The sequence below is a fragment of the Hyaena hyaena genome, unplaced genomic scaffold, assembly GCF_003009895.1.
Source record: "Hyaena hyaena isolate Hyena2069 unplaced genomic scaffold, ASM300989v1 scaffold_385, whole genome shotgun sequence".
Classification (NCBI taxonomy): Eukaryota; Metazoa; Chordata; class Mammalia; order Carnivora; family Hyaenidae; genus Hyaena; species Hyaena hyaena.
The window spans coordinates 1,385,873-1,519,247 of record NW_024081022.1 but is presented as its reverse complement, the minus strand read 5'-3'; the positions used below and the strand labels follow the sequence as shown (position 1 = coordinate 1,519,247).

The 133,375-nt window shown below is 60.2% G+C and overlaps 9 protein-coding genes across 15 annotated transcripts in view; 5 read left to right on the top strand and 4 right to left on the bottom strand.

Moving 5' to 3' along the window:
- Positions 1 to 3,143, bottom strand: part of PEAR1 (platelet endothelial aggregation receptor 1) — a 19,280-nt gene extending 16,137 nt beyond the window's left edge. Inside the window, exon 1 of one of the 2 annotated variants that reach the window (XM_039251308.1) lies at positions 3,084 to 3,143. The gene's annotated coding sequence lies outside the window, so the exon portion shown is untranslated. The remainder of the gene's footprint in view (positions 1 to 3,083) is intronic. The other variant, XM_039251307.1, reaches the window with a different exon arrangement.
- Positions 3,144 to 13,609: 10,466 nt separating this feature from the next.
- On the bottom strand, positions 13,610 to 32,305 carry NTRK1 (neurotrophic receptor tyrosine kinase 1). The gene is made up of 17 exons (XM_039251312.1): positions 32,075 to 32,305; positions 29,076 to 29,150; positions 28,818 to 28,889; positions 26,861 to 26,929; positions 26,031 to 26,176; positions 25,710 to 25,852; positions 23,331 to 23,463; positions 21,379 to 21,705; positions 20,948 to 20,965; positions 20,727 to 20,782; positions 20,072 to 20,174; positions 19,434 to 19,580; positions 19,063 to 19,193; positions 18,743 to 18,915; positions 15,656 to 15,896; positions 15,233 to 15,391; positions 13,610 to 13,989 (listed from the first exon to the last, which is right to left on the bottom strand). The coding sequence occupies exons 1-17, from the start codon at positions 32,284 to 32,286 to the stop codon at positions 13,804 to 13,806; spliced, it is 2,391 nt and encodes a 796-aa protein (XP_039107243.1). The 5' UTR covers positions 32,287 to 32,305; the 3' UTR covers positions 13,610 to 13,803.
- Positions 32,306 to 34,403: 2,098 nt separating this feature from the next.
- INSRR (insulin receptor related receptor) lies at positions 34,404 to 49,111 on the top strand. Its single transcript, XM_039251304.1, has 22 exons — positions 34,404 to 34,488; positions 38,012 to 38,563; positions 39,754 to 40,057; positions 40,157 to 40,299; positions 40,510 to 40,654; positions 41,331 to 41,545; positions 41,794 to 41,920; positions 43,262 to 43,500; positions 43,872 to 44,039; positions 44,127 to 44,322; positions 44,686 to 44,727; positions 44,798 to 45,018; positions 45,245 to 45,381; positions 45,466 to 45,628; positions 45,827 to 45,932; positions 46,548 to 46,600; positions 46,779 to 47,008; positions 47,502 to 47,612; positions 47,745 to 47,904; positions 48,201 to 48,330; positions 48,434 to 48,568; positions 48,786 to 49,111. The coding sequence occupies exons 1-22, from the start codon at positions 34,404 to 34,406 to the stop codon at positions 49,024 to 49,026; spliced, it is 3,903 nt and encodes a 1,300-aa protein (XP_039107235.1). The 3' UTR covers positions 49,027 to 49,111.
- Positions 49,112 to 58,513: 9,402 nt separating this feature from the next.
- Positions 58,514 to 67,903, top strand: SH2D2A (SH2 domain containing 2A). 2 transcript variants are annotated; one of them, XM_039251280.1, is made up of 9 exons: positions 58,514 to 58,632; positions 59,120 to 59,280; positions 59,997 to 60,181; positions 61,050 to 61,139; positions 61,272 to 61,440; positions 64,426 to 64,593; positions 64,807 to 65,112; positions 66,819 to 66,990; positions 67,461 to 67,903. In XM_039251280.1, the coding sequence occupies exons 1-8, from the start codon at positions 58,599 to 58,601 to the stop codon at positions 66,984 to 66,986; spliced, it is 1,281 nt and encodes a 426-aa protein (XP_039107211.1). In that variant the 5' UTR covers positions 58,514 to 58,598; the 3' UTR covers positions 66,987 to 66,990; positions 67,461 to 67,903. The 2 variants fall into 2 exon arrangements, with proteins under 2 accessions (XP_039107211.1, XP_039107210.1); XM_039251279.1 differs by having other exon boundaries at positions 64,774 to 65,112.
- A 4,467-nt stretch (positions 67,904 to 72,370) lies between these two features.
- Positions 72,371 to 92,887, bottom strand: PRCC (proline rich mitotic checkpoint control factor). The gene is made up of 7 exons (XM_039251423.1): positions 92,161 to 92,887; positions 84,740 to 84,787; positions 82,124 to 82,690; positions 79,499 to 79,594; positions 77,140 to 77,283; positions 75,228 to 75,293; positions 72,371 to 72,833 (listed from the first exon to the last, which is right to left on the bottom strand). Exons 1-7 carry the CDS (start codon positions 92,632 to 92,634, stop codon positions 72,747 to 72,749), a joined length of 1,482 nt encoding a protein of 493 aa, XP_039107354.1. The 5' UTR covers positions 92,635 to 92,887; the 3' UTR covers positions 72,371 to 72,746.
- A 10,256-nt stretch (positions 92,888 to 103,143) lies between these two features.
- Positions 103,144 to 112,036, top strand: HDGF (heparin binding growth factor). Of its 2 annotated transcripts, none has more exons than XM_039251405.1 (6): positions 103,144 to 103,435; positions 108,844 to 108,920; positions 109,041 to 109,179; positions 109,848 to 110,033; positions 110,289 to 110,512; positions 110,705 to 112,036. In XM_039251405.1, exons 1-6 carry the CDS (start codon positions 103,349 to 103,351, stop codon positions 110,709 to 110,711), a joined length of 720 nt encoding a protein of 239 aa, XP_039107336.1. In that variant the 5' UTR covers positions 103,144 to 103,348; the 3' UTR covers positions 110,712 to 112,036. The 2 variants fall into 2 exon arrangements, with proteins under 2 accessions (XP_039107336.1, XP_039107337.1); XM_039251406.1 differs by lacking the exon at positions 103,144 to 103,435 and adding an exon at positions 103,685 to 103,776.
- Positions 112,037 to 112,837: 801 nt separating this feature from the next.
- On the top strand, positions 112,838 to 116,663 carry MRPL24 (mitochondrial ribosomal protein L24). 3 transcript variants are annotated; one of them, XM_039251278.1, is made up of 6 exons: positions 112,838 to 112,903; positions 114,978 to 115,220; positions 115,297 to 115,392; positions 115,587 to 115,690; positions 115,958 to 116,088; positions 116,181 to 116,663. In XM_039251278.1, the coding sequence occupies exons 2-6, from the start codon at positions 115,038 to 115,040 to the stop codon at positions 116,315 to 116,317; spliced, it is 651 nt and encodes a 216-aa protein (XP_039107209.1). In that variant the 5' UTR covers positions 112,838 to 112,903; positions 114,978 to 115,037; the 3' UTR covers positions 116,318 to 116,663. The 3 variants fall into 3 exon arrangements, with proteins under 3 accessions (XP_039107209.1, XP_039107207.1, XP_039107208.1); XM_039251276.1 differs by lacking the exon at positions 112,838 to 112,903 and adding an exon at positions 112,916 to 113,008; XM_039251277.1 differs by lacking the exon at positions 112,838 to 112,903 and having other exon boundaries at positions 114,439 to 115,220.
- RRNAD1 (ribosomal RNA adenine dimethylase domain containing 1) lies at positions 116,629 to 123,778 on the bottom strand. Its single transcript, XM_039251273.1, has 8 exons — positions 123,578 to 123,778; positions 120,105 to 120,229; positions 119,759 to 119,951; positions 119,298 to 119,360; positions 118,928 to 119,071; positions 118,000 to 118,481; positions 117,224 to 117,408; positions 116,629 to 116,897 (listed from the first exon to the last, which is right to left on the bottom strand). The coding sequence occupies exons 1-8, from the start codon at positions 123,686 to 123,688 to the stop codon at positions 116,776 to 116,778; spliced, it is 1,425 nt and encodes a 474-aa protein (XP_039107204.1). The 5' UTR covers positions 123,689 to 123,778; the 3' UTR covers positions 116,629 to 116,775.
- Positions 123,779 to 124,169: 391 nt separating this feature from the next.
- On the top strand, positions 124,170 to 128,799 carry ISG20L2 (interferon stimulated exonuclease gene 20 like 2). 2 transcript variants are annotated; one of them, XM_039251274.1, is made up of 4 exons: positions 124,170 to 124,258; positions 124,769 to 125,614; positions 127,136 to 127,336; positions 127,929 to 128,799. In XM_039251274.1, exons 2-4 carry the CDS (start codon positions 124,883 to 124,885, stop codon positions 128,040 to 128,042), a joined length of 1,047 nt encoding a protein of 348 aa, XP_039107205.1. In that variant the 5' UTR covers positions 124,170 to 124,258; positions 124,769 to 124,882; the 3' UTR covers positions 128,043 to 128,799. The 2 variants fall into 2 exon arrangements, with proteins under 2 accessions (XP_039107205.1, XP_039107206.1); XM_039251275.1 differs by lacking the exon at positions 124,170 to 124,258 and adding an exon at positions 124,418 to 124,439.
- Positions 128,800 to 133,375: the final 4,576 nt, after the last annotated feature.

Sequence of the window (133,375 nt, the reverse complement as noted above, 5' to 3'; positions counted from 1 at the left end):
ATGACTGGTCATCAGAGGCAACAACAGGATTAGAACCTGCTTCAAGAATAAAGCGGTGGGTGGAGGGAGCCCCCCAGATGACACGGGCCAGGGTGCAACTCTCCTTCTGCCCCCCCCCCCTGCTCACTGCCACCCCCAGACACCCTCGGAAAGCACAGCTCTGCTCTGGCCACTGCCCCTCTCTAATGCCCTCTGTGGCTCCCCACAGCACAGGAAAGGGTCCCCGGGAGCCAGGCCCGCCCGGGCCCGTCCTCACAGCCTCTCGCGGGATGGCCCTCAGTGGCTGCCCACCTTGGCCGGCCTGCGGGCGCTCAGCCCGGTCACCGCAGACCCCGCGGCCCGGAGGAGCCCTGGGCTGCTCTCCGGGGAGGCCGGCTCCACACGACAGGGACCAGCATATCCCCAGGCGCCAGCCAAAGGCTCGGACCGTGTCCCCCTTGGGGAGGGGGGGCGGGGGGGACCGAGCGGGGCTGTCCTAGGAGCTCGCAGCCCCTGGAACCCTGCAAGCCGGGTGGGCCTGTGGGGGGTGTCTGTGATCCGGTTTCCCCTCCCGGCTGGGACACCCCTCAGTCTTACTCCCCCGGGGCTGTTAGTGGTCAGGCCGCCCCCCACGTCCCCTCCCAGCCCGCACGCCCCCTCACCCTGTGCTCATGAGCGTCTGTCTCCCCCACTGGAAGGGACCTCTGTGGGGTCAGGGCGCGTTCCTGCTCCCGGCGGGCAGAAGCCACACGTGTGCCGAGCGGATGGACCGATAACCCCCGAGCCCCCTTCTGACCCCAGGAAGCCCTGACCTGACTCTGTGGGGCTCGGGGGTGAGAGAGGGGTGTTTGGAGGCTGTGGCTTCACCCCGGCTCACGGGCCAGAGGAACTGCTCCCTCCTTCCAGGGCCCTCGGGACCCAGGACGGCAGGAGGCCGGAAACTGGGGTTCAAAAGGAGCCTCCACCCATACAGAGTGGAAGGCGGCTCCGGACCTGCCCTCCTGGCTGCCGCCTCCGAGTTCCTAAGGGATGAGGGCACCGTCGTGCGGGGCACTGAGTCACCTGGAGAGCGGGGGCTGTGCCCACTCGGCCTGGCCCTGACCCTGTGCCCTCACTGTCCATCTGTCCCCCTCTGAAACAGAGGGACTGGGCCCCTCCCATGCCCTATGTGGGGGTGGGGCAGAGGCGGGAGAGGGGGCCCAGGAAGCCCGATGCCCCAGAGCTCCCCACACGCCATTTCCCTCTGGAGACCCCCCTCCATCCGCAGTCACCGCCCACAGTTACATGCGCGCGGGGGCCACGCGACCTCTTCCATCTCTCAGCCATCCTAAAACGTGGGTGCTATCGTGCTTCCCGTTTTATAGATAAAGAAATAACCCCAGAGAAGTTAAGTGACTTGCGCCCGGTCACACAGCCACACGACGGCTGAGCGGGGATCTGGACCAGCCTGTGCGGCCCCTCTAGGCCCTCCTTCCCCCACGAGGTCTCTTTGGTCTTCCGACCCCCCCTTTTTGCTCCTTCTCCAAGAGTCCGCTCCCTGCTCCCCTCTGCCCTTCCCTCCCTCTGGCGCTTGCTGGCAGAAGCCTCGGCCTTTGCCTCTGTTTCCATATTTTTGTCTCTTTCTATCTCTGTTTTTGTCTCTGTCTTTGTCTCTCCTTCCCTGTCTCCCCTTCCTCGCTGGCTTCTCCCTGGAAGATTATGAGCCAGAGGCCGACACCCTCCCCAGAAGGATGGCCTGTCCCCTCCCGCGTCCGCGTCCGGGGCAGCTCAAAGGAGAGGCTGGGGAGCCCAGTGGTGGAGGCGCTGCCTGGCCCCAGCCCCCTCCCCGGCAGCTGCGGCTGGCGGCTGGCGGGTCGCAGACAGCAGCCCGCCCATGACCTCTATCTCTATCCAGGTTTCCGACTGGTGATGGGCCGCCTGAGAGCCAGTTTCCTCTTCTGGGAAAGTCCGATAGGGAGTGGGGTTAGGCAGGAGCGAAGACACTCCTGGGCTTCACCTCCCGGTGAAGGGAGGGGGACAGAAGGGGAGGCTGGCCTCCCACAGCCCCCAGGTGGCAGGGAAGGGAGCCCCCCCTGCACTGGGGAATGTGCTGGGTAGACTCCAGGGGGCCCCAGGAGGGGAGAGGAGCAGCAGGCGACAGATGACAGGAGACGGGAAAACGGCCGGTCCCCACGCCCGGCTCACACGTGCACACAGGCAGGCGCTATATTGTGGATTGGGCTGGGCTGGGGTTCAGAGAATAGCTCCCTGCCCGCATTGCACCCCTGCCCAGCCCCAGCTGAGGCCGGGGGTGACAGCTGACCCCTTGCCTGGAAGGGAGGTCTGGCTGAGCCTGGGAACCTCTGCCTAGTACAGGCTGTTCCCATCTCTGGGGACTTGGGGTCACAGCCCAGTCCCGGGAGAGGTCACTCACAAAAGGTCAGGACAGGAGAGTGAGAATCCAGTACTGGAGGCCGGAGATGGGGTGGGGCTGCGGGCTGGCCTTGCTGGGGCCCCTGTCTGGGTCCAAGCACCCCCCCCCATCCGCAGCCTCCCACCTACAATCATCTGCCCATTCCAGGGCTTTCTGAGGATCCAGATGCCGGAGACCTTTGGCCAACTTTCTGTGCTCAAAACTGGCCCCGCTATGAGGGGCGCACCTGGGCCGGCCCCTAACCCTCCGAACCTCTCCTGGGGAGGGGGCTGCACCAACAGTATATTGCCCAGACCCGCGCTGTGCTCACAGGGGAACATGATTTTGCCCATCTGAGCCTCCCAACAACCCGTGGTAGGCACTGTATCTTATGATTCCCTGCTTAGACACGAGAAACTAAGGCACAGAGAGCCCACGGCCAGGAAGGGCCAAAGTGAACTTAGAGCCCTGGCAGCCTGGACTCCAGAACTCGGGGCTCCCCTCAGCCAAGAAGAGCCGGCACCCCGTTCTCTGTCCAGCCCAGAAGGAGCCGCGGGTGGGGGAGAGGGCCCGGCTCCACAAGCCGCCCCATGTCACTTACGCAGTCCCCCGGGGAGGGCGACCCCAGTGCCCTCGGCCCCTCCGCCGCCCCACCCTCGCGCAGGGGCACCCGCAGTCGTTCCCCGGGGTAAGGGGGCTCGCAGTCACTCACCTGCCTCCGACCCGGGCTGTCGCCGCCGGCGTGGGGTGGGGACCGCCGGGCGGCCAGGAGGGGCCGGCGGGCCGGCGGGTAGGCGGGGCGCGCGGCCCGCGGGGCGGGGCGGGGCAGGAAGGGGGCGGGCCCCCGGGCCCCCGCGGGGCAGGAAGTATTGGGGGGCGCGGGGGAGGTCGGGGGAGCCGGCTAGGGCGGCCACGGGCGCCGGGGGAGGGAGGAGCCGGGGGGGAGGACGCTGAGGGGGCTGGGGGGCTGGGGGCGCCGGGGACTGAGCCAGCCGGGGGAAGGGGCTGGGGACTCCTGGAGAGGGGCCCGCGGGCGGAGGGAGGCGTTGGGAGGGTGGGGGCGCCGGGAGCCGGAGGGAGCGGTGTTGGGGTGGCAGCCAGGCCTGGAGCGGGCAGGGTGGGGAGGTGGGGTCCCCGGACCCGGGACACCCCCTCCCCAGCCTCCCCAGCTGCCGCAGGGCCCGGGCTTGCTCCGCGTCCCGCGCCCCAGCCTTCCAGTCTGCAAAGTGGGGCTGTGCCGGGGGCCAAGGAGCCCGTCTGCGGCGGTCACCTTCCCTGGGCGGCCCGGCGACCGCGGGACCCAAGGCCGGCCGCAGCCCGCTGTCCCCTCCTCCGCTTCCGCGCGAGCAACCCCGGCAGCTGCGACCCCCGGCCCAGCCGCCGCCCCTGCGCGGAGCCCGCCTGGTGCCTGGCGCCACCTGGCGGCCGCAGCGCGCACCCGCACCCCACCCTTAGGGCCCGGGACCGCGGGGGTCTCTCCGTCGGCGCAGACCATTTTTGTAACAACTACCGTTTGCTTTCCTCCTCGCTAGCCCGTTAGCGCCCTTGAATCCTTAGCTCGAGGTCGGTTTCACCTACAGGATGAGACGGCTGCCCCGCGCCGTTAGGGTGCCGGTAAGTGGCGGCAGCAGGATTTGAACCTCGCTCTGTGCCTCTTCCGCCGCTCGGCACCACCGCCCCCCCCAGGAAAAGCCAAGATAGTTTGAGCGAGCAAGGCAGGAACGCCCCTCCTCGGAGAGTTTTAAAAATCAGCTCTATTGCGGTATAACTGACGAACAATAAAAAAATGTACCCGATTAAAAGTGTACAGTTTGATGATGCTTTTTAAGATTTTTTTTTTACTTCTGGAAAAATCTACATAACAAAATCTACCATTTTACCCATTTTAAAGTGTACATTTCGGTGATATACGCACGTGCATATCGTGCAGCCACCATCCGTCTCCATAAGGAGACGGTTTTCATCACCCCAAACTCAGACTCTGTCCCCACAAAACACGACCTCCCCCCCTCCTTCCCCCAGCCCCCTCCTTACCTCTATCCACTTTCTGTGTCTGTGGATTTGACCACTCTGGGGACATCATATAAGTGGAACCACAAGCTATTTGTCCTTTTCTGTCGGGCTTATTCACTTGATTTGATGGCTTAGTTCAGTGAATTTTGACAAATGTGGCAACCTGTGTAACCACCACTCCAAAGTATTTTTAAATTTTTATTTATTTTTAATTTTTAATGTTTATTTGGGGGGGGCAGAGAGAGAGGGAGACACAGAATCCAAAGTAGGCTTCAGGCTCTGAGCTGTCACACTCGAGGCTCAAACCCATGAACCCTGAGATCATCATGACCTGAGCTGAAGGTGCTGCTTAACCAACTCAGCCACCCAGGCGCCCCTTAAAATAATTTTTTAAACCCAAGGTGGGGCTTGAACTCACCACCTGGAGATCAAGTGTTGCATACTCCACACAGCCAGGCACCCAATCAAAATAATATTTTAAATATTTTCTCTCCCCCAAAACTTCCCTTGTGCTGTTTTGCAGATAATGCCGCACCCCCAACCCCAGCTCTGTGCAATCTCTGGTCCGATTTCTGTTACTGTACAATGGTTCATTCGAGAATGTCGTGTAAATGGACTCACGCCACACTTAACGGTTTATGTCCCGCTGCCTTCACTCACCAGAAGGCTTTTCAATAGCTCTTTCCTCCTTCTCACCAAGGGGCATTGCACTGTATGGCTATACCGCGATTATCTTTACCTCCACACCCCAGTTGATGGGACTGGCCGCTTTGGCTTTCCAGTTTTGAACTACTGTGAGTACAGGCGCTCTGAACGTGTGTGTGCAAGTCTTGTGCAAACATATTTTCATCTATCCTGGTAACTAGGCAGCCCCGTCCTGATAGCTTCCTTCGGTGGGATTGTGGGGTTTCACCGTGATGAATCCTTTATGTATTCTGGTTTTGAGTCCTTTGTCTTTGAATACTTGACAGTCTTGAGAATACTTTCTACCCAAGAGACTTGCGTCTGAGGGAGCTGGCAAGGGCTCAGTGTGGCTTCGGGGGGATTTGCAGCGGGGAGGACTGAGCACATGCTGCTCGAAGAAGGGAAGGGCCCGAGACGCGTTCGCGGGTGAGAGACCAAAAGCCTCCAGCAGGGGGCAGCAGACACCAGCGCTCAGCTCCAGGGTCCGGAGGCCCAGGACCATCGAGTTGCAGCATGTCCGAGGCCAGAGGGGCCTCGAAAGTCTTTCGATGCAGCGCCCTCTAGAGACCAGTGGGGGGAGCTCAGGTCCCACCTGCGCTCCGGCTCCGCTCCCTCCAGGGTCAGGTTCAGCATGACGACGACACTGGCCCTTTCTGTGGCCTCCTGTCCAACCTCTGCCCCTCCCTCCCCACCCCTGCATAGGGAAGTTAAACTTGCTTCGCCTAGACTGAGTGCTTCCAACACTGGGGACTGGCTGAAATCACCTTCGTGATCCAGAGCCAGGCACAAAGTACGTGGCCCTTGGGGCGCCTGGGGGGCTCAGTCGGTTAAGCGTCCGACTTCGGCTCAGGTCATGATCTCACGGTTCGTGGGTTCAAGCCCCACTTCGGGCTCTGTGCTGACAGCTCAGAGCCTGGAGCCTGCTTCGGATTCTGTGTCTCCCTCTCTCTCTGACCCTCCCCTGCTCATGATCTGTCTCTGTCTCTCAAAAATAAATAAATGTTAAAAAAAAAAAAAAAGTACTGCTCCTAAAGGTCCCAGCGGTGGTTGGCCATCCTGTGCAAGGCTCCTCCAGCCCCCTGGGCCCCAGCTCGGCCTCCTGGGCCAGCCCTGCGGCTAGAAGGATGCCCCCCAAGAGGGGACAGGTGATCCAAAGTCCTCTTTTGCTTTATTTCTTTTTTAATGATTATTTATTTATTTTGAGAGAGAGTGAGCAGGGGAGGGGGCAGAGAGAGAGATGGAGAGAGAATCCCAAGCAGGTTCTGTGCTGTCAGCACAGAGCCCAACAGGTGGCTCAATGTGTGGCTTGATCTCACAAACCCGAGATCGTCACCTGAGCAGAAATCAAGAGTTGGATACTAAACCAACTGAGCCACCCAGGTGCCCCAAATGCTAACTTTTTTTAAGTTTATCTATCTATCTATCTATCTATCTATCTATCTATCTATCTATCTATTTTGAGAGAGAGTGCCAGTGGGAGAGGGAAAGAGAGAATTCCAAGTCAACTCCATGCGGTTAACGTTGGGCTCGATTCTACGCATCCTGAGATCATGCCTTGAGTGGAAATCAAGAGTCGGATGCTCAACCAGATGAGCCTCCCAGGTGCCCTGATTTTTTTTTTAAGGGAGGCTTTCCACCGAACCCGGGACTCGAACTTGGCGATCAAGGGTCATCTGCTCTACCGAGGGACCCAGCCAGGTGCCCCAGCTCATTCGTTCGTTTGCTCAGCAAGCGTTGTTTTGTGCTTACCTGGTGCCCGGGACACAGAGGAAGCGACCATGACCATGACGATGACAGCAGCTACTTTTATTGAGCAAACCCTACTGATAACCAGGCTCTCCCCTAAGACCTTTATATTTCATAACTTATTTGGGTGAGAAATAAAAGTGCCTTGCCGTCAGGTGCTCACCTGCTAGCTGGGGAAACAGTTATCATTCATTCGTTGGTGGAATAAAGATTCGTCAAGCACCTGTGTGTGCAGCATTGGGGCTACACTGTGAACAAAATGGGGAAAAGTCTTTGTCTAAACACAGAGACAGAGAAGGAAGCTTGCCCCCTAGTCGCGGTGCTGGCGGGGAGACGATGAGCACGCAGTGAAATCCTGACACATGTCGCGGTAGGTGCCGCCGTAAACCAAGGGAGGGAACAGTGCGGGAGGGGAGGGGAGAGCTGGGGGTGGGGGTGCCGGTTTGGGAAAGGCGGTCAGGGGTCAGGGAAGGCCTCACTGAAAAGGTGACCTTCTGGCGAAGGCCTAAAGGAGGGACGCAGGCCCAGGAAGAGCAAGTACACGATCCCAAGGCCAGAGCACAGGCCTTGTTCAGACCAGCTGGGAATGAGGGGGTGTGGGCAGCGGGCGGGCCCAGCCCTGAAGGCCCTTGTGGGCTGTTGCAGTTTGGTCTGCGAGAAGGGTTACACTAGGGGACTTGGAGCAGAGGAGGGTCATGATCCAGCTCAGGCTTTAACAGGAGAGCTGCAGGCTGCACCGGCTGTGGGGAGCACGGTGAAGCAGGGAGCGTGGGACGAGGTCACTGCGCTGACCCGGGGGCGGCTCAGGACCCCGGGGAGCCCAGCCAGCGGCGGCGTGTGGGTGCCTCTTTCCTCCAGGATGGGAAGGGACTGCTGGGGAGTCCCAGCGCTGGCTGCCTCGAAGGGACCTTGGGGTGGGGGGGGCAGAGGGAGTGTCCCAGTGCTGCCTGCAGGGAGCGCCGGCTGGTGTCCAGGCCTCCTGAGCGCACAGCTGGGCGCAGCAGGCCAGGCCCAGTGCCCTCCGCGGCTGTGCACACGGAGGGGAGGGTGGCCTCCGCCCCCATGCAGCCCACTCAGGAGCCAGCTGGGGTGGCGCAGGAGCGGCAGCGAGAGCCTCAAGGGAAAGCCCAGAAGGACAGAGCCTCCTCGCTGCTCAGCAAACCTGCGCAGGTACCGGCAGTGACGCGGAGACGCTGCCAGGACCCCCCTCAGGGGACTTGACGCTTCCTCGCCCCCCGGGTCTCCGGCTGTGGGTAAGGGACCCTGGAAAAGGAACTATAACCCCAACTGCCCCCCTTCCAGGCTGGCCTCCCCTCCCCTCCCTGGCTCAGGCTGCCAGGTCCCTGCCTTCTCTCCCTCCCCGCCCCCCCCTCGTGGTCCGTGGCCTGAATCTGCCCACAGGCCCCACCCCCTGCCCCCTCCCAGCCCTGACCGCTTGCTCGGTCCCATCCCTCAGCCCTCCACTGTAATCACAGCTCAGCACAGACCCCCTCCTGTGAATAATTGGGGCTGATTTAGGGGCTATCAGGGGAGAGAGGGGGGGGCTAATGGAGTTTGTGGGGGGGCCTGGTGATGAGAGGAGTATGAGAGGCAATTAGCAGAGCCGGCAGACTCGGGAATCACCTAATGCACCGGCTGCAGTCGGGGCCGGTGAGGGCTTGGGGGGCGGACTTGGACTTGGGGAGGGATCCTGGCCATCCTTCAGCACGTCAGCAGGAGTTTGGAGGGCAGACAGCAGGAGGGACTTCCAGCAAAACAAGGGGCAGGGGGGCAGGGGGCCAGGCTGAGTCAGGGGCTCCTGCTCCCCCACGCCCCCCCCCCAGTGCGGGTGCATGTGCGCACAGACCACACACACACACACACACACACACACACACACGCACGCACGCTGCCCCAGCTGAATCCTATCCCTCGCTGGGGACTGGCTCCTGATTAATACCAACATTAGCCCTCAATGCTCTCCCCTCCTGGCCTCCCCGTCATTAATTACCTCCTGTCCCAGCCCAGAGGAGGGGCAGCCAGCTCCTCGGGGCAAAAGGAATGAGTCTGACCCCTGCCCCTCCTCCTTGCTTCTGAGCAAAGAGCAGAGAGAAGGAAGGACCCTAAGGAAGGACAGGAGGGACAGTGTGCCTTTCCGTCCCCAGCACCCCCACGGCCTGTGCCCCCTCTCAGAGGCCCTCACCCCTTCAAGTCTCAGGTCTCCCTGCAATCTGAGCACCAGCCCCACCCCTGCAGGTGAAAGAGGGGCCTCCCGGGACGAGGTGGGCAGCCAGACCCCCGAGCCCCGTCCCCTCTCTGGTTTCACCTTGGGGACAGGAATCTGCACAGCCAGCCGCGTGCAGAGAGCCAGGTTCACGCAGACCTCCTCACAGAGACGGCCACGTGCAAACACGGGCAGACACACCGGTGCCAAGTGACAAGGGGACGATGGCGCCTTCCCTGGGGGCACCGCCCACAGCGCCCACGGGGCCGTGCCGGGAACACGCAGCACCTGGGGCACGGAGGCTGCCGGACAGGAGCCACGACGCGCCACAGAACACCCGTGTTGGTGCAGGAGGCTCTGCCCCCGGATGGGACCGCGAGTGGCCTGGACTTGAGCTGGAGCCTCAGGAGGAGGGACCCCTGTCGGCTTGCCTTGGGCTGCCATCTTGAGTCTCTCCAGCCCCGCTGGGCTCCCCCCTCCCACCCTCTCTCCCTCCCCCCCTTCCTTCCTGTCTTCCTCTCTGTGTGTCACACCTGCACACACACTTGAAAGTGAAGTACAGTGAACTGAACTCAATCAAGCCCACACCCCCACAGTCCCCCACTCACCAGGCGGGAAGCTCGACCCCTCAGCCTTCTCCCCCCCACAGCCTTCGAGTCTCCTCCAGGATAAGGGGTGGAGCCCCTCCCAAAACCCCCGTGAGCCCCGTTATAAGACCAAGTGAGCCTGGAGGCCCGACAATCGATAGCCCTCAAAGATGAAGACGCTAATAACTATCCCCTCTTGTCCTCCGATCTCGTCTACATTAGCTCTGACCACAGGCCCAGGCACCTGGGATCCGCCGTGGGCAGGCCTGGAGCCGAGTAACCCCTTCGGATCCAGGTGGGAAGCGGGAGGGCAGAGCGAGGACTTCGACGCTCGGGAATGGAGGGCCCCGGCGGGAACACGGCGTGGAAAGCACCTACACCGGAGCCCTGACTCGAGTCTGTGACCTCAGAAGCACCCTACAGGGTGCCAAGGTCCATGTCTAATCCCTGAGGGCTGCCTGGAGGAGGTGAGCTGGGAAGGGAGGTCCCCTCTCAGGGCAGCTGCAGCTGAGGGGCTGGTGGGGATCCGGTGGCCAGATCTTCTGTTCTGTGAGCACTCTCCCCACAAAACACGGCCCTGACAGCCTGGGCTGCCTCGTCCCCAGAGACCAGGGCCGGGCGGGGGGTGGGGGGGAGGAGGAGAGAAAGAGGGTAATAAAACCAGCAACCTTCTGCCTGGGCACCTACAGGCCAGCCCCTGCTGGGAGGGACTCACACAGAAGACTCGCTTAAACCTGCAAACCGCCTCATGAGCTTAGTGCTATTGTTGTCCCCATTCTGCAGAGGGGGACACTGAGGCACAGACAGGTTGAGCAACTTGCTCAACATCAGAGCTGATGGATGCAGAAGGCGGTCCTCTGGCCCCAGAGTCCCCGAGCTCAACCTCCAGGAGGAGGAGGGGACCCAGCTAAGGGCGGGGGTGGAGGGGCGGCTAACGACGAGCTTCTTGGTCCAAGCGCTTGCTGGGAGACAGGGCTCGGAGCGCAGCACCCAGCCTGGAGGCTCTGCCCCCACCACCCGGGCTCTGCCTGCACCCCAGGCCCCTGCCCTTGCCTCCGCTCGCACCCCTCCCTGCCTCTCCGTGGGCCCCTCCCGCAGCTCTGGCTCTGCCTGGCCTCTGCCTCCCCGGCTGCAGATCCCGCCCTTCCCATCGCCCCAGAGCCAGCGGCTCAGATGCCCCCGCCCAGCCCTGGAGTCTGTGAGGGCACCCCCTCCACCCCCCACCCTCCGCGGGCCTGGCGGTAGCCTGAGGTGGGGACGCCTGGGTCCTGGCTTCTCCCCCGACTGTCGCCCCGCCCCCACTGGGCAGCCCGTCCAAGGCCACTTTAGGAATTTGGCAAGACGGGCTCTCGCCAGCTGGGGCTTCGAGCCCGGGGCCTGTGGAGTCTGGGGGTTCACGGGGGCGCGGGTCCAAGACCTCCAGCCCGGCTGCCCCGGCCCTCTGCCCACACGGTTCCTGGAAACCCAAACAGATGCCCGTCCCCCTGTGTCCGCTCAGGAATCGGCCCCCAGGGGGCCGAGCCGGAAGGAGACAGAGGCTGCTTGGGAAGGCAGAGGGGGGTCTACGGGCTTGGACCCCTGAGCTTTTTGGAGAGCCCATCCCCACACTGGGGGGGAGCCTGGGGGCCCCACTGGCTTCAGGACCACCGACTCCCTCTCTCCAGAGCCAATAGGGGAGAGGCCTGCAGAAACTTCCTTAAGAGGAAAGTTCTGGATGTTTTTCTCGATGCTGGGTGTTCTGCAGAGCCCACCACCATTTCTGAGCTGTCTTCCAGCTGAGACAGCCTTTTCCTGGGCGCGAGGGGCCGGGGGAGGGGCCTACGCTAGGTCTAGGGCTAGACCCAGCTGTCTGGCCCCCACAGCCCCAGGTTGCTGGCCGTGTCCCAGCTCCCGTGGGGTCCTCAGGGTCCCATTGCATTGATCCCCTGCAGGGCATCCATCTCAGCTGGTGCTCAGCCCCTGGTGTGTGTGGGGGGAGCAGCTAATGGACTTGGCACAACCAGGAGGTAATTAACAGGGAGGGGCACGTGCCTCACTGGGGTGGAGGGGGCACCATTACTGACAACGGAATCCAACAGCTAGAGAGAGGGGCGAGGCCACGTGTGTGTATGTGTGTGTGTGTGTGTGTGTGTGTGTGTGTGTGTGCGCGCGCGCGCGCATCTGCATAGGAGTGAAGAGGAGCCAGTGCGGGGCTCTTAGGCCAGGAAACCAGCAATGTGGGTATAAGCCCCCCCCTCACCAACCCAGGCAACGGGTCCGAGTGACTGGCTTCAGCTCCTCTTCCCAAATTGATGAACGGCTGTCCCGTCCTCCGTCCCACGCTCTCCCGGAACAGCCGCCCCCCCCCCCGCCCCGTTCTCAAATGCCTCACCTTGCCTTACCTGCCTAGCTTTTCCAGTAATACCTCGGGCTGTGGTTTTAAGAGCTTCTGATGCCCTTGACCTTGGAAATTCCCCACATGCCCTGGAAAGTCCTTTCTGCTGCCTGACCTCCATCCCCTCTGCTTCAGCGATGGCCCAAAATCCTGCTCAGTGCAGGGGGGGGGGCGGCTATGCCCCTACCCATGGGGCCTCCCCACTGGAATTGGCCCCCCTCCTCAGCCCTGAACAGAGGCCCCAGAAGCCAGGGGGTTGGGGAGGATGGGGGTGCAGGGGAGGTAGAAAGCGCCCCCAAGACCCCATGCTGTTCTCCAGAACATTCTGATTGAGCTGCGTGTCGCACCTGTGTCTGTTTCCAGCAGGCACCTGCACCGTCTCTCCCTCGGTGTCTGTCTGTCTCTCTGGGTGTCTGTCTCCCCCTCTGTTCTCACACGTCCCTCTGCAGTCTTTTTGCAGGTCTCCTGAGTCTGTGGGTCCTGTCCCTGCCTCCCCCGCACGTTGCCACCGGCCCCCTCACCGCACCCGCTGGGAGCCCTGCCTTGCTGGGTGGTGTCCCACCAGCCTCATTCCTCCCAGGTCAGGAGAGCAGGGCCTGTGAACTTGGCCCTCAGGGACCAACCCCCCTCCCCCATCAATCAGCCTACAGCCCTGGGTCAGACCTCCATTAGCACTAACCAGCCTGGACAAGAGGCAGACACCGTCGGGCTAGGCCTAGGGGTGATAAGGCCCAGATTGAATCACCATGTGGGGGGGGCTGGGCGCCCAAGGACAGGAGGCGGCCACGACACCGGCCCTGAGGAGCCATGGGGAGTGTGGGTTATCGTGGGAGCCGAGCAGGTGATTGGAAGTGATGGGGCGGGAAGGGGGGCGCTGCTCCTCCAGGGCTCCACGTGATGAAGATGGGGGCAGGGCCCAGGTCCTGAGGGGAACCTCAGCCAGCCCCGAAGCCTCCAGAAGCCCAGGGCCACTCAGTAAAGCCAGTGCTGTTCCAAGGGGCAGAGGGGAAGGGACACCCCACCTCCTCGGGCAGAATGGGACAGGGAGACGCCTGTGTCCTTCGGAAACAGACACCTTGTCCAGCCCTGGCCTCCAGGTGCTGATGGCCAAGCACTTAGAGCCGGGAAGAGCGACGGAGGGGAAGCAACGTGGGGTCTCGCCTCCCTCAGCATCCGTGTGTCCGTTCCTGCCCTGTCCCTGCCGCATGCGCACGCACGTGCACGCAGACACATGCGTGTGCACACACTCAAGCTCACACTCCCTCTCTCTCTCTCACGCACTGGTCCTACTGTGTGCCTGCTCGCTCTGCACACACCAGTAGATGGCACACCCGCCCCAGGGATGCTTTCACCCGGTCCCCGTCCCCGTGGCGTCTGACTTCCCTCCCGGGGGTGGGGGGGGGGGACAGGCGATTCAGGCCTGAAGCTCTGGGAAGCCTGCCCTGAGGCGGCCTCTGCACCAGGTGAACACAAGGGTCCCAAGGCCGGAGACTCCGGCACAGCTGGAGGTGACAGCTGCGCGGAGTAGGGCCACGGCTGAGGGCAGCTACGGAGGGAGGCTCATCCGCTGCCTGGGTCCCCACACCCCTCCCGGAGTGACGTCATCCCAAGAACTGGCAAGAGACACACGGTCAAGGGATAATAAATATAATCGCTATGACGGAACCTGCCCGGAGAAGCAGGGACGTCCTGCGCTCCCGGAGCCCACCTGTCCCCTCCGCATGCTGGGGGTGAGTTAGATGCTGAGATCACCGAGGGGCTGCTGGGAGCTCCGGGGGTGCCGGCGGGCAGGCCCAGGGCTCCGGCTGCCGCTCCCGGGGGGCCCCTAGCCCAGGACGTCCAAGTAGACCGGAGGCGCCCGGGCCAGGGCCTGCAGCCGGGCGTGCACCTCCTTGATGCTGTGGCGTTGCTGGGGCTCCCGCTGCCAGCAGCCCTGCATGATGGCGTAGACCTCCGGTGGGCAGGCCCGGGGCCGCTCCAGCTCGCGCCCCTGCGTGATGCACTCGATCGCCTGGGGCCACCCGAGGGAGAGAGAAGAGGGTGCGGGGTGCTGGAGCTCCGCCCCCCGAGGCCCTGGGGGCAGCGTGCACACAGCTCTGGGCCTCGGGGTTGCTGATGCGACACAATGCGGGAGCCCCACACGGTTCCTCTCCACTCGGACACCCAGCAGGGGAAGAAGTCGCTAGGTAGACTCTGTGGGTCGGAGCTTCCAGAAGGGCCGGAATCAGACCCTCGGAAGACCTGCCTGGTGATTTGAGGGAGGGGAGGGGCCCCGGCTTTTGCCAAACCCGTCAGCCCAGTGCTGAGGGCTGAATGGAGGGAGGGCACGTCCCCGCCTCTCAGCTCCAGAGGCCAAAAAGAAAACAGAGCCGGATTGCGGGTCAAGGGCCTTGAAAAGGGCTGGCTTTCAGTTTAAGGCGCGAGCAGCCCCACTCCCTTTTCTCTTCTGTGGCCGCCATTCTGTGGGGACCTAGCTGCTCTGAAAATGTGAAACTGCAGCAGGGGAGATCAAAGTTAGACTCCAGAGCAGCGAAGGGACCCAGGGAACGAGAGATGGGGGAGGGGAGGTGCGGAAGGGGCCCGGAGCCTCGTCGCCCCTTCTTCCCTCCCTCCCCATTAGAGGACTTGGGTTATGGGCTGCACTAATTCCATTCCTTCTCTCAGTGCTTGAGAAAATTAAAATCTATAACCCTCTCCCCCACCCCACCAGCCTCCAGGGAGCAGACTGCATTAGGAGGAGAAATGGAAGCTGACAGCTGCGAGCCAAGCAGGGGGAGGGGGCTGCTCTGGGAGACAGAACACCTGGGGCCCGCGCCCAGCGGCCAGGGCAGAGGGAGCGGGGCCTGTCCTTCCTGCAGTCTGACCTCCGGCCTTCCTGCTGCAGCTCAGGCCCTCGGGCGCTGTGCTCCTCCTCCCAGGCCTCTCCCTTCCACCCTGATAATGCCTGCGAGGTCTGTAAAGTGCAGCTACGGGTGGGGGTCTGGGCTCCATCTGTAAAGTGCTTTGGGGGCTCCCCCAGGAGCCAGCTGGGGCTGGGCTGGGGCGGTGAGTGGGAAGAATGTGGGGGGGAGGGGGCCCAGAGTTGCAGGACGCTGGATGGGGGCAGAAGGGGATGGGTGGGGCGGGGGGGCGGCAGGAGGGGCAGAGAGCACCGGAGGAGTTGGGGGGGGGCAGTGAGCGGGGCAGGAGGGGACTGGAGGGACAGGGCGGGGCAGAAGGGCTTGTCGGGGCAGGGGGCGGCGGGCAGAGCTGACCTCGGGGTTGGAGAGCTGGTACCAGGGCTGCTTGCCGTAGGTGAAGATCTCCCAGAGCACCACCCCGAAGCTCCACACGTCGCTCTCGGTGGTGAACTTGCGGTAGAGGATGCTCTCGGGCGGCATCCAGCGGATGGGCAGCATGGTGCGGCCCCCCACCTGCGGGCGGCGCTGGGTCACCGGCGGGCAGCCCCCCCACTTCCACCCTGTTCCCGCCCATGGAGGTGGCCCCGGGCCGCACTAGAAGGGAAGCACTGAAGAGGTCTCTTCCCTCTGTCGGGAAAGCAGAGAGCCGAGGAGGGAAGCGGGGGGTTCGAGTCCCGAGCCGGACAGCCTGGGCGCCCACACCAGCCTCCTGGGCCCAAGGGGGGCCCAGGGGTTCCCGTGCACGTGCGGCCCCGGGCGGGGGCCAAAGACCCTTACGCGATAATAGTCGGTGCTGTAGATGTCCCTGCTCATGCCGAAGTCACCGATCTTGACCACTAGTCCCTGACCCACCAGACAGTTGCGCGTGGCCAGGTCCCGATGCACGAAGTGCAGACCCGCCAGGTACACCATCCCGGCAGCCACCTGGCTAGCCACGGCCAGCAGCTGCGCCAGGCCCAGGGGGCCCGGGGCCACGTCCTCCCTGCCAGCCAGCAGCTTGGCGTCGGGCCCGTGGGACCTGCCAGAGAGCGAGGGAGAGGGGCCGGGCTGGGGGGTGAGGGGCTGAGGAGGCGGAGGCGGGGAGCCTGGGCAGCCGGGGTGGACCCAGGAGGATGGAGGAAGGAGGGAACGGGGAGGCGGGTGTCTGGAGGGGCCGGGATGGGGGCCCATCTCCAGAGCCTCCACCGCTGCCCACACTTTCTGCGCCCTTGCCCCACCCCCAGGCGGCCCCCTTGAACTCTGAGCCCAGCATCCACCTGCCCGCGGGCACCTCCCACTCAGTCCTGTAGATGCTTAGCATCTTCTGCCAAGTCTGCCCCTGCCTCCGTGAGAGGCCCCTCCCTCCCCAGGCTCCGTGCCTGAAACCTGGGGGCCCCTGCCTCTCTCACTGCTGCCTCAATATCCAGCCTCCTGCGGGGTCCTCCTTCCTTCCTGAGGTTTCCCCAATGCCCCCCTCTTCCCACACAGCCAGCCACCGCTCCAGATCAGTCCCTGACCACTCAGCTCCACCCCCCAGAGACCCCTTGTGAGCCCCCCGCCGGAGCCGATGGCTTGTCACCACTGCCCCTCCCGCTGGCCAACTTTCTCCTCGTCCATTTATTTCTTCCTTTCTTCCAAAGCTTGTTAAACACCAGCGTGCCAAGCACCAGAGCGAAGGTGGAGAGACAAACAGGTCGCAGTGGTGCAGTGTGAGGGGCACCTGGTGAGCCCTCAGGCTGGGGATGGAAGAAGTCAGGGAAGACTTTTTGGAGGAAGAGACATTTAAAGTGAGACCCAGACCTTGAGGAAAAGAGGTGACTAAGCCATTCAAAAGGGTCAAAGACAGACGTGGCTGGGAGGGAGACCCACCGTGCCAGGCAGAGGGAACTGGAAGTGCAAAGGCCCTGAGGTGAGAAGGAACAGATGGCCCTCCGAGGGAATGTCTTCCAGACTCATCTAGAAGCGTTCATGGTTCCCTCCTTTGGTTCTCCGTGTTCCACCCAGCAATGGGAGCTGCTTTTCCCACACGGGGCCGCCAAAGGCAGCAGGTCCCTAGCCTGCATGGCCGGCCCTCAGCACTGAGCCCACCCGGGGGGCGGCGAGCAAGGGGAAGGCTTCCTGTTGACTCCAGTTCCGCTGAGCCCATCCATCCCCACACTCAATGTCGGGTCCTCCTTCCTGCTCCCCACCCTCCATGGAATAAGCTTAGACCCTGAGGGCTCTCCCAGCTGAATTCGGGACACCGACTCTGAATGACCCCTCCCTTCCAAGGGGGTGTCTGAAGACCAAATCACAGCCATTAATTGAACAGCCACAAAATGCTTTCTTATCCACAAGCACAGTCCCCGCCTTGTCCTGCTTGCTGAAGGGGAAACTGAGGTCAGAGAGGAAAGCTACTGGGTCAGAGCTGATCCAGCCCTGGCCCTCCCTCTTCCTGCCTCACACCTGGCACTGCCCCATCTGGCGGAAGGGGGGACTCTCATCCAAGAAGGACTCAGCAAAGGGAACAGGTGACCATCACAGTCAGGGGTTAAGAACAGGGCTCTACTGTGGGAGCCCGAAAGTGACCACGAGAAAGAGTGGTTAGGGAAGCGGGGATGTGCCTGCAAATGGGACTCTCTGCTTGGGCAGATCATGCCGGCAAACAGGATGTTCTGCCAAGAGGCCTGCACACAATATCCAAGGTTAATGATCTGCTCGCAAACGAGGGAACATGCCCTCCTTAGAAATAAGGAAGAGGCTGGAGTTGTGGGCAGGCCTCTTAGTAAACATGTTGTGGTCGCTTCCTCCCTTTGCTCCCCCCCCACCCCCCGTCCTTGGAATGTGTTTGGCTTCTTGCCCTTATTTGGTAAAAGAATACATCTTGTAGATTTCAGTATGTATCCAGCTACCGGGGTATAAAAATAAACCTCAAGGGGGCTTGCGTAGAATTTTTCCTCCAGGCTGGAGTTGTGTCTGTGTCTGTCTTTTGTCTTTCGTCCACAACACTCTTATCTGGAGTCATACTCCCCCCTGGGCCATTGACTACCCTGCACGCCCTGGGGCAAGTCACTTAAGCCTCATCTGTGAAATGGGCACCTTTCTTGAAGTTATTAAAATTATTGGCACAGGGGCGCCTAGGTGGCTCAGTTGGTTAAGCGTCCAACTTCGGCTCAGGTCACGATCTCACGGTTCGTGGGTTCGAGCCCCGCGTCGGGCTCTGTGCTGACAGCTAGCTCAGAGCCTGGAGCCTGTTTTGGATTCTGTGTCTCCCTCTCTCTGACCCTCCCCTGCTCACGCTGTCTCTCTTTCTCTCTCTCAGAAATAAATAAAACATTAAAAAAATTTTTTTTAAATTATGAGCACAAATCCATAAACGTGTTAGAGTCAAAGCAAGAGCAATGAATTTTTCGTAACTTTCTTCAAGTGTAAATTACCACATACTCCTGGAGACTATGAAGAATAAGATTATGATACAGATGTGCACAAGCACACGCAGCCACAGCAACTGGACTTGCTGAGCACAGAACAGGGAGCCTGGAGCTCAGCCAGCGCCTGACACATGCGTTTGTTACTGTTGCTGTAACTGTCTAAACCCCACCTCCTGTGGGCCCCATTTCTCCGTGCCACGCCACTCGGCCCCACGCCCCTCCCCCATTCACCCCTACCCACTGGCAAATGCATAGCACTTTCTGCAAAGCCACCTCTCCCCAGGTACAGCTCCACCTTCCTGACTGCCACCACCCTCTCCTCTGCACACGCTACGCCCCCATGTGCACATCTGCCCTAGAGCTGCCTGGGGACAGGAGCCGTGCCTTCCCTCTACTTCCTGGCGTCTCCCCGTTTCAGGGCTGTGCTCGTTGGGAGGGGGCTCCAGCACGGGGTGGGGGCGGGGCGCACTCATACCGGAGGAAGCGGTTGAGGTCACCGTGGCACATGTACTCAAAGACCATGAGCAGCGGGCGGCCCTCGGTGCAGACCCCGAAGAAGCGCACGATGTGCTGGTGCTGGAGCATGGTGAGCAGCTGGGCCTCCCGCTGGAAGTCCTGCCTGGCGCTCTCAGACACCTCCTTCAGCGCCTGGACCGCAGGGCGGGGCGGGACTGAGCACAGCCCGGCCCCTCCCGCACCCACCCACCCAGCGCCTGAGCGCCTGAGTGCGCTGGCAATGATGGTGCTCGGGGAAGTGGGGCCCTGGCCCAAGGTTCTTCTCGGACAGGGTCTCACCTTGACCGCCACTAGCATCTTGTCCTGCTCGGGCAGCAGATTGTGGCACTCAGCCAGGAAGACCTTCCCAAAGGCGCCTTCGCCCAGCTCCCACTTGAGCACGATGTCCCTGCGCTTGATGTGATGAACACCTGCAGAGAGGATCGTGGAGTGAGCCCGGGAGCCTCAGCCCCTGGGAGGAGGGGTGGGACCCCACAGGATCAGCGAGCAGGCCCTCGTGGGGGGCAGGGGTACCAGCCAAGGGGGTGGGGGCAGATGGGAGGGAAGGCTCGCTGGGGCCTGGGGTGGGCAGAGGGGGGATACAGGGGCTTCCACACACACGTGCACACGCCCCCAGGCTCACCCCCACCCGGACCCAGACAGCCCCTCACAGGTATCACTGAAGTACTGTGGGTTCTCGATGATGTGGCCTCGGAGCCCAGAGCCTTTGCCCTCGGTGGGGGACAAGGAGCTGCCACCTAATGTCATGAAGTGCAGGGACATGGCCAGTCCGTCCTCTGGGGCCAGCACAGCTGCGCCTGGGGAGGAGACACAGCCGTGGGGAGGGGTCCCAGCCCAGCTGTGCGCCCTGGCCCCCGGCGGGTGTGCGGTACCGGGCAACCCCACCTCACGACTTGAAGGGGAGGAACAGAGGGCCGAGGGAGCAAGTCGGCCGGCAGGGGAAGGGGAGGCACTGTGGCCTCTCTCGGTCTGGCTCCTGTCCAACCCCAGGCCCTGTGGGCCACCAGAGAACTCCCCCGCCACCCCCCTGCAGAGCTCAGACCTCCCAGACCCACTTAGTGTTTGACTACAGTCCAGCCACCAATTAGCAGCTGCTGCCTCTGCCCCAGCCCTGACACACTCACTCACACTCACGAGCCCCGCAGCCAGACGCCCAAACACCCCCACACACCCCCGACCACTCCACCTGCACGCGGGCCCCCGACACAGAGGACAGAGTCAGGAGGAGCCAGCAGGGCAGACTGACAGGCAGACTGACGGACAGCCCCGCTCCGGCGCCCCCACTCACGGTTGATCCCAAACTTGTTCCTCTGTCCACATTTGTTGAGCACAAGGAAGAAGGCGGAGAGGAGGAGGCAGGCAAAGACGGCCAGGCCCACAGCCACAGAGACCTGGGGAAGGGGACAGACCCACGGCCACAGAGACCTGGGGGAGGGGACAGACCCACGGCCACAGAGACCTGGGGGGGGACAGGCCCACGGCCACAGAGACCTGGGGGGGACAGGCCCACGGCCACAGAGATCTCGGGGGGGGAACAGGCCCATGGCCACAGAGACCTGGGGGGACAGGCCCACGGCCACAGAGATCTCGGGGGGGGAGCAGGCCCATGGCCACAGAGATCTCGGAGGAGGGAACAGGCCCACGGCCACAGAGATCTCGGAGGAGGGAGCAGGCCCACGGCCACAGAGACCTGGGGGAGGGGACAGACCCAGAACTTCTCCTACAGCCTCACAGCTCCCCCAAAGCACACAGCTTCTCTGGACTGTGTGGGGCCCGGAGCCAGGCCCCCCGACCTGCCCCCTCCAGTGCCCCAGGCCGTGGCTGTGAGGGGGGCTGATGGGGCTCAGGCCACACAGCAGTGGTCCCCACGCTGTGACCAGAAAGGACAGGCAGACAAGCGCCTGCCCGGACTCGGGATCCCAAGCTTGTGGCCCCACACTCACCCCAAAAGGGGTTTCGTCCGTTTTCTCCACTGGATCTCCCGATGTGCTGTTCGAGTCTGCGGGGACACAGGGACGAAGCGCAGACCTTGGCACACTCGGTGCCTCCCGCAGCATCGCCTCCCTGCCCCCGCTGACCCCTGGGGGATCCGGTCAGCTGTCCCCTCTTTCCCAGCCTCGGCTTCAGACCAGACGGAACCTGCCCTCCAGCCTGAGCTACTCACCCACTGGCGAGAAGGAGACTGACGTGGGGTGAGGAGGAGAGAAAGCCGTCAGATGCAGGGCGGAGGGCGGAGAGTGCCCCCCACCCCGTCCCCCGGACTCATCCCGTCCCGGGCAGGGTGGGGCTGGGAGGTGACGCTGCTGGACATTGCCAAGAACAGGCACATGGCCCTTTTCCAGCCAGGCCACAGATGCCCTGGGGCAGCGTCCTCTCTTCCTCCAGCCCAAGGGAGTGAGTGGCCTGGTCCAGGGGTTCGGGGCTCCTGAGGCGGGGGGGGGGGGCGGGGCCAGACACCAGAACTCCAGACCCCTTTCTGCCCAGGACCGGGGTCAGGATCCCCGAGGCAGGCGGGCCAGGCCCTTCCTGGACACCCGGATGTGCACCCAGGGGGCGCCCGGGGCGCGAGGACGGGTTACAGGCCAGCCCTCGCACCGGGGATGGGGTCCTCGGGGTTGAACTCGAAGGGGTTGTCCATGAAGGCCGCCATGACGGAGGCGGCGGCCCGGCCGGAGGGGTTGGCAGCCAGCAGCGTGTAGTTGCCGTTGTTGACGTGGGTGGGCTGGTTGAGGCGCAGGCAGCCGTGGCGCACGGTCTCGTTGGCCGCAGGCTCCAGGAACTCGGTGAAGATGAAGCTGGTCTCGTTGAGCGCCGAGCCGTTGAAGAGCCAGCGCAGAGATGGTGCCGGCTGCCCGTCTACCGAGAAGGGGATGCACCAGTGATGCAGCTCGATGGCAGGGTGCAGCTGCACGCTGGCAGGGACTGTGGGCGCAGAGAGGGGCGCTCAGGTCAGGGCGCAAAGCAGGGGTGGGGGCGCAGCCCTGGGAGAGCGGCGGCCGCCCCAACAAATTCCCCAGGAGGCACATTTTGGAGAAAGATGACAGTAACTCTTAAACAAACCCGGCAGCAGGTGTATAAAATTCAAAGGCTTAAAGCATTTAAGTGGTGGCCGTGCGTAGGCGACAGCCCGGAAGAAGGGGGTGCCCGGCTGCGGAAACTAAGCTCGCCTCGTCCTGGATAAGAGAGCCAGGAAAATTAAGTGCAATCAGGCTTAAGCAGATCGGGAGAAGGGCCTGCACATCAAACAAGCAAAACAATATCTAGCTAAAAAGCTTTTTGAAAACAGATATGGGTTTGAAATAGACCCAACCTAAAAAAAGCAAAAGCCTCTTCATAACAGACGTGTGGGCAGCGGGATCCCCCTCAGCAGGGAAGGGAGGGGCAAAGCCACGCCCACTGACACGGGCGAATCTGCTGCACACGTGGTGCTGAGCAGAAGACACAGGACACAGTCTTACCTGCAGTGTGAGTCTATGTGTGTGAGGCACAGGGACAGGCATGCATACGTGCGTCAAAATGTTTTTAAAAGCAAGGAGATGAGGAACACAAAAGTCAAAATGGGGCGGAGCGAAAGGATGGAGAGAGGGAGTGTTTTCTGAAGAGCTGAAGGTTAACTGTTTAAAGTGTCTGGGTTCAGGGCACCCGGGGGGCTCAGCCGGTTAAGCATCCGACTCTTGGTTTCGGCTCAGGTCACCATCTCACGGTTTGCCGGCTCGAGCCCCGGCTTCGGGCTCTGCGCGGACAGTGCAGACCCTGCCTGGGATTCTCTCCTTCTCCCTCTCTCTGCCCCTCCGCTGCTTGCCCTCTCTCTCTCTGTTTCTCTCTCAAGAACAAATAAAAACTTAAAAAAATTTTTTTTTAATATTTTTATTTATTTCTAGGAGAGAGAGAGAGAGAGAGACAGCGTGAGCAGGGGAGGGTCAGAGAGAGAGGGAGACACAGACTCTGAAGCAGGCTCCAGGCTCTGAGCTGGCAGTCAGCACAGAGCCCGACGCGGGGCTCAAACCCACGAACCGCGAGATCATGACCTAAGCGAAAGTTGGACGCTTAACCGACTAAGCCACCCAGGCGCCCCAAAAACTTAAAAATTTTTAAATAAAAAAATAAAATCTCTAGGTTTTATGCTCAAATCTATACTATAATCCACAATATATAACGCACAGGATTTAAAGTAATTTGCTGGCGGACCTCGGGAAATTAGGCGGCGAGCCTACAGAAGAACTCGGGAGGGGAATTTGCGCGACAAGAGCGCTACAAAGGGTCAGGCGGTGCAGTGACCCAGCAGAGAGCGGTGAGAACAGCCAAGCAGCAGGCTCTGAGGGCCTCAGGTAGCAGGGCTTGGGCAGGGGGCCAAAAAGAAATCCATCTCCATCCCTCTGGCCTTGACCTCCCCGCCAGGATCAGGTTTTCATGGGAATCTGGAAACAGCTGGGCAGGAGCAGCTGTGGAGACCCGTATCCCAGCCCTTCCTCCAGGCTCCGCCCTCGCAGCCTCTTCTCAGGAAAGAAGGGGACCTGGGGGCGGGGGGGTGGGTCTTTGGGACTCACAGGAGACGTTGACCTGCACAGAGACTTCAGCCCGGCCCACATCATTCTCCGCCCAGCACGTCACATTCTTCCGGTTGAGGTCACTGGTGACATTGGCCAGGGTCAACCCCAGGGTCGGCAGAGCCCCCGATTGCTGGGTCAGGGAAGAGAGGGGAACATTACGAAGAGTGCCAGCAGGCTTCGGTGTGGAGGCAGGGGGCAGGAGCTGAGGCCTTTGGGGAGCCCCTGTGGCTCCAGATGGAAAAGAAAGAAGGGGTAGGGGGAACGGGGGCGGGGGAGGAAAGAGGCGGAGGCGAGAATATAGCAGAGGATGCCCACCCTTCCTTCAGGGCTTCCTCACAGACTGTCTCCTGGATCATTAATTCAATGGTCTGAAAAATCTAGAACAGGACCAGTAACCTCCAAATAGGCAGAGAATACCCTGAACCAAAACCACCTTCTGAGCAGCTAACCAGATGCCGAGAATCTCAAGTACCAAACAGACACGACCCATCGGATGAACCAGCTGGGGCCTCGCCACCTGCTCGTTTTCATTTCACACACAGTCCTAACGGTCTCGGCCGAGGAAGACCAGAAACACAGAGATGGCGCCAAGGACAGGGCGGCAGGCAAAGGGACCGCAGCAGCATGACCCCGCCCCCTTGGCAGATGAACAGAGTGAAGTTAGAGGCAAAGCGGCTCGTTTCTGAATCATCATTGAAAGATGGAATCAGCTTCAGATTCTCTTCCTAAGAAACTGTGGAAACATGCCAGTTGCATGACCTTAGGACAATTCTTATCTTGCTGAACCATGGTTTTCTTGTTTCGTAAGCTAGAGAGGTAGACGAAATGATCTTGCGACATTTTAGAAAGCTATTTTCATAAAAGGGTGAAACTACATTAGGCAGTGGACAAACCTCACTTATCTGGAAATTTCATAAACGTGGGATCCTTTGGATAAGTGCGGGAGGAGGTGAATGTCCCTAGGTTTCCAATGGAGTGTAAGCTGGAAGAGTCCAGAAGAGCCCTCTGGTCTCCTGTGCAAGCTCTGGGTCCAGCCTCCTCCGGGGGACGCCCCGCCTCGCCCCGCCTCTCCCCAAGCTTCTCTCTGGCGTCCCGTCTCTACCAGGTCACTCGGGGTATCCAGCATCCCCCTAACTTTTCCCTTTCAGCTGCCATCCTCCAGTCTCCCGAGGGTGACCTGTACCACCTTGCCCTCTATTCAACCCACTTGGGTGTGGCTTTTCTATAGGAAGTTTCTAGAAAACAGAAGTGGTAGCAAACATGTAAGTTTCCCAAAGAGGAAAAGTAAAACCCTGGAATTTCCAAAACCGTTGAGCAAAGGATCTCTGCACAGAGGTCACGGACAACCTCTCGCCCCTGCCTTGTTCCCTTCCGGCCGCTCACTCTCAGGGGGGCCCTGCTCTCTGGGAGGGAAGGAACCACACACGGTGCTAGTGACCCCTCCCCCGTGTCTGGGTCCCTGCCTCTGCCAGTTCCTCCTTCAATATTGTTCCAGGGGCCCCCAGCCATTGTGGGGGATGGCTCCCTCCCAAAGCGAGGGCCTCCACACGGAACACATGGGTCCGGCTCCTCCAAGGGGCGGGACCTGGGGCATCTCTCCCTGTGGGGCCAGATTTTTGGGCGGGCGCGGCCTATCATCCGCCCCTGCTGATCTTGTCAACAAGGCCCGAGTCCGCCATGGCCACACTCTGCTGCCCGTCATCGGCCTGAGGACGAAGGGCGAGGCGTGGGAAGATGCCCAAAAACACATCTGCAGGACAGAGATAGCCGCCAGAGTGCCCAGAGGCAGGCGGGACATCAAAGGTCATCGTGTCCACCTCCCCAGTTGACAGATAAGAGAACCAACGTGCAGGCAGATGTAGGGAGTTTTCCACAAGTCAGTCCAAAAATTAATTCGTGAGAAAGCTGGACCCAGACCTGTGCCTCCTTTCCTGACATGGGCATCACACGCCCAAGCGGATGTCGCTTCTGGAATCTCCAGGAAAGGACCGGAAAGGCCCTGAGGACTTACCTGGGTGCCAGGACCACACCTGCTCTCTCCCCGGTCCCGTTTCCTTCTCTAGAAGGCAGGTGGACGGGGCAGATGCTCTGTGGGTTCAGGGACCTTCTCTGTTGCAGCCAGAGAGGGGCCTAAGTCCAGGTGGCCCCAGCAGAGGTTGGGGTCCCAGCTGGGCGGGTGCCCGCCCCGAGGGCCTGTGTGTACCTGCCCCACAGAATGAGCCTGAGCCCCACGCAGCTAAGCCAGGGCTGCCCATCCCTCCGGCTCTACATCTTCTCACTCACTGTCTCTCTCTTCCTGTCTTTGCCCCGTGGCCTGTCCAAGCCTCTCCTAGAGAGAGGGGAAGGGGCCAGGGGCGGGGGCCCAGGGCTTCTCACCGTCACCGTGGCTGACTCCTCCAGCTCCGTGAGGATCCAGCCGGCCTGCTCCAGGCCCCGCCCCTCCACCTGGCATTGCAGCCACACATCGTCCCCCACGTCCACTGAGGCGTTGGGCATCTGGACCTTCAGCACGGGCACGGCTGTCGGCCCAGGATGGCCAGGGGGCGTTAGAGCAGGCAGTGGCCTCGGGGCCCTCCCCCAGGGCCGTGCCTTCCCCCCCCCCCAGTGGCCCTGAGTCCCCCCTGGCAATGCCTCCCACGTCCGGTGCCCCCAGCATGCAGCTCCTTCCCAGCCCGTTACGGCACCTCCCGCACCTACCGCAGCTGGCGTTGGCCAACAGAGACAGGGGGCCCTGCCCGGGGCACTGCAGCTTCTGGGCACGCACTCCGCCCAGCCCTTCCTCCTCCCAGCGCAGCAGCCAGTGCAGGGCGCAAGAGCAGCGCAGAGGGTTCCCCGCCAGGACCCTGTGGGCACGGGGGACACTGAGAGAGCCAGGGTGGGCCGGGTGGGCCCGAGGAGCCACAGAGAGCAAAGTATCCCATAAGAGGGAGTGCAGAGCGCGGGGGCGGAACGGCTACAGGGAAAGGAGAGGGGACAGAGGAGAGGCCCCTCCTCCCGGGGACCCAGGAACAAGATATCATCACGAGGAATCAAATCCAGAAAGTCAAGGAGCCCGCAGTGGGCTCCACGCAATTCCCTTGCCCCAGCGGGGTCCCCGGGGTGACAGGCCACGCGAGGACTCTGGGCAGGATGACAAAGAGGGGAGGGCACCAGGGTGACCCAGAGGCCTCAGGTGCCAACCACACACAGACCCCTGCTGCTGAGCCGCCCCCCTACACAGGGTGCTGGCGGGGGAGGGGGCAGGTGCGCCCCACGTGCCCTGGCCCGGAGAATGGCGCCGGCCCCCAGTGGGCCTGTGGCCTCTTTGACGGAGGTCACGGTCACGTGCGGTCAGGTGAGTCCCTGTCTCAGGTCTCAGCTCGCGGCCAAACACACAGTCCCCAAAGAGCGCGCTCCGTAGCCCCCCACACACACAGTCACACACCTCCTCGCAGAGATGCGAGTGCCCGCGTGGGCGCACACACGCACGCACTCACGCACACGTGCACACACACACCCGCTCCAGCCCCGGGAAGGCCCACACTCACAGCTCCTGCAGTGTCAGGCCCTGGACGGTTTTCCAGGAGAGAGACTCCAAAGCGTTGAAGGAGAGATTCCTGTGGGAGGCGAGACAGAGACAGCCGCCTTCAGCCGCAGCTGCCCCCCCTCCAGCCCAGGGGGAGGGAGGAGGAGCCACAGGAAGCTGCCCTCTAGCTGCCCCCCCGCCCCCCCGCCCCCCCGCCCAGGGCAACTAGAACCATCCAAGGGGGCACCAGGGTCGGAACAGGTTAGGCCCTTTGAGTCCTCCTCTCCTCCCTGGGACAGCAAGGGTTAACTCCACTTAACCCTCCCCAGACCCCAGGGAGGGGGTCCCAAGGAACAGCCGCTCCCTCTCCCCAACCCCGGCCCCAGCTGGCAAAGTGCTGAGGCCCCAGCTGGAGGAAGGGGCTCCATCTGTGCTCCCCTACCCACGAGCCTGAGCCCGAGCCGGACAGGCCGCAGGAAGAGGGGGATGGTGACCAGGACAGTGACAGAGTCCTTCCTCGGCTCTCCCCACGCCCTTCCTTCCCCTCCTCAAGGACCCCGGGGTCCCTAGCTGGAGACATGGAGAGGCAAGCCCCGAGGGGTGCCCGAGCCAGGTCAGGAGCCCCGATCCTCCCTTACGCCCCGCTTCCCCTGCGGGACCAGCCCCGGGAACCCACGGATGGAGGGGGAGGGGGGGCTCCGGGTGCTGAGCGGCTGGCTCTCGGCTTTAGCTCAGGCAGGATCCCACAGTTCACTGCAGGATGGACAGGCCTGCTTGGGATTCTCTCTCTCTCTCTCCCTCTGCCCTTTCCCCCCCTCCCCTCAAAATAAATAAACATTAGAGGCGCCTGGGGGACTCGGTGGGTTAAGTGTCCAACTTCAGCTCAGGTGACGATCTCACGGTTGGTGAGTTTGAGCCCTGCGTCCGGGCTCGGCGCTGGCTGTGTGGAGCCTGCTTGGGAATCCCACTCTCTCCTCTCTCTGCCTCCTCCCCCACTGGTGTTTTCTCACTCTCTCTTTCAAAATAAGTAAACTGGGGGTGACACAATCTCTCACCAGGTTGATTATGAAGGTTCACTGACATTACATATTGTGAGGTGTCACTGGGTATGCGTTTTTAACTGAAGCCCCAGTATGTAGTCAGGGATGCAGCATCACCTGTGTGTGTGCGTGTGTGTGTGTGTGTGTGTGTGTGTGTGTGTGTGTGTGTGTGAGAAAGAGAGAGAGAGAGAGAGAGAGAGAGAGAGGGGGGGGGGAGGGGCAGAGAGAGAGGGAGACCGTGGATCTGAAGCAGGCTCCACACTGACAGCAGACAGCCTGATGTAGGGCTCGAATTCACGAACCATGAGATCGTGACCTGAGCCAGAGTCAGACACTTAACCAACGGAGCCCCCCAGACGCCCCGCATCACCTTTTTCTTGTAAAACCACGGGGCGCAGCAGAGAGGTCAGAGTCCCCTGCACAAGCCCACGAATGGCAGGCCTCACTGCGCAGCCCGTCTCTCTGCTACCCGGGGAAGGTGGGGGTGCTGATCCCCTGACCTCAGAAGGCCACACAGGGGCTGCCAGGAACTCCAAGGGTCTCTCCTGCCCGTGGCCGCCCCCCCCACAGAAGGGGGGAAGGGTGACAAGCGGCAGATCTGATCCCCGCCCCCCACAGGCCACCCGGGGGCTCCGGCCCTTGCGCCCTTGCCCTGGTGTGAACCTGAACTCCAGAAGGAAGAACGGGGCAGGCACCTACGACCTACAAGACGGACGTGTCCTATAGGTGAAGCGCGGGGGAGGGACCGCGAGGGCCTTGCAGCTGATGGGGTGGGAGCTGAGGGCCCCCACATCCCTGGAGCAGGTGCGGAGGAGCCGCAGGAGAACGGGGGAGACTCCCGCCCGAACAGCTGGGGCTTCTCCAGAATGAGGGGTGGGGGCGCAAGCCCAGTAGCCAAGTCCGGGGCCTCCCGCTCCCTGTGCCCCGCCCGCCACTCACAGGTGACTGAGCCGAGGAGTAAAATGGAAGGCGTCTGGTGCCACGAAACGGAGTCCGCTCTTCACGATGGTGCTGGGGAGGAGGCCGGCAGGGTCAGCCCCGGGACCTCAGCTACCCTCCCCGGCCCCCCAGCCCCTCACAGCCTCCCCTGGGGCTTTCTGGTCTCCTCCAGCCTCCGGGGGTCTGAACCCCAGGCCTGTGCCTGCACCCGCACCCACCCCCGCACCCACCCCCGCACCCACACCCGCAGTGCCTCACAGGCCTCTCAGCTCCCCCAGGCCCCTCAGGTCACTGGGCTCCAGATGCTGCAGCCGCTCTTGGCTCTCGATGTAGCTGTGGGGGGAGGGGGTGGGGGTCACAGGGGCTCAGCCCTCGAAGTCCCACACCCAGCCCCCTGCTCCCTCACAATCACACGTGCAGATGCATGCATACTCATGAACACTTGCACACATATGCCCTTGGGCACAGGCAGACCTGTTGCACACATATGCACGCGTGTGCGTGCACACACATACGCAGAGGCACGCCTCACACTCGTCACACGCGCACGTGCATTCTCACACCGTTGCGTATGCGTGCACACTGCACAGCTCTCGTGTGCGCGCACACTCAGTCATGCACATGTACAGGGGCGCGCCTCCTCAATGCACGTCACACTCGCTCTCGTGCGCATCAGCACGCCCACAGCCTCACCTGCTGACACGTGTGTTCGCGTACCTCTCTTGTGCACAGATGTACTCGCATTCGTAAACACACAGAAGCCCATTCTCAGCTTGGTCCTGCCTTCATGCACAGGGCCTCCCCGCACGTGCTCAGAAATGGGGGTCACCCAGAAGCACTTGCTTCCAAGGGCCTGGGCTCCCCACAGCCGCGACCCCCACCCCGCCCAGGGCGCAGAGGAAGCCCTGTGGTCACGCAAATATGTGCTCCCCAAACACAGTCACCATCTGGGCTGACCCACACTGCAGAGCGCGCGCGCGCACACACACGCACACCACCCTCTCCCCCTCAAAGCCACCGCCCCTCCCTACTCAGGCAGCAATCCCTACCCCCCCCATCTTTCGGCAGAGCGGCAGAGCGAGCGAGAGGCACAACCCCTTGAGCCCCTGCCTGCCCCAGCAGAGACCTAAGAAAGGGGAGAGGGGCAAGGGGAGGAAGGAGCGGGGGTGGAGGGTGGAGAGGCAGGGACTGGCTGGCTCACATGGCGAGATAGTGATGGGAAGACTCGGGGGCGGGGGGGGGAGCAGAAAAACAAAGAGGGAAACAGACACCCAAAAGAAGAAAACAAACAGGAAGAGACTGGCAGAGAGAGAGAGAGAGAGAGACAGGCACGGAGAAAGCCAGATAGATAAGGACAGGCAGACAGAGAGACAGATAAGGACAGAGCGCCAGAGAAAGCGAGATAGGGAGCAGGGACAGAAGGCCGCGCGTGGGGAGGGGGTTGCTGACGCCCTGGGCCCTGCCCGCCTTCTGGATCCGGCATGCCAGGGAGTTCCTGAGAACTCGGCTGCCCTGCAGTGGCACGTCAGCGTACCCCCCCCATGCCAGGGGCCCCTGACTCACTGCCTGTTCTCAGAACTCCCCTACTCTACCCTCTCACCTTCCCTAGCTTATAGGAACTGGGACCGGCTGGACTGACGGACCGGACCGTCCCCAGCCTGGGCCCCAGCCAGGCGTCAGGTCCTCGGGCCCCTGAGGCCTTGGGACAACCTCCGGTGATTGTGGGAGACAGCAGGCCCCTGCTCACAGGGTTTATAGAGAGCTGTGGGGACCCAGGGAGGGTGGTGGCTGTGTGCTAGCTGTCAGCGCACTCAAAGCTGCCTCGTTCGTTTGGATTCATAATCAATCTGTCTTTTCGAGTCCATTATCTCCTCGTTAGCTCTGCGGGGGAGGGAAGGGGAGGGGACAGGCGGGCGGAGGCAGGGGGTCAGGCCGCTGCCCCACCCCGAGGGACGTCTCCTCTCCCCACCCTGTGTGCCTCCTTGGTCACCCGCCCAGCCAGTCCCCTCACCACCACCCCCCCCAGGGCTGGACTCACTTGGGGCCTGCAAGGGAATTGGGGCGAGAGGGAACATTCAGGATCCTGGGCCCCGATTTGAAGGCACAGGGTACTGAGTGGACTGGACCGGCAGCGGCAGTCTGGACCCCATGCCCCTCCCATCGCGCGGAGACCTAGGTCCAGACCAAGACGAGGCCATCATCCCTCTCCTCCGGGCCTCCCTAGGGCCATTAAAGAGAGAGATCGAGGACCTTCCCGTTAATTACCACAAGATACCGGAGTAACTCACTGCCAATTATCGCAGGCTGCTCAAGTAACTTCCAGACAGTGACGGGCCTGCCTCGGACGCCTTCCAACCCGTCGCTGCCTGAGGCCCACGTTGCTCACCCACCCTCTGAGCCCCAGGCCCCAGGAGGAGGATTTTTCTAGCAGTTCCTCTCTCTTCTAGAAGTGCTGCAGGCCCCACCAGCCACGTCGGAAGTTCAAGTATTTTCCAGCCATCACCGTGTGATGCTTGAGTACCTCCAGGTATCTCTACAGAGTACTCCCATAGGGTCACCAGCTGCTAAGGAGTACCCGAGTATTTTGTAACCAAGTACTGCAGGACCTCAGAGTACTGCAGATCGCTGGGACTTTCTGCCCGTTTGGGGCCCTGAGGGGAAGAGAGCGTCTCACAAGAACCCTGGGTCTCTGCCCCAGGTAGGGGGACAGGGGTGGAAAGGGAGTCAGGATGGGGGTCCCCTCTCCTACATCCAAATCAAGGGGTGGTGGGGACAAGGGGCGGTGGAAATGAGAAGAGGGTCCAAGCACCTCAGCAGCTACACTCCCCACCACCTCCACCTGTTCCAGCTCAGCCCCCAGCTCCAGAGGTGAGAGTCGGTGCTACCTGCTCATGACCTGGAACGGGGTGGGGGCTAGTTCCCCCTGGAAAGGGGACAAGGCGGTAAGGGTGCCCCAGCAGGGATGCTCCGCAACTAGCCCCCCCCCCCCCCCCGCCAGGAGGCAGAGCTCGGGCTCCGGTCTGATCTCCGGAAGGCTGCTTCGACACCCCAGACCCGGTCCACGACCAGCCCCTTCGCCCCAGCTGCACTGAGCACCGGGCAACGTCCAGACGGTCGCTGCGGTGGGAGCCGCCGCCAGGTGCAGCCTCCCGCCGCGCCCGCCGCTGCTGACCCCGCAGGCCCGAGGGGAGTCCGCGCCCTCGGGGCCAGGGCTACGCCCGCGCGCCCGCCCGCCCGCCCGCCTGCGGGACACTCACAGCTCGGTCAGGTTCTCAGCGCCCGGCAGGCGGCGGAGGCTCTCCAGGGCCCCAGCGCGGGTGCAGCGCAGCCCCGAGGGGCCGTGGGGGCAGCAGACGTCCGCGCAGGGTGCGGCGCCCGCAGACGCCAGGATCAGCCAGGCCAGCAGGCTGCCCGGCCCCGCGGCCCGGCCGTGCCCGCCCCGCGGCCCGCGCGGTCCGCCCCGCAGCATCGCGCCGCCGGCAGCCGTCCGTGCGCTCGCAGCCGCGGCCGCCGAGCCTCCCCCGACACGTGCGCGGGCCGCGTTAAAGCCCCGGCCGCCGGGAAAGGGCGGGGCCCGCGGCCCGCCCCGCCCTGCCCCCGCCGGCTCCACCCCCGCCCCTGCGGTCCTCAGGCGCAAGGCTGCCCCCACCCCTTTCGGGGGACCCCCGCGCGCCCCCTTTTCTCTCCAAGCCCCCAGCTCCAGAGAGAACTCCTTAGAGGTGTCCGCTGGGGTGGGGGTGGGGTGCTGGGAAGTCGATCCGTTATTTCTCCCAGCCTACAGCAGCTGCCTTTAGGGGGAGGGGAGATGACAGGGCGAGGGCAAGGTTACCGTCGGGGTCATCCCAGCCAGCCCCCCGCCTCAGATCTCTTCAGATGTCCGCCCCTGAGGGAGTGTACGATGTCACTTGGGGTAAATAAGGTGAAACACTCCCTAAAGCCTAGGAAAAAAGGGGAAGGCACCCCCAAAAAGACCAAACCCGGGACCTGGGGAAAGAAAACAGACGAGGGAAGGGGTCGCCCCAAAACAGCCGAAGGGAGCCCAAGAAGCCGGGATGCCCGCTTTCAGGAGAGACCACAGGGTGGCGCTAGAGACCCGCGAGCAGAGGTGTGAGCTCCCGGGGCTGGGGGTGCGGTCTGCAGCCCCCCAGAGCTGCGCCCCAGGCCCCAGCGACCTCCCCTGACCCGGGCCGGCCAGCGCCGGGCCCCAGCCCGGGTGGGGCCCCGCCGTGCTGGGCTGGCATCGATCGCCGCCCTGACGAGAGCATCGATTTCTGCGCGGAGAAATTAATAGATCTTCTCTTAGCTCCTCGGACCCGGGAGCCGCCCGCGGGTGGAGCTGGGGGGACCCGTCGGTCCTAGGAGGTCGCGCACCCGGAAAGCCCCGGGATGCCCAGCTCCTCCCTCCTCGCCCGCGAGCCCCGGTGGCTGCAGGTGCGCTCCCGTCTCAAGCCGGGGAGGGGGCGGTAGAGGGCGAGGAAGGGGGTCCCGGAGGAGGGACTCGGGCCGGGAGGGCAGGGGAGGGCCGCAGGGAGCGCGCCAACCCAGCCCCCTGGAGGGGCCCGCCAGGCCCCCAGCGCAGACCGTGCCCCAGCCCCGGGGCGGGGACCGCCCGACCGCCCGACCGGCGGCCTGCTTTGGGAAGGCGACCAGACGGAGGTGGGCGCACAGGGTCTTGGTCGGAGTCGAGGGACTTGGGGGGGACGGATCCTCGCGCGACAGCGGGGGCGGTGCCCCCGGGTGGGCGGCGAGGGGCTCGGAGAGGAACGGCTTGAATGTTAAGGACACGGTTCGCGTTCCCGCCAGGTTTCAGCAGGCTCGCTCGGCCGGGTCGGGGCCGCCAGAAGCCGCCCAGCAGGTGTCGGGGCGGCAGAACTTACTCCCCCGCCCCCGCCCCCACCCCAACTCCAGGCGGCAGCGCGGGCGCACGTGAGCGAGTCCGCAGGGGCCTTGGGCGAGCTCGCTTCTACCACCCCCCTGTGTTTGGGCCTTATTTCCCCAACAGACCTGTGCCCCCTCAGTTGTCAGGCTAAATATTTTGGCTTGGCGGGAAGGGCGGAGAGACCCCGGCGGTCCCTGCAAGCCAATCCGTTGCGCCCCGGGGCGCGGAGGGCGGGCGCTGGGCGCGGCCCCGAAGCGCCCGGAGATCCCGCGGCCAGGTGCGGCCACCGGATGCTCGCTCCGCTCCGGCGCCCAGCCGCCCAGCGGCCAGTGGGGTTCCCGAACTCTCTCCCGGGCGAGTCCGCGCCGCTCTCTCCGGGGCAGGCTCCCCGGCTTCCTCGCCGCGCTGGCTCCGGGTCGGCAGGCGGCGTGGACGCCTTTGGCTCTGCTCCCTGCCTGACTTTCCCTCCCTGAGTCTGCTGCTGTCGCACCTCTGTCCTCATCAGTCTCTGGGCTCCGACTGAGTCTGCCTCCAGCGCCTGTCACTGTCTTTGTGTCTCCGTGGCTCTCATTCCCTTTTTCCCTGTGGGATTCCCCCTCGTGGGCCCCCACCCTGCCCTCCCCTCTGAAGCCTGCGTCTCTGTGTCCCTTAGGGCCTGCCAGACCCTTCTCGTCCCCAGAGCCATCTGCAGAAGCCAGGCCTGGACAATGGCAATGGCCAGCCTGTGCCGGTGGGTAGCGTGCCTGCTTGCAGTCCGCCTCTCCTTGGGATTTGGCCTGGACACGCTAGAGGGTGAGTCCCCCAGCTAGAGGGTGAATCCCCCAGTGCTGCCTCCTGGAGCCCCATCTCTGCCCTCCCCCACCCCCCAGCCAGCCAGAGGCCAAACCACCGTTTACCTGCTGCATGAAGATGGAAAAGGGGGGGGGGGCTCTCAGAAGGACTTCCCACCAGGAAGAGCAGTTCGTTCCCCACATTACTGTGTTTTCCCCTCCGCTCCCTAGGATGTGAGAAGAACCTTGAAACAGAGAGATGGAGAGAGGTCCTCCATTCCAGAGAACGGCTCAAGGGGGAGAGTCTCAGGGGTCATTTCTAGGGTGCAGGGAGGGGATGGATAGCTGAGAGTAGGCACTATGAAGTAATGAACCCATTGTGCAGACAGGAAACTTGAGGTTCAGAGACTTGAGAGGGAAAGCTGGACTGGGGCCCTGAGCGCTTGCCCAGGGCCTGGTCCCGTGTCCCCCACACTTAGGGCCACTCCACTGGGCCCAGGCCAGTTAGTGCTCCAGGACAGACTCTTCCCACGTGCACAGCTGGGGAGAGAGGACCACAGACCGAGAGGCCCTCATGGGTGTGCGGGCGGGGGGGCGGGCAGCCAGGGAGGAAGAGACACGAGCTGAGCGTGCGAGATTCAAAAGGAGGAAGGACTGAGAGTGTGCCCTTCCTCATCCCACCGTTCCCCTCCAGACTGAGGCAGCGGTGGGGGCAGGGGTCCAGTGCTCCATGCCCACCCGAGGGGCCCTGTGGTGCCCTCAGATGGAGGGCTTCCAGGAGGAGTCAGTCTCCCCTTCCTATGGAGACAGAGGAGAGCCGCAAAGGGTTGGGGTCGGGAAGGCACTGCGTGCAAGGGAGAGCCCCTCCCCCCCCCCCCCCCACTGCTGGGCCAGGACAGGGCACACAGATGCCAGCCCTGAGCCCCGTTGTCCGGAGGGGAGCACGTCCCTGGGCGGAGACAGGGTGGGGTGTTTGGTTGTTTGATCCGGGGGCCCAGGTGTCCTGTTCCCAGCGCAGCTCTGTGCAGGGCCGGGTCCTGACGGGAGGCAGGCAGGGGTTAATCCGTGAAGGTCGTAGATTTGTTTTTCCAAATGACTCCCATCAGGGGAGCCCTGGAGAGGCAGGGGCATGATGGGAAGTGGCATGTGGGCGCCTTGGAGCCTGATTGGCCTTTGCCTGGAGGGGCTAGAAGTGTTTTCTCATTCTCTCTCTTTTTGTGCATGTGAATGTGTACCTGCTTGTGCTCTCTCACACACACACTCTCTCTCTCTCTCTCACACACACACACACACACAGCAACTGGGGAGAGCCAAGCACAGGGACATTAATGACAACAGGGTGAAGGTGTGATGTAAGCCCCAGGGAGCCCACCTTGCCTGCCCACCGCCCTCCTTGCCAGGGGCTGGGCCTGGGTCTGCATGGGGTGCAGGGGTCGTGTGGGGTGTGGGGGTCTGTGTGGGGGTGCGGGGGGTCTGTGCGGGGCTGCGGGCATCTGTGTGGGGGTTCGGGGGTCTGTGTGGGGGTATTGGGGTCTGTGTGGGGTGTAGGGGTCTGTGTGGGTGTGCGGGGGTCTGTGTGGGGGTATTGGGGTCTGTGTGGGGTGTGGGGGTCTGTGTGGGGGTGTGGGTGTCTGTGTGGGCTGTAGGGGTCTGTGTGGGGGTGTGGGGATCTGTGTGGGCTGCGGGCGTCTGGGTGGGGGTGTGGGGTCTGTGTGGGCAGTAGGGGTCTGTGTGGGGGTGTGGGGGTCTGTGTGGGGGTGTGGGGGTCTGTGTGGGGGTGCAGGGATCTGTATGGGGCTGTAGGGGTCTGTTGGGGGTGCAGGGGTCTGTGGGGGGGGCAGGGGTCTGTGGGGGTGCGGTGCCGCTGTGAGCCAGGCAGGAAGTGGGGAGCAGGATCTAGAGTACCAGGGCATGAATGACAAGCTGAAGAATTCAGACTTGAATCTTCCAACCTGGAAGGGATCCTCCGGAGCAAATGACAGTGCTTGGACCGGGTGCCCAGCCCGCTTAGGGGACGGGTCTCAGGTGCCTTGGGGAGAGAAAGGAAAGTGGGTCTGAAGAAGCCAGACACACCTGGGTCCCCAGGGGAGGAGCGGATCTGGGAATCAGATGTTCATCAATTCAAACCATGGCCCCTAAGTGCCCGGTGGACGCAGCCCTGAACTGAGCTCCATGGACGCAGTGCCAGCCAACAAGGGCCCTGCCCTCAGGAGGCCCCGTTCTTGGAGGGGTGACACAAACGCAGACAGCAGCCGTGGGGTGAGGCCCTGTGTTCCGGGGGCGCTACAGCGAGTGCTGGCCAGCCTGCAGGGGAAGTGACTAACTCGGGTCAGGGGATCGGGGCCAGCGGGCGGCCTTGACCCGAGGTTTGCAGGACAAGAGCTGAGCGTGTGACCAGGCCCAGGAACCTTCCTGAGGCTTGGAGACATTAGCGAGGACCCATTTATCAGCCCCCTGGATGTCAGGCCGCCAAACTTTAATTGGAACTTTCGGCAATGGGAGCCACGGACGTCCCTTAGAGAGTAAACCAATGCGGGGACCAGACGTCAAGCTCCCTCAGGCCCGGGAAGGTAGTGGGAGACATGAGGCTCTGCCTCCGAGTCGTAGCATTCATTCGTTCCTTCATCACTTGGTTACTGAGCCCCAATTTTGGGCCAGACGCTGGCCCAGACACCAAGGGTACAGTGATGAATTACATACACAAAAGACCCCAGCCCTTCTGGAACTTACCGTAATCAAAACAAGCAACTCAGACATCAGCCAACGTTAAGATTTAAGGAGAAAAGTTAAGTAGGAAAGGGGGTAGGGAGTATTTAAAGGGATGTCCGAGAAGTCCTCATTGAGGAGGTGACATCTGAGCGGATACTTAAAGAAGGTGAAGGACCATGCATAGGGAACAGTGTTTCAGCCAGAGGGAACAGAATGTGCCAAGACCTCAGGGCAGAAGCTTGGCTGGCTAGTTTGAGGAACAGCAAAGAGGTCGGTGTGGCAAAGGGGAAGGCATAAGGGCCTGAGCTTTTAATCAGGGAGATGCGGCCACCAGGGGGTTGTGAGCTGTGGAGGAATGTCATCCAACTTGTGTATTGAGATGATCCCTTTGCCTATAGAGTGAAGGGACCAGGAGGGGACAAGGGCAGAGGCGGGGGCGGGGGGGCATCTGGGAGGCCACTGATGTCAACCCAGGAGAACTGCACGGTGCCAGCAGCATATGCTGTAATTTAAAGGTGGAGCCCACAGGCCCTGGGACACGGAGGGAGGGAGTCGTCACCCTGACCGCAGGCATGAAGCAGGCTGGGGAGGGGAAAGCTCACTTTGGTCCAGGTTGACCCACCGGGTGGACGTCCTCTGAGCTGCCTTGAGGCCCAGGGAGGAGCCCACCCTGCGTCCAGAGCGCAGCCCTGCTCCCACGTGTGTCCCGCTCCCAGGGGGTACCCTCCTCCAGCAGCGCTTATTAATAATAATAATTATTATTATTATCCTGCCAGGGCGGGACGGGGAGCTCAGCGCACGGTGTGCTGACGGCCGCCTGCCCCCTGTGCCCACAGTGTGCCCCAGCCTGGATATCCGCTCGGAGGTGGCGGAGCTGCGGCGGCTGGAGAACTGCAGTGTGGTGGAGGGCCATCTGCAGATCCTGCTCATGTTCACGGCCACGGGCGAGGACTTCCGTGGCCTCAGCTTCCCGCGCCTCACGCAGGTCACAGACTACCTGCTCCTCTTCCGGGTCTACGGCCTGGAGAGCCTGCGAGACCTCTTCCCCAACCTGGCCGTGGTCCGCGGGGCCCGCCTCTTCCTGGGCTACGCGCTGGTCATCTACGAGATGCCGCACCTGCGCGACGTGGGGCTGCCGGCGCTGGGCGCCGTGCTGCGGGGCGCCGTGCGCATCGAGAAGAACCAGGAGCTCTGCCACCTGTCCACCATTGACTGGGGCCTGCTGCAGCCGTCGCCCGGTGCCAACCACATCGTGGGCAACAAGCTGGGCGAGGAGTGTGCCGACGTGTGCCCCGGCGTGCTGGGCGCCAGCGGCGAGCCGTGTGCCAGGACCACCTTCAGTGGGCACACCGACTACAGATGCTGGACCTCCAGCCACTGCCAGAGAGGTGGGCGCTGGCCCAGAACACGACGGGGAGGGGAGCTCAGGCAGGGTGGCGGGTGGCCCCAGGACAGTGCGTGTCCTCACTCTGCCACTGGCTCCCTTAAGGTTCACTTGTCCTGCGAGGCAGACAGTCCTTGCTGTTCCTGCTTTGCAGATGAGGAAACTGAGGCTAGAGCAGTTAGATAACCCAGGTGGCTTCGTGAGCTAGTCTATAAGCACTAGGGCAGTGCCTGGGCCACGCGGGAGTTCTCTGTCCCGATACAAGCAGCCGCAGCACGGGCGGCACACGCCAGCAGGACTCTAAGGCCTAAACTGCAGTCAGGTGCGCAGAGAGAAAACCGAAAGAGGGAAGGGAGTGGAGCGAAAGGGGAAGTGAAATAAGGAGGGATGATGGGCGGGGGGAAGCCGAAGCTACAGGGGAGAAAAGAAGGACCTTCCGGAGGCTTGGAGCAGATCTAGGGTCCCCAACCACCAGGAGGTCCGCTCCCTCACCCCAAAGCCTCTGCTTCGGAGAAGAGTAACCAGACGCCTGCTGTATCCGCCGGGCCCCGCCTCCCCGATACCTCCGTGTTGGCTGTAAACACAGTCGCTGCACGTCTTCTCCCGTGTACAGTGTCAACACGCCCCGGCTGACCCCCACCGCCCGCCCCGCTCCCACAGACAGCGAGCTGCCACCACGGACAGTTCACAGGCCTTGGGCCCCCAGCCCCAAACCCGCCCGCTGCTGCTTGGGGCCGCCTCCTGCCCAGGGCCGAGAGCTGGGGAGGGAGGAGGTGTGGGCAGGGCATGGGCCGCATGGGCAGCGGCGGCCCCACCTCGAACACACTCCCAGGCCCGCTGGCCCCGGGCCTCAGTGCCCGGGAGAAGCTGGCAGGCTCGCCCTGGCACCACGCCCAGTGATGATGTGAGCCCAGGCCCAGACAGGACAGCAGGCAGAGGAGAAGCAGCCGTGGGGGACAAGGTCACTGCTCTGGCCTGAGTTATGACGTCCCTGATCAGGCACCGTGGAGGGAGGAGCCACAGAGAGGGGCCGTGGTCCTTGTCCTCGGGAACCCATCTGAGGAAGAGAGAGCCAGCGACCCCGTGCCACGGGAATCAGAGGAATCCGGGTGCAGACTAAGAGTGTTATCCCGGGGGGGGTGACACCAGAACCAAGGGGGGCGGGGAAGACCTAACACGGCGCTCTTTCCACAGTGTGTCCCTGTCCCCACGGGCTGGCCTGCACAGCTGCGGCTGAGTGCTGCCATGTCGAATGCCTGGGGGGCTGCAGCCGGCCAGAAGACCCCCGTGCCTGCGTCGCCTGTCGCCACCTCTATTTCCAGGGTGCCTGCCACCGGGCCTGCCCTCCAGGCACCTACCAGCATGAGTCCTGGCGCTGTGTCACGGCGGAGCGCTGCGCCAGCCTGCGCTCTGTGCCCGGTCGCGCCTCCACCTTTGGCATCCACCAGGGCAGCTGCTTGGCCCAGTGCCCTCCGGGCTTCACCCGTAACGGTAGCAGGTGAGTGTAGGGGGTGGGGGGTGGGGGACACTCCTGGATCAGCGAGGAGGTCCACGCTGGCCCAGGGCTCACTCCGCACCCTCCACTTGCCCCTGCTAGCATATTCTGCCGCAAGTGTGAGGGGCTGTGCCCCAAAGAGTGCAAGGTGGGCACCAAGACCATCGACTCCATCCAGGCCGCACAGGATCTGGTGGGCTGCACCCACGTGGAGGGGAGCCTCATCGTCAATCTTCGCCAGGGCTGTTAGTACCCGCGCCAGGGCCACGCCTCTCCTCCTGGCCACGCGCCCTTACAGCGACCCAGCTAAGGCACCACTGTCCATCACCCTGGGTCCCAGTCCTGAGGGGCCCCCCCTCCTTGTGCCCCCATTCAGCAACGCCCCCTGCTCCCCCACCCCGTATGGACCTGTCGCTTCCCCTGCGCTGCTCCAGCCCTGGCTTCCCCATTTCCAGACAACCTAGAGCTGGAGCTACAGCACAGCCTGGGGCTGATAGAGACCATCACCGGCTTCCTCAAAATCAAGCACTCCTTCGCCCTCGTGTCCCTGGGCTTCTTCAAGAACCTCAAACTAATCCGGGGAGACGCCATGGTGGATGGGTAAGGGGTCAGAAACAGCCTCTGACCTGACCCCCATCACAACTCCTTGTCCCTAACACTCCGGAAACAGTGGCAAAGAGCATGGGCTCCGGAAACAGCTCCGTTTCGTACTGTCTGTGTGACACCGAGTAGGTTACTGAAGTTCTCTGGTCCTCAATGTTCTTATCTGTGAAATGGGGTTAATAGAACACTACTTATTTCGTAGGGCTGTTGTGAATGTTACTTAGGTTATGTATGAAGCATTTACAACAGTGCCTAGAACACGGTACCTACCATATAAATTACAGCGACACCAAACTCTACGTAGGTTGGCTATCATTGTTATCTGATGCTCTCAGCTGCAGAGCAAGAGCCTAGGTTTGAAACCCATCCCTGCCATCTACCAGGCAAGGCCTTACAGGCAAGGCCTGCCTGTAAGGTAGCCAGATTTGTCAAAATACAGAGAATGTTTTAAATTACCATCCAGCCAAGTGGTTTTTCATGTCTCCCTGGAACAGCCAGGGGCCCCCAGGGGTCCCCACACTCCAGCTGCAGAGGCAGAGCCCCAGGCTCAGTGCCTGTACTCCCCTGTGCCCCCAGCAAAGACAGCCCCTCCAGGAGGAACCCATAAGGCGCCCCCCTTCCCCACCCTTGCCCCCTCCTCTCGTGCAGAGCAAGGTCCCTTGTTCGCCCCCAGGAACTACACTCTGTACGTGCTGGACAACCAGAACCTACAGCAGCTGGGGCCCTGGGTGGCTGCGGGGCTCACCATTCCCGTGGGCAAGATTTACTTCGCCTTCAACCCGCGCCTCTGCTTGGAGCACATCTACCGACTGGAGGAGGTGACCGGCACGCGGGGACGCCAAAACAAGGCCGAGATTAATCCCCGCACCAACGGAGACCGCGCCGCCTGTGAGGCCCGACACCCCAACCCCGGGGGGACACGACCCTCCGAAAGCCCGGGCGGGCGGGCGCGCCGAAACACACCAGACACGCACCCGGGCGGGAGGGGGCGCTCGACCAGGACCCTTAGATACTTTCGCTTCGGAGGCCGTGGGGAGGGGGGGGATGCCGCGGGGTCAGGGTGGGGGCTCGGAAGTAGGTGGCTCAGGCAGAGAGGAACGCGGTTGACAGCTAGTGTTGACCCCCGCCCCGCCCAGGCCAGACCCGCACCCTGCGCTTCGTGTCCAACGTGACGCAGGCCGACAGCATCCTGCTGCGCTGGGAGCGCTACGAGCCGCTGGAGGCTCGGGACTTGCTCAGCTTCATCGTGTACTACAAGGAGTCGTGAGTGCCGGGGGCGGGGCCAGCGCTGGGGGCGGGGCGGGGCCACCGAGGGGTGGGGCCACACCGGCCCCGCCCAATCCATTCACAAAAGCAGTCAGGTAAGGGCAGAGCGCTGCGGGGGGCTGTGCAGAGCCCAGGAGCCAGGACCTCCACGTCGCACTCGCTTGCAGGGCCCACGTCTGGTTGTCCCCTCACTTTATTCATCCCTCCGTGCCTCAGTTTCACCTCCCCAGTGAACTGGAGAGAACAGTCAGGACTTCCGAGAGACCAGGACAGGAGCCCCGCTGGGAAGGCATGGATAATTAAACTTTAATTCACTATGCTAATGTTCTGTACTGACCACATGCTCCTGCCCCAGCAGCGGTTTGGGGAGTACCCACTAATTTGGCCAGTTTTATGCGTAGCTTTGCCAGCATTTCATTAAAGCCGGAGGAAGGGAGGGAGCAGGGACAGCCAAGGACAGGCTGCTCTTTTCTTCCGAGAGAGTGTACTGACCAGCGCGGGGGGCGGGGGGGGGGGGGAGGCAGTGGTTCGACCACAGGAAGTATTTCTCCAAAAGCATGGCTAGGAATCAAAACTGAAATTCTTAGAGGAGAGAGGTGGGGCTGGGAGGGCAGCAGTGAGGAGTAGCCCCGTCTATGGGAGGCAGAAGATGGAACCACCTGGCTTGGAAGCGGTTCCTGGGAACTAAAACCGAGAGCCCTTACCTTCCCACTAGCACAGGGCCTGGCCTGAGAGGAAGGGGGTCAATGGTGGGCGGCCTGGTCAAACGGCCAAGGCTCTCCTAGGCCTCAGTGGTAGGTGAAGGTCTCTAGCAGGGGGAGCTGGAGACTGTTAAATGCAGATTCCTGGGCCCTATCCCCACAGGTTCTGATTCACTTAGACCTGGGTAGGGCCCAAGAATCTGCATTTCTAGCAAGCTCCCAGATAATGCTGAATCTCCTGGTCCGTGGACCACACTTTGAGGGGCACTAACGTGGGCTGCAATGTACATGGCACCCCCTGCCTGGCTTGTGCAGCTCACAATCTACACAACTGTACCCAGCTGGCTCTGGGCTCAAAAGGTGGAGACTCTTAGCAGTCCTTCAGGAAGCTCCCCTACGGTCGGCGCCTTGCAGCATGGCTGCGACTGGGCTCGCTCCCACACAGGCTGTGGGTCCTGGCCCAGTTCCAGCTCTGAGCTGGACCCACTCAGTGGGTGCCCCCCCAAAAGCGGGGTGCCTTCATGCATACTGGAAGGAGAATGACAATGACAGTCTCCAGGTGGTTCAGAGAAGAGGGGGTGCTAAGCACTGGGGTGGGGCTGAGCCACCCCTCAGTTCCAGGGGGCGGGATGTTCAGCCCGTTCCAGAATGCCACGGAGCACATAGGCCCCGATGCCTGCGGGACCCAGAGCTGGAACCTGCTGGATGTGGAGCTGCCCCTAAGCCGCGCCCAGGAGCCAGGGGTGACTCTAGCCCCCCTCAAGCCCTGGACTCAGTACGCGGTGTTCGTGCGGGCCATCACCCTGACCACGGCCGAGGACAGCCCCCACCAGGGAGCCCAGAGCCCCATCGTCTACCTCCGAACCCTGCCAGCGGGTAGGCTGAAGACTTAGAAGGGGGTGCGAGCTAGGTGCCTGAGTCCGAAGGAGAAGGAGGGACATAGAGACATAGAGAAGCTGGGTAACGGAACACCTGGCCCCTGGAGATGGGGAAGCCAGATGTTAGAGTCCTAGAAAGAACAGGGGGCATCCGCCCGGGTCCTAGGGAGGCGGTGGCTGGGAGAGAGTGAAGGGGGAACACTTGAGCCAGTTCAAGGGCCTTTGAGGGGAAAGGGGAGGCCAGGATTCTGAGTTCCAGGGAGTTTGCGGGTCACCAATTCCTTGGGAGAAAGAGAGGGGCCCCTTCCCAGACAGTATTTGAAAGGGGGATCCCGCGGCCCCTCAGCTGTACCCCACTTACGTTCCCAGCGCCCACGGTGCCCCAGGATGTCATCTCCACGTCCAATTCCTCGTCCCACCTGCTGGTGCGCTGGAAGCCACCGACTCAGCGCAACGGGAACCTCACCTACTACCTGGTGCTGTGGCAGCGTCTCGCGGAGGACGGCGACCTCTACCTGAACGACTACTGCCACCGCGGTGGGCAGGGCAGCGGCGCGGGCCGGAGGGGTTGGGGCGGGGGCCGCGGCGCCGTGCGTCTAACCGCCTTTCCCTGCGTCGCGCCAGGCTTGCGGCTGCCCACCAGCAACAGCGACCTGCGCTTCGACCGCGAGGACGCGGAACTCGAAGCCGAGACGGAGCCCGGCTGCTGCCCTTGCCAGCACCCACCTCCCGGGCAGGTCCTGCCACCGCTGGAGGCGCAAGAAGCCTCGTTCCAGAAGAAGTTCGAAAACTTTCTGCATAACGCCATCACCATCCCCAAGTGCGGCGCGACGCGGGCCCCTCCCCACCGCGAGCGCCTGAGGGGCCAGGCCGCGGAGGGGCGGGTCTGACTCGGGGGCGGGGGCGGAGCCGCGGAGGGGCGGGTCTGACTTAGGGGGGCGGAGCCGCGGGGGGCGGGTCTGACGGGAGGGCGGAGCCGCGGAGGGGCGGGTCTGACTGGGGGCGGAGCCGCGGAAGGGCGGGTCTGGCTAGAGGGAATGTGAGCCGGGCGGCGGAGGGGCGGGTCTGGCTGGAAGAGTGGGGGCGGGGCCGCGGAGAGGGGTCCGGCTGGAGGGGTGAGGGCGGGGCCCAGATGGGGACGCGTTGCGGGCGGGGCTGACCCCGCCCATCCCGGTCTCCCCAGATCCCCCTGGAAGGTGACGTCCATCAATAAGAGCCCTCACAGGTGAGCGGGGCGGGACTGAGGGGCGGGGGTCCCGGGCCGCCGCCTTGGCTCTGACTCGCGCACTCCCCAGAGACTCAGGGAGGCACCGCCGGGCAGCCGGGGCGCTCCGGCTTGGGGGGAACAGCTCAGATTTCGAGATCCAGGAGGACAAAGTGCCCCGGGAGCGAGCAGTGCTGAGTGGCCTTCGCCACTTCACGGAATATCGGATCGATATCCACGCCTGCAACCACGCGGCGCACACCGTGGGCTGCAGCGCGGCCACCTTCGTCTTTGCCCGCACCATGCCCCACAGTAGGTGACCCCACCTTCTACTCCGCCCCCCCCCACTGACCCCAAGGACTCTATCCAATTAGTGCTCCAGCTAGCGAGTCCGACCTCCCTCTGCTCACCCTTCCGAGTCCCCAAGTTCGCATAATCCTAGAGCTTCCTGGAACCTCCCAGGGTGACCCCCTTGGGTTTGAACATGAAGGTGAAAGTAAGTACTTGAGACCTGACTGCCTGCTGCCCTCTCCCACAGGAGAAGCCGATGGCATCCCAGGGAAGGTGGCCTGGGAGGCAGCCAGCAAGAGCAGTGTCCTCCTGCGCTGGCTCGAACCCCCGGACCCCAACGGACTCATCCTCAAGTATGAAATCAAATACCGCCGCTTGGGAGAGGTAGGTACCCCAGGGGGCCCCCTAACCCGGACCCAGTTTCTGCCTCCATCCTTTTCGCAGCCAACTGTTCGATGTTGTCCTCAGGAGGCCACCGTGCTGTGCGTGTCCCGCCTGCGATATGCCAAGTTTGGGGGGGTCCACCTGGCCCTTCTGCCCCCCGGAAACTACTCCGCCAGAGTTCGGGCAACCTCGCTGGCTGGCAACGGATCCTGGACAGAGAGTATCGCTTTCTACATCCCTGGCCCAGGTGTGCATAGCCTCTGGCCCAGACCTGCCCTCCGAGCAGCCCCACCTGGGTCCCCGGCCCCATCTATGGTTGTGGAAGCCAAGGCCACTCCACCGTATTCCTCCCCTGCTCTCATTTCCCTTTGTGAGAGGAGAAGTGTCCCTTGCTCTCTGACTTCTCCATCTTTGACCCTACCACCTGCTGCCCTCTGACCACCAGAGGAGGAAGACTCCGGGGGGCTGCGCGTCCTTCTCACTGTCACCCCCGTGGGGCTCATGCTGCTCGTCATTCTTGCTGCCCTCGGTTTCTTCTACGGCAGGAAGAGGTGATGATGACCAGTCTTACTGGGTCCCCTCCCCCTTCTCCCCCTGAACCCTCATCACAAGGTCAGTGTGCAGTCAGAGGATGACAGGTGAGACAGCACAGAGGACTCCCTAGAGCCCTAACTTATCCCCTGAGGGCAGCATGGAGGAGACACGCCTTTCAGGGGGTGACCGCTCACCCCAGTTTACCGGCAACTTTCCCGACCTTACCAGTGAAAGGCCCGCCTCCTAGGACTCCCTGGTCTGGGCACACAGGGACTGTTGGTCACCACGTTCTCAGCCTGCAGGGGAAGTGACAGGAGCCTCACCATGTGCCCTGGATCAGTCGGTAGCAGATGCTCCTGGGGCTGAACACAGGAGGGCGATGGAGGCAGGATTTTGCTTAGCTGGGTGCCGAGGACCGCCTGAGCAGGCAGGGGCTGCTCCACCCCGGTCCTCCCCGTTCCTAGCCCGTCAGAGCCCAGATCCCAGGGCTTGGAACGTGCGTAGGGACCCCCAGGGTCACCCCTGATCTGGGATGGGAGTGTGGTCAGTAACCTCCCTCCTCTTTGTCCTCTGACATTGCTCCTTCCTTCCCGGGGACACTTCTAGCCTGACCCCCTCACCTCCCTTTGCAGAAACAGCACCCTGTATGCCTCCGTGAACCCAGAGTACTTCAGCGCCTCTGAGAGTAGGTCTGGGAGTGGGTGGACAGGGGTGTGGGAGACCGGAGGCGGGCCAAGCACACCTCCCGGACACCTTCTTAGAGAAGGCAGCCTTGGGACCCGAGCCCTTCCGAAGAGGAGAAAAGTGCTCGGGGCTGTGGCACACAGCAGTGTTCTTGCCTCGTGACCGCCACCTCCCCACAGTGTACATCCCTGATGAGTGGGAGGTGCCTCGGGAGCAGATCTCCATAATCCGGGAACTGGGCCAGGGCTCCTTTGGGATGGTATACGAGGGACTGGCACAAGGACTTGAGGCTGGAGAGGGGTCCACACCCGTGGCCCTGAAGACGGTGAACGAGCTGGCCAGCCCACGAGAGCGCATCGAGTTCCTCAAGGAAGCCTCCGTCATGAAGGCGTTCAAGTGTCACCATGTGGTAAGGGAGGATCAGGGTCAGTGCCAGGGCAGGGTCATAATTAGGCTGAAAGTCATATGGTAAGAAGGGTAGGGAGGGTCAAGGATGAGGTCAGGGCACCGTCAAGGTCAGGGTTGGGACTGTGGTTAAGATCCTAACTGAGGTAAAGGTCATGGTTAGGGTTGGACTCAAAACCGGGTCATGGTGGGGCCACGGTAAAATCATGGCTGGGGCTGGGATCAGTCATGGTTGGGAAGCAATACTGAGTGTCATTATTAGGATCCTGATTGGGACCGAGGTCAGAGCAGGGTGAATCATGAAGATTGGAATGATGGTTATGATCAAGGTCATGGGTTAGGGTCAGGGTCATTGTTAGATCAGGATTAGGGCTATGGTCATGGTTGGGTCAGGGGTGGTGTCTGGGTCAGGCTGTGGTCACAGCAGGTCAGTACTTTGGCCAGGTGGGTCAAGGGGAGCCTGGGTGCACCTGCGACAGGTTCTTTGTCCCTCCCAGGTACGTCTCCTGGGTGTGGTGTCTCAGGGCCAGCCAGCTCTGGTCATCATGGAGTTAATGACCCGTGGGGACCTCAAGAGCCATCTTCGATCTTTGCGGCCCGAGGCAGAGGTGGGGACCAGAAAGACCCTGGGCCAAGGGGCTGGGAAGTTAGAGTTGACTTGGGCACAGTTGTGGGGGAATCCTTGGGCAGGAGTCCAACCTCCTGGTTCCTTCTTCACCCGCCCCCTCTCTTGGCTCTAGAACAACCCAGGGCTCCCCCGGCCAGCCCTGGAAGATATGATCCAGATGGCTGGCGAGATTGCGGATGGTATGGCCTACCTTGCCGCCAAAAAGTTCGTGCACCGAGACCTGGCGGCCCGAAACTGCATGGTGTCCCAGGACTTCACCGTCAAGATCGGGGGTACAGAGGGTGCAGGCGGGTAGGGGCAGCCTGGGGAGTGGAGGGACTCTCCCTAAGCTAGACTAGGAGAGCCAGGCGTGGCCCACAGCTCTGCCCCTAACAGCCACCCCCCCACCCCTGGATCCCGGGCTTCTCGCCCAAGGCCAGAGGGGTGGGGTGGTTGGGGTGGGATGATCTCTGAGGTTCTTTGAGCCCCCGCATTCCAGGATTCTTGGAGGCTGTGGAGGGGGAGAGGGCCGGGGCAGGGGCTGGGGTGCGGTTCTGCGGCCCCACCCCTGTCCACCTTCACTTTGCAGACTTTGGAATGACCCGAGATGTGTATGAGACGGACTATTACCGCAAGGGTGGGAAAGGACTGCTGCCCGTGCGCTGGATGGCCCCCGAGTCCCTCAAAGACGGAATCTTCACCACCCACTCGGATGTCTGGTGGGGCCTGGCTGGAGCAGAGGGCCCAGGGGGTGTGCAGGCGGGGTTGGGCAGAGGCCTGGGTGCAAGGTGCTGGGCTCAGGCCCTCCTGCGTGCCCCCCAGGTCCTTTGGTGTGGTGCTCTGGGAGATCGCGACTCTGGCTGAACAACCCTACCAGGGCCTGTCCAACGAGCAGGTGCTCAAGTTTGTCATGGATGGTGGGGTGCTGGAGGAGCTGGAGAGCTGCCCCCTTCAGCTGTGAGTCCCCCCACTCTCCATGCCATCTTCCCTGCCCCGCCCCCACGATTCTGGCCCCGCCTCCTCTGATGCTTCTTTGCCCGCGGTGCCCAGCTCTCAGCCTTCCCATTCTGAATCCCCACTACAACCCCATTTCCTCCCCTGCGGCCCTCCCGAGGCAGGCCCCCGCACCCCACTTTGCACCAGAGGCCTCTTCTCATGCTGTCCCCCACCCCAGGCAGGAGCTGATGAGCCGCTGCTGGCAACAGAACCCACGCCTGCGGCCCACCTTCACCCACATCCTGGACAGCATTCGCGAGGAGCTGCGGCCCTCCTTCCGCCTCTTTTCCTTCTACTACAGCCCAGAGTGCCGGGGGGCCCGGGGGGCCCCACTGCCCGAGGCGAAGCCCGACTCCCTACCAACCCCAGAAGGGGCCTCCTCAGACTGCAGCCCCCAAAACGGGGGCCCAGGGCACTGAAGCCACCCTCTTCCCTGGGTGACTGGCCTCCCACGGGCAGAGGAAGGCTCCTGACCTTTGAGGCCCTGGGGTGTGCAGACATTCACACCCCGCGCCATGCTCAGAAAGGCCAGGGGGCGGCCCAGGCTGGGCCAGGGAGCAGGAGGATTGGGTGGGGGCGGAGGGGGCGGAGCAGACTCACCGTAGGAGGAGTCTGAGTTCTCCGGGAGAAGGTGAGGAAGGTCACAGCAAGAGGAGTGGACGTGAAGTCCAGCCTGGGGAGGGGGGCCCACCCAGCCAGAAGGCGGGGTCCAGAGATCCCACCCCCCCGCCTCAGCTCTGGATGTCCTGTGGACCTCTGGGGCCGTCAACCCACTCAAAACCAGAGGAGCAACTGCATGAGGCTTGGAACCTTCTCTATCCACGTGTGGGAGGCTGGGGAGGGGGTGTCTACACGACTGCCCTTCTCAGATCTGCATTTCACCTCCTCCCCTCTGCCCCATGCACCAGGGGTGCGGGGAGAGCAGAGGCCTGGGTGAGCAGGTTCCTAGCCTGGCCCTGTAGCCCGCCCTCACCTCCTCCTCTCCTTCACCACACCCAGGAACCCCCCAAGTTTGGTGCTCCTCCGCCCTCCTCCCCAGGGGCAGCCCCTTCCCCTCAACCTCCCTCCTGCCCCAGGATGATTAAGGCTTTGAGAGCCTTGCTTCCTCCCTGCCCTCACTCCTACCCCCCACCCCCTGCCTCTCACGGGAAGACTGGAGAAGGTACAATAAATGCTGAGGTCTGTCTGTGCCCTGGTCCCGGGCAGCCCATTATCTCTCCATCTATATGGTGTTAACACTGGCTGAACTTCCTCCCTCCCTCCTTGGGGACTTGGCGCGGTGACCCTGAGGCCAGGATACAGGATAAATACTCGGCTGTCAAAACACCACCTCCATGAGGACCTACCAGCCCGGGTTGCCATGGCGGTGGCTGCCGCTCAGGCAGCCAGAGGTGGCTGAGCCTGGCAGGAAAACTGCCTCTGGCCTCCCGGCCTTGCGCACCCGTCCCCCACGCCTCATCGTTAGGTGGCCCCACGCTGCCTCCTCCAGGCACACGTCTCCAGGGCATCAGAGGACAGATGCAGTGGGCAGAGCGGGGGGGGGTGGGGGGGTGGGCCCTGACGACCAGCCCATGCTGGACGCCCCCCCAGCCAGGGCAGGGACAGCGAGCAGAGTCTGTGCGTCTGGCTCCCTTAGATCACCCGCAGCAGAGATGCCCCGGAGGCGTATTGAAGGAGCCCAGGGGAGTCCATTTCCAGGCTTTTATGCCAGGAAGAGCTGCAGATAAAGGACTTAAAACCTTGGTGAAGACGATGCAGGCAGAAGGGGCTGGTCACGGCTCAGGGCCCTTTAGCGTTCCGTGCCAGCATCTCCTGCCTCCAGGCCTCGGGGCCCTGGCTCCCACGCCGCCACACGCTGCCGCGGACCCCGCGTCTGGGGACGTTTGCTCTTCAGGGCTTGATTTGCTCACGTGTGCCCTGCACACCCACAGCAGGGCCTGAGCAGAGTGGGCGTGAGCCTGAGTGAGACCATTCCGGTGACAGCAATCACAACTCATTTACACCACGCCGGCGGCAAGGACCACCTGTCCCGCTGGACCCCAGCGCCCTGACCCTGCCTGTCACTGGTGGCTGAAGCAACAGTGCCCCCTAATGGTTGCTGGTGGAACCACAGGTTAGGGAGAATGGAGCTGGGGAGGCTGACCTTCTCCCCCCGGTTCCCGGTCTCTGACAGGCCTCCGGCCACCTAGAAGGGGGGACATTCCACACAGGGGCCCCAAGGGAGACCCACACAGAGCACACAGCCACACCAGCGCTTGTACAGGCCTGGACGGCCGCAGGGGGGTCAAGCCCTCCCCGCCACCCACACCCCCTAACCTGTGCGGTGCTGGATGTCGCCTGCCCTTCTCAGAGGGGCTTACGTGTCCCTTAAGTGTCCCAGGGTCCTCGCTGTGGAAAGGGCCCCCGAAGGGCCGTGGGACAGGGGTTCCGAGTGTCGCCTGGATACTGGATTACCCTGACTCAGGAGGATTTGCCCTTCTCCTTGTACAGCGGGGAGATACACAGCCCGTGCCCGACTCTTGGCCCACGGTAGATATTGCAGCCCCAGCTTGGATGTTCCGTCCTTCGGTTCCTGGGAAGGCAGGACATCTGAACGGCTGGGCTTCGCAGACCGAGCAGGCCAGGAGCCATTCTCTCTGCCTTCCTTGCTGTCACCGCAGCCTGGGGGGAGGGGAGGGGGGCGCCGGTAAGAAGCAAGCTCTCCGAGTGGACAGAAGGGAGGCTGTCCCAGGACAAGGTTGGCTGAAATCCTAGGACAGAAAGCGGGGCTCGTTCAGGGGCCTCCTTCCCCACCAACACCCCAGAGCTGCAGCTCTGAACCCCCGGGCCTTCTCTATGCCGGGACAGGAAAGCATGGGTGCTGGGGAGGCGGTAAGAGCAGAGACAGACAGACAGGGAGACAGGAGCCCAGAACCTCTCTCCGCATGCCACCCCAGGACCTCTCACCCTCTCCCCTGCCCTGCCCTCTGCTCTCCATGGGTCTGGCCCTTCCCCCCACCCTGCCCTTGGGAGCAACAGCAGGGAGGCTTTCTGCTTGGTCACTGCCGGAGATGCTTGTGCAGAACTGGAGGAGGGGGGGAGGAGCGGGCAGAGGTGCGGGAGAGGGGGAGGGTGAAGGATACACAGAAGACGAGGTGGCAGTGGGGAAGAAATCCTGAGCCCATGAAGAAGGTTCTCAAGAAAATGAGACAAGGCGTCTTCCTCTCTGGGAGGCAGAGGAAGGAGAGCTTGTGCACAGATCATGCATCTCAGACAAGGAGACACGGAGCTGGGAAGGGGTGCAGCCAGCATCACCCCTGATGCAGGGAGGAGGAAGACAGGGCTCTGAGAGACTGGGGGATGGCACAGGAGCACAGTGGCCTCTCTTGGAAGCAGCCTCACCTGAGGGAGAGCCCCCCAGGAAGGAAGGCCAAGGGCTGAAACAAAATAATGGACGCGGAGCACTCTGAGCTGGAGAGCGCCACACAGACGATCGCTGCTATCGAATCGTGATAGCATTTCTTTTTTTTTTTTTTTAAGTTTATTTATTCATTTAGAGAGAGACAGAGCAAGCTGGGGAGGGGCATAGAGAGAGGGAGAGAGAGAGAATCCCAAGCAGGCTCTGTGCTGTCAGCATAGAGCCCAACGCGGGGCTCGAGCCCATGACATGCCAGACCATGACCTGAGCCGAAATCAAGAGTCAGATGCTTAACCGTCTGTGCATTTCCACAGACACCCTGAAGGCGAGCGCTGGACTCCGAGGGCGGGCGCGGGAGGGGACACACTAACCAGCACCGATAAGGCAGGGAGCAGCTCCATCCAGGCTGTGAGAGCAGGCGGGTGAGGCTGGGTCGAGTCTGGAAACTTGGACGGACCTCGGATCCAGCGCTCGGAGGAGGCAGCAGCCTCAAAAGGAAGCCAACAGGAGGGCCAAGTCCTCCCCTGTTTCAGCAGCAGACGTCCCTGTGGGCAGAACCTGGCAGAGACCGGCCAGCAAGGAGCCCGTGAGTGCGGTTTGCAGTCGAAGTCCTGAGTATACAGAGCGGAGTGAACAAGGGAGGGGTGGGGCTGGGGACAGGAGAGTGACCAGCCCCTTGGAGGCTGTTATCCCCTCCGATGACCGCGCCTAAGTGCCCCGAACACCTCCTACGAGCCTCCACTTGGCTCTAACACACGGAACATTCTGGCGGCCTTCGTACTGTGGCTGACATTTTGCAGATGAGGAAACTGAGGCCTGAGGAAGTGAAGGAACTTGCCCGAAGTCCCACAACCAACAGCTGACCGGGCTGGGATTCAGAGTCCCAGTGATCCTTTGTGTCCCGCTGCCCCCGAGGTGCCCCACGCTGCGCTGGGTCCCCGGGGAAGGCTGCCAGGAAGGCCTGATGGGCCGGAATGGCGGCCGTACGGTTGTCCGGCACCAGCACCAAACCACCTGAGCACCGAGCAGATGCTGACAGTCGTCCTGTGTTGGGGAAAGGAGGCACGTTGACGAACGAAGCCAGGCCCCGCCCCTGAGGGTCACACTGCTGGGCGAGCGGACCCAGTGCCCCAGCGCCATGCAAGCTGGGAGCTGACCTCCCACACCACTGCTTCCCTGCTGAAAGCTCCCCATGGCTCCCCAGTGCCAAGACGGAGCTCCCGCTCCCTGCCCTTCACGCTCATTCACACTCACTCATACCCCTCCCCAGAGGACCCTACAGCTCGAAGCCCCTCACCATCACCCATTCGCTCCCCCCCCTCCACCCACCCCTGCTCATTTATCCTGAGGATCACCTGCTCCCCGCCACACCTCCTTCCTGAAGCCTTGCTTGGCCTCGTACAACCTGGACCCAGGCAGATTGGCCTTCCTTATCTCCGTGGCCCCTGAAACTCACACCCGCCAGCACAGAATTCGTTTTCAACAGACATTTGGTGATTTAATTACAAAGCAGCTAAAGCAGCAGAGGGCAGGGGCACCTGGTGGCGCCGCCGGTTAAGAGTCTGGCTCTTTTTCTTTTTTTAATGTTTATTTATTTTTGAGAGAGAAAGACAGAGCATGAGCAGGGAAGGGTCAGAGAGGGAGGAAAACACAGAATCAGAAGCAGGCTCCAGGTTTGGAGTTGTCAGCACAAAGCCTGACACGGGGCTTGAAGCCATGAACCGTGAGATCACGACCTGAGCCGAAGTTGGACGCTTAACCGACTGAGCCCCCCAGGCGCCCCAAGTGTCCGACTCCTGATTTTGGCTCAGGTCACGATCTCGTGGCTTGTGGGATCGAGCCCCACATCGGGCTCTGTGCTGACAGTGAGGAACCTGCTTGGGATTCTCTCTCTCTCTATCCCTCCTCTGCTCTTGCTCTCTCTCCCTCTTTCCCCCCCTTTCTATCTCTCTCTCAAAATAAATCAACTTAAAAAAAATGCAGCTAAGGGCAGAGAGTGCAGAGAGGAAACCCCACCTTTGGAGTTAGACTCAAACTGAATCCTAACTAAACATACTCGTTTGCTCCAGCGAGTGATTGGTAACTTACTTCTAGCCTCAGTGGCACTCATCTGGGAAGTGGGAAGCCCACTGCACAAGTACGCCCCAAAGCACGATGCCTGCCACAAGACATCTGCAGATTCACCTGCCTCCTCTAGCAGGGGTGGTGGCTGATGTTCAGACCACATGTGAGGACCTCGGCCCCAGGGCTGTACCAGGAAGTCTGCGGGCCTGCCGGCCACGGTCTACACTCCTGAGCGCGCTAGAGGAGAGAAAGTGAAAACCTCAGACCTCCAGGTCCCGCCCCCGGAATCTACAAGACGTCTCTCTGCTTGATCCTCAGATGTCCTGGTGCCTTTGATGTCCTCAGCTCGTCAGGTCCCCCAGGACAGCCAGAGGGAGCCTCCTCGGGCCCGCCGGGTTCCCTTCACCATCACCACCAAGCGGTCTGAAACCTGACTCGCGGGTCACCGAGAACCTTCCCTGCAGCCTCTCCAGACTCCCAGGACCCCTGGATCCCTCTCAATCTGCTCCAGGCGCTGCCTGCTCTAACCCGGGCATCATCTGGACACACAGCCACTCCAGGCATAGGGGCTGCAGCTGCTTCCGCGTTCCTCCGGCCGCCCCAGCCAGCTCTCCCCTTTGCTGTCATGCAAGTCACCTGAGCAGCAAATTCAGCCTGAGGAGGAGGGGACATGGACACGGTAAAGAGGTCCGACCCAGTACGCTCTCAACACGAGCTGGGCTTTGCCCAGACTGCCCCTGTGCCCAGGGCACCCCCTCTACCCAGGGCTTCTTTTCTTATCCAGATATATTGATAGATTACAGTTATATTACCGGCAGGTATACAATGTAATGTTGATATTTGTGTCTACTGCCAAGTGGTCCCCACAAAAAGTTACTTAACATCTGTCCCCACACATAGTTACAAATTTCTTTTTCTAGGGATGAGAACTTTTTAAAAATGTTTTTATTTTTGAGAGCGGGGGAGGGGCCGAGAGAAAGGGAGACACAGAATCCTAAGCTGGCTCCAGGCTCTGAGCTGTCAGCACAGAGCCCTGTGTGGGGGCTCGAACCCGCAAACCACGAGATCATGACCTGAGCCACCCAGGCAGCCCTATGATACAGTGTTATTAACTATAGTCACCACAATGTACATTAGAGCCTCATGACTTATTTATTTTATAATTGGGAGTTTGTACCTTTTGACCCCCTTGATCTGTTTTGCCCAACCACCAACTCTGCCAGCCACCCACCTGTCCTCTCTGTCTGTCAGTTGGAGGTTTGTTTTGTTTTTGTTTAGATTCCACACAAAAGTGAGATCACAGAGTATGTGTCTTTCTCTGGTTTACTTCACTCCCCGTAATGCCCTCCAAGTCCACCCATGTTGTTACAAATAGTAAGATTCCCTTCTTTTCATGGCTGCATACTATTCCATTGCACATACATGCCACATCTTGTTTACCCAGTCACCCACCCACGGACATTTAGGTCGCGTCCGTGTCCTGACTATTGTAAGTGATGCTATGGTGAATGTAGCGGTACAGGTGTCTGCTCAGGTCAGGGTGGTCTTTCCTTTGGATAAATGCCCAGAAGCTGGACTGTTGGATCATATGGTAGCTCTAGTTTTAATCTCTTGAGAACCTTCCATAGAGGCTGCACCAACTTACATCCCTGCCAACAGCGCACGGGGGCTCCCAGTTCTCCACTCCTCGCCAACACTTGTTATTTCTCGATTCTGACAGGTGTGAGGTGACGTCGCTCTGTTGCCTGGGATTTGCATTTCCCTGATGGTTAGCGGTATTGAGCGCCTTTCTGTGTGCCTGTTGGCCAACTGTTTGTCTCCTTTGGGAAAATGTCTGTCTAGATCCTCTGCTCATGTTTTAATCAGATTGTTTGGGTTTCATGAGTTCTTTATATATTTTAGACAGTAATCCCTTGCCAGATATATGATTTGCAAATATTTTCTCCCATTCAGTAGGTTGCCTTTTTATTGTATTGGTGGTTTCTGGTTGTGCAGAAGCTTTTTTAGCCTGATGTAGTCCCATTTCTTTATGTTTCCTGTTGTTGCCTCTGTTTTTGGTGTGAAATCCATAAAATCACCACCAAGACTGATATCAAGGAGATTATGACCTCTGCTTTCTTCTAGGAGTTTTATGGTTTTGGATCCCTTTAATCTCCTTTAATCTCCGGTCTTTAATCCATTGTGAGTTACTTTTTGTTTGTGGTGTAAAGTGAGTTCCATTCTTTCGTATGTGGCTGTCCAGCTTTCCCAGCACCATTTATTGAAGAGGCCTCCCTTCCCCCATTGGTATGTTCTTGGCTCCTTTGTCATAAATTAATTGACCATTTGTGCCTGGATTTATTTCTGGGCCCTCTACTCTGTTCCGTGGACCTGTGTGTTGTTTCACCAACGCCGTACTGTTTTGACTACTATAGCTTTGTGATGTACTTCACAATCAGGAAGCGTGACGTCCACAGCTTGGTTCTTTCTCCACACTGTGTTCTGTGTCTTCGGTGATTGCATACAGATTTTAGAATTGTTTGTTCTATTTCTGTGAAAAGTGCCACTGGAAATTTGATAGGGACCGCACCGAATCTATAGATTGCTTTGGGTCATACGGTCATTCACCTCTGATCACGTGACTTCTCATCATGGCCCAACCCGGACGCCTCGCAAACTTAGCCTCCACCCTCGTCCCCCCAGAGGACAGGTCTCTCCCCTGAGGTCCTGGAGGAAGTGTACGCTGTGAATCGCCAAATCTCTTCTGTGGACCTACCTACCTTAGGATGCAAGCTTCTGGAGGGGAGAGGACAGGCGTTGACATTTGGCGTGTGGACTAAATCATGTCCCATCAATATTCATATGTTGAAGCCCTAACCCCCCAGTGTTACTGTATTGAGAGAGAGGGCCTTTAAAGAAGTAATTAAGGTTAAACGGGGTCCTAAGAGTGGGGACCTGATTTGATTGGACCAATGTCCTTATCAGAAGAGGAGGAGACAGCTGAGATACTCCCCAGCCCCACCCCTGCACAAGCACAGAGGAAAAGCCAAGTGAGGACACAGCAAGAAAGCAGACATCTGCAAGCCAGGAAGAGAGCTCTCACCAGAAATCAACCCTGCTGGCACCTTGACCTTGGAATTCCAGACTCCAGAACTGTGAGAAAATAAATGTCTGTCGTTTATGCCCCCCAGACTGTGGTATTTCACTATGGCAGCCCAGACGAATAATCCAGCAGCACGAACCGTGCTGAGGCCCGTCAGCCACCGCCCCCCGCTCCAGCCATGCCTTCCCCCCCCGCCACCCCCACACCTCGGCCGTTTCCTTCTTACACGCGTTTGCACCCACTCGTCCCTCTTCTAGAAACACCTCTGCTCATCTTCCCCCGACTCGTCCTCCACGACTCAGCTCAACCTCCTCTTCCGACATGCTCCGTGCACGCCTGCCCACCAGGCCAGCCGGGTGCGCCTGCCCGCGCCACTCTGTGGCCACCAGGACTCTGGTGACAGGCCTGCCTGCCCCACCCGACATCTGGGGGCAAGATCCTTTTTTCCTCTGGGTTCCTGGCCCCAGAAACAGCGCCTGACACTTTGTCATGGACTCTTGGCTTAAATGGACTCTTGGCTTAAGTTAGAAGATCTACTTTCTGACCCCAACTTCTGAAACATCAGGCCGCGGCACTTAACGTCTCTGAGTTTCAGTTTGCCCTTCTGAAAAATGGGGATAATGTTCCCCGTCCCTTAGGTTTGTGAGCATCTAATGAGAGGGAAATGGGATGGGTCATCCGGTGTGGCAGGAGGGGTGAGCACAGTGTGAGTTTAAGACACCAGCGTCGGTGTGACGACGGTCGTAATGTTGCCACCGATCACGCCCTGCATCGTAGAGGAAGTTCCCCCTCCTTCCTCCAGGATCGCCTGGTTTGGCCCTAACCCAGCTTCGTTATCTGCTGGAACGTGACACCGGGCCGCCTCCCCTCCCCATCTTGTCTCACAGACCCCACACGACCTCAGAGAGCCCTTCCAGAAGTCTGCCCGGCTCCCTTCCTGCTGCAGCCCTGCCTCCCTCCACTCCTCACATGCTCTAAAAGCAAGATCCTGAGAGCGAATCTCCGAGGAGCCCAAAGCCCAGGCCCCCTATTAGGGCTTATCCTTCTGAGGCTGACATCCCCATTGCTACTGCTCATGACAGAAGCTGAGAGCGAGACAGAGAGGGAGAGAGAGAGAAAAGGGAGTCCCAGTCTGGAGTGAGGGGGTGGAGGAAGAAACAGGAGGTATCAAGGTCAGACGGCAGTAAGGACTTCCCAACACCCAGACCCAGAATGACACAAATACCCACCACCACACCACCACCTTCGGCTGCCTGGCTTCCGGGGGAGGGACAAGTGTCTTACGGCTTTCCATGACGTGGGTCCTCTGCCAGGGCTAGGGCTGTGGGTAAGGCGACATTTCCTGCCCTCGGGGGCCGAGGTGACAGAGACGAGCTGCTGAGTGTGCACATCTTCGGAGGGCACACACACGCCCCGCGCTGCAGGGGCTCCCTTCTCAGGCCGCACCCATGGAGCTCCCCCTAGCCCAGATAAGCCCCCAAGGTAAGTGCAAGGTCAGACACTGTGGGGGGAGGGACACGAGACCCCCTCACCCCAGCTGTCCCCAGGCCAGAACCTGCCGGGCTGGCTGGCAAGGCGCCACGACCCCCTCTCTTTCTCTGGGGCTCAGTCCTCTCAGCGGGGGGACATGGGTGGCAGCCTCCAGGGAGGGCTTCTTGGGGAGGAGCGGTGGAGGGGGGAACCAGGGCCAGGAGGCAGACGGTTCTGGGCCATAAAGAGAGGTCTGCCCTGAGGACACACGCCACCCCCGCCCAGCACTGTGGCACTTCCGGGCCATCGGGGAGGCCACCTGGCTGCCCAGCCCTGTCTCCCTGGCCAGCGGGCACCTCCTTGGCTCCTTACCCTCCTCCACCTCAGAGGCCCCCTGCAGTCCCGCCTGCATTTCTGCTCCCACAACTGTCCCTGTCCCCCAGATCACCGCGGAGCCTGGGCCTCGCTGAGAAACCCAGCTCCCTCTTTGTGCTAACAGGAAGCCGCGAAGCCCCCACCACTACCTTCAGCACCTTCCTGCCCGTGGAATTGCCCCGCAGAAGCTGCCAGGGCCTGAGCTTGCCTCAGGGGCCCCGGCTCCAGGCCCCGAAGGCTGCAGAGGCCCAGCCCAGCCCCAGGGTCCCCGCTGCCCAAGCCGCGGTGAGTGGGTCCTCACAGGCTCCCATCCTCCCATCGGTGAGGACCCGCAGGTGAACACAGGCCAACAGGGAGAAAGCGGCGATGATCCGGGGCCGCCCACGGGGCACGGAGGGCGGGAGGGCAAGGAGGTGGAGAGTACTTCCTTCATCGCTATATTGTCCACTTGCCGGTCCTCTGTCCCCGGGAAGCTTGGCCTGAGCCCACAGGTGACCAGGGTACAGGGAACCAAGTCCCGGAAACGGGCATCCGCATCTCTGTCCGTGGCCTTCGTCTGCCCCGGGCACCTCTGTCTCGGTCCCTCTCACCCACCCGGACATTAGGAATCCTCCCGCCGCCCCAGCCCAGCCCATCATGCAGGAGAGCGAGCCTCCCGCATCCCACCCTCCGGGCTGGCCAGTAGCACCTTCTCCCTCCATCCCACCGGCCAGGCAATGACTCTGGCCTTCTGGAAGGCCTCACACCCATGTAAACACAGTCCCCCGGCTCACTGCTACTGGACGAAAGTGGAAGGAAAGGCTCTGGAACCGAAGCAGGGGGAGCTGAGGAAGGGCATTAAGCTGGGCCTTGAGAAGCGCTTTCTGGGCGATTATAGCCCCAGATAGGCAACGGGGACGGAGAGCAGGGATGAGGAGGAGAAGGTGGCGGCTGTTTTGGAATCAGGAGAAAGCCCACTAATCATGGCTACTTCCCCCCTCCGCGAACTCTCCCCGTTCCAGGCATGTGATCAACCCCCAGGGCCTGCCTCCTGCCCAGAGGAGGCTGAGGAGGCCGAAGAGGTGCCTGGGGAAGGCGGCCTGTCCCTGCAGGCCGAGACCCGGGCGTGGTTCCGGAAGACCCAGGCCCACTGGCTCCTGCAGCACGGGGCGGCCCCCCCCTGGTTCCACGGCTTCATCACCCGGAGGTGAGTCACCAAGTCACCGGAGGAAACAGCCCTGGGCGGTCAGAGAAGATGGGCCCTCTAGGTCCATCGATGAGTCCTGGGAGCTCCCAGGCCGTTCTCTGGGGCGTCTGTCCTGGGTGAGGTCACTGGAGGGGTTGCAGCCCACCGGCTCTGTGCCTAAGCCTCTGGTCCTCACGCCCTCCCCTCCCCCCCCCCAACTGTCTCCCAGGGTCTCTGCCTCTCCAGCCTCTGCTCTTCCTTCCCTCTGCCCGCCCAGCCCCTCCCTCCTGTGTTCCTCAGCTTCCCCTCTCCTGCATCTTTTGGTTCCCTCCTCTGGTTCAGCCCGTGACTCCTGAAATCTGCAAGTCTGGGGGCGCCTGGGTGACTCAGTCCTTAACTGTCTGACTTCGGCTCATGTTATGACCTCACAGCTCATAAGTTCCAGCCCCACGTCCGGCTCCGTGCTCACAGCTCTGAGCCTGGAGCTGCTTGGGATCCTGTGTCTCCCTCTCTCTGCCCCTCCCCTCTCTAGCGGGCGCTCCCTCTCTGTCTCTCATTGTCTCTCTCTCAAAAATAAATAAACGTCAAAAATAAACAAATGTTACAAAAAAAAAAAAAACACTGAAATCTACAAGTCTGTTACCACTGCACCAGAACGCTTCCAGGCTGCCCTCCAGGATTAGGCCTGGGGAGGATGCAGGGCTGGGAGTTCTCCTGGGTGGGACCCTTCCTTCCCCCCACCCCCATCCCCACCCCAGCTTTCTCCAGTCCCTGCCCTCTCTGCCCCCCACCCCACCCTTCTCCGGCCACTTCAGCCCGCTTGGCTGGGGTTGGGGTCGTCCTTGAGAGCCGGAAACAGGCTGACGGGTGCCTTCTCCATCTCCCGCAGGGAGGCCGAGAGGCTGCTGGAGCCCAAGCCCGAGGGGTGCTACTTGGTGCGGTTCAGCGAGAGCGCGGTGACCTTTGTGCTGACTTACAGGTGACGGGCAGGGTCCGCGGCTCGTGCCCCGGAGGCGGAGCTTCGGGCCTCCCCCACCTCCCCGGGGGGCGGGGCGGGGGGCGGGGGCAGGCGGCCGGCCCGGGGCGGCTCTGACCTCACCCGCACCGCCAGGAGCCGGACTCGCTGCCGCCACTTCCTGCTGGCGCAGCGCGGGGACGGGCGCCACGTGGTGCTGGGCGAGGACAGCGCCCACGCGCGGCTGCAGGACCTGCTACGACACTACAGCGCGTGTCCGCTCAGCCCCTACGGGGAGACGCTCAGCGAGCCCCTGGCCCGCCAGGTACGCGGCCGCTGGCGCAGGGACCCAGGCTGCAGGGGCCGCCTCCTCTGACCCACCCGTGTCCCCCGGAACCCCTGGGAGAAGGCCACACCGGGTTCGGTGTTCAGGAAGAGCTATTTGCGGAGCTTCCGGCTTGCGCGGGTGCTGACCGACCCTGAGAATAGAACCAGGTCGGCAGGGAAGGGCCTCAAACCCACAAGGCTCACTTAGCAGCCACCACGACAGAAACATGACAGCAGTCGGGTGTGATGAGAGGGGCCATGCAGAGTGGGGGGGGGGGCGCTCCTGGGCTCACCTGAGGGGGAGCTTCCTGAGGGGTTCAGGCAGTTCTGAGGACCACCGTGGGCCAGGCCGCCGGCCGGCACCCCAAATCCAGCAGAAACTAAGGGATCCAAACGGCCCTGCCTTCTGGGGCTTCGAGTCTAGCGAGGAGACAGGGGTCACCTGGGACAGAGAAGCAGCTCATCCATAACATGTCCGTAAGGTAAACGCTGCTAAGAAGACAGGGAGCTGGGTCGCCTGGGGGGCTCGCCTGGTTAAGTCCAACTTGGGCTCAGGTCATGATCTCGCGGTTTGCGGCCCATATCGGGCTCTGTGCTGACAGCTCAGAGCCTGGAACCTGCTTGGGATTCTGTGTCTCCTTCTCTCTCTGCCCCTCCTCCCCCTCAAAAATAAACATTAAAAAAAATCAGGGGGCGCCTAGGGCTCAGTCAGTTGAGTATCCAACTTCACCTCGGGTCATGATCTCACACTTTGTGAGTTTGAGCCCCTCCATGGGCTTTGTGCTGACAGCCTGGAGCCCAGAGCCTGCTCTGAGTTCTGTGTCTCCCTCTCTCTCTGCCCCTCCCCTGCTCACGCTCTGTCTGTCTCTCTCTCAAGAAAAAAAAAAAAAAAAAAACATTAAAAATTTTTTCAGTAAATAAAAGACAGGGAGTAACAGGGTTGGGGCTATTTGATGTAGGGACGTCAGGGAGGCTACTCTGGTGAGGGGACTTTTGAATGGGACTTGGAGGAAGTAGGGGAAAAGCCATGCAGACAACTACAGGGACAACATTCTAGGCAGAAGTAACAGCAGATGCAAAGGCCCTGAGGCAGGAGGATGCCTGATGTGTGTGAGGAAGAGTGAGAACAGCCAGGGAGGTAGCGTGGACGGACAGGTAGGCGGTGAGACCGAGAGTGAAGGAAGAGGGACCCACAGACTCTTACGTGGATTTCAGATTTTATTCTGAGTGAGGTGAAGTGGCACCGGACAGTTACAACCTGAGAAGTGACATGACCTGGCACGATTGGGGGGGGACGGGGGACCAGACGGAGGCCACTACACTCCTTCAGGTGAGCTGATGGTAGTCTGGACGAGGGGGTAAGAGGCGGAAGGGCGAGGAGGTGGAATGCAGGGTGTGTTCTGAAGGTGGAATTGACAGTTTTTGCAGGACTGGATGGGGAGTGTGAGACTGAGGTCAGGGAGGCGGCAGGAGGGGCAAACCCCAAGGGGCGGGGCAGATCAGGAGCCCAGTGCCACCTGCACAGTTTGAGATGCCTGATCTATATCCAAATCGGGATGTGGAGGGGCGCCTGGCCAGACCAGTCAGTGGAGCTTGTGACTGTTGGTCTCGGGGTCATGAGTTCGAGCCCCATGTTGGACACAGAGTTTACTTTTTTAAAAAGTGGGAATGTCAAGTAGGCCGTTGAAATATGTGGGTCTGGAGTTTGGGATAGAGGTCTAGGCTGGAGTTAACACCTGGGATTCATCAGCATATAGAGGGACTGAAAGCCTTCAAGGGGTGCCTGGTTGTCTCAGTGGTGAGGCGTCCAACTCCTGATTCTGGCTCAGGTCATGATCTCATGGGGTTCCTGAGATTAAGCCTGAGTCAGGCTCCATGATGACAGGGTGGAGATTCTCTCTCTCTCTCTCTCTCTCTCTCTCTCTGTCCGCCCTTCCCCCACTCGCACTTGCGTGCTTGCGCACTCTGTCACTCAAAATCAGTAAATAAACGTTTTTAAATACTAAGTAAATAAATAAAGCCTTCAGGAAGGCGGAAATCTCACCAGGGAATGAGCATAGGTGGAAAAGAAAGGAGTACCAACTCTCCAGCACTTAGAGCTTGCAGAAATAGGGGACACTGGCAAAGAAAATTGAGAAGGATAAGCTGGAGGGAGGAGGGAGAAACCAGGGGCCTGTGGTGCGCTGGAGGCCAGGGAGAGAGAATGTCTCAGGGAAGAGCTGTGAGGGCGGTCCCTGCGCTGACTGCGGGATTTAATCAGAAGGAGCCCCCTGGTGGCCTGCACACAGTTTCTCAGCGTCCTAAGATGCTGTCTCAGCAGCAGGTTGGGGGTGTCGCTGTTTAGTCATGGAGGGAATCCAGAGAGAGAAGGGGGACCGGGCGGGAGAGGGAATTCCCATGTGGATTTCTTGAACACGCACGCGGTGGTTCGCAGAAGCACAAGACACGCTCTGTGGCCTGAGTGTCTCAAAGCCGTGGGCATGAGGAGAGCCCAGGGCTCTTATAAAGCCAGGGCTAAATTGCTGAGCTAAAGCACAGCCACCATGGGAGGGAACGTTCTGGCGGTAAGGCTCATCCCCTGGAGGCAGTCTCTCTGCCCCTCAAATACGTAGCTTAAACCTCCATAGAGTACTCCTCTGGCACCCCCAGCAACAAACCCAGGCAGGCAGTTTTGGGCATCTGTCCCCGCGCTGAGAATTTTCAGGCTAAAGACTTGTAAAGCCCTGTTGCATCTTTACAACCACAGGCACAAATGGCCACCGGCCTGGGGTCCAGGCAGAGGTAAGGTCAGAACCGGATAATAGCCTGTGATCAGAGCTACTTTCCCCCAGTTGGGCCCCTTGCCGTCTCTATTCTCTGTTCCTCACCCAGGGAACCCAACCAGCCCATGTTTCTGTGCCCCCCCATCTTCCACTAGCACCCGCCCACCCACCAACCCGCCATCCCTCGGGCACCAAGTCCCTGAGATCTTCTTTCCCGGCAGACTCCTGAGCCTGCAGGACTTTCCCTAACGCTTGAAACGTCAGACTCCGGAAACAAAAGCCTTGAAATGTCAGAGTCCGGGAAAAAAACCCACCCTCAATATAGCCCGATCCTCAAAAAGTTGCCAAACGCAGGCCCCACGCAGGACGGTGCCGCGGAGCCGAAGGAGGTATGGGGCTGGAGGGGCTCAGCGGGAAAGGGGGTGGGGCAAGGGAAGGGAGGGCTGTGGGCGGGGCCGCGTGTGGGCGGGGCCGCGTGTGGGCGGGGCCGCGTGTGGGCGGGGCCAGGCTGGGACTCGGGCCTCAGCCTCTGCCCCGCCTGGGTTGCTCTAACGCCCCCTCTCCCCCAGCTCGCCGCACCGCGGCCTGGCCTTCTCTCCCAGTCTCCGCAGCCGCCCAGGCCCAAGCCTCCCGTGCCCGCCAAGCCTCAGCTGCCCCCTGAAGTCTACACAAACCCGGCTTCGAGGCCCCGCCCGGCCCCGCCCCCCAAGCCCTCCAACCCCATCTACAACGAGCCTGATGAACCCATCGCCTTCTACGCCATGGGCAGGGGGAGCCCCGGGGAGGCCCCCAGCAACGTCTATGCGGAGGTGGAGGTTCAGCTGCCGCCGGAGGCTGGGGGCCCCCCCTGCGCCCTCGGGCACCCGGCCCTGCGCAAGTGCCGCTCCAGGCCTGTACCCCAAAGCCAGGTAAAGGGGTGCCTGGAGAAGGCGGGCCGCAGGGGGGAGGGCGTCCCGAAAACCAGACTGAGGAGGGTGGCATAGGTGTTCGGGTGGAGGCCGGTGAACGTCAGAGGTCAGAGGTGACATGGAAAAGGCAGAGGCTTGGGCACCAGTGGCCTTTTCCAGGCCAGCTGGGGTCGCCGGGCTTCCCCTTTGTCAACCCCTCCACTTCTCGGAGGAAATAGGGGCCAGGCCCCACTCAGCCCTCCCCGCCCTGGAACCTGCATTTTGGTCCCTGCCTTTCTCATCCAGTGCCTCCCGCGTGTCCCCCGCCCTGTGCAGCGAATCTTGGCTCCAGTCATCCTCTCATCCTGGTTGGGACTTGGGCCTCTCCGGCTCTGTCTCCCTCCCCTCAGCCTCCTCAGCCCTGCGGTGCTGAGTCCCTGGTGCGGTTCTGAGTCCCTGGGGTCATCTCAGACGGCTCTCCTCCACACACTCCCCTCTCCCTCCTCCACCCCCCACCTCCCTATCTTCTCTCAGGGTCTCAGTCCAGGGCGGTGTTAAACCTCCCGCCACTCCTACCCTCTCCCTGAGCCTCTGCCCCCTCCACGGGCTCCTCCCCACCCTCCCCACTGGTGCCCCGGGCCTGCCTCAGCCCTTGAGCCTGTACCCCCAGCACCACCCCCCTGCTGCGGAGCCACAGATGACCCAGACCCCACCATCTTAATGCAGAGTGCCCTCCCGTCTCCCGCTCGGCCCCCAAGAGCCTCACGGCCTCCTGAACTCAACACAGCGACCGGCTCTCACCCTTCTCCCCAGACTGGCCCTCCTATACTTCCCATCGGACCTATGACTGTCCAGGGCCACCTGACTATCCAGGCCATGACCCCAGGGCTCCCCAGACACCCCCTCCCCACCACTACTCCTCATAAGCAAGGATTCCTGCTGGGTCCCTTTCCCCAGTTTCAGCCCATCCCCCCCATCACGATCTTCCAGGAGCTTTTTTTTTTTTCTTTTTTTTTTTAAACAAACCAGGATTTACATTAAGAGACCTGGCTTTGTTTTCATTTTAATGTTTTATTTATTTCTGAGAAAGAGAGAGAGAGAGAGAGAGAGAGACAGCGTGAGCAGGGCAGGGTCAGAGAGAGAGGGAGATACAGAATCTGAAACAGGCTCCAGGCTCTGAGCTAGCAGTCAGCACAGAGCCCAACACGGGGCTCGAACCCACGAACCGTGCGATCGTGACCCGAGCCGAAGTCAGACGCTTAACCGACTGAGCCACCCAGGCGCCCTTTCCAGGAGCTTCTTAACGGGTCTAACCACCAGCCCTTGCCGCTCCTGATCCACTCTGCCCCAAGGAAGCCAGAACGGTCTTTCTAAACCAGTCCATGAGGCAGGGGACTCCCTCCTCGGACTTCCTGACTGCACCACAGAGACATCCACCATGCTCTCCACATGCCTGCCACTCATCACCTGGGACAGTCTCCCTTCTGCCCCCGCGAGCTCCCTGGGGGCAGGGGCTGGGACTCACCCGGCTGTGTCCTCAGCACCCAGCACAGTGCCCGGCACAGAGCAGGTGCTCAGGAAATGGTTGCTGAAGGAATGAGAGGGGGTTAGAGCCTCCTGTCCGCAGGCCGACATCTGTGCCGACCAGACGATGGCTCCTGAGGCTGCAGGTTACCCTCAGAGGCGGCAGGTGAGGGTGTGACCTGGGATTACCCTTCTCTCGGCAGAACCTGGCTGGCCAGCAGCTGCATTCTGACAACCCTGTGACCGGGCAAGGCCCTTCCATGCCCCACCAGTCCCTGCCCTGCTGGGGGCACACCCTCCCCCACAAGCTTTCTAGACAGAGGACAGAGGACAGAGGAAAGGCGTGGCTCTCCCTGGGGCCTCCTCGGTAGCCTGGTGAGTCTGAGCTGGGGGGGACAACCTGGGACACCAGGGCCAGAGAACTTTGCACGCCCGGGCGCCCTTCTCAGGCAGTGTGCACAGAACACACCGTGGGCAATCAGACCTAGAAGGGGCCTCAGCCATCATCTATCGCAAAGATGGCACACCGGTGTCATCTTGCATGCCAACTGCAATCCATTGGTCGTGGCTGCCGAGGGCACCACGTTGGGAAGGATGCTAAGGTCAGATCTGCACTCAGCAGAAAAGGGCACCATGATTGATTAGTGATGTCTGCTGTGGGCAGGGAGGCAGGAGGAGCAGTGTCTCCTTTGCCCTTTCAGATCCAGGCCAAGCTCCTCGCTGTGCCCATGAGGAGACAGAGCCAGAGAGGGATAGTAACTTGGCCAAGGCCATAGAACCCAGGCTTCCTAGTTACCCCGTTTTGCACTGTTTCTTACCCTACATGCACTAACTGTCTTCCACAGGAAATGCCAGAGATCTCCTCGGATGGGAAATCCAGCTACTTCCCAGAATTCCACTGCATGGGGCCCTGGGTGCCGGCCCCTCCCCCACATCGCAGCTTCACCCTGTTCCCTGGATAGGTCTGGGCCCCCACAAAGGAGCCTGGAGTTCACAGGAGCAAGTGTGGAGTCGCTTTCTTTCAGGGACACACCCACTAGTTCCTTCCCGAGTCCCTGAGAATCCAGTGGCTCAGTGATCGGTGGTCCTCTGCGGAAGCAGGCGAGGGCGGCCCCTCTGCCTCCCGCCGCCTGGCTTTTCCTCCCAGAGTCTGATTTCCTCGGCCCGCTGGGCCTTTGAGGTCTGGGCCCTGGTCCAATGCTGCTGTTGTCTGAGAAATGGTTTGGCGAGAACAGATGTTGGAACTTGTTTGTTGATTCTTGTCTGGCTAATAAATCATCGCCAACCACCTCTCCCCACAGGGATCCAAGTACTGCACCAGCTCCTTCTGTCTGTCTCTGGCTCCTTCTCTGTTCTCCTGTGGAGGGCAGGCAGTTTAAGAGCTGCTGCAGTGGGGAGAGTGGGTCTGGGGGGTGAGAGACACCCGGGCAAGGGTCGCGAAGCTGGGGGCAGGGCATCTCCCGGGGAAGGGACCACCGAGTGTTTGTTCTTGGCAGAGCCAGCCAGGCAGGTAGCTGGGGGCAGAGGGGAGGCTGCGTCACCTGGGGAGGGGGAGTGCTGGGAGAGAAAGGGGGGCAGTGGAGAGAGCAGTTGAGGGGCAGGCCCTGTACCCCCTTCCCCAGCCCCCCTGCCAAGCACAGGACTGGGGAGGGGAGGGTGTGCTCGTGGCCTGCGTGTGTGAGCCCCTTAGGAGGACGGGGGCCTGCAGTGGCTCTGAGGATGCCTGTGTCTTTCCAGCCTCTTGGGCTTAGTCAGGACCCATCCTGTCCCCCGCCCTCCTGTGAGGCTTCCCCCTGCCACCCTCTCCACCCAGACCCACTTGGGGACTTGCCTCTGCCCCTGCGAGGCTCCACATCTCTCATTCTTCTCTCCGGACTGGGGGCCTCTGAGGCGGGACTGTGCCTGCCCTCCAGAAGCCACTTGGGGGGCTCTGGGGCCTCCGGGGTCCCACCTGTGTGCCCAGTTCTTACCCTCTCATTCCTACGTGAGTTTAGTCACCACAGTGCCCGTCGGGGTCCCTCCTCCAGCCAAGGGAGCCCCGCACCTGCCCGAGGCCCAGAACCCCCAGACTCCTCCCTGAAGCGGTGCTCCCGAGACCTGGGCACTGCCTGCCGCGGCTGCGCCACCTCCCCCCCCCCCCCAGCCTGGCACGGGCACCAGCTCCGGTGACTAGTGAATTCTCCCCCTTTGCAGCCAGTGCTAATCAGCTTAAGGAGAGCTTCGGTTGCTGAGTCAACAGGGTCAGGGCTCCACTCCCTTCTGTCTGCGCCTCTCCTGAGCAGGGGGAGAGAGGGGGAGAGGGGAGCGAGCAGACAGCTTTGCCGCAGAACGAGGGAGGCCCACTGGACAGCAGGAGCTGGAAGTGGAGTCTGCATGTCCACATCTGGGGGTGTGATGGGCTCGGCGGGGGCGGGGGCAGAAATGCCTGGTGCCCCCCCGGGCGCCTTCTCTGAGGGAACAAAGCAGGAGGGGCGGGCGGGCACTCCGCCTGCAGCGCCCGCGCAGGTGGCCTGGGAGAACCCAGGGTCCTGTGCTGGCCGCCGGCCCCCTCGGTCCTTTGAAATGGAGAGAAAGCCTCCCTGCCTGCACGCAGGGCTGAGACCGTGTAGGGGGAGGCCTCAGCGAAGCAGGGCTGCGGGGGCTCCGGGACACGCAGACCCTTTGTGGCTGGTTTTTGGTTGTTCAACCCACCAGGAAAGTGAGGTCTAGCGAGGGGAGGTGACGGGGCTGGGGGCCGTCAGGCCCACCTCTTGCGGTCCTGATCCAGCGCTCCCCTTACATCAGGGCCCCCCCCCAGGCCAAAAGATAAAGGTGCTGGTCCTCCAGGGGGCTCCCGCCGCAGGCCCGGGCCTGAGGAACAAGGTGGGGAAGCCTCCCTGCTCACCAGCACCGGCACCCCTGCACCGCTCTGGTCATCCACTCCCGAGCTGAGGCGTGGGGATGGAGAGGCCTCGTGCAGGGAAAGAGGGAGGCAATTTCTGAAGCAGCTGCTCCTCCCCCCACCAGAGACCCTGGCACCACAGGGCAAGGGCACCTCCCCAGTACTGCATCCTCCCCACTGCCCTCCACACAGGGCCCAGTCTCCCTCCCCTGCCCTGCAGCCTCCCTTAGGCCTCGCTGGGAGTGGGGGGCACAGCTTCTCCCCCCAGCCCTTTGGCACCAGGGCGACCCCGACGGCTGTCTGGCCTCTCGCCACCCTGCCCTCTGCTCCGTCACTAATGCAGAACCTGCTCACGGAGGTGCCGGGAACCGGTTGGCGGGGGGGACCGGGGGGTGAACAACAGTTACTACCACAACCTCCCCCTGGTCCACAGCACAGCACCTCCCCCCGACCCCACCCAGGAGGGCCAGTGGCGTGGCCGCTGGGGTCCCCCCACTACCCCTATAGTCCTAGAACATTTGTCCCCTGGTGGCAGAGGAAGGGGAGGTCAGCAAGGCTAGGGGTGCAGAGCGCTCCGCAACGCTTCGGCTGCCCCGGGGCTTCCCACAGCCCCTGCACCCGCTGCAGCGCCTCCTCCGCCCAGCAGCCCCCAGCTCGGGCCCCCCAGCTCGGCACCCCCATACACTTTGCCCCAGCGGGGCAAAGCCTGACCGGGGCATCTCCAGGGCCACAGGCCTTAGTGTGGGAGCTCACAATGGCTTCCTTCCCTGTGTAGCTGCTACTTATGGACTTGAGCTTCCCGGGCTGCTCCCCTGGCCCGTGTGACACTGCACTCCCAGCCCTGCACCCCCAGCCCTGCACTGGCAGCTCCGGTAGCTCCTGGGGGCCTGTCTGATCCACTGGGACCAAAGCCTTTGCCCTCCTCCCTCGGCAGCTCTGCCAACTGCAGCCAAGTTCCCATCCCCCATCCCCCTCCTCTCCACCCTCCTGTCTTGTCTGCTGTTCATTCAACGGAACTCGAGGCCACCGTCTGCAGGAAGCCTCCCCAGATGAGGGTACTTCTAACCTGGCAGTACTTCTCATGGTGACCAGGAAATCCCAGCCACCGAATAAAAGGTCACCTGTGGTTGGACTAAAAAGTGGCTTTAAAAAAAAGTAGCCCAAAGGGCGCCTGGGTGGCTCAGCTGGTTAACTGTCGAACCCCTGATTTCAGCTCAGGTCATGATCTCACGGTTCGGGAGTGGGAGCCCTTCGTTGGGCTCCGCATGGACAGTGTGGAGCCTACTTGGAGTTCTCTCTCCCTCTCTCTGCGGCTCCCCCACTCACTTGCTCACACCCTCTCAAAATAAACATTTCAAAAGATAACAAAAAATTTAAAAAGTGGTCCAAGGCTATTTGCAGAGAACTGAGGTGGGAGGCAAGAGCCTTACAGACAACTGCCCTAAATATGTCCCCTTCCAGAAGACACCGGGACCCTCCCTACCGACCACGTCCTGGCCGCGCCCCGCCCCCCCCCCCCCCCCCCCCCCCGCCGGCCCAGCGCCCGGGCAGCCCCGCCACGATGCAGCTCCTGGCGTGAGGCAGCCCAGCGCTGGGTCCCAGGGGTGCTGCAGGCCAGGAGGCCGCGCTCTGGGTGCACACCCCGGGTGCAGAAGACAAAGCTTTGGACTCTCAGGATCGCAGACTTCAGGGCCTGTGGATCCCGCGTGACCCCCTCAGATACCCCAGCGAGGTGACCTCAGCCCAGGTCCCCGATGCCTCTGTGGACGTGGATGTGCCAGTAGGTTGATGCCTCTTCCTGAAGACCGGCCGGAGGCACCACCACGGGCGGCTGTAGCCCGTGTCCCCGTGGGATGCAGGAGTCCTGTCTGGCTCCAGCCCCAAGTAGGTCAGATTTCAGATAAGTGGGTGGTTTTCCTGTAAGTGACGAAACCCTCCTCCGTACTTAATGAGAAACAGACTCCTCAACTTACCCTGCCCACAAGACCAGGAGCTCCGGGAGACCCCCTCCTGCCTCTTCCTTCTCGCGCCGGAGTCCCCCGCCACCACACGCAGAGTCAACCCCCGTGGCCGTAACCTTCACCTTCGGCTGTTCTTCCCGGTGCTTTCCTTGTTCAGAAACCTGGGCCGCCGGGAGCGAGCTTCTCCATCCGGGCGGCACCAAGGCTTTTCTCGTGGGACCGTCCTCAGCGCCCCGGGCTCGGGCCGAGCTGCAGCCAGGCGAGTCCCGGCGCCCCAGCCACACGCGTCAGCAGGGCTACCCGAACCCCGAACCCCGCCATCGGTCCTGCCGCAGCTGGGCCTCCCGGTGCAGAAGGGCCAACGACTCAGGTCTCTGACCCTGCCACCTCCCTCCCCGCCCGCCCCCTCCACCCACCCCTCCCTGTCTAGCAAAAAGCTAGGGGTCCGGAAGTCCCCAAGGAGACCTGTCTAGCCACCAAGCTCTCTCCAAAGCTTCCAAACCGGTCATGGCCAATGGCAGCTGGTGTCAACGTGAGTCTCCTCCAGGGACATTTGCCTCCTGCTGGGCTGGAATTGACGTGTAACGACTCTTCCGACTTTTCCGTGTCACAGAAAGGACCTCCTTGACTTCCTCTAGTCTTCAGACACTGGAGATCAGCGACACTTTCCAGAGTTGGGACCACAGGGCCCTGCCCCACTGAAGCTGTACGAGCACTTCGGGTCTTCAACGGCCAAGAGCCCACTTATAGACGGTGGGCAGAGAGGAGAAAAGCCAGGCAAACACGAGGCGGGTCGTGAGGGTTTGGGGGGTGCTTTACACAAGGTAAAATCAGGTCCGGGAACAGGAAAACACATGAGAAAGATCCAGAATTGAAAAAGGAGGGCACACTATAAAGCAGGAGAGGGGTCGGGGCAAGCAACGTCCATCAGACTGAATGTTTTATTTCAACAGACATCCCTGGTTTAAAATTAAAAAAACAAAAACAAAAACAAAAAAAAAACGGTGGAGGGAGGGGTCGCCATTTCATCACACCCACCAGGGAGCAGCGCCCCCGCCCGAGGGCTCGGAGCCCCATCTGAGGCGTCATCGCTCGAGTCTTTGCTCCAAGACAGAGAGGAGCTGAATCTTCTAACTTTTGTTAAGAAAAACCTATCAAATGTGTTCATTCTCGCGGAGGCGAGGGCTGGGTCCTCACGGGAGACCCTGGACCTGGCGCAGCCGGGGTCCCAGAGCTGAGGCCGGGCCCCGGGCCGCAGGAGGTCGCGGGGGGCGGTTGAGTGCTGCGCCCTAGAACCCGTACTTGGCTTGGGTCTGCCGGCGGCTCAGCTTGTTCTCTGACCAGGCGTTCTTCAGCTCCAGCTCCCGCTCCTTAGCCTGCGGCGAGAGAGACACGCGGGGACTCAGACCGGGGTCCCCACAGACGTTCTCTGGCCTCTGTGGGCGCCCACGCTAACCTCCTTCCCCCCCGTGACCCATATGGGGAAACAGCCAACCCCCTGCAAGACTTCATGTTCTCGCACTCAGGTCGAAGGGGAGCCCTGAGCAAGCAAAGGGGAGCTAAGGAGGGTTAAGCAGACCAAAGACTGGCCCCTGGTCCTGGGGCACCTGCAGCAGGCGGAACGTGCGACTCCATCTCAGGTCATGAGCGTGAGCCCCACGGGCGGTGTAGAGATGACTTAATAAAGCCTTTATGCGGATCCCCGGGGGGCTCAGTCGGTTGGGCGTCCGACTCTTGATTTCGGCTCAGGTCATGATCTTACGCTTCATGAGTTAGGGCCCCTCGTCAGGCTCTGCGCTGACAGTGTGAGTGGCTTGGGATTCTTTCTTTCCCTCTCTCTACCCCTCCCCTGCTGGAGCATGCTCTCTCTCTCTCAAAATAAATGTCTGAAAAGTAATAATAAATAAATAAAATCTTTATAAAAACAAAAGAATCCTGGTTCTACACATACTGGTGCTGGAGTTAAAACTGAATGGCTCAAGGGGCGTCTGGGTGGCTCAGTCGGTTAAGCATCTGACTTCGGCTCAGGTCATGACCTCACAGTTCATGGGTTCGAGCCCTGCATTGGGCTTTGTGCTGAGAGCTCAGAGCCTGGAGCTGCTTTGGATTCTGTGTGTCTCTCTCTCTCTGACCCTCCCCAGCTCATGCTGTTTTTCTCTTTCTCTCAGGAATAAATAAAAACATTAAAAAAAAAAAAAACAAACTGAATGGCTCTAGTGGAAGACCAGACAAAGGAGAGCTGGAATTTGCATCTGAAAGGAAGACAACAGACGCCTTGGGTGTCTGGCCGGCCCAGTGGGAGAGGACAGGACACCCAGGAGCAACAGCCGCGTCGATGGATGGAGTGTGGCTGCCGTGCTGCACACGGTGGACATGGTACCCTAGAAATTCACACCACTTTCAAGCACAAACCGAAGCTGTGAAAACAGACTGGAAGGTGCCAGAATTGTGACTTTCCTCTGCCGATCTCAATGCCGCACTCAGGGAGCATACAGGCGCCACCGGAGAAGAGGGGCTCACTGACCCCACCCCACCAGAGCTGGCTGCTGCCTGCCCACTTCCCCCAGGGAAGGGCAGTGGCGAAGAGTTAGGGTTTAGGGACACCGGGGGGCTCACTCGTGAGCATCAGACTCTTGATCTTGGCTCCAGTCAGGATCTCACGGTTCGAGAGTTCAAGCCCCCCACCCCCACCCCACTGGGCTGTGCACTGACCCTACAGAACCTGCTTGGGATTCTCTCTCCCTCCCTCTCTCTACCCCTCCCCGACTCCTGCTCTCTCAAAATAAACCTTAAAAAAAAAAGTTTGGGTTTAAAAGATGACCCTACCCTCGAATCCTTTCCCTACAAATAACAACCCAGGGTAAGGACACAGGTGAGTCCCTTAAACGGAAGGTGAACCAGGACAAGAACAACTAAAGCAGATTCCCGCTGAAATCACCAGGCAGCACGTGTGTCCCCGGGAAAGGGGCAGGAAGGCGTTCGGTGCGGTTAGGTCTCAAAAGATGGAGCTTAGGGGCACCTGGGTGGCTCAGTCAGTTAAGCGTCCGACTTCGACTCAGGTCATGATCTCGTGGTTTGTGAGTTCGAGCCCCGCGTCAGGCTCTGTGCTGACAGCTCAGCTCAGAGCCTGGAGCCTGTTTCAGATTCTGTGTCTCCCTCTCTCTCTGACCCTCCCCTGCTCACAATGCCTTTCTCTCAGAAATAAATAAAACATTAAAAAAAAAAAATGGAGCTTAATGACTAACGTCTGCTTCACGATTAACTGAATATCCGAAAGTTGCTGGGTTCTATCAGATAAGTAATATTCTAATTCCAAAAGTCATTTCTGAATTACCTGTGCTTTTTAACAATTTCTGTCATTTCCTGCTACAGAAGTGGAGAACACAAAACAACCTCCTCAGCAGGTGGGGGTCTTGTTGAAAGCTGGTGAACCAATTTTTTCTTTAGAAAAATTCCTACATACATAAATTTGTCACTTAACAGAATTGCACGAGACACCACTCTGCTGCCCTCTGCGTGCGTCCGGGTATCTGAATTCCCACTTAGTTTACTCCAGGCTCCTGCACTCACGCCTTCTGGGAAGTGGGGAGTGCAGTGACAGGCGACAGGCGCGGTGGTAGGTGATTCCGAAGGACACATCGCCCCCTAGTGGCCACGGGGAGAACGGGCCCTGGGCGCGGTGGCGGGAAGCTGGTGCCCGGTACCTGGGTCCACAGGGTTAAGGGACCTTACTTAGACGGCCTCTGTGGGGTTTACAGGGACCCTCTCACCTGATGGATCAGGTATGTGATCTGGTGCTTCCGCCGCTGCTGGCCTGTTGGCTGCTCACCTTTCTTCTGTGAGGGAAGAAAACACACCCATTAAGCCACAGGAAGAACAGCAGAAGTAGCTCACATGCCCAGATGCTGCAAGGCTGGGGGCTTAGAAACCAAGGACTCAGCCCGAATCCGGGGGGAGAAGGGAGAAAAGTCAGCCTGGAGCTGTTTTTATGTCCATACACTCACGAAACAGTTTTCATTAAAGCCATTATGCCAAAATCCCAGGAAGATCTGCCTGAAATAGCCTGCTGATATCCCCACCGGACTGGAAATACTTTGAGGTCAGGACCGTGTCTTCTGCTTCTTGGGTAAGCCCACGCCACCCCCAGAGCGCACACGTGCCGGCTGTACTACCTGCAGTGCGTCTAAACCAGCTTCGGGGCCCGGGCGACCTCCCTCCCTCTCATAAACCCGCCCGGCGCCGCCCTAGCCCTCCCTGTCTCTCGGTTCCTTCTCTCCCCTGCAGGCCAGCCGCCCCGCCTGCTCCTACCTGAGGCGTCCCGAACTCTCCCATCCCCAGCTTCTAGCTGAAGGCCCCCCCCCGCTAGCCAGTCCCCCAAAGACCCTGGGATCAGAAGTTTCACCACCACCCACTTCTCCCCAGTCCTCCAGCCGTAACCGCACCCAACCCCTAACCAAGCTCCGATGCAAATGCTTTACTGTCAAAGTCTGTACTGGTCTGGGCCTTCCTCCTGCCCCGTCAGTGCCGCCTCAGACCAGAAGCGTCCTATCGGCACCACCCAGCCCCCAACACTCCTCTCTGGAGTGTCCTCAGCACCACCCCCACCATCATGCTGCACCATAAAGCCCCCGAGGACGGGAGCTGTAACACCGTGCGCCAGTGCAAAGCAAGCAGGGACCCCAGAAGCCTCGAGCTCCCAACCCCTCGCTGCTGTGCAACCCCACTGAACGTGACCGTTGAAGACGGCAGGCACGGACACACAGTGAGCGCTGGCCACGGCGGCCGTCACGCTGAGATGACGCCTCCCGACCCACAGTTAGGCCAGCGTGCCTCCCCGAGTGTTTTTTCCAGGAAACACTGATGGATCTATGCTGATCTAACCACAGTGCTCCGCTCTGTCCTGTATGACCGCCAGCATTCAGTTAAAACAAACGGCTGGGGCTCAGATGGCCATCTGTGGCCACAGAACAAAGCGGAGAAAGCGGGAGGGAGGAGAGGGGAAGAAGATGCCTGACCTTGGCCTGGCTGGTGCTGGGCTCGAATCCAGGGCTTCCCCTCACTTGCCCCCCCTGCCCCCCGCAGCGGGCTCACAAATGCCCACCTTTGCTGCGCTCAGCTACGAGGTGGAGGGGGCGCAGCGCACTGGCTGAAGGCAACTAGCACAGAGAGGTGGCAGTGCGGGGCGGAAGCACGAGGAATGAAACATCTGAAAAACCCACAGCGGATGACCATGACGACAGCCAGGAGGCAGAGGGAGGGGCTGCACGCTCCGAACCGAAGCCCCCAGGACAGATGTGCCCACGCCTCGGAGATGTGCTGAGCACCCCCCCCACCCCCCGCGCAGCCTGACAGTGGAGGAGGGAGCTGACTGTTGAGAGGCAGGGCCGCCATGGGTGGTGTCCAGCCAGGGAGGCGGCCCCCGCGCATCAAAGCTCCTCCTGAGCACAGGAGGCACAATTGCTCCACCCGCCCGGTCCACGGGCCACTACCCCCCAGGTGGAAAGCAAAGTTCTGGAAAGTTCTGCAAGGCAGAGCTCGGCACGTGCTCCAGTCCCACGGATGGCAGGCATCTGTGAAAGGTGCCGGGGCAGTGGCCACCGGGCGTGGGGTCAGGACGGGAGCAGGCCCGGATTGTGCTCTGGGGCCCCCAGCTGGCCATCGCAAGGGGGTTTCCCCACTTACTTTGCTGAATGACTTCATGGTTTTCTCTTCTGTCAACGACTTGGTCATCCACTGCTGGGCCCCACTGAGCTGGTCGTCACCTTTGATCTCCACAAAGTTGACCTCCTCCCTCCCTCGGTTCCTTTTGCCCTGCAGCCGCTTAAACTGGAAAAGGAGAAAGAGCAGTGGTGGGGGGCCTGCGGGAGAGATCAGGGCACTCACTAGAAATCCCCCGCCCCCTGTGCCCTTAGCCCCCCCCCGCTGCGATACCCCCTCACCCCACCACCCACCAAGCCCCTGATGCCAGATGAAAGGCTGCGTATCAGACGTTCTCCTGCGCTCAGGGAAAGGGAGGCCGAGGCGCAACTCCCAAGCGTGAGCGAGCGCGGGACCGGGGGTCACTGCTGGGAACGTGCGCTCCAACTATGAGTAAGTTCAATCTACCGAAAAGGACCGCATCCGACTTTCCAATTAAGAATTCAGAGTAGGGGAGCCCGTGTGGCTCAGTTGGTTAAGTGTCCGACTTCAGCTCAGGTCAGGATCTCACAAGTTCGTGGGCTTGAGCCCCGCATCAGGTTCTGCACTGACAGCTCGGAGCCTGGAGCCTGCTTTGGGCTCTGTGTCTCCCTCTCTGTCTGCCCCTCCCCTGCTTGCACTCTACATCTCTGTCTCTCAAAAATAACCATTAAAAAAAAATTAAGGGTAAAAAAAAAATCTAGGATTCTCCCTCTAAAAATTGGTTTTTACACGTCTGCTCCTTCTCATTGGTCTGGCATCACAAAATCAGCAGACCCCACACGAGGGTGGACCTCAGAGAGGGAGCCGGGGAGAGGGCGCCTCGCAAAAACAGCCTGGGCAGTTTCCTAGGAGACTGGCACTCGCTCTTCCGTCCTCACCAGAAGTGCAGCCCACACAACATCGCCCAGACTCGTGCCTGAAGGCGGGTGGGTGAGGACACAGGAAAACACTCGGAGACTTGAGTGCGAGCCACGTCCAGGTCCCTGAGTCATTAGTGAGGCCTCCTCTGAGGGGCACCCTGCCCACAGGAAAGCAGCTTTCGCCCCGGGTGAGCTTCCTGCTGCCTCCTCGGCCGAGGACAAAAAGGGCCCAGCTCAGAACGTGTCCAGGATGCACCCACAAGGGAGTGGATGGACACACTGACAGTAGGAAGAAGTATGCAGACGAACAGATACCTTTCTGTGAAAAGACGAGCAAGCAGTTATTTTCCACAAGGACCTGAATGCAAAGAGAGAGCACCCCTATGTCTCCGACCCCGTAACAGACTGGGAGCTGCCTACAGAGAGAACAAGACTTCGTGTCCAGAGCACAGCCTGATGGCAGGACCTGGGGTTTTCAGGTCTCTTCATGCTGAGGTTAGGGAGCCCAGCGGCAGGGGACCCAGGTGTGTGAACACAGGAGTCATTTACTGCGGCTGCTGTCCCCTCCCCAAATCCATTGTCCCCTTTGCCTTTGATGTGAACGAGCCCAGCATTCCGGCATCTCACCACCAGACTAACTCAACGCCTATCACACCCCAGACTCCCCTGCAGCTGCGTGTGGCCAGGTGACCAGACTCTAGTCACTGAGACAGACGTGCAAGTCTCTGCAGGGACTTTGGGGAGAGGTCTCCCGAAAGCAGAGGGCGGACACTCTTCCCGCTTCTCCCCCAGCTGCGGAGGGGGCGGCTGGAAGGCAGGCCTGAGGGCGGCAGCCTCAGCCAACGCCACTGACCAGAGCAATAAAGGCCACAACGTAGGGACGGCAGAGTAATGGGCAGAAGGGGTCTGGATCCCCGACAAGTACGCAGAGCTGTCCCCACGGCCTGGGCCCGCCTGCCTCCAGCCTTCTTTGAGGAAGAAAACAATTAACTTCTCTGATATGAGCCACTGCACTGAGGAGTTTCTGCCACAGTGAATCCTGAGTTTAGTTTAAAAAAACAAAACAACCCACATCCAGTGCAGAGCCCAATGCGGGGCCTGAACTCATGATCCTGAGATCAAGACCTGAGCAAAATTCCACCACAGGGGTGTCTGGGGGGCTCAGTCAGTTGGGCATCCGACTTTGGCTCAGGTCATGATCTCGCGGTCCGTGAGTTCGAGCCCCGCGTCGGGCTCTGTGCTGACAGCTCAGAGCCTGGAGCCTGCTTCAGATTCTGTGTCTCCCTCTCTCCGCTCCTCCCCCCTCACACACACACACACACTCTCTCTCTCTCTCTCTCTGTCTCTGTCTCTCAAAAATGAATAAATGTTAAAGACCTGAGATCAAGAGTCAGATGCTCAAACGACTGAGCCACCCAGGCAACCCACCCTCAAATTTTCTTTACTTTTGGATTTGAAACCTGGTGTCCACGGTGGAAGATGGTCCTTGCGCTTTAACTTACTGCTTCGTCATCGATGAAAGAGGCGTCTGGGGCAATTTCCTGGGGGGGGACCAGGGCCGGGTCCTGTGCAGGGTAGTAGCCACCACTGTAATAATCCTGCAGCCGAGAGGGGGGAGAAACACGCCAACTGAGGGGCGCAGTGGCCGGGGACAGATCTGGAGCAGAGCAAACCCTCATCAATGAGGCAGAGGAGGCGCCCGTGCCACAGGCCCCTCAGGCAGCCCAGGGAGAGGCGCGTCCCGAGGACCCAGCCGTAACTCGAAAACAGTCTGCAGCTTCTCTGATGGGCACCATCCAGGTGGATGCCCTTCAGGGAAGGGGGACGAGAAAGAGACATTCTCTCCTGCTTCGGTTTACACCTCGCTCCCTCAGCTGCTCCCCAGGGTGAACCCCAACCCTTACGCCAAGGTGCCCTCAGCCCCACAGGCACTGCCCGTGAGATGGAGACGCGCTCCGCTGTGAGCAGGGGAGAGGTGTGAGGACACACCACTCCTGCTCTGCGTCTTATTTCGGGCGTTTGGACTCAAGGACACTGCCTGCAACGGGGAGGGAGGGAGGGTGCAGATCTCAGACACGAAATAAATCACCACACGCCTGAAACTAACGTAACATTCATTGCATCAACTATAGTTCTTTTCCTTTCCTTTTTTTTAGGGAGCAAGCGCGGGAGGGGCAGAGGGAGAGGGAGAGAGTCTTAAGCAGGCTGCGTGCGCAGCACAGAGCCCGGTGAAGGGCTCGATCTCACACCCATGAGATCACGCCTGGAGCAAAAATCAAGTCGGACGCTCAACCGACTGAGCCACCCAGGTGCCCCTCAATTATACTTCAACAAAAAACTCAGATAAAATAAATGGCCTTAAGGGGCGCCCGGGTGGCTCAGTCGGTTAAGCGGCCGACTTCGGCTCAGGTTATGATCTCACGGTTTGGGGGTTCGAGTTCCGCGTCGGGCTCTGTGCTGACAGCTCAGAGCCTGGAGCCTGTTTCAGATTCTGTATCTCCCTCTCTCTCTCTGGCCCTCCCCTGCTCATGCTGTCTCTCTCTCTCTCAGATATAAATAAAACATTCAAAAATTAAAAAAAAAAAGAAAGAAAGAAAGAAATGGCTTTAAGGGTGGTAGGGAATTTACAAAGCTGGGAACAAACCAGGCAGCATTACTGGATTCTCGGCTCAGAAATCTAATGACTGCCTGCGAGCCGGGCTGCCCCGAGTGACTGCAGGTCAGAGGAAGAAGGCAGAGGCCAGCCAGACAGCCCTCAGGTTGAGAAGCGGCTTCCTCCCTGCCCGTGCTTTCTCCCAATTCCTCCACTTTTGCCCAAAACTCCAAAAACTGGCCCTTTAAAAACATTCATTTTATAGTGAGCTTAATGGGAAATAAGGGTTTGTACTGACCAAATAAAATACCTAAAAATCCACAGTGATCAGAGCACAATCTATAAACGCACTCACAGTAAGATACTGGTAATCGCAGGGCCCCTAGAGCAGTCACATACTTTCGCCCCCACAGACCACCTGGTGCAGCGAATAAAGGTGTGCAGGTGCCTGGTGTTTTTCATTTAAATGGCTTTGATTGTTGTTGTTTTTTGTTTTGTTTTGCTTTCGCTAATAGGTCAAAACACAATGCTGAAGGGAGACGCAGTGTCCCTGATGGGCCCACAAGATACATCGAGGCTCAACAGCAAATACTGAGGAAACACGGCTGTGTTCGGGCACCCTCAGAGCCCACGCACTGTGGGTCCCTGCACTCGCCGCGGTGAAGATTAACATCAGCCATTCAGAGAGTCGAGGTGGTCGAGGGGGACTTAAGTGTTGCAATGGCCCCAGGCTGGTAGGAAAAGCGGTCGCCAGCCAGGTCGCCAGCCAGCCCCGCGTGGCCAGAGTCCCCGAGCCCCCGGAGCCCTCCCCACCCAGGACGGAGACTGCTTGGGAAAGTCCTTCCTCAACCCGCTCCCGACCTGGCTGGCATCAGTACTCGCTGACTGGCACTTGGATAAAAAGTTATCCCAGCTCTGTCCTGGGCATTTGCTCTGTCCCAGGCACCACGCTAAGCTGATGGGGTTCCCGCCACTACGAGGCCGCCGCTGTCCCTCCCCGTGTTCAGCTGAGGAACCTGCCAGACCCACGCAGCCGGGGATTCGAAGCCCAACCTGCGGTCAGACCCCGCGCGCTGTCACAGCACAACCGCGGTCCCCTCTCCCTGGGACACGGGCCTCCCTCCTTTCGACCTCCCATGGCTCCTGCCTCTCCCCTTCTGCGTTCACCTCTCCAGATCCCCTCCCCGAGCCCCTCCCTTCCTGCCCTCAGTGCACCCCTCCGGCTCACTCCTCCTCACCACCCACGCCAAGGGCATCTTGGATCTCCTGCCTTCTCCCTACGCCTCTCGCCAGCTCCTAAGGGGCTGGTTTTCAGGACGAAAGTATCAGTTCCGTACTTCTACCTGCCAGACTTCAAGACAGGCAATTTCTCAGAACCAAGGCGGTACGTCTTGAGGCCGGAGAGGACAGGAAAATCGGGGTGCTGGGAGGCATGAAGCCAGCCAAAGCGGTACCACCGAGGCCGTACCCCTGGCTCCGAGCTCTCGCCGCCACGCTCCCGCGCCCTGGCCCGCCCTCCGTGTCCCCTACCCACCTGATAGTAAGCACCAGCGGCATTGGCGTCGCCGTATGTGGAAAACTGACTGTAGCCGTAGTCGTCCCCAGGCTTAGGCATCCAAGGGGCCCCGCTGGAGCCCGCTGCCATCTTGAATTCCAGGGGGGCGTTGGCTGCATCGTCCTGGAAGGCCGGCTCCGCCTCTGTGCCCGGGGGCAGCTCTTCGGGGACGGCGGGGAGGGGGTAGGGGTATGGCTCAACTCCAGGCGGCTCAGCCTTGTCAGGGAGGGAGAAAAAGTTCTCGGGGGCCACCTCCTCGTCACTGTCGTCCTCCTCCTGCGTGATCTGCTTCGTCACCTGCAGGGCAGCGCTCTTGGCAGCAGCCTTGATGGCAGAGGGGGACGGTGTGGTGGTCGTGGTGCCCACGACAGAGGCAAGGGAAGAGGGCTTGGTCTTAGAAGCCTGTCTGGAGGGCTTAGTGTCAGAGGAGCCGTCCGCGGGCTTCCGAGAGGAGGCGTGGGGCAGGAGCAGCCTGCTAGTCTCTTTCACAGGCAGGTTTTTAGGCTGGGGAAGCAAGGCAGACAGGCCGGCGCCCTCGCCGGATCCCTGGTGAGCGCAGGTTCGGGGAGGAGGGAAGAAATGTGACAAGTGAGATCTGGTGACATGGATCATTGGCATCAAGAACAAGCATCACAGACAGGCGCTCGGCCTCAGGTCTTACCAGCCCCTGCTTCCTTCCTCACTCCGCCCGCCCACTGGCTGGGTGATCCAGCGCGCCTCCCAGCTCAGGCCCCTCTGCGGGCTGCTTCTCCCAGGTCAGAGGGCGTCCCTGTGCCCTTTGCCCCAGAGTCTTCCCCGATTCTGTGGTTCCTGGCGAACTCGATGCTCTGAAGCCCACGTCATCCTTCTTCCCAACAGCCCAGGGCTCTCTCCAGCTGATCGCTCTACCTCTCCAGGTCTTGAAGGCTCCTCTTAACAAAGGAACGCCCTGCTTCCTTTGGATTGCTACTCAAAGTCAAAACCAAGGCTCTGTCGAAAAGACCTTCATTCCTGTGTGGCCCGAAGTCCTCTCCCTGCCTAAGGAAAGCCCTATACACGTGGTATATCCAGATTATGCTGGCGTCAAGCAGTCAACGCCTCAATCTGCAAGCTAATTGGCTCGGCGCACCTGGCGTTCTTGCGGCACAGAAAACTTGCGCCGGTTCTGCTTTCTGTTTGCCACCGGGCCAGCGTGGCCTGACTGGAGGGCCAAGGGAGGGGTCAGTTTGGAAAGGAGAATGGAAGAAGGCCACCATGGCCCTGTCCTGGAGGACCAGAGTGCTTCAGCCTCTCGGCCCAGCAACGCCCAAGCAAGTGAAGAAAGGCTGGTGAGTCAAGCAGCCAGAACAGCTCATCTGGCCAGTGGGCTCCTCCCCCTGCTGCGTGTCCACAGCTTTGGAACATTCCAGCCAGGCAGACCGCAGAGACCCGAGCCTGGAGGGAGCGGGCCCAAGTGCCATGTGGTTCCCATGCTCAGGCTGCCTCGGAGCGTCTGACTTCAAGTGGCTCTGGGGTTACAGCCACACCCCTGTGCACTGGGTCCCCACTCCGCCCAACAGCGGAACTCCCTACCCACCCAGTCCCGCCGCCAGCAGGGAGACTGCTCTTTACTCCGAAGGCCTTCAGTGGCTCCAGTGGCTCCCCGTGACTCGGGCTGCCCTTCCACCTCCTCCAGGAAGCCATACTGGTAACAGAGAACTGGCCTCCAGCAGCCTCAGCTGCCAGTTTTTGCCGTGACCCCTCTTCCATCGCCCCTACAAACAGGGCTACATCTCAGCAGAGCCAACGGGAGGGACGGCTCTGGCACCGTATACCTGAGTCATAAGCTAACCTGACAAAGGCAGGACCACTTGTGGTTTTGTTTTTCCTGAGACCCACAATCCACGAGATCGGAGCACAGGAGGCCCTGAGTGGGGAGCGGAACGGGGAGAAACTGCCGGGGACCGGGACAAAGGCGCTGCGACAAGGGGAACCAGGGCACACGGCAGAGCCGGCCGAGGACTTCCGGCCTCGGGTCTGGAGCAGGAGCCAAGTGCAGCAGGAAAGGGCGCAGGCTCCAGGTCAGCGAGCCTGACTCCCGCCCTGCCTGTCCGGGACCCCGGGCAAGTTCCTTCAGGTCACCGTTTCCACCGGTAGAACATGGGGGTGACGATAAGGCCATGACTTCAGCGCCACTTTGAGGATTAAATCAAGTCAATGCTGGTGAAGCACTCAGAGCCGGGCCTGCACCCAGTAAGCGCTACTCTCCCGGTTAGAGGCAGACGGGGACAAGACGCTGGAAAACGCAGATGTTCCTAACATCGTTCTGCCCAATCAATCCGTTTACCCTTCCTGAATAATCCTTTTAGCAGAAATGCACCAGACTGGCTTTTACCTCCGTGCCACCCGGCAGGGGTGAGGCCATCAGGCCAGCACCAAGGAGCAGGGTGAGGGGAGGGCGCGCAGCACAAGGGCTGGCGGCTCTGAGAAAACCCAAACCACAGGACGGAGCTGGTCCTCAGATGCTTGCACCCGCTCTAAGTGCGACGTGAAATGCATCCCGTGCATGCGCTGTGAATCTCTCAGGAAGCGCTACGGGAAGGGAAGAGACGGCTTCTGCCTCGTCACAAGGCTTACCTGAAGGACAGTCTTCTTCTTGGAGGGCTCATCTTCCTCGGAATCTGACTAAGAAAAAAAGACACGGAATAAGGCCTTCCTGCGTGAAGGCGGTGGAGGAAGCTCCCACATCCAGTGAGGCCCGGACGAGGGCAGCCGACGTGTCTGTGCCCCACCTCTGTGCAGGGGAGGCGCCCGGAGGGCCCCCTTCCTGCGCCCAAGCTGCCTCCGAGAAAAGGGGTGTGTGGTGACTTCCCCAGGCTCTGCCCCCAGGCCTGCTGCACGGGCTCCTTGGCATCAATTTCGATTCCTTTAAAGTAAAACCATTTCCTCCCATTTGGACTTGGGGGAAAGAAAAAGCTACGCCCATCCTTCTCCCAATCAATCTGTCCAGTGGAAGACGAATGGATCTGGCCCGCGATCCCCCCAGTCCTGGCTGCCCTTCTGAAACCGCTCACGCAGACAACATAACCACACGGCCGGGCAACTCCGGCGGGAGTTAAGTGGGGTGTTAACTACTCTTCTGTGCAGCATTAAAGGTCAAAGCCATTGGAGAAATCTATTCTCTCTGCAAGTATGATCTACTGTCTGCCAGACAGAGCTGTTCGCGTCCAGGAAGAAGGCGGGGCCGGTGAGCGCTTGGGGCAAGACAGGAGGCCATTTGTGTCCCCCTCTGACTCACTAGGACTGTCCCTAATGCAACCTCTCACACTGGACACCACCTGACCTTGTAGCTCAGGACCAGTTCCTGAACATCCCCAACGATCAAAAAGGTGCCAGCCTATGAAGAGCAAGCTTAAACACTCATTTTTTTTTATGATTCTTTTTTAAAATTTTTAATAGTTTATTTTTGAGACAGAACATGAGCAGGGGAGGGGCAGAGAGAAGGAGACACAGAATCGGAAACAGGCTCCAGGTTCTGAGCTGCCAGCACAGAGCCCGACGCAGGGCTCAAACCCACGAACTGCAAGATCATGACCTGAGCCAAAGTTGGACGCTTAACTGACTGAGCCACCCAGGCGTCCCAAACACTCGGTTTTTTAAAGTTAATCCCCAGGGGCGCCTGTGGGGCTCAGGCTTTGAGCCACTGACCTCGGCTCAGGTCATGATCTCGCGGTTCACAAGTTGGAGCTCGCAGCTGCACTCGCTGTGTGCTGACAACTCAAGAGCCTGGGGCCTGCTATGGATTCTGTCTCTCTCTGCATCTTCCCCACTCATACTCTCTTTCTCTCTCTCTCTCCAAAATAAGTAAAAACATTAAAAATAACTACAAATAAGTAAGTAACTAACTAACCAAACAGGTAAGTAAGTTAATCCCAGGGCGCCTGGGTGGCTCAGTCGGTTGAGTGACTTGATTTTGGCTCAGGTCCTGATCCCAGGGTCCTGGGAGGAGCGAAGAGCACAGAGCTGCCCCATCCATGTAAGTGCGTGACACGTCACCCCGGGGCGGGCACGCGTCATGGTGGACCCCCGAAACACAGCACCGGTGGAAGGACCGCACAAGCGGGCTGAGCCCGGAGCCCTCACTACCCGTCTTCGAGGGAAGGACGGACATCATTTTGCCTCCGAATTCAGAGACATCCGGTAAGAAGCCAGGGGGACTACAGGGCGGAGACAGAGGGAAAACCGCCCCCGGACCCTTGCACCACCTTTGGCCAACCCTGTCCTAGAAGAGGGTGGCGACACGGAGCTCCCGGGCCCCCCCGGCAGAGGTCTAGAGAGGACTGCGAAGCCCACGGCGTGTGCGGGCCTGACCCAAGGCTAACGGGGACGGAAGGAGAGCTCAGCGAAGAACTGTTCACATGCTTCGCGAAAGGAGAGAAACCTCACTGTAGGGCACCGTGAGCAGGGAGCGGCCGGGCCCCAGGCGCCAGCAGCCCGCAGGCACTGGCTGGGGGTGTGCAGCACCCTGGGGGCTCAGGAAGGAACAGCAAGTCCACTGTCGGGAACCTGCCGACGGGAACCGCTCAGCCCAGCACACGGTAATTCCTTGAGACACAGGACAGCCCCCGAGACGGGGACAGGGACACAAGCACACTGGGTTTTTTCCCTGTAGCGTGGCAATACAAAGAGAACGTAACATTTCCCATTTTTTGAACTTTTTTTTAATGTTTTATTTATTTCTGAGAAAGAGAGAGACAGAGACAGCGTGAGCAGGGGAGAGTCAGAGAGAGAGGGAGACACAGAATCTGAAGCAGCTCCAGGCTCTGAGCTGTCAGCTCTGACACGGAGTTTGAACCCATGAACTATGAGATCATGACCTGAGCCGAAGTCGGCCGCTTAACCGACTCAGCCACCCAGGCACCCCTGAAACTTATATTTTAAGTTATATTTATTTATTTTGAGAGAGAGAAACAGAGAGAAAATGCAAGCAGGGGAGGGGCAGAGAGAGAACCCCAAGCAGGCTCCACGCTGTCATCGCAGAGCCTGATGAAGGGCTCAAACTCACAAACCCTGATGTCATGACCTGAGCTGACATCAAGGGTCAGATACGCTGAACCGGCTGAGCCCCTCAGACGGCCCCATAACATTTACCACGTTAATCATTTTGAAGTGTGACTCCGTGGCATGTTGGGCGTTCAGTGTCATACAACCATCACCACTATTTCCAAACTTTTTACCACCCAAGACAGAAAGCCTGTACCTCGTAAACACTGCCTTCCCACTACCCGCGCGCTGCACCCCAGCCCCGGGGACCCTCCACTCTCCTGCCCCTGGGACCGTGCCCGCTGTGGGCACCCCGCCCCCCCGCTAGCTGGGAGCACATGCGCACGCGCTCCCCTCTATGGTGGGCGTGCTTCTCTCAGTGCAACGTCTCCCAAGCCATCCACGTGGCACACGTGTCACTCTCCCTCCTCCTTCAGGCTGGATGCCATGCGTGGCGAGGACACGGGGCTGCGGGCACCTCCGGGCCGTGAGCAGCGCTGCAAGCGTGCGGTCTCGCTCCCGGCTCTTCTTGCCCAGGAATGAAACTACTTCATTAAGGGGGCGCCGGGTGGGCTCAGTCGGTGGAGCCATGCGACTCGATCTCAGGGTCATGAGTTCAAGCCCCATGTGGGGTGTAGGGCTTACTTGAGGAAAAATTTTAAAAAGAAAAATTAAAAAAAAGAAACCGCTGGATTACAGAGTAGTGCTAAGTCACCTTCCACAGGAGCGGACGCACGAGGGCCACGGAGTCAGCCCCTAGAGAGCACCTCCAGCCTGTGGGACCGGGCGGGGCTGCGCCACCAGACCCAGAGAGAGACCCAGAGCACCCGGGCCGGGCCAGGGCAGCCCCCCGGCTCTCAGAGGCTGCCAGCAGGGACAGGACGCTCGTGCCGAGGCGGCCGCGCGAGAACGGACGCAGACATCGCCCATCGGGCCAGGCCCAGGGGACCCGCGCTTCTGTCAGAGCCGGTCCCTTATCTCCCCAGGCCCCCCATCCCCGCGGGCAATCTGGCCGCAGCCAAGGAGGAAACAAGGGCCTGGCACGGACCCCCAGGCTCCACGCTCCCCCAGGCGGCGGCCCATTAGCCAGACGCAGCTACCGCTTCCGTCTTCGCTCTCCTGATCTGCAGATAGGCCAGGCGCCCTTCACCTCTCCCCACCGCACCCTCACCGCAGCACTGCCTCTCCCCTACGGCACCCTCACCCCGCCGCCTCTCCCCTACCGCACCCTCACCCCGCCGCCTCTCCCCTACCGCACCCTCACCGCAGCACTGCCTCTCCCCTACCGCACCCTCACCCCGCCGCCTCTCCCCTACCGCACCCTCACCGCAGCACTGCCTCTCCCCTACCGCACCCTCACCCCGCCGCCTCTCCCCTACCACACCCTCACTGCACTGCCTGTACAGCTGTGCTTGTCCACAACTCTTCTCTCTCCCCAACAGGCACTGCATCAGAACAAAACACTCCTGGGTTCACCCCTGCACTGCCAAACTGGGACTTGAGACGGATCACCTCTGTTCTCTAAACTCCTGTTTCCTCACCTGCAGACCAGGGATGAGACGCCCAGGCAGTGTGGGCCGCCCCACAAAGGTCTGTGCCCCCTCCAGCTCTACCAAAGGCTGAAACTTTGCTAAACCTGCCACGTCAGCTCTCACTTGGGTAACAGAAGTGACCAAAATTAGTGAAATCTCCCGCTCACACCTTCCTACTTTCCACTCTCTGGGCGAGCGACCTGGGCGTATGGGTAACACTAACCCAGACAACCCTGAGAGGTGTTTGCTCCGGAAAGCAGGGAAAACTCTCGCTGGCGCTAACTTTTCTAATTTTGACGCTTTGTATCCTGATTTTAGAAGTCTTGAGTCCCTGAAATCAACCACGGTCGAGTCCAACACCTGGGGGCGGCGTGGGTGGGGTAAGGAGAACTAGAAGGGAAAGGAGGTGACCACCTACTCGTGGGTCGTTACCAATTCTTTGCGCAAATCGAAAGCTGCCTGACTGTGACCTCGCCAGGCACCTGGGAAAGACCGCAGCTGACGGCCGGGCGGACCCACATCAGACAGGCCTGGAAAACCGGAACTGGGACGGAGAACGTGGTTCAATCTGGACTGAGCACAAAAGGAAAGGGTGAGGACGGGGCAGCCCCTTCCGCCCGGAACAAAAGCTCACAGAGGAAAGTGGTCTGCAGACCTTTGCCAGGCGTCCTGGCATATTCACACCCAGGCTGGCCCGAGGTGGCTTCTGGGCCTCACAACCAACTAAATCCAACTAATCCTCGCCCTGCTCCGCACTCCCTACATAAATGGAGGCACCGCCACCCTCCAGCCGCCTGGGCTAAAAGGCAGGGGTCAACCGTGGATCCCGGCCCTCATCCCGGCCATGCCATCAACCGCCCAGACTGACCAGACGCTCGACCTCCGACAGCCCACAGCCCCCCCAGTCCTGCGCCCCGGTGCCCAGGCCGTCACCCTCTGGCGCGCTGTGCCCGCCATTCTTGCTTCTCCAGGTCTTAGCTGCTCTGCGACCAGAGAACTCTTGCTTGGCCTGGAAGGGCGCTTCACTGCCCCAGGGTCACTTACAGAGGCCTGTCCGTGGCGCCCAAGGCCTGCGTCCCCACGCGCCAGCTCCGGGCTTCACTGCTCCAGGTGCCCCCAAATCTTGGTCTCTCTCACCGCCGGGCTTCGTGCCACGTTCTGCTCCCTGGCCTGACATGCTCCTCCCCACTGCACCCCCTTTCTCTGGCTCCCCCTACTCACGTATCTCATCTCTGTGCAGATGTCTCCTCCTCCTGGAAGCCTCCCCAGCCTCTGGACGGGATTAGCTCTAACGTGGGTCCTCTCCGACTTGACCTAAAATCTACCTCCTTGTCAGCTGTCTCCAGTAGCCCAGAAGCTGCTCGCAGGCGGAGCTGGTCATGGTCACCACCGCACTCCCAGCTCCTGGCACAGACAAGCAGCCTCCCATTGAATGAATGAATGAACGAACGAACGAACGAAGCTCAGAGCTGATTACTTCTACTTCACCATCAAAGCCTAGAGACAAATCACTTAGGGAAATATAATTCATGCCTTCAAACGCATACTGCGAGCCTACTAAGTGCGAGACACCCGCTCAGAACCGGAGAAGCACAGCTACCTTAAAGCCAGCGGCTGCGCCCACCTCACCATCCTGAACTCTTCGGCCACCTTTCCGCAGGAATCATGCGTTCAAGATCCCCAGCGCCAACTCAAGCTGAACGAGGGTAGGAAAGCAAAGAAGCTAAGGATGAGGATTTGGCTTTATTTTAATGATCCGCGTCACCTTGTCACTGTCCCCGTTCACCTTCTTTGGCAGCTTCCTGAATTACACTGACAAAGGAGGGACACAGCAGGGAGTCCTGAGGGTCCAAGTCCACACACCACCACCTCCTGTCCCCCACCCCGCCCCTGCACCTCAGCCAGACTAAATGGAAGATTCCACAACCTCGAGCAGCAACTTGTTCTAAGGCTGCCTTCCCAGACCTGCAAATGAACTTCCCCTCTGTCACAGTGCAGGCAGCCAGGCTGGCTCAGAGCGCCTCCTCCCCCCAGACAGAGATAAAGCAGGCGGAGCACACGTGAAGAGGTGGAGGGAGAGTGTGAAGAGATGAACCTATCCTCTGCTGTCACGTTCAGGGACTTCCCTGCGCTCGAGGGTAAACCAAGGCCAAAGTTTTGCTGGAGCGACACAATGCTGTTTCGGATCCTGGACTTGGAAACGACAGACTCAGGGGAGAAAGAAGGGCAAAGTAACATGGAAGAAAGTCTGGAACAAGATGACGAGGGATATTCGGGAACCCCCTTCCTGAGCACAGCCCATATCCACGCGGGCAGGGCTCTCTGCGCCAGGGATGCGGCCCAAATCAACAAGGCTTGCCTGGGGAGGCTCATACGCTGGCGGAAGGAAACAGGCAGATAAAACAGTGGTTAAGTGGTGGTGAGCGCCCGGAGAAAAGGGGTAAGGAAGAGTGAGTGATAAGAGATCGCAATTCGCGCAGGTAGGCTAGGAGGTCCTCCCTGAGAAGCCATCTTCTAAAGGAGGTGCCAGAAGGGGTTAGGAGGTGAGGGGCCCCCAGCCGGAGCTGGAAGCTTGCAGAACAGCAAGGGCAAAACTAGGCTTCTCTCAGAGGCTACCAAAGGTGAGCAAAGGGCTGCCTGATCCACTTCTCAGGAGCGAGAAAGGGAAGAACGTGGGGTAACCTGAAGCCACTACCCGCCGTGCCCGCCCGTGGGCTTCCCGTCTCCTTCGCTCCCAGAGCACTCACTCCAGAAGAGGCCTTCTCTTTTCTGTTCCTGGCTGCTGCTTCTAGAAACAGGACCCGAGCATCCTCTCTCACCTAGGCTTGGCAATACCTAAATGGGGAAACCGAGGCCCGGGGCTGGAGGTGACAGACCCGGCTCTTCAGCTCCACTCTGTCCTTTTCCAGGTAAGAGCTTACGCGCCGGACACCTGTTACCTCCCGGAGCTCTTCCGTAACTGAAGGCAAGGGCGGCTGCCTGGCAAATGATCCGCCTCAACAAACACCCCGTTGCTTCCCTAACTCCCCTCAAACGCAGAACGGGGGTTCCTATTCTTTTCGTCCAGACCCTGATGGTTTTAGACCATGGTTTTAGACGCGAGGGGGAAAAGTTAGTGCCAAATGCTCAGGCAAGGGCTCAGGAATGCTGCCTCCTGTCACCTCTTCCGGTGCCAGGCGGTAAGCTGCTCTCTGGATAGGCCAAGTACAACAGGCCTGGGCGAAGATGCAACGGGGGGAGTGCGGCCCGGAGACGGTACGGGGCCCTTCCGCAGGCGGGTCCAGCCTCGAGAAACCCGCGTGGACAAACACCCAAGTTGACCAACTTGGCTCAATCAATCGCAGCGTGGCGGGAACGCAGTGGGGTCCGCAGCCAACGGATGCAGGTCCAGGAGGCGGCCCCGGAACCTCCCAGGTCCCTCGTCCAGCGGAGCCCAAACGCGAGCCGAGGGGCGGTGCGGGGGCGCCCTCCCCGGATACTCACATCCCCCTTACGCAGCTCCGGCGCCGCGATCTTCACGGGCTCTGTCCGCTTCTTTGGCTTGGGAAGGCCCAGGGGGGGCCCGGCACCGCCCACGGAGGGCGGCAGGCCGAGGCCGGGGCCCCGGGGCGAGGGTAGCCCCAATCCCAGCCCCTCCCCAACTCCCGCCGCCTCGGCCGGGCTCACGCCTGGGGGTGGCGGGAAGCCCCCCAGGCCGAAGGGCAAGGGCGGAGGCGGCTGGAGCCGGGGGTCTCCGGCGGGAGGGGGCAGCAGCAGCGGCGGGGGGAAGGCTGGGGCCAGCATCTGGGGGGGCGGAGGCAGCAGGGCCGGGCCCTTGGGTGCGGGGAGAGAAGCGAACAGGCCCCCTAAAGCGGGCCCAGATGGAGGGGCCGCCGCCTCCTCCTCCTCCGGCTCCGGCTCCGGCTCAGCCTCATCCGGCTCACTCTCATCGCTGCTGGCGTAAGCAACCAGCGACATGGCGCCTCCCGCCTTTGGGGCGCCCTTGCCGGCAGACGAGGCCTACTGGAGACCGGGGATGTCCGGAGGCCTAGTGGGCCCCGCCACTGGGCGGGGCGGGGCACCGAAAAGCCCGCCTTCTCCGTACTCCGGGGCTAGGCCCGGCAGGAGCCCATGGCCACGGTTGATTTCCACCGAGTAAGCCTTCCCTCTTCACTTAAGCTCCCAGTCCCGGGCAACTACACACAGCTAATGGCCGCCGAGTCACTCCGCCTCCTCCTCGCCTCACCAATATAGGAACTACAACTCCCAGAGGACACTTTGGCCACAACTCCATTCTCCGCCACTGGGAGCTCAGCGCAGGGCACGGCGGGAGTTCGAGTCCGAGGAAGGATTAGGCGTCGCGCAGAGAGCCAAGAGGGAAGCCCGCCTCTGACGCGAGAACTCCTGGGATGAGTAGTTTCTTTAGTCCTCTGGCAATTCCTTCACGGACTACAAGCCCCATCGGTCACCGCGGTGGTCAGCCGACGAGTGGGAGAGCATTTCGGTACTTGAAGTTCCCTAGGGTGGCCGCGTGGGCGCTAAGACTGCTGGGCGATGTAGTGCTCTTCGAAACCGCAAGCGGCGTCGGGAATGAGAGGGAGTCCGCGAGGGTGGCGAATGGGGAAAAGAGCTTAAAGGAAAAGTGAGCTCTGAACAGATGCAGCCCCCCAGTGGCCTGAAACACCCCCAAAAAGGGCGGGGGGGGCCCAAAAGACTTGTACAAAATGGGGGGATGAGTGAGAAAGAAGTGAGACTTCGGGCCCAGTAATGAACGTCTGAGAGCCGAAATGAACGTGCCCCGCGTGTGGAGGTGACCACGGTGCACATCCACGAGGACTTTTTGCTCTCCAACCTGGGGTCTCCCTGGGCCGCCAGCGGAGAGACAGATGCGCAGGGCCAGTGGCACTGCGGGCCTCAGTTTACCCCCTCCCCGAGTGGCCTCGGGAGAGGGAGGCGTCACCCACCGCATCCCCTTCCGCCGGGGCCTCCGGCCTGTCCAGCTGCGCGTGTCCTAGACGCACGCTCTGTGCCCCGTTTGTTGGCGTTCCTACGTGTGTGACTGTCATATCCACCCGTGTGTACGTGTGTCCTCCTCAGGCTCGGGCCATCTGCCTGCAATTTGTACCTGTCCGCCTGCGATGTTGTTTCCCTTCTTTGTCCACCTTTGCCTCTTCCTGTCCGCCTGTGACTGGGTGTTGTCCATTGTCATATCTGTGCGTGTCCTTCCTGTGCTGATACACTTCTGTGGGCGCCTCTCCCCACTCCCAGAGAGCGGAAGATTCTACCCGGCTCAGCCCCTGAAAACTGCTGAGGTTTGGGGAGGGAAGGATGGGGGGGGGGGCACAAGCATGAGTGACACTGAAAGGCCAGAGCTTGAATCTTCCATCCCACAGCCTACACGACCCCTCCCCACCAGTCACTCCGTGTGCCTGCGATCTCACCCTGCCGTCAGGGACAAACTGATATGCCACCTCCATGAAGCCTCCTGAAGTCTGTTTGCTCCCTGCTCGGGATGCACAAGGCAGATTTTCCCACCACTTAATGGGCCTGAGGTCCCTGGGAGAGCCGCTTAAAACACGCAGGTCTCTTGGGGCGCCTGGGTGGCTTAGTCGGTTAAGCGTCCGACTTTCGCTTAGGTCATGATCTCGCGGTTCGTGGGTTCGAGCCCCGCGTCGGGCTCTGTGCTGACTGCCAGCTCAGAGCCTGGAGCCTGTTTCAGTCTGTGACTCCCTCTCTCTCTGACCCTCCCCTGCTCACGCTGTCTCGCTCTCTCCTAGAAATAAATAAATAAATAACATAAAAAAAATAATAAAATCATTAAAAAAAAAAGAAAAAGAAACGCCTCATCTGATTGCAAAGCAGGTGCACCGAGGGCCACAGCGAGAAGCGAGGCCTCCCGGCTCTACCTCGCGGCTGGTGTGCATCACACAGTACTGACTGCGAATACCTGTTTTTCAAATCCAGGTGCCCAAGCCTGCTTTCTGACGACTCTGGGCAGTCACTTCTCTGAGCCTCAATCTTCTCTGAAAAATGGGTACAGTAGTAAGGAGTTCTGTCCTACGTCTCTGATATTAACATACAGTGAAGTGATTTAGAACCTGAAGAGAATAAGAGACTTTCAGAGGAAAATGCCTATCCTTGTTACCTGGTAACATCTTGCCGCTCCCCCACTCAGACTCCGTGTCTCTCAAAAATGAATACACGTTAAAAAAAATTTTTTTTAATAAAAAAAAAAAAGAGGGACTAAACCAGAGGGTTTCTGCTGTGGGGAGAGCCAGGCACAGTCCTCGGGTGACGTGCTGCCCAGAAAACAGAGGAATTCAAGCCATATGCACACAGAATACTAAGACCCCAGCCCTATTTCTTTGGGAAGAGTGGCCACTGGGCCTTTGGCCTCTAGGCTCAATGTTGGGAAAATCTCCAGTGGAAAATCTTTTTGGCCGAGAGGAAAGAAAGATCTATGGAGTGTGGTATCAGGGAATCCCCCAACCAACTTTCCAGCCAGATAAGCAGTGTCCCGTTCTCAGTTGTCACGCTGCCAGCACGTGCCCAGAGGGAGAAGGGGGCCTTCGAGTCCCTCGCTCCTAAGCCTGAGCAGCACCGAGGACTGTGCACCGAGGAGAGCCTCCGATGGGAGTGTTTGCAACAAAACCAACAACCAGAAATAGACAAAGGGCAGGGAGAGGAAAACTTAAAAAAACTATCAGTGATTTTCTCAGATAAACAAACGGAAATACCATATCCAAGAAACAAATAGAATGTCATAAAAAGTAACACAGGGAAATAAAATAGAGCTCTTGAGAAATAAAAATGTAAAAGCATAAATAAAATTCTCACTAGGAGAGCTGGTTGGCGCAAGGAAATCAGAGAATCAGCCCAGAGAGTCTAATATCTGAGCCATATGAGTTCCAGAAAAAGAGGGGCGCCTGGGGGCTCAGTTGGCTGAGCGTCTGACTCTTGATTTTCAGCTCAGATCATGATCCAACGGTTGGTGAGTTTGAGCCCTGCAGCGGGCACAGAGCCTCTTCGGAGCCTCTGTCCTCCTCTCCCGCTGCTCGTCCTCACTCCTCTATCCCTCAGGTAAATAAACAACAACAACAACAAAAGTTCCAGAAAAAGAGAAAGAAAAGAAAAAGGGTGGGGCACCTGGGTGGCTCAGTCGGTTGAGAGCCCGACTTCGGCTTAGGTCATGACCTCACGGTTCGTGGGTTCGGGCCCTGCATCGGGCTCTCTGCTAACAGCCTGGAGCCTGCTTCAGATTCTGTGTCTCCCTCTCTGCCCCACCCCTGCTTGCGCTCTGCCTCTCACTCTTTCTCTCAAAAAATAAACAAACAAAAAATTCTTAAAAAAAAAAAAAAACAGAGAGGAGGAAATTATTAAGGGAATCTTTTTAAGTTTATTTACTTTTGAGGGAGAGAGAGAGAAAGAGAGACAGAGCATGAGTGGGGGAGAGGCAGAGAGAGAGGGAGACACAGAATCCAAAGCAGGCTCTAGGCTCTGAGCTGCCGGCACAGAGCCCGACATGGGGCTCGAACTCACAAGCCGTTAGATCATGACCTGAGCCGAAGTCGGACACTTAACTGACTGAGCTACCCTGGGCACCCCAAGGGAATTTTTTTTTAAACAGGCTCTGTTCCCAATGGGGGGCTCAAATTCATGACCTCAAGATCAAGGGTCACACGCTCTACCAACTGAACCAGCCAAGTGCCCCTGAAGGAATATTTACAGAAAACTTCACAGACCTGAAGGAAAAGAGTTTTCTGATTGAAAGGTCTACCAGCTGCTCAGCATAATGGATAACAGGGGCCCCGCACCACCGAGGAATTTCAGAACACCAGAGACAGAGAGAGAAGATCCTAAGCTCCTTCCAGAAGAGAAGCAGAGGGGGTCAGGAGAGAAAGGCTGTGAACTTCATAAGAGTTGCCCTGGAAGCTACCTAACAGTGAGCAAGTCCGGAGGAAAAATATTTTCAGCCTGGAATTCAACACCGAGCCCATCAGTCGAGTGGGCGCGCAGAATAAAGACATTTTCAGAACTGTGGGTTCTCAAAACAACTTCCCTTAGGAACACCTTTTCTCAGGAAGTTACTAGAGGATGTTTCCATCCAAAAACTGGGGGTGGGGTGGGTGGATTATTCATGAAAGAGAAACCCCCATGATTTAGAAAACACAGAGAAGGGGACAGCACCCCCCCCCCAGGGCGCTGGGGAAAGGAGGTTCCAGGCAGTGGCTGTGCCCAGGTAGATGAAGGCACCCCCGCCTCCGAACCCGGCAGTCTAGTTCAGGTGTGACGGCGTTAGGAGCCACAACAGCAAGAATGTGAAATCAATGGCGGATCTGATGTGTCCAAATATTTTGAGAAGAGATTGAGTAGAAGAATAGAGAATTTGTGGCTGATTTGGTGAGTGAGAATCTAGAAAAACCAAACAAGAAAACAAAAATGGGGGTGCCTGGGGGGTTCAGGTCATGATCCCACTGTTCGTGGGTTCAAGCCCCACGTCACGGTCTGTGCTGACCGCTCAGAGCCTGGAGCCTGCTTCAGAGTCTGTCTCCCTCTCTCTCTTTCCCCTCCCCTGCTCACACTCTGTCTCTCAAAAATAAACATTAAAGAAAATTTTAAAAAACACAAAAATAGTTGACAACTTAGAGAAAACAGAATGTTACGCATAAAAGGAAAAGTAATCACGGCTCCGATGTAACTGACACGTGAACCTGAGTGTTAATACAACATGCATGATCACGTGACTGCACTGGGCTGAAGGGGACGTCCATGTGGCTGAGACAGGCAGAGGAAAGAATGAGATGTATTCCAGAGGGTTCTGTCAATAGATAATGCCCACAAGCGAAAAATCAAGATGTGGCCATCAAAGCGTGTTGCTCAGAAATATGGAAGTAAATCTCCAAACATTAGTTGCAGTAGTTTGAATGTTGAATGTGGTGGTCTTGTGCTCGCCGGCAGCTGGAGAGAAGAGAGGAACGTGGGGGCTGGGACCATTGGTTTTGATTAAAACGTAGAGACCTCTGTTTCTTTAAACCATATGCATCTGTGGCTTTAAAACAACAGCAACAGAAGTCTGCCCAGAAGTGGAGCTCCCGGCTCCCAGTTTGCTTTCACTGCTGGTCCATACCCGACCCTCTCTGATCTCGCTCGAGAAGCTGTATGTATGTAATCACACCCACCTCCCTCCCCTCCCGCCCCCCTGATCTGTGCTTCCTGCGCGCCCCTCCCCCTCAGGCTCCCATCCTCCCCCAACACCAGGTATCCGCTATCCCAAAAGCTTGTCCATTACACCCAGTTTCTTCCACATCCATATGTGCTCCTGAAAATATACTGGTCATTTGTAGCTGTTTCTAACTTTATCAAAAGGGTATCAAGCTGTAACGACTTTTTCCTTCCCACTCAATATTATATGCCTTAAATGTATCCACATTGAACTTGAACGTGTCTGTTATTTTTCCTGCTTTGATATTCTTTTGTAGGAATAAACAACTTATCTATCCATTCTCCTGCTGCTGAGCATTTGAATTGCTCCTCGGTTTTTGCTGTTATGAACAAGGCTGCGATGTTCTTTCTCTGCTGGTGCACACACGTCTACCCTTGGGAGTGGAAATGACTGATGGTGGAATATGTGAAACGTAGACCTTACAACTCGCTGCCAAACTGATTTCCAAACAGCGTGTATGTGACTGTCCACCTCCTGTTGATCAAGCATACGTAGCTTCTTAACCGCAGTCTTGATTTGAATTTGCTGATCACTAATGATATTAGTGATACAGCAATAAAGTCACATTAGTAATTACTAATGATATTAGTAACTGGAATCCTCTCGCATGTATTGACCATATGTACTTTTTCTTTTTTTAAAATTTGCATCCAAGTTAGTTAGCATATAGTGAAATGATGGTTTCAGGAGTAGATTCCTTAATGCCCCTTACCCATGTCGCCCATCCCCCCCCCCCCCCCCCCAGCCCCTCCAGCAACCCTCTGTTTGTTCTCTATATTTAAGAGTCTCTTACATTTGGTCCCTCTCCCTGTTTTTGTATTCTTTTTACTTCCCTTCCTTTATGTTCATCTGTTCTGTGTCTTAAAGCCCTCATACGAGTGAAGTCATATGATATTTGTCTTTCTCTGACTAATTTCGCTTAGCATGATACCCCCGGATCCATCCATGTTGCAAATGGCAAGATTTCATTCTTTCTGACTGCCGAGTAATACTCCAGTGTGTATTTGTACAACATCTTCTTTATCCATTCATCTATTGATGGACATTTGGGCTCTTTCCATACTTAGGCCAGTGTTGATAGCTCTGCCATAAACATTGGGTGCATGTGCCCCTTCAAAACACCATACCTGTATCCCTTGGGTAAATACCTAGTAGTGTAATTACTGGGTCATAGGGTAGTTCTATTTTTAATTTTTTTTAAGTTTTTATTTATTTCTGAGAGAGAGAGACAGCGTGAGCAGGGGAGGGGCAGAGAGAGAGGGAGACACAGAATCTGAAACAGGCTCCAGGCTCTGAGCGCACCCTCCTCCCTGACCTGGCGATCCCAGGCCTTCTTAGAAGCTTCTAGAAGTTCAGCTCTGCTTGTATTTCTCTCCTGCCCAAACCCTTTAACGGCTCCCAATTAAATCTAAATTCTGGGGACTCAGGCCCAGGCATTAGCGGGTTTTTTGTTTTTTGCTTTTTTTTAAAAGTAAGCTCCATGCCCAACATGGGGCTTGAACTCACGACCTGAGATCAGGAGTCACAGACTCTACCAGCTGAGACAGCAAAGAGCCCCTGCATTGGTTATTTTTTTAATTCTTCAAGTGACTGATGGGCAGCTCAAGTGGAAAGTCACTGCCTTGGAGCAGTGCCATCCGAGCAAACCGTCTGTGATAACAGAAATGTCCCACGTCTGTGCTGTCTGATACGTGGCCACCAGCCACGTGAGGCTATCAAGCACTTGAAACGTGGTTTGAATGACAGCGGAGCTGAGTATTTAATTGTGTTTAATATTAAATAATTTAAGTTACAATAGGCCAATATATTGGACAGCATAGTCCTAGAGAACGAATACAGTGATTTTTACTTTTTGTAAAACAGAGCCCTCTTTTAAAAAAATTTTAATGTTTATTTACTTAAAATTTTTTTATGTTTACTTATTATTGAGACAGAAACAGAGCATGAGTGGGGGAGGGGCAGAGAGAGAGAGCGAGACACAGAATCCGAAGCAGGCTCCAGGCTCCGAGCTGTCAGCACAGAGCCCGACGTGGGGCTCGAACCCACGAACCGTGAGATCATGACCTGAGCTGAAATGGGACACTTCACCGACAGAGCCACCCAGGCGCCCCCATTTGTTTCACATTTTTACAGTGTAAGAAAATCTTGCTTAGAAATTCTGTCTGAGCCCATTTGCCACAAGCAAGATTCAAACCAGTTCCTTGACACGCAGACGTAGATTGTTTCCACTGGACCACACCGCCCACTCCCCCAGCACCGAGCACACGCCACCTCGCCCCTGGGTCCCTCCAAGCTGCGGTGTTAACTCCTCCTTCCTGATGTGGGCCCTAAGTCCCCCGCCACTCCCCTGACCTAACAAGGTCCAGAGGCTTGCTTCGGAACCCTAGAGCCTGCTCTGGACCCCCAGGCTTCTCTGCTGTGGGGCCCCAAGTCCCCTGACTTCGGTCCTGACTTCTGTCTCACACAAAAGTGTGAACCAGGCACCGGCGTCAGCAGAAGGATTTCACTAAGACATTTGTGAATCGGCTCCAAGCTGGGCCGGGCACCTGGGCGCCTGTGACCTGTGCATTTTAGGTCCTACCCCTGGAATAGTGATCCACCTGCAACAACCCCAAACCTGCCAAGGGAGAATCCGCTTTTGAAGAGAATTCCCAAATGATTCGTTTGCACATTAAAGTCTGCAGAGCAGGAAGTTAGGCCTGCCTCCCAGGGGAAGGCGGCTTATGCCTGGCCACCCGTGTAACTGACCCTCTGCAGCTCTCTGGCTCATTGTCAGTGCCAGCTGTGAGGTGGCTAGGGTGTTATTGTAAGGAGAAATTGGGATATTAAATTGCAACCAAGGCCTGGGAGCTCAGGGCAACAAAGGGAGCCCTGGTTTCTTCCTTTCAACCAGCATCTGCATGACGGGCTCCATGACGGGCCCAAGAGATCTGCCGGAGAATTCTGAAGCCGCACGGCCACCTCCAAATAGTTTATTAAGATGTGACAAAGTAGGGGCGCCTGGGTGGCTCAGTCAGTTAAGTGTACAACTTTGGCTCAGGTCAGATTTCACGGTTTGTGGGTTCGAGCCCCGTGTCTGGCTCTGTGCTGACAGCTCAGAGCCTGGAGCCTGCTTCGGATTCTGTGTCTCCCTCTCTCTGCCCCTCCCCCCTCATGCTGTCTCTCTCTGTCTCAAAAGTAAAATAAACTATTAAAAAAAATTTTTTAGGGGCGCCTGGGTGGCTTAGTCAGTTAAGTGTCCGACTTTCGCTTAGGTCATGATTTCGCAGTTCGTGGGTTCGAGCCCCGCGTCGGGCTCTGTGCTGACTGCCAGCTCAGAGCCTGGAGCCTGTTTCAGTCTGTGACTCCCTCTCTCTCTGACCCTCCCCTGCTCACGCTGTCTCTCTCTCTCTATCCTAGAAATAAATAAAAAACATTAAAAAAAATTTTTTTAATGCGACAAAGTGGAGAAATGGATAGAGCCCTCGGTCTTAACCGAACTGGGGTGCACTGCACCGGGAACAGTTTAAAACATGCTTGATGCCCAGAAATTCTGTGCGTTTTTCACCATGGGCCTGCACACTTCAGGATGCCTATGGTGACACAGGCCTTTCCTGAAACATCTTCAAAAATTTGTGACGAGACTCTGGGCTAACGACAATTAAGAACAAATGAAAGCATGCGCCTGACAGAATGTGAACTATTGCTCTGACAACATTCAAACCAGAATATGCTTCGCAGAGTAAACACCAACTGGAATCTGGCTGCTCTGTTTGCAACAAGTTTGGATTTGCTATTGAAACAAATCGACAAGTACGAGGCTGAGGTCATGCGTGGCTCTTTTATTGCGACAGGAGTGGCCCTCTGTGCCAGCAGCGCCTGAGGCCGGGGCCGGCCCGAGGGACTCCTACCCCAAGGGGGAATTCTGCTGAGGCCACACTGTTATAAAGGCAAAACTTGTAAAACGCACTGCCGTAAGGACACGGTGTGTAGGGACAGCCCGCTGATAGGAAGGACGTTAGGGAACAGATGCAGGCCCTGGGTAATGACTGGTAAGTAGCCACCCCATGCCTCAGACGTTGGCAGGGCAGCAAGGTTACCCCATCTTACAGTTGAGGAAACTGACTCAGGAAAGGGCAAGGAAGGGGTCCAGGTTCTCAGGAGGACCGCATGTGGACCTGGGCATTCTGTGCCTCCCTGCAGGGAGATTTTGCAAACGCTTTTCCGATCAGGAAACTTGTGGGAAGAAAAGCATTACTTATTCAAATCCAGACTATCTAGTTGCAAGACGTTAAGGATCTGGAAGTGCCGGACGAGACCCAAATAGCTTATTTCCGAGACCACAGGTGTCTGGATATGAGCACATCCAAGATCGGCAGTGAGAGCAAATCGAAGAAGTACTTGCAGTACGTCCTGTTTGGCTTAATGGGGAGAGACCGGAGCTCAAGGGTTGATTCTACCACTTGTGAACACAGGACCTGGGCTACGGTGTCGTCTCTGGCGTCCAGCAAAATCCCTCTTTGAGCCTTGGCCTCCCAGACTCTTCCCCAGTCCCACCTCCCTAGAGAAGTAGTGCCCGGCTCCCCAAGTTTCAGGCGTGGTTTACTGGCGGTTTGGGATTTGCTGGCATCGTACGGGTCTCTTCCCCGCGAGCACAGCGCTCATCTCTGCGGGCTGAGCTGGCGGCGGAGCCCAGATCACTTTTGCCAGGAAGCAGCACCCGGAACGTGGCCGCTTCGTGCCCCAAGCCCTCGGACACCTCCCGGCTTCCAAACTCGAGCCTCGCCCCTCGGCCGAGGCCGCCACCGGGCGCCCACCCCGCCGTTCGGACCCCCGGCGATCCGCACGTCGGCGGCCGGCGCGCACGAAGGGCGCGGGGCAGGGGGACCCCGCGCCCACACGGGCACCCGCGGCCGCGTCGGGACCCGCGAGCGAGCGCCCCCAGGGCCCGGGGAGGGGCGCCAGGCCGCTCCGTCCAGCCGGGCGCCAGCTCCTCCCGGCCGGCGTGCGGGCGGGCGCCCCCCGACAGCTGCACACAAAGCCCGCTCGGCGAGCTCGGCGCTCGGCTCCTCAGGCCTGTGCCGCCGCGCGCCGCCGGGCGGCCCCGGGTTGGGCGTCGGGCCGCGGCAGGCCCGGGGCGCCGAGCGCCGCGCGCATCGAACCGGCGCGGGAGGGGGAGGGGAGCGGGGGAGGAGGGGGAGGGGGCCGGCGGGGGAGGAGGAAGAGGCCTCGCGCCGAGGAGGGAGCAATTGAATTTCAAACACAAACAACCGCACGAGCGCGCAGCACCGCGCCGCCGCATCCGCGCCCGCCCCGTCCGAGCGGCGCGGGCGCACAGCCGTGGCCGCGCCGGAGCTGGGGCCGGGGGCCGCCATCGAGGCGGGGGCCGCGCGAGGGCCGGAGCGCAGCGGCGCCGCCACCGCCGCGCGCGCAAACTTGGGCTCACGCTCGCCGGCGCGGCGCGGAGCCCGGGGCGCCCGGAGCCCCGCCATGTCGCGCTCCAACCGGCAGAAGGAGTACAAGTGCGGGGACCTGGTGTTCGCCAAGATGAAGGGCTACCCGCACTGGCCGGCCCGGGTGAGCAGCGCGGCCCGCCGCCCCGGCCCCGGGCTGGGTTGCGTAACAGCCGGGAGGACGCGGGCGCCGCGCGCTGAGGGGCGCGGGCGGGGGGCGGCCGAGTCCCCGGCTCGCTGCGAGCGCCTGCTCGCCCCCCGCCGGTTACATAATGGTGGGGGTGGGGGCCCCGGCGAGCGCGCCGTCCGCGCGGCCCCCCCCCCTTCCTGAGCGCGGCGGCTTGGGGCGCGCGGCCTGTGCTGGGGCCGTCGGGAACCCCTCCCGGGCGCCCCGGGACCCCCTTAGAGACCCCCGCTGCCCTCCCCGATCGCTGCCCCCGCTCAGACCCTGCTTGGACCCAAAAGGTAGCAGGAGGGTCCCAGCCCGGGGAGGGATCTGCGGACGCGGAGTTCCCTCCAGGAAAACTTTGGTTTGGGGCGGCCGCGAGAGGTCTGAAGTTGGGAGGGTCGAGGAATGTTTGGGGGCGGCGTAAGAGGGGATCTACTTGGCTCGGAAATTAGTCGCCAGAGCCCTTCGCTGCTCAGCCCCGCAAAAATAGCCCCCCGTCGGCTGCCAGTTCCAACTGGGGGCCGAGGGTGGCAGGGCCCCTGGGAGGCCGGCAGGTCCAGTCCAGGCTGCCCGTTCCTGGAGGTGGGGGGAGCCCCAGCTGCTTCTCCCCTTAGATAGCAGCCTCCCGCCACAACGGCCCAGTGTGCCATGTGGTTCGCTGAGCCCGCCAACTTGAGGGCCTGCCCCCCCCCCGCCCCCCAGCACCTGGCCAGGTGGGAGGGTGGGGCTCAGGGGGAGGAACCTGGTGTGTTCCTCAGGTTTCCGCGAAGGACTGGGAGAGCTCTAGGAGGGATGGAGGGAGGGGAGGTTGCTGGAGGAGTTTGGGGGTGTCACAGGGGGCAGTGCCTCTGGCAGCTTCCAAGTGGGGCTGCAGAGGCCTTAGGAATTGGGTGCAGGCGTGACTCCGTCCCCTGGAGGTAGGACTCTGGGGAGTGAAATAGGGCCCGGAGCAGTGGGTGGAGGGAGCTTTCCGGGCGAGGGGGCCAGGTGCCGAACTGCCTCAAGGCTTTAGGTTACCGTCATCCACGTGAGTGTGTGTGTCTTTATCTGGACCTGACCCTGCCCGGAGCCTGGGAAGTTGCCCCAGGCTCCACCTGGGTCCTGTTCAGGCGGCCAGGCCAACTTTGGGGCCACTCAGAAAACCGAGGAGCACCTTCCTCACCCCGTACTCGCTCCCGAGGAGTGTGCTTAATCCCGTGTGTTTTGAGCTCCTTGTTCCCTGAAACTTCTAGGTGTCCGGCCTCTGGAGTGGAATCCAGGGGGTCTCTTAGCTTCCGGGGCCTCCTAAGCACCTGGGCCGGGGGTTGGGTGGCGGGGGGGGGGGGGGGGGGGGGGGCTCTGTGAGGAAGCAGCCAGACAGTCTTGTGTGTATTTTGGGGTATGTGACGTGTGAACACTTGCGTACTTTACCCTGCACCTTTGAACCATCTGGCTTCTTGGCCCAGATGCCAAGGCCCTGTTGGGCAGGGCAAGAACTGAACCCATGTCTCTACGCCTCCTGCCTCCTGGGGGTGGGACAAAGTCCAGAGGCTGGGCCAGGCCCCAGGGAGGGGGTGCAGGTGGAATGTGGGTTGCAGGGGACTCTTTCCGGATCAGGGAAGAGAAAACAGGGAGGGGGACACAGACGGGCCCACGTTGGCCCCTGGGAGGTAGACCTTCTGGTTTCTGGTGGCCTTTAGGGTGAGGCCGCACCTGGGACTGGGGATGCTATTTAGTTTTGAAGGGCGGGACCAAGGGGCAGTGTCTTCTTGTTGAGGCCTGGACCTTTTAGATAGAGTGAGGCTTGGGAAGGGGAGGTCAGACTGGATCTCCAGGAGATAGGGAGGGCGCCACCCTCTGCCCGGCTCCAGCTTCCGGTTGTGACATCTGGGGATCAGTGTACCCAAGGCTCTTATCTCCCACATAGATCCCCCTGGGATGTGGAAAGAGCAGACACATCTGGGCCTCCTCACCAGGCGCAGATGCTGTCTTAGCCCCTAGGGTGGCAGAGGGACGGGGTCTGGCCTCTCCCGGCAAGGAGTCGGGGGGCCTCGTGGACAGCCAGGTGAAGGCCGCTGAGTGGATTTTCCTTCCTCAGCTGAGTGGATTTTCCTTCCTCAGCCCCCGCTTCCGGGGAGGATGGCTGACTGTGGGGGAGACTGGAGAGCACAGCCAGAGGGGCCACGTGGTTAGGCCAGACCTGTCTGGATTGTAGTGGGACTCGTCTTAATCGTCTCCCTCCCCTCTTCCTTCAGCCTGACTTCTTGGGCGGGGGTGCGTTGGGGTGAGGGGGGATCTCCAAGCACTTCAAGGCTCAGGGATCTCCCCCCCCCCAGGTTCCTTCCTCCTCTCTCTGCTTCCTGTTTCACAATCCCAGAAAACCTGAGCAGCCAGAGGGCCTCACCCAGTTTTCCTCCCTCCCCCACGGCCAGGCACCACCTTCTCTTTTCTGCCTCTTGGGCTTGCCACACTTTCCCGGCCCCAACTGTCTCCTGCCCCAGATTTTCCGGTTCCTGGGTCAGGCCGGGCTTGGCTCTGGGTGTGGTGGTCAGAACCCTGGCTGGCACTCAGCGTGGGCTTAGCCTTCCCGCTGTCCCCTCCCCCATGGGTTCAGTCCCCTCCCCCATTCCTCACCTGGGTTCCCTCATGAGGCTTCAGAGGGTGGCTGGAGCTCTGTTGGGGGGGGGGGGGGGACAGCCTTTCATGTGCTCAGGTCTGCTGGAGCCAGGCAGATGCAGAGGGTCGTGCCTGGAGTGGATGGGCCCTGCCTGGGAGGATTCACTTGCCTGAGTTCCCGGAATGGCTGCGAAGTAGCAGAGCCCCCTCCCCTGTTGGCAGTGGGCGCAGTGGGGTCCCTGGCCCTGATCTGGCCCCACCCTGACCCACTTATCCTTGACTCACTTGTTGTGAGTCACAGCCTGGATATAAAGGCCCCGCCTGGGAGACACAGGCCTGTGTTGGGGATACAGGGCTCCCCTGAGACCTCACGTCCTCCATACGGAGGAAGAACTGCCCTTTGCTTCCAAATGCGAGAAACCAGGTTTCCTTTGTAGCTTGAAGGATGGAAGGGACTTTTCCCGTTTGAGGTGAGGGGTTAGGAATTTGACTGAGTGCAAACAGCCTACCGACCTGTCCTGGCCCTTCCCCCACAGGTGCCCACGGCCCAGGCGAGGCAGGGAGCAGGGTGACCCTCTTGGGGCCGGTGCCCATGTGCCCGGACCCCTGGCTTCCCTCTTTCCTCCAGACCCCCCTTTATTTGGCTAGAAGTCAGCAGGTCTGGCGTGTCATACTATTTTTAATTCTCATCCATTCTTTTGTTTCTCCTCCGCCCCTGAGGCTGGGCAGCTGGTGGCCCCCTGGGTCCCCTGTCACACCGTTCAGCTGCCTGTGAGTTCACTTTACATGGGAAAGCCCTGCAGAGCAGCCCTTGGAGGGCTGTGCTCCCAGAGAGAGCTTCCCGTCCCCTCCTGTCTGACCCTTCCTTCACCCCACCCCCTCTCCTGAGCCTCAGTTTCTTCCCTTTCACCCCATGAGCGCGTTGAGGCGCAGGCTCAGGTGTGAGCCCAGAGCGGGAGGCGCCCTGTCGCGCCCCCAGCAAGGCACCTTAGTCCCCCACCCCTGCCCTGGTTTCTGGGGTCGAGAGCTGTGGAGAAGAGGCCTGGGGAAGGGTTTCTGCTATTGTCACGCATGTGTGTCTCCTGGGACCTCTAAGCCCTGGAGACTCTCATTTTGTTTTTCGCTTGCCCCCCTCTGAGCAGAGGGTGGGGAGCCAGCTGGTCACAAGACCCAGGTGTCCCGCTGAGGCCTGGCTCCTCCTCCGCCCGCACCCTGGGCCTGGCTTCCTGAGAAGGGCCTGGGCCCTCCAGCGCTGGCTGCGGTTTCCAGCGCAGCCAGGGACCCAGGTGCCAGACTCCAGGCTCGGGAGGTGGGGTGTGTGAGTGTCCCCTCCTCCCCAATCCGGAGGGGGAGGGGTGGTCACATTCCTGGTTGCTGAGTGGCCGCGGGGGCGGGGTGGGTTGTCATGGCGATGGGGATCTTGTTTGTGGGGGGAACCTCGTGCCTTTCCACCCCCTGCTATCACACCCCAAGCTCCTGGTCATGGGGAGGGCCCAGTTGGTGCTCGCCTTTCCTGGGGGGAGGGGCTGGACTTCTGTCCCCAGAGGCCACAGGGCGAGGGGGGAGGTGCCCAGGAACCTGAAGACTCCAGGCCTGGAGCAAGATGCCCTCAGATCCGTGCCCAGGTCCACCGCGTCTCCTAGGTGTGTCCCTGCGCCTTCTCAACCACCCAGCCTCCCTGTGTCCCCAGGCCCCCAGGTCAGACACCGTGTCCCAGTCCTGGTGGTAATCGATGCCTCGGGTTGTCTGTCTCTGCCCTATCTGCGCCTGGGGCCCCAGTCAACATGGCCACCTGGCCCATGTCCGGCGGGAAGCCAGGCAGCTGCTGCAAGTGTTGCTGGGAGTTGTAGTCCCCCGACCCCAGCTCCGCTTGGCCCCGCCCCCCAAGGCCTGATCTGGGGAGGCCGTTGGGGCCCCTGCTTGTGCATTTCCCTGACGGGTACCTCTGCGCCTTACCCTTCTCGTGCCCCCAGGACGTGGGGGGCAGGGTTCAAGTCAGGACCAGCTCCGAGACCCTCACTGACTTATGTCATTGGCCGGCGGGGGGGTGGGGGGGCTCAGTTTCCTTATCTGTAAATTGAGAGAGTCTGACTCCTATCAACAGATTTTTCAGAGGGTTCTCCAGAAGCTTTTGGGGTTGCGCCCTGTGGGGGGTATTGAATAGGCAGGTCCTTGGCCTTACTCCACAGGCGAAGTTATGGCCGTTTAATCCTGCCGACCCCGTGGTCCAAGTTTTGGGACCCTCTCCATTTACAGACGAGGAAACTGAGGTAGAGGGCAGTTCAGTACAGTTCCCAAGGTCACACAGGTACTGGCGGCGGCCCTGGGAGTCAGACCTTGGTGGGAGAAGAGGTGGACAGGGTCTCTCGGGTCACGAGCAGACGTGGGAAGGTGCTCGAGCACTCGGAGGGCTGACTCTGGCTGCCGTGGGGCCTGTGCGTCGTAGATGGGCTGTGGTCCAGTGAGAGGAGGCTGAGAGCCCGGGGGGGGAGGTGACGGCGGGTGGGCCAGGTGCTGGTGGTGACGTGGGCTCGTGGGCAGGCAGGACGGTGCCGTCTGGCTTGAGGAGCGGGGCCGAGCCCAGGTTTCCGCTGGGCCTCCCGTCTGACTTAGAACAAAGTTCCACTGCTGAAAAGGGTTCAGGTACCACCCCAGTGCCTTTAGGCCCCTCAGTCGGGTTTTGCACAGATGCATCCTGGAGGCACCTCGGCCCTGAATTCGTGACCCTAGGACTCCGTGCGCACTCACTTCCCTTTTCTTACTCCCAGATTGACGAGATGCCTGAGGCCGCCGTGAAGTCGACAGCCAACAAGTACCAAGTCTTTTTTTTTGGGACCCATGAGACGTGAGTGAGGGGCCAGAGGTGGGGAGGGCTGTGGGCAAACCGATGCGGGCGCCCCTTCCCCGTGGGCCACGCAGCTCAGGCAGGGAGGGCTCCAGAGCACAGTCTCCCGTCTCTCCCCAGGGCATTCCTGGGCCCCAAAGACCTCTTCCCTTACGAGGAGTCCAAGGAGAAGTTTGGCAAGCCCAACAAGAGGAAAGGGTTCAGCGAGGGGCTGTGGGAGATCGAGAACAATCCTACTGTCAAGGCCTCGGGCTACCAGGTGAGCAGCCATCGGCCCCAAAGACCCCCTGGAAAGCAGGTGCGGCCACCGGCTCACTCGGGACCCCGGGGGGACCCCCGGGCACACACGGGACGCTTAGCCTTCAGGCCTGAGAAACCAGGGCTCTCAAGGGGAGACGCTCCTGGGGTGGGGGTGGGGGAGGCCCTGCAGGCGGGGCTGGGGTTGGGGGGCGTGCAGTATCGTTGTGCTGCTAGACAGTGGCCTGGGGGGCAAGGACAGACCAGAGGCGGTAAGTGGGGACAGTCCTCTACGGGGCCCAGCATGAGCGTAGGGCTTGGCCTTAACTCTTTCCACGAAGGCTTCCCGGAGGAGGTGCTCGTGAGCCGGGCAGGATGAGGCGGGAGGGTGGGGGGCGGGGGTTGGCGGGGAAAGGGTCCCAGCTCCCTTTGGGAGAAGTTGACCCGAGGTTTTGCCTCCTGCTCCAGCCCTCCCCCCTCCTGCACAGAGCCCTGCCTGCCCGGCCAGTGGGTTTAGCCCGGGGCTAATCCGACAGAGGTGGGTCTCAAATCACTCGTGAGACTGGGCACCTGGGGGGGGGCGGGGGCGAGGTGGGAGAAGGAAGGAGTGAGTGGCCGAGGGCGGGTCTGGGGAGGGGCACCCCGCAGGCCACGCGGGTGCCACTCAGCCTCTGCTGTCTCTGCGCACAGTCCGCCCCGAAGAAGAGCTCTGTGGACGAGCCCGAGGCCGAGCCCGAGCCCACGGAGGGGGACGGCGACAAGAAGGGCAGTGCAGAGGGCAGCAGCGACGAGGAAGGGAAGCTGGTCATCGACGAGCCGGCCAAGGAGAAGAACGAGAAGGGGGCGCTGAAGAGGAGAGCAGGGGACCTGCTGGAGGTAAGCAAACCCCGCCAGGGGCCCCAGGAAGCCAGCTGCCACTCCAGAGGCCCTGTGATCTGGGATGGACCGGCCCCTGGCCTGGGGGTCTCTTGCCAAGCAGCTTGGGCACAGGAGATGCTTCAGCGGCAGGGGGCTGGGGAGGGGGTTGCAGGTACATCCAGGAGGGAGCCTCTGTAGAAGGGGGGACACAGGTAGGTGACTGGCACCCCCCCTTTGGCCTCAGCCTGCCTCGTTTCTGCTGATCCTACCTAGGACTCCCCAAAACGTCCCAAGGAGACAGAAGACCCCGAAGGGGAGGAGAAGGAAGTAGCCCCCTTGGAGGCTGAGAGGCCCCCCCCTGCAGAGGTGGAGAAGAACAGCACCCCCTCTGAGCCCGGCTCTGGCCGGGGGCTTCCTCAGGAGGAAGATGAGGAGTTAGAGGAGGAAGAGGCTGCCAAGGAAGATGCTGAGGCCCCAGGCGTCAGAGATCGTGAGAGGTGAGGGAGCCCCCTGCCTGAGGCAGCCGGGCCTGGGGGGCGGCCAGCCACCGGGGCAGGGGGCCTGCCACCGAGGCAGGCAGGGTGGGCTCTCCCAGGACATTGACGCTGGCTGGGGTGCTGGGGTGCTGGGGTGCGGCCGGCCCAAGGCCACACCTATAACCCTTCTCTCCTCCAACCCTCACCCCGCAGCCTGTAGCCACCAATGTTTCAAGAGGAGCCCCTGCCCCAATCCTGCTGCTGTCTGGGTGCTACTGGGGAAACTGGCCATGGCCTGCAAACTGGGAACCCCACCCCGCTCTCCTCTGCCACTTACTCTCCCCACTCCAAGCCCAGCCCCTGGAGATTGACCTGGACGGGGCAGGCCACCTGGCCCTCACCTCCAGATCCCCACACCCCTGCGATCTGAGTCAGGGCCATGCCTTCTGCTTTGTGGGCTGCGATGAGGCCACTGTGTCCCTCCCTGTTGGGAGCTGTTTCCCAGGGTATCTCTTGGGGTCTGGAGTTGTGTTTCCACCTCCTGACACCTCTTCTCTGCCCCACCCCCCCAGCCCCAGCATTCTGGACCTCTGGATTAGCTGGCATGGGGGGGGGGGGGGAGACTGGAAGGGATGGAGAGTAAACAGCAGGGTAGGCTCCTGGGCCTGAGAAGGGCGATCTTCAAGTTGGGGTCGGGGGCGGGCAGGAAGATGGCATCGTCTCAAGTTCCTGTCCCTTTTTCCCGGACCTGTCCTCTCAGTCACCTAGATTCAGGGAAAGTGGGACAGCCGGGGGGGGGGGGGCTCTCTTCCATAAACCCTTGATGATTGACAACATCTATTCTTCCTTTGGCCCCCCGGAGTTCTGGGAGTTGTAGTTGATCCTCAGATGCTCTGGGGGCCTCCGAGTTGTTTGGGCCAAGGACCTGAGACCCGGAGGGTTGGCTTCACCCGGCTAGGGTGGCAGTGTTGAGCATCTGCCCGCCTCGGGTCTCTGGCCAGAGATGGGGTGCCCTGGGGAGACCCCCACCCTCCTCTCCCTCTCCCCACAGTGCTCAAGGCCAGCCTACAGTCACGTGTGTCACCCAGACATAAAGGAAAAGACACATTTTTTAGGAAATGTTTTTAATAAAAGAAAATTAACAAAAAAAATTTTAAAGCCCCCCCCATCCCTTTGTGTGCCACCCCCTCCCCGCTCCTTCCCCTCTCTTGCCCCCGTTTCTGAGGTGCACTGGGAGGCTCCCCGTCTATTGGGGTTTGATGACTTTTCTTTTCGTAGCTGGGGCTTTGGTGTTCCTTCTGGTGTCCGTTCCCATCACGTCCCTCACCTGGTCTCCTCAGCGTTGTCACCAGATCCGAAGCCCACTGGGAGGACAGGGGAGTAGGTGCCCTTGCCCAGCCTCCGCAGCGGCCTCTCTCCCTTCTCCTGTCTCCCCCCTCTCCCTCGGGCTCTGATGAAAAATTGCTGACTGTAGCTTTGGGACTTTAGCTCTGAGAACCGTAGACGATTTCAGTTCTAGGAAAATAAAACCCGTTGATTACTACATTGGATCTTGGCTGATTTCTGTGGGTGGGCGGCAGGGGGTGTTGGTTAACTGGAGGGGTGGGACGGGGAAAGGGAATGCAGGCCGATGCCAGGCCGCCTTCCCAGACGGAGGAGGCGGTGCCAGCCTCCATTCTCAGGCTGCCACACAGGAAGGCAAAGACCCAGGAACGAGCTGCGACGTTCTGCGCCCAGCTGCTGAACGCTGTCCGCCCCTCTGCCACCCGGGAAGCCTTCAAGGCCTGCAGGAGTGCCGTGTGCCTGCTGCCCATCCGACCGCAGCCCCTGGCGGCCGTGGGAGGGGAGGGGCTGCTGTGTTGCTGAGCCGGGGATGCCGGCCACCCTCCGCTGGTGGGGAAGGGCCGGGGCGGGGGGGCCGGTAGCGTGGAACGGCCTGCTACCCCGAGGTGCGCGTGGCGGCTGGACCGGGTCATCCCAGGATCCTCCCACAGCTGACATTTTGTGACTAGCTCATCGACCGGCATTGGAAGGGCCCACGTGTCATCCCTTTCTGCAGAAGACCTAAGACAGTTTCTTAATGTGCCCTGGCCCCCCCTGCCCACGGGCGCTCGGGCAGAGCACTGGCCGCCGCCCAGCCTAGGAAGGGAAGCCCTCTGCTTCGAACAAGAAGCCACAATGCCCTAGAAAATGGAGCCCTCCGCTCTGAGAACTACGATTCCCAGCGGCCTCCACGCCGAGCGTGTGCAGGGACGCGCCGAGCGCCGCGGCCTATCATGCCCTGCCTTCAACTCCCGACATGCCTCTCGGTGTGCCTTCATTTCCTTCCTTGATTTCCTCCTCCTCGACCAAATTTCCTGTTTCCGGCTCGCTCCGTAGCGGTGGACTACAGCTTCCAGCTTTCAGAGCGAGGTTGGTTTGAGCGTCCGCTCTGCACTCAGACTACATTTCCCAGGAAGCCGAGGGACGGGGGCGGAGGGCGCATGTGCGGACGCGGCGGCGCGGCGGGAAGCGGAGGTGAGCGGCGAGTGCCCGGTGGCGGTGGCCGCCCTGGGCTCGCCCGGGATTTCTCTGCTCCGACTGCTTGGAGCGGGTGGGTGGGGAAGACTGCTAGAAGCCCCCCGGGGACAGCCCCTGCAGGTGTGCGGGAGAGGAGCGCAGGGCCCAAGGGCTGGCCTCTGGGGGTCACCTCCCGGGGCTGCAGACCTCGAGTGGCCGCTGCCTGGCCCTTTGCCGCGATCCCGCTGGCGTCCTGGGGCCGAACGCTGGCCCTGCTCCCGCGCAGCTGCGAACCAGCGCAGGCCCCGCAGCCCCCAGCGCCCGCTCTCCTCGTCTGGGGAACGAGCCGTGGGGTACGGGCGGCGGGAAGGTCAGACGCCGGTTAAGCGTGAGGCTTCTCGCACTGTGCCTGTCACTATGTCCTAAGCATTTGTTGAGTCTGCACGGGGACATTGAGGCCATCGTTAACTGAAGATGACATTAGGCACGTTCTTTTTCATACTGAGAAGTGTAAAGAAGAAAAACCCGGACGGTTCAGATAAACCAGGTTTCTCCCCCCAGTGCGCATAGTTGGAAAATGTCAACAGAGATTGTGGGAAAGGAACAAGATGAACAGTAACTGCTTTCTCCCAACAAGTACTTGCTCCAAACAAGTACTTGCTCCAAACCGCTCCCTTGCTTCAGACAAGTACTTGAGCTGGTTCCTGTTGCCTTCGCAGATGTAAACCTGTGCCAGGATATATGTTTTTTAATTTGCCCAAAAGGCACGATGCTATTCGCATTATTCTGTACTTTTTGTTAAAACATGAAACGTTAGTTTGAACGACCCCAACAACCCTGTAAAGTTCTAAGGATGAGGACGCGAGCTTCTAAGTTAGGTCGCCTTGGATCCCAGAGGAAGTGGTGGACCAAGGGCTAGAAACCCACAGCTTTTTATGCCCTTAGAGTGCACTTCATTTGTACTTTGAAGTTAGACTCCAGAGCCCTGGGATCGAGCCCCCGCATCGGGCTCTGTGCTGAGTGTGGGGATTCCCTCCCCCTCGGCCCCTCTCCCTGGCTTGCTCTCTCGGGAAAAAAAAAAATTTGAGGCACTTAACTGTCTTTGGCCTCCATTTTCTCACCACCCCGTCTAATTCAGTCCATCATCCAGAATTGGAAGGCTTACAGTCTATCCTTACTTGGGAAATGTAGGACTTGGTAATCCTAAAGTCTGCCTCTGGAGCCTTTCCCCTTAGAAAAGAATCTGTCTGGGGCACCTGGGGGGCTCAGTCGGTTAAACATCTGACTTCGGCTCAGGTCATGATCTCACGGTTTGTGGGTTCGAGCCCCGTGTCGGGCTCTGTGCTGACAGCTCAGAGCCTGGAGCCTGCTTCGGATTCTGTGTCTCCCTCTCTCTCTGACCCTCCCCTGCTCATGCTGTCTCTCTCTCTCTCTCTCTCTCTCTCAGAAACAAATAAAATACTTAAAAAAAATTTTTTTTAAAGGAAAGAATCTGTCTTAGGGAGGAGGAGTGGTTATTTCCTGACCGAGTTGAGGAATTCTAAGTGGTGCAGGGACATTTTAGTACCACTATTTAATCTCTGCTGTTTATTTTTCCTTGTACCTGCCTGCCCCTTGGCCCTGTCTCTTTTTTGTTCCATTTACCTGTGTTTTCCTATCCTGCTGTTCCTGGGTTGGTCCAGTAACTGTTAAGTACCTGCCGTGCACCAAGCCCTGATCGGATCTGCTTGACCAGGGGTGACGAGATCACACAGTCTCCGGCCTCAATGAACTTTTTGGACTCTGAAGTGGGTTTGAAGGCCAGTTCTCTCACGTACTGGTTTTATGACCACGGGCAAGTCACTGAGCCTGTGTCCTCATCCGTAAGGTGAAGGTCGCATCCTGTGAGGGTTCAGTGAGAGGACATCCCTTTAGTGACGGCCTAAGTGTTTAGAAAGTGCTCCTTCTCTTGCTTCTTTGTCGGCTTGTCTCCATCTGTCTCCTTCAGGGCTGACGAGGAAGGTTCCTGGGTCCTCCCTGGCCAGCAGAGTTCTCACGGCCTCCAGCCATGCGTCTCTCTGCCCTGCTGGCCTTGGCCTCCAAGGTCACTCTGCCCCGCGACTACCGCTATGGGATGAGCCGCCCAGGCTCTCTCGCAGACAAGAGGAAGAACCCTCCGGGGACCAGGAGACGCCGGGTGGCCGTGGAGCCCATCTCGGATGAAGAGTGGCATCTGTTCTGTGGGGACAGGGTGAGCCTTGGAGGAGGTGGGGGGGGGGGGGCTCCTGGGGAGGATCCCCCTCCCTGACCCTCACGTCTTCCTGCAGGTGGAGGTCCTAGAGGGCAAGGATGCTGGGAAGCAAGGCAAAGTGGTTCAAGTCATCCGGCAGCGCAACTGGGTGGTCCTGGAGGGACTGAATACGGTGAGTGAGGATGGGCGCTCGGGAAGCCCGTCCCCTCTGTCACTGCATTTGCAGCGCGTAGGGAGGCAGGAGCTAGCTGCAGGGACAGTGAGACGGCTGACGTTCTGTTCTCCAGCTTGGGCTGAACGCTCTGAGCTGCGGTGGGCAGGCCCCCTCTCACACCCCCTGGTTCTCATGCCCCCTCTCTCGGACAGCACTACCGCTACGTGGGCAAGACCGTGGATTCCCGGGGAACCATGATCCCCAGCGAGGCACCCCTGCTGCACCGCCAGGTCAAACTTGTGGATCCTGTGGACAGGCAAGCACGTGGGGCTCTGGCAGAGGGCTTGTCCACATAGGTGCGGATCACAGTTCTGCGAAAGGAATGGTGGGTTGGAGGCTCTGGAGGTGGAGAGGGGCCGTCCGTCTCATAGACCTGATCCCCTGGGGGTCAGCCCCCAGTAGACAGAGCAGCAACAAGATGGCGACCTTCATGTCTTCAGCCATTGACTGGTAGGGGGAGGGGGGCGGGCATGTAGCCGGAAGACATGGTTCCCAGGCTGGGCTCATCTCTTCTGTCCACCAGGAAGCCCACCGACGTGGAGTGGAGATTCACAGAGGCTGGAGAGCGGGTACGTGTCTCCACAAGATCGGGGAGAATTATCCCCAAACCTGAGTTTCCCAGAGCTGACGGCATCGTCCCTGAGACCTGGACAGGTGAGGCTGGGCGAGGGGTGGGGGGGGGCAGGGAGGAGGAGAGGGAGGGAGGGGACTGCCCACCCATCGTCTTCCTTCCTCTGGCTCAATAGATGGCCCCAAAGACACATCAGTGGAAGACGCTCTAGAAAGAACGTACGTGCCCCGTTTAAAGACACTGGAGGAGGAAGTGATGGAGGCGATGGGGATTCAGGAGACGCGGCGACACAAGAAAGTTTACTGGTACTGATCTTGGGGACAGGGGCTGTTCCCCTCGCCTCAGCCTCGAAGGTCGGGGCCACTCTTCTCCAAGACACCAGGAAGAGCCATGAGTTTCCCCCCCACGCAGCTGCCGCCGCCTGCTAGACCCCGACCCCTGCGCACCTGCGCTCAGGACTGCAGGAAGGGGCATCTGTCCTTATGTGTGACAGCCTGGGTGGAAGTTAGGCAGCCTCCACGGGGGCAGGGCTTGCGAGGCCCGGGGGACCCATGCGTCACGGGCTGCTGCCCGTCGGGGAGGCTGGTAGGGCTGGGGGCGGAGAAATCAAACTGGCAGAGAAATACAGATTTCGCTTATTTAATAAATTAAAGTCGTACACCGGATCACGTTAACACGTGGAGGGAGAGGCCAGGGTTCCAGGGACCTAGGAGGCTGGTCCCCTGGGCGAGGAGGTCAGGCTGCATCCGGGGGGCTCTAGGCGGGGGTGGTCAGCTGTCTTCAGTTTCCAGAAGAGAGAAGGCCTCCCCCAGGGGCCTCTTGGTGGCCACCAGCACCAGGTTTCTGGGAGAGAGCTCAGGACTGAAGATGGGCAGGAGCTCGGCGTGGAAGTCTGGAGGAAAGGCGGGGCTGCTCAGGCGGGGAGAGGCGCCCAGCCGCTCCCAGGCGGGCCTGTGGGCGCAGCCGCAGGCCTGAGGGTGTCAGGAGACCCGGTTCTCTACCGGGAATAACGGTTCTCTACTGGGAATAGAGGTGCGCAAGGCCCCGACTCCCCCCCCCCCCCCGTGGTTCTCGCTTAAAATGCAAGCCAGATAGGGGCCTGATGGAGCGGGAATGCGCGCTGGCAGGTCTCCCACCCCACAGAGCCCCGCCTGGGAGATGGGCGGGGCCTGGAGGAGGAGCCCCTCCCCCCGCGGCCTTCCCGCAGGCCCCCCTCACCCTGCTCCTGAAGGTAGAGCAGCCGGTCCAGCAGGATCAGGGTCTCCACCAGCGGGGCCAGGAGCAGGGCCAGGCTGAAGAAGGCCACCACCCGGTTCTCCTGGGCCTGCTGGGCCCGGAGGGCGGCCAGGTCCAGTGGCAGCTGGGGGTCCAGCCCCGCCCGCTGCAGCCCCCGCTGCACGTATCTGTGGGGTCAGCCACAGACCGCGCTCAGTTCGGCCTCAGGAGCCGCCACCTCCCACCCGGACCGGACGCTCTCGACCCGACGGCGGCTTTGCTTGACTTGTGTCCCTGGCACGCATCTTTAAGTTGCCCTGGCCGGGAACTGTCTGCCTGTCCAATAGCAGACTGATCCCCAGACTTCTTTCCAGCCAGATCTGTACAATAATCTGGCCGTATTTTTAACACTTAAAAAACTTGACAGTCCCTGGACAAAAGAGTGACAACTCTGTTCTAAAATCCTGAGAAGCTGCCCAGTCAGACTTCACAGTCAACACCCTGGGCAAGTTTGGATCTTTTGTTTGTTTTGAGAGAGACAGAGTAGGGGGGGGGAGTTTGCCTGTGAGCAGGGGAGAGGCAGAGGGAGAGCATCTCAAGCAGGCTTCTGGCCCCACGACTGACATCATGACCTGCGCTGATGCCGAGCCAGCCGCCTACCTGACTGAGGCACCCGACGCCCCGTGGGCCTTTAGTTCGCACTAACAAGTGAGGCTGGGAGGGACAGGAGACCTGGAGTCCGAGATGCCCGGGCCCACCCCCACCTGCCCCAGCCTCACTCTTCGATCTTGAGCTCGTGGACCCTGGGGATCCCCTGCACGCCTGGCCGTCGAAGCTCGGGCCGGGCAGCCCGGATGACTGTCTCCAGCGCCGCGCGGTAGCAGTGGGTGCGGAGGCTGGGGCCCGCCTTGCGCAGCCGCTCCGCGTACTCCTCCAGCGCGTGGCAGGCGCCCTCCCGCAGCCTGTAGGGCAGCTCGGAGCCCCGCAGCCCCGCCACCCACTGACTCAGTGGGTAGCCGCCGGGCTCGCTCAACTTCATGTAGCAGCAGCCCACCGAGGCCAGGGCCGCCACTTCGGGGCAGGAGAAGTGCCTCAGCAAGGCAACGCTCAGGTCCCCGCAGGCGTGGAGGCCCGTCAGCAGCAGGCGGGCCCCGCACCCGGGCCGGGTCTCCAGTGGAAGCAGCAGCTCCGGGCACAAGGCCGTGGGCTCTACCCACCTAACCACGTGGTGTGGGGAGCGGCGCGGGCTGGCCTGGGTCACCTGTGGGGGCAGGTGAGAAGTCTGTCTGCCATCCCCAGGCCACCTCCAGCCACAGGGAGGGAGCATCCTCTGCGCTCCTTCCCGAGGAGGGAGAGAAGGCCGGGGCGGGGGAGGGCGTGGAGAGCTGGGCTGAACTCTGGGCCCATTGCCATCAGCTGTGAACCTCCTCTCTGGGTCCCCGTGCCGTCCCCTGTCACGAGCCTAACGATCACCCGACGGGTCGCCTCACGGGTGGCCGTGAGCAGCATGTGTCTGCGTGGAAAGCACTTTGGGACTACGGAGTGCCTTTACAATGTGAGGAGGTTTGGCTGAGGGGGGCCCTCCAAGGGGCAGCAGAACTGGGGATCACGCCATCTACCCCGGGGACAAGGGAGTCCGGCCCCGTGCCCGGCTCCCGCCAGGCAGACCTCGTGCCGCGGCCCCGGCTGCGCAGAGAGTGGGCCCACCTGGGGGTTCCTCTTCTCTTCTTTGTCCAGGGCCTGCAGCAGCTCCCGGTCCAGGCGCCGGGCCCTCTCCACCAGTCTCCGGTCCCCTTCGATGCTCTTCACCACCAGCCCCAGCCCCAGGGACATGAACCGGGAGAGATGGCCCTGGGGTCACGAGAGGGAGGGTGGAGACAGCCCCGTTCAGCGCCCTCTCCGCTGTCAGCCCCCCAAGCAGCGGCCTGGGCACCTGCCTACTTCCACCACCTCCCCGCACCTGCTGCCCTGGGCCCGTGGCCCAATAACCTGCCTCCAGCTCTCTATCCCCGCAGCTCAAAAATCAAAAATCCAAACACCCAGACCCGAAACCCAGACCATTTGGGGTCTGACCCACCTGGCCTGAGCCTATGTCCACGACCTGGGTGCAGCCTGTGAGGTCACTCAGCTTCTTCACCAACTGCAAGAGGAGGGAACAAAGCTCTCCTGGCCACCGGGTGGGGGCTCCCGGAGCAAACACCCCCAGCGGGGGCGGAGGGAGATGGGCAGGGGTGCCCCGGAAGACAAGAGGCACGGACACCGGGCCCGGCCTCCTCTCCTTGCACCTCTCGGCGTGAACAAGGAGAGCGCCGCCAGGAAGCCCTGGGCGGACCGCGGAGGTGGACAGAAGACCACGATTCAGACACAGCCACCTGCCAACCCGTCGAGGGCGAACGCACAAAACCCGGCACCGAGACAGGGCTGTCCCGTGCCCACCGAGGGTGGTCCCTGCGGGCCGTGCCAAGCGCGCATATCCTGGTCACCCACAGCCTGAGGGGTCCTCCCAGACACCCCCTGACCACCCCCTCCCCACCTCACCTCTCCTAGCCTCCGGATCTCATGCTGCTTCTTGGGCCTGACATGCTTCCGGAACGGCGCTGTTAGGCGGGAGCTCTGGCTGGGATTCTCCAGGAACTCTGAGGGGGTCTGAAACCCAGGTGTCCGGGTAAAGGCCAGGGCACTGGCTGTGGACTTCAGGGCCAGCAGGGTGAGGGGCCACACCGACCTGTACCTGAGACAGGCCAGCCCGGGTCCCCAGTGAATAGCTCCATTGCAACCTCACAGTGCCAGCCTGCAACCCAGGGAGCCCTGGGAGACTCTGAGCAACGGCTGACAGAGACTGGCCCCCCGGCCCCCCCAGCACGGGCCCCCCCCTTGCCCGTACCTGACCGCTTCGCCTTCCCCCGGCATCCCCAGCAGCTGCGTGGCCAGCTGTGGCGGGTTCAGTCCGTCCAGCGCTTCCTGCCACGAGCAAGGGAGTGTGCCCCACAGGTTGTCTGTGAAAAACTCCTGCAGAAGGGGAGAGGCAATCCGTAGGCCCCGGCCTCCCCGCCCTTGCCCAGCCCTCTCAGCGGAGGCCACTGGCTGCAGCCAGAGGTACACCCTACTCCTCTGAAGCCTGCTCCCACCTCCCCTCCCTCCCCAGAGCCCAAAGGGCATTCTGGACACCCCTCTGGAGTAGCACCCCTGCTCACTGATGCGTCCGTTTTCTCTGCTCAACTGTACTTAAGGGCACACCACGGTGACTGGCCTGTGGTTTTAGTGCATTGCCATTTGATAATCTACCATTATTACAGGGGCGCCTGGGTGGCTCAGCCGGTTAATTTTGGCTCAGGTCATGATCTCAGGCCACGGGAGCTCTGGGCTGACAGCGTGACGCCTGCTTGGGATCCTCTCTGCCCCTCCCCTGCTTGTGCGCTCTCTCAAAAATAATAAACTTGGGGCGTCTGGGTGGCTCAGTCGGTTAAACGTCCAACTTCAGCTCTAGTCATGATCTCACGGTTCATGGGTTCGAGCCCCGCGTCAGGCTCTGTGCTGACGGCTCAGAGCCTGGAGCTGCTTTGGATTCTGTGTCTCTCTCTCTCCCTCCCCTGCTCACACTGTCTGTCTCTCTCAGAAATAAGTAAAACATTAAAAAAAATTTTTTAAAGTAAACTTAAAAAAAAAAATCTATCACGAAGCACCTGGGTGGCTCAGCAGGTTAAGCATCCGAACTTCAGCTCAGATGATGATCCCATGGCTGGTGAGTTCAAGCCCCATCTCTGCTTTGGATCCTCTGTTTCCATCCCCCCCCCCCCGCCCCTCCTCCGCTTGTGTTCTCTCTCTCTCTCTCTCTCTCCCTCACAAAAATAAATAACATTAAAAAGTAATCTTCCATTATATGCACCACACATTTTATATGCCAGATGTGACATATGCCAGAATGTTTTTATTCATTTGTTTGTTTGACACAAATTCTGGAGCTTTGCTTATGCACCAAGCTCGAGTCTAGGCTCAGAGGACACAATGATGCAGACAGACAGGATTCTTGCTCTCACAGAGTTTACATAAAAAGAATACTTTCAGGTAACATCAAACGCCACACAGAGAAGAAAACACTAACGAAAATGGCAGCACGACGGAGTCTGAGAGAGCGCCACTTGAGAGAGGACTGGCGGACCAAAGGCTCGTCTGGGGAGCTGGCACTCGAGCCGAGACGGGGATGACGACCAGGCAAGAGCCATGGCTGCCAGAGGTCGGGGGAGCTTGTGAAATGGGTGAGGAGGGCCAAAAAGTACAAACTTCCAGTTATAAAATAAATCACGGGGGCGTGATGCACAACAAAGTGACCATAGCTAACGACGGTGGACTGCGTATTGCAAGTTGACAAACAGACCTCAGAAGTTCTCATCACAACAAATGTAACTTGAGAGGTGAAGGGTGTTAACTACGCTTTCCGTGGTGATCACTGTGCAACACGCACAAATGTCAAAGAACCACGGTATACCCGCAATACGTTACAGACCAATTTACACCTCGATTAAAAAAACTCCGATAATAGCAAACACTCGTAAGACATTTTAATATACCAGGCAGTGTCCGAAACATTTTCCACGTATTAATGCATTTAATCTTCAAACAGCCCTATAAGTACTATTTTTACTTGTCATTTTACAGACAAGGAAGCTGACACACAGAATTAAGGAACTTGCCCAAGTCAGAAAGCTAGTTAAGTGGTAAACGTCGGATCTGAAACCAACTGGACTCGCGTTCTTACTCTTTTTTTTTAAAATTTTTTTTAAATGTTTTATTTATTTCTAGGAGAGAGAGACAGCGTGAGCAGGGGAGGGTCAGAGAGAGAGGGAGTCACAGACCGAAACAGGCTCCAGGCTCTGAGCTGGCAGTCAGCACATAGCCCGACGCGGGGCTCGAACCCACGAACCGCGAGATCATGACCTAAGCGAAAGTCGGACGCTTAACCGACTAAGCCACCCAGGTGCCCCTCGCGTTCTTACTCTTAATCACTCTTTTCTTCTGCCTTCTTGTGGAGGAAAAGCATTCTAGGCTGACTAGTAAGTGCAAAGGCCCATATGCCTGCCATTATTTGTAGAACAGAAATCAGGCCAGCATCGGTGTAGTGGAGTCAACGTGGGAGAGGATGAATGTGCCAGCCTTCAGGAGGCAGCAGGGGACAGATCATGTAGCACTTTTTAGGTAATGGTAAGGAGTTAAGATTTCATCAAAGCACCTAGGAAGCAAGGCAGCGTCTTCATCAGATACATGTTTTTTAAGTAAACTCGACACCTAACTCAACCTTACTATTCCAAGATCAAGAGTAGCAGACTCTACAGACTGAGCCGGGCGCCCTGACCAAATTTACATTTTTTCAGAATTTATCTTTAGAGAGATTGCAAGTGTGAACCCCGGGGGAGGAGGGACAGAGAGGGAGGAAGAGAGACTCCCAAACAGGTTCAGTGCCATCAGCACAGAGCCTGACTCCGGGCCCCATCCCGCCTACTGTGAGATCATGACCTGAGCCAAAATCAAGAGTTGGCTACTCAACTGACTGAGCCCCAACCCCCTTCCCCCCCGCCCCCGGCCCCCGGAGCCCCAGATGCACAGTTCACAGGGATCATGCTGCTTTGCGAAGAAGTGGTTATGGAGAGGAAGAGAACACGGAGATCAGTTAGGAAGTAGTCCGGGAGAGAGATGAGGGTGGCTCGGCCCAGGTTAGCAATGGAGATGGAAACAAAGGGTGAATTTGGTGTCTATTCTGGAGGCAGAGCCAACAGAACGCTTTCAAGATCATGAAGGAAAGAGCTGAATCGAGAATGGCTTCTGAGCTTGGGGGCTGGGGCCACTTATACATCATCTCAGCCATTCTTCATAGTGCTCCTTCAGACAGGGATCCGTATTACAGCTGAGAAACGGGTGGCAGGAATTGCTTAAAAATGCCTACGGCTAACACAGTAAAGGAGGCAGTCAAGCGGGTCTGGTTCCAAAGCTGTAGTTGTTCACTAGGCCGCTAAGCCAGTACTTTCTGCAAGCTCGGACGAATGAACACGTGGGTTCCTGGGACACCTCACACGTCCCCGGGGGAGCTCAACGTGGCTGCAGCGTGGCTCCGTTGTCCATGCATTTTATTTTGAACTTGGGAAAATTAGAAAAACCACCTAGATACTAGAAATATTAATATGTATGTCAACTGAAAAACGGGGGGGGTGTAACCCCAGTTTTCACCCTTTCTTGTACAGCCAACAGACTGGAACCCCCAGAAAAAGAGAGAGTAGAAGCCACCTCTCCAGATTCTGTCCCTGCCGTGGGCACCCAGCCAACCGCACAACCGGGAGCACCCCGCCCACACCCCTGTGGCCTCACGATGATGTAGGCGTCCAGGATGGGGCGGTAGCGCGCCAGCACGCGGGTGAGGTTCACGGCCAGGTGCCTCCTCTCCTCGTGAGAGAGGCCGCGGGCGGAGACGCCCGGCATCCCGGGGTCCAGCGGGCGGCGTCAACGGCGAGAACGCGCCGAGCGGGGAGCCAGGGTCAGTGCCCCGCGGGGACCCCTCAGCTCCCGCTGCCCCGGCCTGCAGCTGGGGCGGAAGACTGAACGCGTCCCGTGACGTCACAAGTGGCGGCGGCGCGCACGCGCGGGGCGGGGCGCCGCGCACGGCGTCACAGAGGCGGGCCGCGGCGCCCAGGAGCGCCCTTCCCCGCGCACTTCCCTCCCCCCCGGAAGTGAGGGCGGTACTGCGTGCGGCACTTCCTCCGGGGCTCGACCTCCCTACCTTCGAGTTGTACCTCCACGGGGCTAGAGGGGCCGGGGAGCGCATCCCGCCCCCGCCGCCCCCCACGCCGCCGCCCCCGCCGCCGCCGCTGCCGCTGCTCACGCACTCGGAGTCCCTGGCCTCGCTCCCGGAGGCGGGGGCGCTGCGGGCGCGCGCACGCCGGCCCCCGGCGCGGTCCAACCCGCGCGCCTGTCGGCCTGGGCCTCGCCGGCGCGCGCCCACTTCCGCCTCCGGTTCCGGGCGCTTCCGCGCGTAGCCGGCCCGGCGGGGAGGTAGGTGTGGGTGCGGGGGTCGCTCTCGGTGGCGGGGATCCCCGGCGTGCTCGCCGACGTAGGCGGCCCCAAGCCTCCGTTCACCCAGTGGGTATGTGTTGTCAGAGGGCCTTTGTCGGGAGGACAGGCGTGAAACGTGTGTGGAGGGTCCCCCCGGCGGGAGCTCCGCGCGGATGCGTGGGTAATCGAGGGGCCCTCGCGGGCGGATGGTACCTGTTCTGGCTTCCCAGACGCAGAGTTCGAACCGGTTGGCCCTAGAGCCCCCTCCCGAACTGAGCTCTGGGGAGGGGAAGTGACCTTCTCAAGACCCTACAGCTGGTGAATTGTGGGGCCGCGCTAGACCCCGAGGTTCCTGGCGCAGATCGTGACCCTGACACCTTTCCACATTACAGATTCGTACCCCTTCTGGGCGGTCGCTCTGATACCTTTCCAACCTTAAGTTCTCTGGAGATGGCTCTTAGAGCTTCCCGGGCCCCTGGGCTCCCTTGTCAGGATTACTCTCTTCCTCAGGGCGTCACAGACCCCAGATGCCCGCCCGTGGGATACAGCAGAGGATGAGCCCTCTATCTTCCTGTCATCAGTAAGCCACTCTTCCCAACGGCTTTTCCGCCATCCACCCCTCTCATGTCTACCTTACTCCTCAATTTGGATTTTGGGGAGCCTCCCCCCAAAAAGGTATTAGAGGGAAATGCCAAGCACCGGAAATTTGTCAAGAAGAGGCGGCTCTTGGAACGGAGAGGCTTTCTGAATAAGAAGAACCAGCACACTAGCAAGGTGCCTAAGTTGAACTCAGAACCTCCGAAGAAAGGAGAAACCCCTGGGGCGGATGGCACTTGGAAGGTGTCCCCCCTTCCAAAGAAGAAGACGGCAGCCTCCAGCAGTGGCCCAGAGCAGCCCCTGGACAGGAAGGCTGCAGTGCCCTGGCTGACCCCCGCCCCTTCACCGAAGGCTGCCTCGGTGGTGGCTAAAGTAGATTTGCTGGGGGAGTTCCAGAGCGCTCTTCCGAAGACGAGGAGCCACCCAGCTCGCCCCCAGAAGAAGGGCCCCCCAAAGAACTCTGCTCAGAAAAACGCCCCACAGAACTCCGGCCAATCTCCTTTAGAGGGTAAAGGCTCCGGAGCGTCCTCGAAGACGCCGGGGAGAATGGTGGCAATTGACTGTGAGATGGTGGGCACAGGACCCAAGGGGCACGTCAGTTCCTTGGCTCGATGTAGCATCGTCAGCTACCACGGAGACGTGCTTTACGACGAGTACGTCCTCCCCCCGTGCCACATCGTGGACTACCGGACCAGATGGAGTGGCATCCGCAGGCAGCACATGGTGAATGCCACACCCTTCAAGGTCGCTCGGAGCCAGGTGAGAGGCTTGGGGTCCAGTGGTGGCGGCAAGGCGGGTGGGCCGAGGTCCGCTTTGTTTTTTCAGCAAAGGACATGCCTCCAGGACGGCTCCAGAGGGTGTGGAGGAGGGAAGGGGAGTGGATCACCCCGGAAGGGGGCTTCCCGCTGGGGCAGAGCGGTGGGAGGCCTGAAGGCTACAGTTAGCGACCGATGTTGGCTCCCCAGTCAAATCCCCCTCTGGGGAACTGGATCCGTGCAGAGGGAGAACCACCACTGAGGGACAGCGCAGCGGGCATGGAGGGCCAGGGGAGAGGCTCTCGCTGGGAATGCCTTGCAGAGCCGGGGTTCGGGGAGGGTGGCGAGGGCTTCCTGGCCAGTGTGGGAGGGGTGGGGGTGGGGTTAGGGGTGTTTGGCATATCTGGGTCAGGTGTCCCCCCGAGTGACGGGTGCGATAAATAAACGACACAGGGCTGCCATGTTACGGCTCTCAGCTCACTCACTGAGCAAACCTCCTCCCTGGGGCCTGGGAGCATCACAAAGGGACGGGAGAAGGAAGGTGAACCGGGGGAGAAGGAAGGTGAACCGGAGGCGAAGGAAGCGAGGAAGCCTGCTGGTCCTGGGAGGCCTCCAGAGGGCGCTCGTGGTCCACTTTTCTGTCACTTCAGCCCTCCCCACACACACTATTCCACTTGGCTTTTCCGTGCACCTGCAGTCAGTGGGAGGAGGTTCAGCAGAGGTAGGGGGCTGGGTTTAGAAAGAACCTGAGAGAAGAGCTGAAGGGCCTGTGCACCAGGGCACCGCTGCGCCGCGCTTGGGAGGCGGAAGGTGGGGTGGCCTTCACGAGGGCCGGGCCACTGACCGCAGCAAAGGTGCTGGCGGACGTGGGTTGGAAGCCCGCTCCTGCCTGGCCGATCGCATTCCCGTCGGGCTCTCATCCGGAGGCGTTTCCTCAGGGCCCAGGCCGGCCGGTGAGTCCGTTCGCAGCGGTCGGCCGCTTCCAGGGGCCCCTGCTGGCTCGTAGGTTCTGTGGCTCGTAGGCCCTTCCAGAGTCCGATGGAAGCCGTAGGCCTCCCCACCCCACAAAACCACGCACGTCTGTAACGGTTTGTGTACGCTTTGGGGGTTCTGTTAGCTCCCCAGAGCCCATCTTTGAGCCCATTTGTCCCAGCCTCGTGTCTCAGGCCAGTGCGTGACAGTGGTTCAAGGTCCTCAGGTAGCGAGCCAGGACCGATCTGGATAGTTAGGTGACCATCTCAGGCGTGAGTGTCATTCGGGACTGAGGCAAACCGGTCTGTGGCTGGGGTGGAAGTTCACGAGAAGGTCGGGAGCGTCGGGGATGTAAGTGCACGTTGGGTCACGTCATGGCCACGGGCGACGGCTGCCTTCGCCTTGGGGAGTGGAGCTGGGCTCAGCTGGAGGAAGCCGGTGGGAGAGGGCATTGGGCCTGGAGGACCCCCAGCCACGCCACGCCGGGCCTCTAGGGTGTGGGGGGCTCCGCCTGGCCCCCGCCCCACCACCGCCGCCTCTGTTCCTGTTTCAGATCTTGAAGATCCTCGCAGGGAAGATAGTGGTGGGGCATGCCGTCCACAACGACTTTAAAGCCCTTCAGTACTTCCACCCCAAGTCCCTCACCCGCGACACCTCCCATATCCCGCCCCTCAACCGCAAGGCCGAGTGCCCGGAGAACGCCACCGTGTCCCTGAAGTGTCTCACCAAGAAGCTGCTGAACCGGGACATCCAGGTAGTGTCTCCCCAGATGTGGCCAGGCCCCGGCTTGGACGCGGGGGGCGCCCTCCTTGTGGCCTTGCTCTGGACTCTGGCCCCAGAACTGCCCTGCCTGGCTGCTCTGGCGGGAAGGGCTCTAGGCTGCGGGGCCCAGTAGTCTCTCCATCTGTGCATGGGTGACCGCTCCTTCCCAGAGGGTCACAGGGTGCTTGGGATGGGGAGAAGCCTTCAGGTGGGTGCAGGCCCTCACTGAGGAGAGAGGAGAGCATGAGGTGCCGTCTAGCAGCCCGCAGAGCAGGTGCCGCGTGGCCGACGCATCTGCGCTCAGAGGAGGGCGGCATGCGTCATGTAGGGACTGGTAGGAGCTGGGGGGCTCGGGAGGCCTGGCAGGGACCCGGTGTGTCGTGCTGGGCGGCCGTGGACCCGCACAGCCCCGCCGTCCACAGGAGGGGCTGAGCCGGTAGCGTAGGGGTGTAGGGGTCGAGCCTCAGCTGGGTCGGGCCTAGACCCCACCCGAGTTCTGCCCTGGTAGCCCCCCGCGCAGGGCCAGGCGGGAAGGAAATCCGCCCGTCCCTGGCTTCACGCCCTCCTCTTCCTCCTGCGCTCAGGTTGGGAAAAGCGGACATTCCTCCGTGGAAGACGCTCAGGCCACCATGGAGCTGTACAAGCTGGTCGAAGTCGAGTGGGAACAGCACCTGGCCCAGAATCCCCCGAAGGACTAGCGGCAGCGGGGGCGCCGGTGAGCAGAGGCGGGGAGCAGCCCCGAGGTCGAGAGGACCGGGACCGGGCCGCGGCTCAGCGCGCTGCCCCAGCCGCCAGAGAGCCGTTCCACCCCACACTTAAGAGTCACTGAAATTTCACCTCTGGTGTTCTGTCTTGTCTGGTTAAGAGTCCCGTGGAAGGGGAACCTCTTGTCGGGATCTGGTCCATACCGTTTACCTCTTAACATGGTGCTGCCCGCAGGTCCCAGGGTGCTGGGCTCCAGGTGAGCTTTTGACTTCTGGGGGACGGGGCATCCTGGGAAATGTCCTTTCCCAAACTGCCTTATCCTTAGAGTGGCCGTGTGTCCCATTTTATGCCTTTTGTTCTCACATGAGTAGCAGCGCCCCATTTCACGGTCAGAAGGATGCTGGCTGGGTGATCAGATCACCCTGCGGGTCACCGACTCCACCCTGCTCTGTCATCGGGGCTCTGTCGTCGGGGCTGTTGTCAGAGCTCTGTCTTTGGTGGCGCCGGTTCTTAGCGAAGCCATCACTGGGGAGGTTCGGTTCTTAGGGGTAAGAGAGCGGGACTTGGAGATCGATTTTTCTGCCTTAGAAAGCAGCATCTCCTAAAGTAATAGAGGGTTTCTTTAATTGAGACCCACTTGGTTAAAAAAGAACTTAAAGCGTTCTCATGGTTTTTAGTCTTTTACTTTGCTAAACCAAACCCTTAAGGACTCAAATTATTCCCTTGATAAATTTTATAATGGAAAAACAATCGTGTGCTGTTTTCTTTCTGACTTTATGGTAAAAAGCTTTGTCCCCGGGGAGAGGTGGGAGGGGCGCCGGGTTGGCTCAGGTCGGAAGAGCACACAGCCCTTGATCTTGGAGTTGTGAGTTCAGGCCCCATGTTGGGCATAGAGCCTTCTTGAAAAACGTGTCTGTGAGAAGGTCTCACGGAGGAGGCCTCGCAGGGCTGTGATTCCGCGAGGGTCCAGGGCCTCTGTGGACAGCACTAACTGGGGCCTCCTTTGCCAGAAGTCCCCGGAAGTCCCGGCTGAGCCTTGTGTGTGGCCTGTGCACTCCGGTGCCAGGTCCTCACCCTTACCATGAGTCGAGTGCACCTGAAATGTGCCTCAGGCCACGCAGACACTTTCACACATGGGTGTGTGATTGGCAGAGTGATTCAGGGCGGGCAAGCAGGAGGGACAGAGCAGGGGTGGGGGGTGCTGGGTGACGCCAGCCTCGTCAGGACTGCCAGCTTTTCTCGGTGGCACACGCCCTCCTCCTGGGAAGGTGAGTCACAGGTCTGACCCCGTGTCTAGGATCACTGTGTGCACAGCCTCCGCGTACGCACCAGGACTTGCGCCCTCTTGAGTGGCTGGTTTTGCTCCAGGGGCAGAGGTACAGTCACGGCCACCGGTAGAAGGGAATTCCCTGCAGCCAAACCGGACCTCAGACGCGGCTGCAGGGTCCGCTTGGAGGCAACTCTTGAGTTCAGAGCAAGTCGGTTCCAGCTGAGCCCAAAGGTTCCAGCTGAGCCCAAAGACGTGAGTGAGGCATGTCCGGGACACAGCAGAGAGGCCCCAGGCGCCCTCCCGAACACCTCTAGCTGGGAGTGGCCGGGGAGTGCCACACCCAACACTGAGAAGACATTGAAAGCTTTATGTGTTCTCATAATCAGTAAGGTGGGAGATAACGAAGAATCTCCCTTGAGTTCAGTTTTTAGGGTACGTGTCAGCTGCAGCAGACTTGGCCTGGTGTGTGTCTGGGTGACAGCAGCTGGCTCTTCCCCCGCCCCCAGTCCCCGTGTCCTGAAAGCACCTGGTCCCAGCCCAGCGCTGGAAAGAGCTCGGTCTTCCTTACACTCGCCATGAAGAACTTGCGGACCAGAAGACCTCATACCCGTTCCCTCACCGTTTCCTCTCGTCACGCTGAGTAAAGCCCAGCTTGCCCTGCAAGGGTGTCTACCTAAGTCCCCTTCCTTCTCTGCCCCTCTGTCCCCGGTGGCCTGGCTTCCTCCAAGAGGGTGGCCCTTGCAGAGCCTCCAAGAGGCTGATCCCAATCAGCAAGAGATTTGCCTGATTCGTAGAGAAAGGATGTGTTCTGACTCAGAGACCCCTTCTGCAGGTGACGTCAGGAAAGGGCAGTGGCGGTGAGAAATGTACCCCCCCAAACGTCATCCTGACAGCCTGACACTTCATTTAGCAAAGCGGTTCTCAACGGGAAGGGGAGCGTGTGTTGAAATTTCACGTGATTGCGCTGTCCTCCCTCCACTGCTCGCTATAGCGAAGGCTGCAAGGAGGAGTCAGAGTCGTTAGGTTCCTAGTTTAACAGACGATCACAGTGGACAATAGGAGAGCACGGCAGGACTGTGATTGTGAACTTGCCCCCAGGTATGCTCGCCGGGAGCCCCAGTACGCGGGTGTGAAGTATGCCGGGTGTGTGTGTGTCTTCTGTCTACACCGTGTGAGCGTCTTCTGTCTACAGGGCGTGCAGTGCTCGCAAAGCACTTTCATTTACCCCGCGCGGCAGAGCAACCCTCCAGCCCATCGCGTAGGTGCGGGCTACCCTGTACTGAAAACGTGTTTCAAGTCTGGTTTCACCACGTACCGCATCTGTGGCGTCGGTTCCTTCCCGCGGCTGAAGGACTCCAGCATTAAGGACCTGGGGTTCTTTTCTACCCTTGATGTTTAACTGATGGGTGCCGTCAGTAGGGACAACGGCCCCTGGCCTTTGAGAGCATCCCTGTGTCGGGCACTGTGCTAAGTCCTTTTGGTGCCGTTCTCCGGAAGGGAGGCGGTGGTGTTCTAGCACAGCGGTTCAGGAAGCCTAGGGTGACAAAAGACGAGAAATCTCGCCCAGGCCACAGAGCCTGTGCCCAAAGCCTCTGCTCTTTAACCACTGTCCCCTGCCCCGTCATCCCCCCAGGCAGCCTTAGCCACTGTCCCCTGCCCTGTCAACCCCCCAGGCGGCCTTAGCCACTGTCCCCTGCCCTGTCACCCCCCCACACGGCCTGAGCCACTGTCCCCTGCCCCGTCACCCCCCCAGCGGCCTTAGCCACTGTCCCCTGCCCCGTCACCCCCCCAGCGGCCTTAGCCACTGTCCCTTGCCCCATCACCCTCGTGGGTGGCCTTACCTGCTGCCCCACTGCGCCCTCTCCCCCCCCCCCGGGGTGGCCTTACCCGCTGCGTCCTCACCCCCCAGACGGCCTTACCTGCTGCCTCACTGCACCCTCACCCCCCACGGGCAGACTTACCCACTGCCCCGCTGCACCCTCACCCACCCAGCTGGCATCTGATGAGACTTGGAATCCTTCCACTCGGATATTGACAGAGCACCCGCCATGTGCCCGGTGCTGTGCCGGATGCCAGGGAAACGGCCTGGTCTTTGTCCCCTAGTTGCTTACAGTCTGAAAAAGAGAAAGCAGTAAACCCATTCCAGCGGCAAGCTGTCCAGAGCCCTCGCGGGGTTTAAAGCCAGGGAGCGGTGTGATCGTGTTCAAGGAAGACGATGCCAGCAGCCGGAGGGAAGCGGCGCTGGAGAAGGGCCAGAAGGTGAGCTCTGCTGGAAGAATTGGGATGAGCAGGATGGAGGCCCGAATCCGTGAAGCAGGAGGGATGCGGCTGAGCCTCACCAAGGAGGCAGAATCAACCAGACCCAGAGAGCAGGGCGGGAAGGTTAAGGACGATCCTGCTATTTCTGAGCCGCGGGAGTAGACAGCGGTGCTGCCTGTTGTCGGGTGGAGTGGGTGGTGGGCAGAAGGGCGAGGTTCTGAGGAAGCCGACTTGGGTATGGACGGGGTTGACGCAGAGCTGCCTGAAGGTACCAGACTGCCGCTCAGCGGGGAAACAGCGCCGGGTCAGTGGCTTAGAGACGGCAGAGCAGCGGGGGGAGCCTTGGATGGGGGTGAGGGCGTCACACTGAAAGGTGTGTAAAGGAGAGAGCACAAGGTCAAGACCAGAGGCTTAGGGGATGCTCTTCCCACAAGCCCCAGAGGAAGGCCTAAGGGAGGCCATCAGTTGGGCCAGAGGGCGGCTGAGGAGGCTTTTCTGGAGGGATGGATAGTCCCAGACCCCACAGAGAGGACTGATAAGCGGAGAGCCACGGGAAGGGTCTGTTGTGTGCAGCTTGGTGCCTTTCATCTGAGCCATGTTTGTGGTGGGGGCGGGGAGAGATGAGGGCCACCATCCGGAGGGAGGATCAGTCAGGAATAGGGGCGCCTTGTCTTCTGGGACCAAAAGAAAGAGGCCAGGGTGGGGCGGATGGCTGTGTTCCTGGGCAGTGCCTGGTGGCCTGCGTTGCTTACGAAGTCCCAGCAGCGCTGTCTGCTGAGCGTGGGTCACAAGCCAGGGGACAGAGGTCTGGCGCAGCCACGGAGACGAGAGAATGAGCTGACGGAGGACACGAGGGAAGCCAGAGGTCCTGACTGAGGTCAGAACCTGAGTTCGCACCGGCGCCACAGGCTGGCCTTCCTGGCCCCGCTCGCTCGGCAGCCCGCATACAGACGTGGAGAGTTTACGTGGTCGGGGCTGTGCGGGCTGCAGACGCAGGCTGGGGTGTGCTGGGCCCACGGAGCTGCGGCCCCAAGAGGCTTGGCTGTTGGATGTGAGTGGGAGAGCCTGGTGGCAGCTGCAGGCTCGGAGACCCAGGATGGGCGGAGCCTCAGTGACCTGGGCAGACGGGGCAATAAGCATATGGCATTTCTTTTTTAACTTGATCTATTTATTTATTTTGACAGAGAGAGAGAGAGAGGGGGAGAGAATCCCAAGCAGGCTCCTGTTAGCACAGAGCCCTGTGCGGGGCTCCAGCTCACCAACCAGGAGATCAGGACCTGAGCTGAGATGAAGAGTCTGATGCTTAACCAACTGAGCCCCCCAGGCACCCACAAGCACATGGCATTTCTAGAAGGGGGCTGAGGTGGCACTGAGAAGCCTGGAGAGTCCTGAGCTCTCCTAGCTAGGGCTGGGCCACTCTCAGTTTCAGACCTGCTTTTTGTCACAGTACTTCTTTCATGCATCTATCAAGGACAGTTAAGTAAAGGATTAAATCAACAAGGGTACTAGGTGCCTGGGTGGCTCCGTTGGTTGAGTGTCCAACTCTTGATTTCAGCTCAGGTCCAGCCTCATGTGGGGCTCTGCACTGACAGTGCAGAGCCTGCCTGAGATTCTCTCTCTCCCTCTCCCCCTCTGCTTCTCCCCAACTTGTGTGCGTGTGTTCTCTTTCTCTCTCTCAAAATAAAGTTAAAAAAAAAAAAAAAGACTACTAATGAAAGGCACAATCAGTTATTTCTTTCAGCCTTAATGGTCACTGCTTTTGGCTGAAGTTATTTGCTTACTTTTTATTCATTTATT

Bases quoted from the DNA above. Each gene is read 5' to 3' on its own strand.
- RRNAD1 (XM_039251273.1), bottom strand. From the start codon at position 123,688: ATGCCGGGCGTCTCCGCCCGCGGCCTCTCTCACGAGGAGAGGAGGCAC. The intron at 117,409-117,999 runs GTGAGGCTGGGG...CTGACCCCACAG, and splicing joins CACGAGCTCAAGATCGAAGA to ATACGTGCAGCGGGGGCTGC. The intron at 116,898-117,223 runs GTGAGGGGGGCC...CCTTTCCTCCAG, and splicing joins GCTCTACCTTCAGGAGCAGG to ACTTCCACGCCGAGCTCCTG.
- NTRK1 (XM_039251312.1), bottom strand. From the start codon at position 32,286: ATGCTGCGGGGCGGACCGCGCGGGCCGCGGGGCGGGCACGGCCGGGCC. The intron at 26,177-26,860 runs GTGAGTGTGGGC...CCGTGCCCACAG, and splicing joins GGCCTGACACTGCAGGAGCT to GGTCCTGGCGGGGAACCCTC. The intron at 20,175-20,726 runs GTGAGTGTGGGG...CCCCTTCCCCAG, and splicing joins CGGACGAAACCCCTTTTGGG to GTCTCTGTGGCTGTGGGCCT.
- ISG20L2 (XM_039251274.1), top strand. From the start codon at position 124,883: ATGTCTACCTTACTCCTCAATTTGGATTTTGGGGAGCCTCCCCCCAAA. The intron at 125,615-127,135 runs GTGAGAGGCTTG...TTCCTGTTTCAG, and splicing joins TCAAGGTCGCTCGGAGCCAG to ATCTTGAAGATCCTCGCAGG. The intron at 127,337-127,928 runs GTAGTGTCTCCC...TCCTGCGCTCAG, and splicing joins TGCTGAACCGGGACATCCAG to GTTGGGAAAAGCGGACATTC.
- PRCC (XM_039251423.1), bottom strand. From the start codon at position 92,634: ATGTCGCTGGTTGCTTACGCCAGCAGCGATGAGAGTGAGCCGGATGAG. The intron at 84,788-92,160 runs GTGAGTATCCGG...TTTTTTTCTTAG, and splicing joins CGGAGCTGCGTAAGGGGGAT to TCAGATTCCGAGGAAGATGA. The intron at 77,284-79,498 runs GTAAGTTAAAGC...CTCCTTTTCCAG, and splicing joins CTTTCATCGATGACGAAGCA to TTTAAGCGGCTGCAGGGCAA.
- HDGF (XM_039251405.1), top strand. From the start codon at position 103,349: ATGTCGCGCTCCAACCGGCAGAAGGAGTACAAGTGCGGGGACCTGGTG. The intron at 103,436-108,843 runs GTGAGCAGCGCG...TCTTACTCCCAG, and splicing joins ACCCGCACTGGCCGGCCCGG to ATTGACGAGATGCCTGAGGC. The intron at 109,180-109,847 runs GTGAGCAGCCAT...CTCTGCGCACAG, and splicing joins TCAAGGCCTCGGGCTACCAG to TCCGCCCCGAAGAAGAGCTC.
- INSRR (XM_039251304.1), top strand. From the start codon at position 34,404: ATGGCAATGGCCAGCCTGTGCCGGTGGGTAGCGTGCCTGCTTGCAGTC. The intron at 38,564-39,753 runs GTGGGCGCTGGC...CTCTTTCCACAG, and splicing joins CTCCAGCCACTGCCAGAGAG to TGTGTCCCTGTCCCCACGGG. The intron at 45,629-45,826 runs GTGTGCATAGCC...TCTGACCACCAG, and splicing joins TTTCTACATCCCTGGCCCAG to AGGAGGAAGACTCCGGGGGG.
- MRPL24 (XM_039251278.1), top strand. From the start codon at position 115,038: ATGCGTCTCTCTGCCCTGCTGGCCTTGGCCTCCAAGGTCACTCTGCCC. The intron at 115,221-115,296 runs GTGAGCCTTGGA...GTCTTCCTGCAG, and splicing joins ATCTGTTCTGTGGGGACAGG to GTGGAGGTCCTAGAGGGCAA. The intron at 115,393-115,586 runs GTGAGTGAGGAT...TCTCTCGGACAG, and splicing joins TCCTGGAGGGACTGAATACG to CACTACCGCTACGTGGGCAA.
- SH2D2A (XM_039251279.1), top strand. From the start codon at position 58,599: ATGGAGCTCCCCCTAGCCCAGATAAGCCCCCAAG. The intron at 60,182-61,049 runs GTGAGTCACCAA...CATCTCCCGCAG, and splicing joins CACGGCTTCATCACCCGGAG to GGAGGCCGAGAGGCTGCTGG. The intron at 64,594-64,773 runs GTATGGGGCTGG...CCTCTCCCCCAG, and splicing joins GTGCCGCGGAGCCGAAGGAG to CTCGCCGCACCGCGGCCTGG.